Source organism: Sinohyriopsis cumingii, chromosome 1 (genome assembly GCF_028554795.1).
Source record: "Sinohyriopsis cumingii isolate HCF-2022 chromosome 1, ASM2855479v2, whole genome shotgun sequence".
Taxonomy (NCBI): domain Eukaryota; kingdom Metazoa; phylum Mollusca; class Bivalvia; order Unionida; family Unionidae; genus Sinohyriopsis; species Sinohyriopsis cumingii.
Genome location: NC_142961.1, coordinates 62,234,776 through 62,378,954, shown reverse-complemented (window position 1 = coordinate 62,378,954; position 144,179 = coordinate 62,234,776). Strand labels below are relative to the sequence as shown.

The 144,179-nt window shown below is 35.2% G+C and overlaps 3 protein-coding genes across 9 annotated transcripts in view; all 3 read right to left on the bottom strand.

Moving 5' to 3' along the window:
- Positions 1-15,740, bottom strand: part of LOC149806977 (uncharacterized) — a 75,152-nt gene extending 59,412 nt beyond the window's left edge. For all 3 annotated transcript variants that reach the window (XM_089960374.1, XM_089960380.1, XM_089960387.1), the window contains exon 1: positions 15,604-15,740. The gene's annotated coding sequence lies outside the window, so the exon portion shown is untranslated. The remainder of the gene's footprint in view (positions 1-15,603) is intronic.
- Positions 15,741-34,532: 18,792 nt separating this feature from the next.
- On the bottom strand, positions 34,533-111,408 carry LOC149806976 (uncharacterized). Of its 5 annotated transcripts, none has more exons than XM_089960350.1 (11): positions 111,289-111,408; positions 109,572-109,656; positions 72,407-72,680; positions 57,412-57,503; positions 56,467-56,784; positions 55,987-56,123; positions 51,290-51,410; positions 45,356-45,508; positions 44,457-44,531; positions 43,853-43,897; positions 34,533-40,985 (listed from the first exon to the last, which is right to left on the bottom strand). In XM_089960350.1, the coding sequence occupies exons 4-11, from the start codon at positions 57,497-57,499 to the stop codon at positions 38,989-38,991; spliced, it is 2,934 nt and encodes a 977-aa protein (XP_089816476.1). In that variant the 5' UTR covers positions 57,500-57,503; positions 72,407-72,680; positions 109,572-109,656; positions 111,289-111,408; the 3' UTR covers positions 34,533-38,988. The 5 variants fall into 5 exon arrangements, with proteins under 5 accessions (XP_089816476.1, XP_089816468.1, XP_089816462.1 ...); XM_089960342.1 differs by lacking the exon at positions 111,289-111,408 and adding an exon at positions 109,790-109,922; XM_089960336.1 differs by lacking the exon at positions 111,289-111,408 and having other exon boundaries at positions 109,572-109,783.
- An 18,402-nt stretch (positions 111,409-129,810) lies between these two features.
- The window catches only part of LOC149806975 (uncharacterized), a 61,045-nt gene continuing 46,676 nt past the window's right edge, over positions 129,811-144,179 (bottom strand). The window contains exons 2-6 of the mRNA XM_089946260.1: positions 138,688-138,779; positions 137,712-138,029; positions 137,224-137,360; positions 131,580-131,700; positions 129,811-129,950 (exon numbers count right to left, since the gene is read on the bottom strand). Of these exons, the coding sequence (XP_089802386.1) occupies positions 129,811-129,950; positions 131,580-131,700; positions 137,224-137,360; positions 137,712-138,029; positions 138,688-138,775 (804 nt within the window). The 5' untranslated portion in view covers positions 138,776-138,779. The remainder of the gene's footprint in view (positions 129,951-131,579; positions 131,701-137,223; positions 137,361-137,711; positions 138,030-138,687; positions 138,780-144,179) is intronic.

Here is a 144,179-nt window from a genome sequence, read left to right as displayed (position 1 = left end):
CATTAAAGATTCAGTCAAGACTGGCGGTATATTTCCACTTCTTGCAGCCATACCATCGTTAATATCCGCTGCGGCACCAGCTGTTGCAAAAGCAGTTGCACTTTGTGATGTTGGAACTGCTGCTGGAATGGCATTAAAGAAAGCAACAGGAAAAGGAATAAAGACTTCTGAAAAACAGAGAAAGGGTCTAAGATTGCCAGGAACCCCGCACTCCTACGGAAAAGGTCTGAGACTCTAGGAATACTTAGCTGTTTCTTCATATGTCAAATAGTGATTTGATTCTGCTAAAAAATTGAACATAAAACATCTCAGATGGCTTTTTTGCGTGATCAATTACCAAAACAACCAAACCGTGTTGAAAACATTATTATTAATCTCGATAGAAGTTCTGGTCCAGGTACTCATTGGGTTGCACACGTGACTGATCAAGTGGAATTGTTTATCTTGATTTGTATGGGTTGTCACCACCAACAGAATTTTTAAAATGTGTCAGCAGAGTTCAGAGCACTCATCTTCAATATACTATGGTCTGGTATTGAACATTACCAACACATACAATAGCAGATCCGCCAATATCTGGCCGTGAAGTAATTGCTGTACTCGACGCTGTGTCATCATCAACAAGACCACCTCATAAGGTCATGCACGAGTATGCAAATAGACGGTTAGTTGTTTTAAACAGATCCTAAAGTATAATGATTGATATTTACGGAAGATCTTCACAAAACTAAAAATAAAATAACGGAATAATTCACGAAAATGTGAGTAAACAGATTAGTGATGAAATATCTGAATTATTAAATATTGCAAATGTAGATCCAAACTTTAGTGGTTGTATTTCAGGATAAAAAAGGGAAATTAAAAACAAGCAATCTTTCATTAAAAGATATTATCGTTAAAAGTAATAGAGTAACTGAAAATAGCATAGATGTGTTTGATAGTAATGGAAAAATTGAACCTGGTGTAATTATGTCAACGATATCAGATAATATTCGTGGTCGAGTACAAAAATCCGGTGATACAATGACTGGTTCTCTCAATATGTCTAATAATAAAATTACCTATCTTGGAGAACTAGAATCAGACAATGACGATGTAACGAAGAAATTCATCCTTCCAATGATGAACCCGTTAGTTTCAGTTAATAATGAAATGACCACATTTAGATCAGAGTATTCTAATCATCTACATTTGTTTTTAAATTTTCGTTGAAACATAAATCGATCCATTAATGACGTTTTCTACATTACCGACAGTTCGCTGTATACAGTAGCATCTGGACAAGCATTATGTCACCACTCAATAAATCCATTAAACATCGCGCTGAGGTTACCGGTATATACAGGTTCTCCGTACTATTTCAAGTTACAACATTTGCGATATCTACCGCAGTTTCACGGCGTTGTCTACACCTGACTCAGTCAGGTGGATCTCTTGCATATATATCAGTGATGTTGGAGCAAAACGACGAGGAAACATTTTTAGTGGAACCCGAAGAAAAAATATAGGCTCGATTTACTATTGGTGCCTTGAATTAGTCACTAATTCCCACCTAATTAAAATATAATGAGCATTATAATCAACGTTCAGCGTTTTAGATACAATTTAGAACGTGAATGGCAAAAATTCTAAAAATATATCGTTGACGAATATACAGTTAAAGTAAAAAATATATCGCAGACGTGTAGTTGTTGTTGATATGCTTGTGTATTCGGCGTCCGCTATTATCGCTAGAACAGGCGTAATGCGTGTAACAATAACAATGACATCACCAGCAATTATAAGTATGTGTGTTTCAGATGCAACAACAATTGCCGGTGTTCTTAATGTCATCGGAAAAATATATACACGCACAAATACAAAACTGATGACATGCATCAACGCTAGCATACCCCAAATTATCTTCGTTGATATCATCAGGTCTTAGTGATGAAATAATATCAGATGCTGAGTTCACAGAAACTATTAAAAAATTACAAAGAAGTAATGAATGTGATAGAATCAACGTCTGATTTAAATAATAATAATAATAATAATAATAATAATAATAAAACTAGTAATAATAATGTCAATGCCGATCGAATTACTACAACATATCGTATATTCAATCCTGATTTTTGACGGAGTTGTAAAAACCACAATGATATCAGTAAACTCAAACAATCCTGAATTTAGTGTCAACTTTCCAACTGCGATTCCAGCGAAAGAAATACCACCAGCACAATTACGAGTATATCATAGTTGGCCAATTATTAGATCAAAATCATTTGGTGGATTACCATAAAAATTTCTCTGGTATTTGCAAATAAAAATAAACCTGATGAAACTCCCAATGGGCAGGTTGTAAGTATACCTACAAGAATTTATCATATTGAACAAATGAACGATGAATTCCAGCGCAGAATTAAATATATGACGGGAAAAGAATCCATAATTGCTATCACTGTTCACGAAACAACATTATCAGCGTCGTTAGAAGTAAATTCGCAAGTTTATGCTGTAGCTACATATCAATCGGCAATCTGAACAGTCTTAGGATGGTCTGAAATACTGCCAGAGTATCAAGGACCACCATAACCAAAACGAAATTATTTCACTAACGAACTTTTTTTTAATAACAAACATCCATGGAATCCTGATCTTCGTTATCTTCATCCTATTCTGTACAAACGTGATCCAAAACACACTGCTATAAGTATTGTTAGTGAAAAACAATTTAGATCAGTGGCTAATGAAGTTAAAGATGAACATATAACTATGTCCATGACATTAATACAAGTGCTTAAAATTGTATTCTGGATTATCCTAATAACGATCTATAAAAACAAATCATTGAAACATTACAATATTTAAATCAAATTGTATCAGACATTGAGTATGCTAATCGAGCTATCGTTGAGCATATAAATATTACTGGTATTCCGTTAATGAACGAGGGGAAAAGAAGAATATCATTGAAGAAACTATTTACTGAACATTATAAAAATAGCTTAACAAGATATATTACACCTTATATTACAAGGACTTAATACTGATGAACTAAAATATCAGTTAATGAATCCGAATCCAAATTATTATCAGAAATAAAAATAAATCTGAATCAGAATAAATATTAAAACCAGAAAAAAGTAAATCTTAATCAAAAAAAATATTATAATCTGAATCAGAATAAAAATTATTATCAGAATAAATATTATTATCAGAATAACTTAATTAGAATAAAAAGGAAATCAATCTGAATAAATATTATTTTCAAAACAAAAAATAAATTTGAATCCCTTGACAAAGTCAAGGATAATTATTATAACACATTCACGAGATCTCTTGTCTTTCTGAATTATTTCCTTCGCATACTGATATCCAAACAATCTCTCAGCAAGTGGTCGATTAAATCCTTCAACAATTGCCTGACCGGGATAAATTGCGGTATGTCCGGTGTGTGTGTGTGTGTGTGTTTGTGTGTGTGTGTATGTGTGATTAGGAATTTAACGTAGCTTTAACAATTTGTTATGAATGTCGATATTAGAACACCTTGCACATGATTTTATCTTAATTCTATAATTTGTATCGAGGGCTGTTAAATGTACAGACCTTCTTTAATTAGTTTAGCCTACGTGACCTGAATCTGTTAAAAAGCATAGTATTGCATACTATCTATAAATATGTGATTTTGTATGTGTTGACAATTATTAATAATAGTCTTAATAATAAGGGTTAAATAGTGCTTTTAACTTAATTTCTCGTTAGTTGATGTGGTTTCGACACGCCTGGAAGAATTCATTAACTTCCCATACGTTGGGCTAAGTCACATGTATAGGCAATATTGATGCAAAATCAGCAGAGTTATCTTTTGAGTGGGGTATTTTGCGAAATATAGTCGCAAACGACGATTTAAATACAGTGAGGATTCAGCAATCAGTTTCGTTCCGAAACTGGAGTCCTCACATTTCTTGTATTCCTGTTTTAAATCTTCTGGGATGATTTATGTCATACTTAAATATTACTCGACAGGAAAACGACTTGTTTGGACTGTTCAGTTGAAATAGAAAGCATTCATTATTTGGACTATAATGTTATTCTGGAACTGTTATAAATTTCTCGAAAGAATTCAGGACAACGCCATCTTGATAACATCACGGTTCTTGGAGGACCAGTACATTTCCGGTTTTGAAATTTATAAGTAACTTTTCATTCATTTAGGACTTTCAATGACCTTTATAAAGATTAGTTTGGACTCACTTCATAATTAAATTGTTTGTTAAGTTTAGAAAACATGTTGGTTTTGAATTTTCTGTTACTTAGTTTGTGACCATAAAGTCGTAACACAATTTTGCAGTCATATCGCAACGATGTCTGCAAGGTGGCAGTTTATAGCGATGTCTAGCACGGGGGCGTCATGCCACACGGAGCATGATGTCCCACCCAGTTACATTATCCTGACACCAGGCCATCCAGTCCTAACACTAACCTCTTAATGCTGAACGCCTAGCGATGCAGCTGCTAGTACCATTTTTATAGGTCGTTGGCATGACTCGGCCGGTGTTTGAACCCGCCACCGCAAGCATCCGAGAGGACGCTTAAACTATTTAGGCCACTGGAGCAGTCGATATGCATTATTTGCATAATAAAACACTGCACATAGTTCTGCTTGTCAACTATTACATTAGCGAATTTTAAATTATATCGTACGCTCCTGTATATCAAAATAGAAATTGCGCATTGAAGGTAGAAACATATTATTATATATTATAATATTATAAGATATTGTTACCAGTATTCTCATATCATGCCATGAATGAGCAAAAGGTCAAGGTGACCACCAATATGTGCATGTATTATTATAGAAGAGGAAATTTAAATTACAGAAATTACCTGAAATTAATTCAGAACACATTAAGTTAGAACTAATGCGTGGTAGGCATAAGACAATTAAAATACAAACTAAAAGCTTTAAAAGATTATACTAGTGGGGAAAAATATAATTTAGCATGCTGATAAGTAATATGAACGAACCGTGTTACAAGTGACTGACCTCAAAAAGGTGACTTAGTAAAAGTGTTGAAGTTCACCTCATCTTTATACCCTCAACAATGGCCTTTGGAACAATTCTGACCAGGATACCCAGTGCAGCATATATATATATATATATATATATATATATATATATATATATATATATATATATATATATATATATATATATATATATATATATATATATGTGTGTGTGTGTGTGTGTGTGTGTGTGTGTGTGTGTGTGTGTGTAGATAGATAGATAGATAGGCAGATAGAAAGGTAGATAGATACATAGATAAAATAGATAGAAACAACAAATTACATAGCCTGTTGTTTGTCCAAGATTGTCGATTTTAATTTAAGATAATGGCAATTTGTAAGTTATAAATAGCTATACAGTGTGTGTGTGTGTGTAGATAGATAGATAGATAGACAGAAATAACATATTACATAGCCTATTGTTTGTCCATGATTGTGGATTTTATTTTAAGATAATGGCAATGTGTAAGCTGTATATAGCTATACAGTCATAAATAAGTCACTTACTTGTATTTGAGTTGTAGATAATGAGCCTGTTCACAGTTTGGTGTCATTGAGCAATTTTATATAGATCAGGTGACGAGGTTTGCAAAATAGATTAAATAAATCAGTACAGGACACATTGCGACACGGAGTCGTGACGATTTATGCAAGGAAGACGTGATCAATTGTTCAATCAAATTCCTATTTAAATACTTTTCTTTCTTTTCATCCTGCATAGGTATTTACTAATGTGTTTAGATTGTTGTTTGAGTGGAATAAATTTTTTAAACGTTTTATGCTCATATTCCTGCTTGGACTAATACCCTCTTTCGGGATAAGTGAATTCATTCAAAGACATTTTGAAGAATGACATTGCGACACATCAAAACTGTTGACACTTCAACAAATTCAAGGCTATTATAATGGTACCTCAACAAATTCAAAACTTAGAATTCGTTCGTACCACTCCATTCATTCGGACCTCCAGGTCCGATAGAACTTTTAAGATTATTATACATTAAGTTAACAATGATGTAAGTGTCCCTTAAATTTTCATTTTACAACAGAGTAAAAAAAATTGTTCGGTTTTTTAAACTTGTTACTTTTCTTTCTTTTTGTTACTTCGGTTAAGACCTTAGAGTCAGGGCATAAATTTTTTAGGGTCGTCAAGGATAGCATTCTTTTAAATATTTCAGTAAAATTACAATTGTTTTCAGATTTAAATTCATTTTCTTTTGAAATTGTCGTAGTCCCTCGTAATTTAGTTATACATATTTGACAAATCCGTAGAGCAACGAGCAGGCTAAAGTGGAAAACTTTGCCTCAAATTCTGCCAAGGAAGAGTTACAGTCCTTCAGAACGAATGGACGCGTTGCTTGAAATTATCAAGCATTACTCTTTTTCGTAAGTAAAAGCATCTTTAGTGAAACAACAAATAAATTTAAAAGACATTTTCGTCAGGTATTTGAGGAAAAAATATTTTTTGATAAACGTGCTTTGGTTTTGACTAGTAATTATCTGTCTGTCATAAGAAAATGAAAGACTTGCAGACGAAAGAAAGAGTTAAGAAAGCGTCAGCTCCAGAAAGAAATGATGGAAATTCAAAATCGAAAGAAAGAAAAGAAAGGCCGATACAGACAAAGAGAGAAAAATAAGAAAGAAAACAATCATAGAAAGAAAAACGGAATAAAGAAATAAGAAATAGAAGAGGTGCATATTCCAATTCCAAAAGAGAAAGGAGAGAAAGGAAAGATAGGCAAATACAAAGGCAGAGAGAATAACAAAAAAGAATGCAGTTGATTGAAATTAAAAGAATTAGAACTGGCAGGGGGAAAGACCCCCACCCCCACCCCATCCCCCTTTAAACAAATGTTTCGGTTTCGATGATACAAGGATACCAAAAGCATTATGTTAGTACCCAGTTTAAAACTGAAGAAGTTGACCAATATTTATTTAAATTGGAAAAAGTACTAAACATTGGAAATGGGCAAGAGAGCAATTGAACATTATTATTACAAAGTTTAAATATTGGTAAATTTCGTGAAGTGTACACTTCACTCTCGTGCTGACGATACTATGGTTAAGGAATGCATCTTGAAGGGTGATGAGTTGTCGATAAGTCTTCCTCTCAACAATTGTTTGTTGTAAAAAAAATCTCAGTCTCAAACGATAATTTCAAAATCTCAGTTTGGAATAACTTTTATAAATCAAACTTCTGATAGCACAAATTATGAATCCTTATCTCTTCCTACGTGTAGTTATTGTAAGAAGAAATGGCACGTTATTTATGATTGCCATAGGTTGAAAAATAAGCAACAGAATCAAGACGGGGCTATTCCAATTGTTATTTTTTGAAAGTGGTCAAGGTCAGTCTTTTCTTGAAAGCATTGCATTCCTTCGGTCAAACAAACCGCGGTCTGATTTTATTATGGATAATTATAAGCCCTTCATCTCTAAAGGTTCTTTATCACCTATTGGTGATTCTGCGAAGCTGATTCCTCTTAAAATATTAAGAGACACATGAGACTTTCAGAGTATTTTATTATCGGTTGTCTTGCCTTTGCGAAGTCGTGTTCTAGTGCAATTGTTCTTATTTAGGAAGTAAAGTGCGGCTTTATTAATGTTCTACGCCATGGTATAAATTTATGATCAGATTTAGTGTCAGGACGGGGCTGCGGAAAGATGATTTATTTACCTATTGAGGGTATTCATTTATTACTAGGCAATGTTATAGATGGTGATAAGATTGTTGTGAACCCTCTTGTAACTGACAATGAACATGTTAAAAGCTGGTATAGATAACAATGATGCGTTCATCGATGTCATCATCATCTACAACGATGCCTAGAAAGATCACTTGCAAACCGTTCAGAAGTTCTCTCGTCGACTCAGTGATGCAAATTTGATAATACATTTAGGTAATTTGTGAAATTGACCGTACGTTTGTTACATTTTAGGACATACTGTGAGACACGGTCAAGATAAACCCGAAGAAGTTCAGTTAAAGTCTATCTCTGAATTCCCACAGGCAATTACATCATTAACAAGTAATTACATCGATTTGGGCATGAATGGGCTTATTGGAAATGTTCTTCTAATTTTACCAACAAGTAATGAGTAAAAAAAACCCAACTATTATTGGTGTGACAAATGTCAGGAGGCGTTTGAAAAATTAAATAGTGCTTCAGTTCTTTCAGCTCTAGATTTTAGCCAATCATTTTAAATGTATGGTGATGCATGCGATGTACGAGTTGTTGTATTGTTGATTCACGAAGTCAAAATGGTGCGGATTATACATTGTGCTATTTCGAAATATAAGAAATAAACAAACAACAAAAAAATTAATCCACAATTGAAAAATAATGTTTCCATTTAATATTGGCTTTGCAAGACTTTGAAGCGTATATTACTTCAGCTTCTTTTCCAATTATTATGCTGAGTAATCGAAAACCATTACTTTCATTAACATAATGAAAAACAAAAATCAGAGATTGATGTTGATGAAATTAAACACATAAAGTGTCGTTCTGTATTTCTTATGTCATTTCCCAAGGCAAGTTCAATAATATGGTTTCATATATATATGTTTGACTAATATGTGAAGGAAAACATTTTTGCAAAAGTCTTTTTCTTTATGACGGGAGATTCTAATGATTATGTGTAATCAAACTATTTCATATCTACGTTTTGTCCCTGATTGTAGGTTATATTTTAAGATAATGATCATTTGTAAGCTGCATGTAGCTTTGAGACTATAAATAGGTTACCTACCTGGATACTGAAGTTGTGAACAGTTTATTATCATGAAGTATTGCAACAATGGTGAGGTGAAGCGATTTTGCGAAATAGATTAAATAAATCGGGTGACGACATATTGCGACATAGTTTCGTGGCGATTTATGTAAGGAATAAGTAAACAATTGCTCATTCCTTTTCCTATTTAATTCCTATGCATGTTGCCACTTTAATGTAAGGCTGCATATATATTTAATGTTGCGTTGAAATTTAATTTGAGAGTAATAATTTGTTTAAATTAGTTATTGGAAATACAAAGTGCTCATATGACTGTTAGAGATAAACACTATTTAGGGATTATTGTGAATTCATTAAAATACGTTCTGGACAATGCAATTGTGATACATCAAACAGCAAATCGCACCAATTCTGGTTAAATTTGTTGCTTTTAAAACCTGTTCGAGTTCCGTTGTTGAAATGATTCTTAAAGACTACGTTTCATATTTTGAAATGAAAATATGCAATCAATCTTGAAGCTGGGCATAGTATCCCAGCTGTTCGATAAATTTAAATTCAATCTAATGGAAGAAGTGGAAACACAAATTGTAAGCAAATCAAAAGAGTTGGAGGAAAAAACCGAGTAAATGAACATTGGAAATAACAGGTTGTAACAATAACTAGAAGATTCAAGGAAGGAAATTGAAAAGTTAAGGGAAGAAATTAAAAATACAGTAGATCGCTCTAAAGGAAGCGGTGAAGACTGCAAAACATAATAAACAATACTCAACACAAAATTATATTTTCAACTTCCCTGAATCACATAACGAAAATGTCAGAACAACGTGTGCAGAGACGATGAAAAATGTAACAGGTCAAGTAGTAAATGAGAGGGTTATTCTGGCAATATATTGGATCCGTAGGAACAGTGGTTGCCCAAAACAAGTAATTGTAAAATTTTGAATGCTGAATATATAGTCAGTATCACAAGGAGGAAATGGCATTTTATGAGCAAATACAATTTAAGAATATTTGATGATGTTGTCTCTCGGCAAAATATGTGATTCTTAAATAGATTGACTAGGCAGTCAAACATTGTATCTGCCTGGTATTACAACTGCAGTGTGTACGCCAAAACAAAGGCTGGTAAAAAGTACAAATTTGATCTTTTTGGTGACATAAGAAAAACAGTCTATCCTAATCCAGAAGTGAAATAAGTTTACAAAGTGATTTTAATACAATTAGAATTATACAGTTTTGTGCCACAAGATGTGAACAATTTGTATTCTCGTCTATGTATATTCAGAGTTAGGAAAAGTGTTTTAATAGAAAGACAAAACCTATATTGGGTAAGAAATTTCACATGATCTCGCAGAATAATTTCGACTTATGCTATACTTTTGCTTGATCTTGAAAAGAATGAGTATAAGAAGTTCGTGCCTGTTATACATGGGTCATATGTATGTATGCGTATACGTATGTATAAATGTGTGTGCCTGTGTAGGTTGGTAGGTAGGTAGGTATGCATGTATGTATGTAAATGTGTGTATATAAGTAAATATGTTTTATGTTTCACTAACCTTATACCCACATATACATGCCCAACAAACTTATGTAAAATTCGTACATAACAGGTTTTAATCTCTTGGCAAAGGAAGGAAATGAATGAGCAAAAGTTGTGTTTTTGTGAGGGTTAATATATAGCTGTACTGTATTTATGTTAAAACTTTACAACCATCCCAGCACCCTAGTGTAGAACAGACTTCATGTGTCTTCATTTTGGGCAATGTCATATAAGTACCCAGTGGTTCATGACATTGTAATTTTATCAATATGGTCATAATGATGACAATGATGCATTTGTCATGAATTTGAAAGAAGATATCTTAAATTTGGACAATTCCTCTGCATTTAGTTTGTGGTGACTGTCATGTTTTTCAGGACATGGAGCTTGAGTCTTATAATATCCTACACGATAAACACTCCATGGATCGAGCAGCAGTCAAGGACATCAAGAATCAACTTGACTTACTGGATCCAAGGAGAACTGTCAATCCCGAGAATAGACTATTTACTTGGCGACTGGCAAATCATGTGAAACAATGTAGGCTGGACATATTTCATCCATGAGGATATGTTTTCTAGCTGTATTGACGCATATATTATTCCTGGTAAAATACAGACCATTCAGCAATAACAAAACAATTATTGATATATGCAGTACCCACATGTCCTGGGATTTCAATTCAAAGCAAATAAAGCTATATATATATATATATATATATATATATATATATATATATATATATATATATATATATACAATTGTTTAAAAGATGTATAAATAACATAAATAACACAAAAGAATACTAAGGCGAAGGCGAACCGAGAACTGCACTTCAGGAGAAGTTAAGTTGCAATGATCAATTGTATTTTGAAATCCTTTAAATGATTATAAGATCAGAATCAATTAGCAATTCTCAAACTAAGGAAAACTTGAGAAACGAAACTGAAGTGAACTTGAGGCTGAAATACAGACCATACATACTTTAGTAAATCAAGATAATAATCCCACTATTATTAAGGAACTGAAGAAAAGAGCAAGCAGATTTGGAAGAAATCAGAGAAAAAGAGGTGGAAATTGTAACGTTAAAATTAAAAGCTAGGTGGTATAAAACTGGTGAAAATTCTAAACATTTCCTAAACCTTTGAAAGAGAAATTACCTAAAATAAAACAACGAAAGATTTAATTACAGTATATGGAGAAAGGGTAACAACTCAAAAATAGATATTAAATTAAAAAAAACTATGTATGAAATATTATATAAGAGACACAACAACAATAATTTATAAACTCTTAATCACTTTTTAAATCATGATAAAATACTTTCAGATTTTGAAACAAGCTCGTTGGAAGCTAAATTAACCTTTGAGGAAAGTGGTTTAGCATTACAAAATATGCAAATTGAAACTAGCCCGGGTTCCGATTGATTTACTGTTCAATTCTATCAATTCTTTTGAAAGATCTTTGCGGTTTTCTCTTTAGATATATAAATGCTGGATACGAAATGCAGTATTTTTCCAAACTGCAACCTCAGGTAATCAGTATTTGCATTTGAAAGGAGGATAAATACAGCAAATTAATTCAACATTGGAGACCATTTTCACTACTAAATGTAGATTACAAGACTGCTTCAGCATCAATTGCTTATAGGGTCATGAAAGTCCTCCGTATTATTATTAGTGACAGTCAAAAAGGTTTTGTGAAAGGATGATTTATTGGTGACAATACAATAATTTTGTATGACCTGATGCAGTATCTTGAGAAAAAATGACTCTGGTCCTTTCTTACAGGTCGATTTCGAAAAAGCTTTCGACTCGGTCGAATGGGACTTTCTGGAGAATGTCCTGAAATGTTTAACTTTGAGTAATCTAATAGTAAATGGCTGAGATTATTCTGCAATAAGTCAAAACACCGTGTCATAAATAAAGGACATGTATCCCCATGTTTCAATTTGGAGAGAGGTTGTCGCCAGGGAGAATCTTTAGGACCCTACTTATTTACAAAGGGAATTGAACTTCTGCAATTGAAATAAACAATGCACAAATATTATAGGCATTTTCTATAATTAAATTGAGTTCAGCCAGTTCACCTTTGTCCTTGAAGACAACCATGCAGATTTTAAAAGACTGCTTTGGCATCAGGTCTGCACTGCAAGGTTGTTAACTCAAAAGCTATTTGGATTGGAAAGAAGAAAAACATTAAAGTGAAAACATATGTCCCGAAATTTATATTAACTGGTCAGTCGCCAAATTTATATTACTTGGAGTAGATTTCTCTTTCTATTTGGAGGATATGTTAGAACTTAATTAATTGACGAATTTACAGGAAATAAAGAAATCACTCGGCTCATGGAGCAGAATATATATCTCTCTTATTAAAATTACTTTGATAAAATCCTTGAATTTGCCAAAATTTATTCATTATTTCGCAGCTCTACCAAATCATCCACTCCGTATAGGAAATGATCTGAATACATTGTTTTACAGGTTTATTTGGGATGGCAAAACCGAGAGGGTAAAATGAGATACTCTTCTAGCTCCATTTAACAAAGGGTGATTCAATATGATTCCCTTGCACTCATTTATGTATTATATGAAAACTTTGCTTGATTATGCGCCTTTTACTGAACGAAGATGGTTTAAGCTAGGACTGGTTTCCAAACAAATATTTGGCAAATTTAAGGATACACTGTTATTAAAATTAGGAAACACTACATTGAAAGAAATCTTTAAAATAATTAAAAAATATCTCTTGATGTTTGTTATCGATGCCTTATTTAACGGAAAAATATACAATCGACTGTTCAGGAATACCTCTCTCAAAATATTCTTAATTTAGTAACTATAAACAATTTTAAATCATGCACAAAGTGGATAGCAAACGGTGCTTTTTATGCACAAGGATCTCTGCTAAGTTTTGAAGAAATGGAGAAAAAAAAACCACAAACTAATAATTGTATCCAGTACTTTATCTCAAATATATCAATGAAATGTAAACAGATAGCGAAAATTTTTTGAAAGTAGAAATACTTTCAATGTAATACTTGGCAACACTTTGCAGGGTAAGATCAAAGAATAAATGTGTTACAAACCAAGATATAAAAGTCAGATGGTAAATATGACACTTGGAACAGGCAGCTAGGGTGTGCCATTGTTGTAAATGAATGGTCCAACTCTTTTCCTCTGACTAAACTTAGTACAAAAGACACAGATTTGATTAGCTTTAATGTTAGACTTCTGCATAGAAATATTCGCACAAACCAGTTTTTTTAATGCGATTAATTTAAGTAATAATGACAAATGCTAATTATGTAAGGAGGTAACAGAGAAAATCGAGCACTTATTTTATGCCTGTTCCGTTATTTGTGGAATGGAACCAAACTTACGACAAAGATTTTAAAATTACAACAATAGATGTCTTAAAGGAAATAAAAATGTAGATTATCAACTTTCTAATCTTGCTTGCCAAATGTGTTATATACAGATCGTGTTGTGCATACAAAATCCCAACTCTCGCCAATAATAACAGTTGAGTTTTATTATATACAAGGCTAGAAAAATATGTCGCCAAATTGAATAAAAGAAGTCGTGAGTTTAAGAAAAACGTGGAACCTTTTGTCAACTTTTGGTTTGATTACTTATTATCTTTACTTTCACATCAAAGAAACAAACAAGCAATGTAAAACACCTTGGGTAAGTAAATAAGTTTTGTACAATATTTGTGAGTGTACGTGTCTGTGAGTGAATGTGTGTATGTGTGTGTGTGTTGTATCTCAGTAAAAAAAAAATAACCACAAATGAAGCTCAGGATGGAAAATAATCTTACGGTAATGCCCCGTACACCTGGTTAGGTGCTGATGATGGGGAACATGTAAAATCCTGACAACTCATGTACTTTGTAAATCGATTAATTGCATGTGCACACATTTTGACACTAATCACATAATGGTTGTAAAACAGTGTATGATTAAAGATGACTAGTATTCTGGTTTGTGTAATGAGGTCAATTTTAAAAGTAGAGCGGAACTATATCTGGAACATAACGTTACATCTTTATTAAATACCCATTTTGGTAGCTATTGAAATATGTATGCGTACTGAAGAAGAAAAAAAAAATGTTTCGAACTTTTAGATTTCCTACGCGCTATATCTTATAAAATATCTAGCTGTCTGGCTATTTGGCTGACATTCGTCTGCCTAAACAGGTATGTTAAAGTGTCCATGCCACAGTCACGTGCAAAACGGCGTATATGCCAAATCATCTGGATTATACTGAATTTTGAAAGATATTGGTCCTAAACATTGTGAGCCAAGTCATTTCTCCCTCAAAATGAGAAACCCTGCCATCTTGTACTTGTGTACGAATTAATTCGATGTTGAAAGATGGAACACAAGATTTGATGACGACACGGTTGTAAACATATTAACTCAACACTACCGCATGTCGGATTGCCTTAGGCCCAAGTTAGCGCTTCAATGTATACGAGCACCCCAGCTGCCTTAGGCCCAATTTTGCGCTTCAAAGTACACCAGAACCTCAGCTGATTACCAACATTCACCAGAGTCTTATTTTTCTTTAATGCACACTTTTTTCATCAGATCTACTTTTTTTAAAAACAAAAAAGAATCTTGTGTCTTTATTCCCCCCTCGAATCAATTTGAGCGCCACGTGCGAATGTTGTTGTTATCGGATTACTCACTAACGGAATTTGTCGAACGTATCACATCTCTACTTTTAGAGCACTCCCGTAAAAGAATGAGTTGTGAGAGATTTCATTGACTGAATTAAATGATGGACCTGTTAATTTTAAACTGAATATTTTTGAACGTTGTTGAAACCTAACACCTTGATTAGTTCAAAGAACGGTTTATATCAGATAGTTCTTTAAGCAAATCATTTCCTTCCTTCCAAAATTAAGTTAGATTGCAAGATTGGTGAAACGTATTACAAACTGTGACATTGGGACTGTACGCATCACATGTGATACTGTGTTCTAGTGCACACGTCGCCAGGAATGTTCGATCAAATCACAATTAACTTAAATCATTGGTACATATGACGCCTGGAGATTCAAGAAACTTGTAAGAGATTAGTACGTTTATAACAGTATTTACTCCCACACAGTTGCATCTGCGTTTTTAATACATTTCCTCTTGTGGTCAAAACAAGGATTTTCGACTTCAAATAACTGACTGGTATGTGAATTAGTGCTTTTTCTATGTGCGTGTTTGGTAGAGAGAGAGAGAGAGAGAGAGAGAGAGAGAATGTACCTTGACAAGAAGTTGTTGATTTACATAGGATTCTAATACAGCCTTATTTAACGCCAAGTTGTGTTGCTGTTACTCGAAACTAATCACACATTCATAATGACCTTCGTTGAAATGACACAGCTGCGTTCAGAGCTGGCTATAGTTATGCTTTGAAATGTACCGCTCACTAACACGACAACTTCACTAACTGAGCAACGGCACCTCGTTAGCACTAATCTACACTAGTACCAATACCGCTTAATACTTGTGATAGGCTATATTTATGGAATCCAAAGAGAATGTGATTTTCGGCATAAAATATCAGGAAAAGACATACAAACATTGGTGCTTGAATTTTCACCTACTTGAATTTAATTTCCTAAAATGATATCACCCCTTTTCGGTTAAATAACCATTTAATGTGAATATGTTTGAATGTCCATAAATAGCGTCTATTCTCGTTTACAATATGATGTTTCGTCCAATAACATCGCATTATTCATGTGATAAATATGACAGATTCTATTCGAGGCTTGCGAATGATTGGACGTGTTTCATAACTTCATTCTAAATGCACATTAACATATAATCCTAATCAGTTACAAGAGCTTTCAGATATTAAAGAGAAATTAAGACATATCACTCCACGTCTGAAACAGCTACTCTGTCTATTTCCAACCGGAAACAAATTAAATCTGAGTTATATGTTTTAGATGTTTTTACTATGTGTGTATATGCATTGGCACAGTTAGCTATTTTAGATCCAAAACTGATTATTTCAAAGTGGACTACATTTTCGACTAATGACCACATAATGTCGATTTATTTCGTTTAACATTCACGATACAATTCTGAGAATAGACTGAATCATTTTCAGCCATTTCTCTGCCTCAAGTTAATAAAGAGACAAAATATCAGGTATGCTATAATACAGAAGTGATTTTAATTCCCCTGAATAATAGAATTCGTGACCACGTCCCAGTTAATTAACCTGTGAAATTCAATTGGCTATTTGGCCAGATCGTAATGTCATAGCCAAAGTCCCATTGAGCTCGTTCCACAGATGTTAAGTTGTCCCGGCAGGTGACGATGAAAACCTCTAAAATGACTTAGTTCCTCTCCGTCAGATACACAAAGGAAATTCTTGAATGACATGTTCGCCCTCCGTCAAGTACACCAGAAAACTATGGAGCGACTTAGTACCCATCCGTCATGTACACAAAGAAGACTAGAATGACTTGTTAACCCTCTGTAACGTATACAAAGAAAACTCTTGAATGACTCAGTACCCCTCCGGCAGGTATAAAAAAGAAAACTCTGGACCGAGTTAGTTACCACCCACCCACCCTGTCACGAACACAAAGTAAAATCTAGAATGGCTTGTTAGCGCTCTGTCAGACACATAAAAACTCTGAAACAACTTAGTACCCCTCTGTCGGGTACACAAAGAAAACTAAACTCTAGAACGGCTTGATTTTCAGGTATGTTATAGTTCTTTAGTTGATGCTCATGTACACGTAACAACCTTATGTATAATATGTTGCTTGGCGAATCCTGTACGCACTGGATAGATCACAAGTATACGAGGACACGGAAGAATGTGTGAGTATGGAGCACAGTTTTTATTAATTTATGGCCCCATCTTACAGAGATACCGGAATGCATCAACATAGATTATCAGTAGGCTGCATAAATACAACTAATGATGTTCGTTTTTATACGAATTTAACCTTGTCTCGTTTTTATACGAATTTAACCTTGTCTCGTTTTTATACGGGTTTAGCATTGACTTTTTCATACGGGCTTAACCTTGTCTCGTTTTTATACGGGTTTAGCATTGACTTTTTTATACGGGCTTAACCTTGAGTCGATTTATGCGGGTTTAACCTTGACTGATTTGCTAACTTTAATTTGGTCTTTCTTTCCATTCGGAAAGAAATCATCTTTCCGAATTCAAATTGGTGATCATACGCTACTAACACTAATTTGTCTCCGTTTGGATGTTGCTGTTCAATATCTTGCAAGACAATTTGGAATATCTATCCATCTTGAAAATGTTATATTAAAATCGATAGGTATCATGGCAATGTATTCGAGTTACTGCAACAAATGGCTTCCACGAGACAATATTGGGAGAACAATGCCAGTGTCATGCAAAGAATTGTATTCCTAGACGACCTTGTATTATTGACCGCACATGGGTGCTTATTTCAAGAACGTTATAACTTGAATCAAAGCTTGGGACTCACTGCAACTCGTCTTCGTGTTTCCATTGCTCACTTATAATGATTTCACTTATAACGTGCCCCTGATAAAGAGATATCTCTAAACCAAACAAATGAACATGTTGTTGTTGTTGTGGGGTTTAGCGCCATTTTTCAGCACAAGGTAGGCTATACGTGGCGGCCAGTATTAATGGTGGAGGAAGAACCCGGGAAAACCCCGGAAAGAACCTCCGACCCTGGGTCGGCCAATGTGGTTATGTGAGAAGCTACCGACAACCTTACTCACATAACCATCTTGGCCGAACCTGAGACTTGAACCTACGCAGACACACGTGAGATGGCAGTGATACGAAAAGGTGAGCGCTTTAGACCACTCGGCCACTCAGGGCCCCCAAATGAGCATGTACCATATAGCCAAATAACACGCCAATCACAAGTTTTGAAGATTTTGTTAATGAAATATGAAATGGAGAGACAGACCTTGCTTTTGTGGGTGCATATCAATAAGCTTATATTCCTAATAAATAAATATAGAATAAATGTGCAATGTGCCATAATGGATTTTCTATATATGTTTCAGTGTGAAATAGTTGTCACTCAGAATACTGAGCACAATTTTAATAATGATAATTGTTAATACGTTTTAATATGTAAATTAGAATCGCTAAAGAAAAACTGAATGAAAGAAAGGCATGCAAAGAAGATAAAATTGTATAGGTATAAGGCAGATATTGGATAGATATAGTAAACAAAAGTAATAGAACAATGTAATATTTATTTTATTTATTTATTTGATTCTTTCAACACACTTTTTATGTTAGTTTGTTCTGTTTGTTTTCTTGGGGGATGGGGGGGTAGGGGGGTGGGAGGGCATTTTTGTTAATTGGTCAGGATTTTATTAACCGACAAAACAGTAGTATAAAGGCCCGATTCGCTAAAATGATTTTCAATGGAGAAAAATATATCATACATAAATTTAAATATCCATGGTTATCATTTGTCTTTATTCAAATATCATGTCAGAACTACTAGCCAAGCGTCACAGGATTAAACTATCCTTATATAATGTAATAAAACTGATTAAAGAGTATCAGCCTGTTCCAAAACCCTCACTGTAGCAACTAGAGGAAACAGTCGGCATCTACTGTTTCAGATACTCCAAAGAAACTGAAATTCTACAACAATGCATTTGTTTTAAAATAACGATGATTCAAGCAAGCGTCGTTTCAACAAGCTCTCTCAATTTGACGAATTGAAGGATTTTGTTTGACGATGCTTTAGTCAATTTAGGATTAAAACCGTTAAAATATCATGCCTGTAATATAGATTCTCTCTCTCTCTCTCTCTCTCTCTCATATATATAAAAGTATTCGTACACACACTTAATTCCCACATAATGATTACCACTCATTTTCCAGCTTTAGTCGCTTCGAATAAGTAACGGCCGTAGCTAACGCGGGGCCTCATTAGGATCATTTTGGCAGGGCCTCCTGGATTTACGCGTGAGACCCCGTTTGAGCACGCATTTGGAAATAAACTTTTAAAGAAGTTTTATATAATATTGAACTTAAAATTGCATTCCATTACTTTAAAGTTACGTTCTATCTAAAGATATATTTTTCAAAATAACTAAAAGTGGGACCCCTGTGAACTCCGCCCCGATTGGGCAAAATAGGCCCAATCGGCCCAAAGTGGCACTGTTTTGAATTGATATCTTCAACTATGCATACAAGTATCTGTTCGAAGTAAACGTTTCGCAAACGTGTTGCATTGTCTGCTACAGGACTCGGCGTAATAATTCAGGTGCCATAAAAAAAACCTATGCAAACACCATGATATTAAAAATTCAATGACTTTATTTTTCGAAATGCTCGTGATCAAACCCATCTTTATCAGTGTTGACACGTCCTTGATGACAGCTTCTGTATAGAGAAAGCTATATGAGCTTTTGGATTTTCTGGCATACGTGTGTTTGAGAAATGTGCTTTTAATTCCGCACCAAAGTGTCAGGTGCTAATTTCAGTAATGAATTTTCCAAACTAGAGTCTGTAAAATGACTGAAACTACTTCAGTAAAACGAGGTGTCTGTTGTGCTTTTTATAGCTACACCTATAATAATTTCTATAAAAGAATTTTGTTACTAAAATGTTCCTTTCATTTTCAATAAGCACTGCACTCGTAGTTTTTGCAATGTCTAGTATTTCAATCAATACCTAATTATGTCTCTGGTTAATAGCCTTTTTGTCCTCTATGATTTAGAACATGGTAATCATCTGTCAGAATCATTTCCTACTTTCCACTTGTCGCATGTTCGCTTATCACCAGGTTGGACAGGTAATTTCAACTATAGTGTAACATCCATGATTTCAAGTAGTATCAGATTGCATGTTTTGACCAATTTCGCCTTCTTGGGTCTTTACCAGTCGCCGCAGTCTCTATCTCCAAATGACTTGGCAAGCAAGCCACATACAATGTGCAAATAGAGGGTAATTAATCCGAAAAAGTAAGGATTGCTTACTACACTTTTAACGTCTGTAAATCAGCTACCGCGTTATTTCTTATTTGATAGAATTTTACGATGATTTTTCCATTTCCGCCAGCAACGTATCGAACTCAGCCGAGCCAATTATTTTGCCTTAGATAGCCTCGAATACATTTACTAATCGTGTTTAGACTTCTTTGTGCCACTGCAAGCAGCTCTGAATAAACAAGCACTCATTGATGCAATTGCTGCTGCGGAAAGGCTACAAGCATCTACAACCAAACACGAATGTTTGTACTTCACGATCACGTTCTCCTTGTGCTTTCATCTCGCATCTGTTTCTCAGATTTGATTATTTTTCACTTCGGTAGCAGCGAGGGTCTTTTGTAATTCTTCTATTAATAATACAATTTGACCCATAACACGATTACATTTTAGTGTATATGAGGGTTCGAAGCAGATATTCGTCAAGAAACAAAATCATCATCAATGCTATCATACATTATTAGGTCACCCAACACCCTGTCTGTAAATTCCCCACCCGCAATCATCTTGATCAGAATCCATAATAAACATATAGAAACATATATCGCATACATATATATATATATATATATATATATATATATATATATATATATATATATATATATATATAATCTTAAACACAAAAATCAAAGATGGTTTAGACCCGCTCCGGATAGATGTTGTGTCCTTGGAAATGAATTTTATCTCTGGCAAATAATGGTACTGATACCGTATATATGAAACTTTCTATAGTAGTTTCTTCTGAAAGACGTGCTATTAATGTATGATGCAGAGAATTATTTATCGTTATTGTGAATGCATCCCACAAAATTATATAACCGTTTAGAATAAGCAAATATGAACTGGACTCACGTATCTTTAAGAAATTACATTTCGGTTATCAAATCAATCCCCGACAGTGACACAAAGAAGTTCAACATTTACCATACATTTCAGAGCCTTTGGTTAATAATCCACTAAATCAAAGCCACGAATTTACTAAGCTTTGTGGTCATACACGTTATCATTCATTCACATATTGCTTTGTTCTTGCATTAGTATAATCAACACATCCGTTGATATGAGCAATCGACACGCCAGAACATCTGATTCCACCGTTTTCAGTGAATACAACCGGGCTGTGTGCGACAACATCATCAACCTGACAAAAATATCTCCATTGTCAACATCAGATGTTTGCAGTTTACCATATTGATCTATAAAACGCTAGTTCTCCTGAATCAAAACCAACAGCAGCACAAATAAGAATCTCAGTTAAATCCGCTTTGGTGACAAACCTGTTAAAAATCTATATCAGCACCACGTCGTGATGAGTTGCTTCCGTGAATGTTAATATACATTGGTATAATTTGAAACGTACTTTAATGTAAAATCAATAAGCTTTTTCGTTATTGGGGTTCCCACGAGTGCTCATACGCTTCAAGAAAAAGATGACCACATATTGGACAATCCAACCGAGTTAGTACTGGCAAAATTTAATACAACAGTGGTTATTTACCGTGCCTGGCTAAATAATCAACAAATTCAGTCGGTGGTGCAAGTCCATACAAGTCAAAATACAAACTATGTTCAGGTGTTAATACTTATTTAACCCAATGTGTTTTAGGTCCTGTTGTGAAACCCCAGTTGGCAATACTGGTTTCAAGTGTGTGTGTGTGTGTGTGTGGCTGTGTGTGTGTGGTTGTGTGTGTGTGTGTGTGTATTTGTGTGTAACCATGGACGCATGTTCATTTCGTATAAAGACACCATGAAAATGTTTGACAGATTTATACCTCGCAAGTAAGTCAAGATTGATCAATGGCATGGTCCACTGCGTGTTTTACTGGGACTGGGTAATCAAATTATATTTGGCTACTTGTTCCTGACAATCGAAGGCCTTTTCAGTTTCTTCACAACCACAAATTGACCTTTTTAACGCCATCCTGGATACAGTCTATTGCAACTGCTGGTACAGCTGCTACTAAGACCGTGGAATCACTGCAAAGAATGGACATATTCCACCGGTCTTATTCATTTGTGCCACATCAGATTTAGATAATTGTAATGTCATCGAAGTGCTAATGTGTTTGGCCACATTAAGCTGAGCGAGCTGTGTTTGGGTCAACCAGATGGGGACATTTCCAGTATATTTTGCTGGAGAAAGTTTTCAATGTCACCACACAATCAATTATAATTTCGTTACACATTCAAATAATGTATTCGAGACAATTCAATTAATTCCCACATGTTCATCGATGACCCTCATTCGCCCTCCTGCACTCACTCAGCAACACAGTCTTATCAGAGTGTATCACATCGTAGCATCTGTAATCATCACTAGCGTCACCGACACGTGCATGAAAATACATATCAACGACGGATTGATTAAACAACTCCCGGTGTTCCAATGAAAAATAATACATTGGGTACAAAGTACGAAAGTCTTGTGATATATGCCAATTCGTGTCGATGTTTTGAATATGTGTCAACCAATCATTATGACACGAAAGATACACAGATGGTGCAAGCGTAATCGATATAAATTCACCTAGTCCCACGGTTGGTGGAAACCCAAACAACATTTAACTATGAACTATCACGCCTGTCGTCTCACACCTCATTTCGTTAGTACCTCTGATCGCGTCATAGGTTAAACTGATCTGCGTTGTTGAGCTAATTCTCTCAGTGTCAGGAGCAGAGTTATATCCCGTACGAATAAGTCATTTATCATCTGGAATGTCGTCAGGCCAACTTAACACCAGTCTTATTTATGACAGTGTAATGTCAACCGCATGCGGTATAGGGATAACATAGCTAAGTGTGAGTTTATTCGAGCCTTATGAAGATTGTAGAGTCTTTATCTCTGTCGAATTTCATTTTCGATCTTATCTATATCGTATAAGCCGGCAGGAAATTCAATCTTTGGCCAGGATGTGCCATCATCCATTGATAACACAAACAAGTTATCTGCGGGCAGACAACCAAACGGTAGTGATCGGATATTAGGGCAGCTCCGATAAACACACAGCTATGTTAGAGCAATTTCAAGTCTGCGTGATTCACCAGCAGTAACAGGTTTAGTCAAGTTCACACTGAAATCTGGTTTTGTTGATGAGATTGTAACCATTGAGATATCGTTTTGTGCTGTATTTACAACATATTGCTTCGCAGAACATATTTCAAGTACGACGTGAAGCTTCTCTGCACGAAGTGTCTCATCAGAACTCATCATCACTCTACGAAGTTCGTTCGTTGTATAAATAGATCATTGATATCTTCAACAAGTTCATGCATCAGCGCTCGTGTACTACAGTCCACAATATCGTAAGTGATAAATCGCTGATAAATCGATGTGGCTTCATTGATGAGTTCGGCTGCGTTAATGCCGGCACGAAATGATCTCACAAGTGTTTCCAATCGATACGCACTGTTGTTTGGGTCATATAGTCCACTAATGCCTCCTCCTTGATTTGGTACCTGTTTATTTGTACTTTCAGCTATTTATCTTGTTCATGTATGCAAGTATCAGTTGCAGGTTGTTTCGTTTGCTGCTGTAGTTGTTCTTCCTCTAGCTGTGTGAGTGAAGGTATGTGTATTTCTGCTGTTTGTGCTTGTTTGTCTGTGTAATTGTTACTGGTGAAGACATATGATTTAGTAACTGTTGGTCTGCCAACAATTATACGTCTTTGTCTATTCCTTCTCATTGTTCTTCCATTGGGCGAAATTGATGTGTGGCCGATTGATCCGAATATTCTTCTGTCTCAGTTTCACAGGTTGAATGTTTTCTGTGCGTGTCTTATAAAACTATTTATCATATACTTTTTTCACAAATTTTTAAAGCTTTAGCCATAGCATGTATGTCATTATATAACTGGATCGGTTCATCAGAGGCTAATTTTAGATCCCGTACGTTCCCTGTACACCCACTTGTTCCGTACCTGCTTTTTATGGTGTGGTGATTCTTTAATCACTAAACCTTTCCAGTTTATTGGTACAAACAAACCTGCAAGGACCGGGTCCTTATGAATCCGCTGGTGACCTTCTTCATTAAAATGTTACCTTTGTGTCATCGTAGGGTAGTCGTGGTGATTTTGTATGGCTCGCTGTTCGGGTTCTCTATCATTTGTTTCTTTAATTTCAGCCATCATCTATAGCAAGCGTATAATAATGCATGCTGCTGATTCATTTGATTTTTTGATATCTTTTGTGCGTTTAGATATTTTTCGGATTGAACCCGGTGCATCTTTTGTTTCCACAGCGCTGGCCGCTATAATATCCGCGGAACGTAACGCAATTTCCTTTGTGCTTTTATTCAGTTTGTGTGATAGTTCGTGCTGGACAAGTCAAAATTCATCGTGACCAAGCTATTGTAAAACGATTTCATCGTAATCTCGCGGAACGGTTATTCAGACATCAATTCCCAAAAGCGATATCACGAACGGCTTGTACGTATACCATCATTCACACCAGCACCAAAACAATGAAATCACGCGCACTATGAACGGCAACATGTCCACCAACAACGTCCACCAACATAGGTCATCTGAAATTCAAATGCTTAGTTATCACTATCGCTTAACCGGCATGAAGCAGCTGTTCCGATTTTTGTGCTGTTTTCATGATATTTTTGCTTGTTGTCTGTCTTCGTCTACGTTATTGTGTTCGTTATGTATTTGGCTGTTCAGTTCGTATGTGTTTCTTCATCTCCTTGTTTTGGAAACGAGAACAATTAGACTTTTTCTCAGCTGTCTTGCTCCACTCCTCGTACTTCACCTGTTTTTAAGCAAACCGCCATCGCGTGATACTCGCCAGTCAACCCGTTTATGCTATGATGGACACTCATTAATTGCTTTAAATGACCACTCCTTGGCTCTCCACACTACATTGTGCTCTAGACTAAACGAATTGGGACTACATTCATCATTACGTAAATGTAAACAGAAGCGACAACAAGAAACGTTGTTTCAAAGCTGGCCTGCGAAGAACAGGAAGAAGAATTCCAGTTATCTCCCTTATGACCTTATGACCTTTCCGGCTCAACAATTTAAAAATTCGACCGTTAATTTAGATAACCTAATTCAAATCCTTATTAATTCGTCAACCTTTGTGCCAACTATCCAAGAGATACCTCTGCCTATGGCATTATCCAATGCCCAATCAGTAGGACTACCGGAAAAACGCACAGAAATAGTTTATTTTATATTGACGTCTTTCTCCTGACAGAAACATGGCTAAAAACATCAGGTGATGAGCCCAAGTGTGCGGATCTAACACCCACTGGTTACTCCATCAAGTCGTTCCCCCGTAACTCTCGTGGAAGTGGAATTGCTGTCATCACAAAGAACTCCATGATCAAACGTCTTAACCACACCACAACATTCAATTTCGACCACCCGTCGTTCGAAATAGTCCAAAACACACTCACACAGGAGCAAAGGTCAGTCCATTTTTTCTGCCTATACCGCCCTCCTCCTAGTAGAAATAACAAGCTGACTAAATCTCTCTTTCCGAATCTCCTGGAGTATGGAGATTCGATAGGTGGACACCTGATTATTCTTGGAGATTTCAACTTTCACTTTGACTGTCCCGGAAACCCAAACACATCAAAACTCATAGATTCCATCAATGTTTTCAACCTCAAAACAGTCAGTTAACCAACCCACCCATAAACATGGTCACATTTTAGACTGGATTCTTCATAGACTTGATGAAAACATTCTACGGTCCTCCCTGGTATCCCATGAACTTGCATTAGATCACCTCTACATTATATGCCATCTTGACGTATCAGTCCCTAACCCTCCACCTTTATCTGGTACTAAGAGACACCTGCGTATGATAAATAGAACCACACTAATGCATGACATCCAAGCAAACCTAACAACTTGCTTACCTCCTACAGCAAAACAACTCGATAACTGCCTGCGTTCATTGCTCGACAAACATGCCCCAGCTACCAAGTGCAGAGTAGTAATTCAAAAGTGTTCTCCATGGTATAACAGTGTTAGTGACCAGCCTCGCACTGCCAAAATAGACCGCCGTAAAAGCTGAGAGGCTTTGGCTTTCCACCGGACTCACTATTCATAAGCAAGTCTATGAAGCCGCTAAGAGGAATGTCACAAATATAGTCCATCCAGCGAAATCAGCCCACTACACTACTAAGATCATGGAAAGTTTCAGCTGCAAAGAGCTCTTCAAGATTACTAACAAGCTAATGTCAAGGAACAAATGTACACCACTTCCAACTACTCTCTCTCCAGTTGACCTTCCGGACATGTTTGCAAATTTCTTTCATGACAGAGTACAAACCATTAGAGATAAGCTTGGCACCACAATTTTAATTGGGATACAGAATTTGAGCGGCAACCATTCGCAGCCTTTGAACCTGTCTCTGTGGATTTTGTATGTACAAACCTGATGAAGAGTGCACCAAAGTCATGTGAACTTGATGCAATTCCAACATCACTGCTGCTTGAGTGCTTAGATCCAGTATTGCCTTCACTAACTGATGTTATTAATACCTCTCTCCCTCATCAGGGGAATTCCCGTCATTTTTCAAAACTGCCATTGTAAAGCCTCTGCTGAAGAAACCAACACAAGACTATAACGATTTAAAGAACTACCGCCCAGTTTCTAATCTCCCATTAAAATAAAAAATCATAGAAAAGGTTGTTATATCCCAGCTTGAATCTCATCTGAATTCAAACAGTCCTTTTATCAATGTACAATCTGAATATCGCCCTTACCACTGTACTGAAACTACTCTTCTAAACGTAGATAATGACATTCTCTCTGCTTTGGATAGCGGAAAGATTACAGTCCTCACCCTCCTTGATTTTTCTGCAGCATTGGACACAATAGACCATGTTATATTATTTCACTGTCTCCAGCATGTATTTGGCATTCATGATACAGCCTTGCTGTGGTTCAAGTCCTACTAATGGAATACACTCCAGCTCAGTTAATCTATGTTGTGGTGCTCCACAGGGGTCTGTTCTTGGATCTGTTCTCTTCATTCTGTACACTCAGCCGCTCTCAAGTGTCATAGATCATCATCCAGTGTCTCACCAAATGTACGCTGATGACACCCAAATATACAAATCTAGCCACCCAACTGAAGCTGATGCTACCATCCAAGGTGTTGAGAGGTGCATTTCTGATGCGAAATCATGGATGACATGTAACAAGCTGCAGATGAATGATGATAAAACTGAGGCCATTCTGATCACAATACAAAGACTTTCTCATTCACATTCTTTACCTCAAACAATAAATATCAGCAACACCAACATTAAATTCACACAATCAGTACGAAACCTAGGTGTTAATATGGACAGTACTCTCACATTGCACCAACATGTCATGAACATATGCAAGACTGCATATATTGAGCTGAGACGCATCAGCTCCATTCGCAAATATCTTTCATTTGATGCCACTAAAACACTTGTGTGTTCATTAGTACTTTCAAGACTGGACTATTGTAACTCAATTATGTCTGGTTCATCTCAGTATCTACTCCAGAAACTTCAAAAAGTTCAAAACACAGCTGCTCGGATCATACTTGGAGTACCACGATCAGAGCACACCTTCCCGCTGCTCTGTACCCTACAATGGCTATCCATTCGATCCAGAATCAAACACAAAATTTGTTCTCTGTGCTACGTTTCACTGACGGACTCTAGTCCAACATCCTCTCCGACCTCACCCATGTGTACACACCAGCAAGATACGTACGTTCCTCTTCTGACAATCGTATACTCATTATTCCCACTATGAAAACAAAGTCATATGGACAGCGTTCTTTTGCATACCAGGGCCCAGCAACGTGGAATGAATTGCCCACCGAACTTAGACACAAAGGCACCGTGATCACATTCAATAGTGCTCTCAAAACTCATTTATTTCGACTGCTACAACAAACTTAAAGACCTAATAATGTTTGCTACCTTAAATATTCCCAGCGTGTTTTTTATGTTTTCTAATTTCATGGTGTTTGTTTTTGTAATCATATCATTATATACGGTTTTTATCTTATAGGTGTTGTCTAATTTTGTAAAGGGCTTATAGCTTCTAAAGACTAGGCGCTATACAAAGTCCTCATTATAATTATTATTATTATTATTATTATTATTATTATTATTATTATTATTATTGTTATTATTATTATTATCTTGTTCACTATCATGAACAATGTGGGCAGATTCACCATGGATTTTCCGAACACCGCATTTTTCATGAGCTTGAAAAAGTTCATCTCAGCTTCATTGGTGGCCTTTGGTCTCAAACCCGTTGATAAATTCAAGCACTTGATTGACATTGGTTACACGCATACTCAATCGCAGATACAGCTAGAGGTTTCTCACGTGCAGTACATAATTGTGTTTCCTCCTAAGACTTGGTACTTATTTGGTGCATTCTGTATATTAACGTACGGATTCATCAACAGTTGCGCAATGATATGAGGACGATCACAGACCATGCACCGACAACGTTTCTGGTGCCAGCGGACTGATCGTTGTGTACAACATATAAATATTAAGAGTATTTGAGATCAACTTCAAAAAAGTATTAGTAATCACCGTTGATATTTATTTATGTATTGTGCACATCAATGTGTGTTGAATCAATCAAGAGAGATCAACCGTCTGGCAACGTTAGCATCATTCCCCACTCATAGATATGTGACATAACTATTAGGGACAGCGGGGTCCTACTCGTCCCGTTTTGGTTGTTGGCACGCGCATATCTGTGACACGCCATCGAAATCACGCCACGAAGTGAGCGCTCAATAAACATACGCTAGTCAATAATGGTGAACATCTGTACCTCTGTTTTGGTTTTGAACAATAACGCATCCCAATCCATTTCCGTTGATGAGACGTAATGTGCAGGATCGAACTTGTACACGTGCATGGCAGTGTCAGGAAGATTCTCAAACACATCAGCGAGTAACAACACATTGGTGCGCAGATAGAGATCGTGAAACCAGAACAAATCTTGTTGGCATTCTCACAATCTTTACCTGAGAGACCTTTGCAGTATTACATGGCCATCATACCCATGAAAGATATAAAACACTACAGGGAGTTTTGTTCTATTGGGTTAAATTATCAATTGTAGATTACAAGCGTTGTGTGCAGTAATGCTTTACGTGTTAGTAACATGACAGTGATCACAGACTAGAGGACTTTTCCCTGTACCAAAAGGACCATCAAATTTCTGAAATAAATGGTTGATAACAATTACTAATGTTATTACGAATCATAGTCATGACTGCTGGGGAATGAACAGAGTTGTGGTCAAAACAATTTCGCTATAACCTGGAGCCTATACGAAACACCTCAACTGAATCGCTATCACGATACAATATTGGTACTTCAGTTTGCCAGTCACACTTAACTATTATATAACAAACTCCGCATGCTGGTTGGTCAGCGACTTGTATTGTGTGGTTGTTGCTTGGCTCCAATCTTTCTACTGGAAAGTTCAGACATCCAAAGTCCGCGTAGATGATGCAATGGAATTTCGTTACTCGTTGAAGAGCAGTAAATTTGAGAATGCTTTTACCTCCTAGCGATTTTGTCCGGTATGGTTTTCCACTAATCCTATTACAGTAAAATCATCGTTAGTGAGCAGCTGATGGGTTGATGGGTGTTAAATACTTGCATGGAACGTCTGTACCGTGATGTTTACTGTGTCGGCTAAGCAACAGAGCAATATTCTTTATCCATATGTAGTGCTTTACATATTCTGATTTTTTTCATATTACTAAACAGCAACTAATCAATATGTGATCTTCCCTGTTGCCCTTGTGAGGATAGTGCATGCGGATAACATCCTGTATCCCAAGTGAACACATTAACAGCGAGACATGGGTTACGCTTTTAAATTAGTTTAATGTGGCCTTGGTAACCTGCATTGAAATTCAATATCAACAAAATTATATTCAACCATGTGCTACTGACAAAATTGTCCATTCAAAGCAAGGATGTTCAAAATTCTTCAATTTATGACTGACTCTGGCTGAACTCATACTAGTGCTGGTATGTAATTGGATCCACGAAACGGTTGATATATGGAGATATGTACCTCAATTTTCGCACATCTTTCAAGAGTTCATCCCTGCACTGGTGTATTTCTCCAACGTGTCTAGGATTATTTCACTGCTTTTATCAATTTCATCATTGATGGCAGTGATATCGCTACGGTTCAGGATTGTACGAGCACCGCTGTGAATCCACAGTGCAGTAGTTTAAATCCATCATTATCGCGACTTAACAACATAACCAGATGCACATAAAGGACAATATCTCCTTTAACCCTAGAGTTGCTAAAATTGTTTAAGACTTATGTGATTCCAGGAATAGTATTTGTTATCAGCTGTCGAGTGCCTTTGTTTAGTTTGTATTTGGGTAAGATAATTGCCAAGCAATTTTCCGACCAACCGCTACGCGACACAATTTTAAATTCAGGTACTTCTTGTAGGTAGGCAGTTACACGAAGATACTCAGTAGCTTAAAAAAAATAGCAGATGCAATACGTGTTCGTTCATCCCTATAATACGGTTTTGTTCTAATCCGTCTTCATGTGTATGTATTTCGGCCTTTCTTCCACCTTGTTGTATTTGTATATTATGTTCACGTACAAATTGTTTAGTTGTTGTGCCGTTGCTGTTTATGTTGCAAGGACTGGTGGTGGATTAGTGACCGGTGATGGAGTATGCTCATTCAGTGCGTGAATGGGTCTCAATAATTCAAGCATGTCGGCATTTCGCATTATTAGCCCATGCTGTTTAAGCACGGTAGGCATAGGTATATAAGGGAAAAGGCTTCACTAATTAAGACGTCCGTCCAAAAGTTGTTTTAGTTCTTGCAACTGCAATCTCCTTGATCCTAGCTATTATTTCACTTATTTCTGTAATGTCTATGCAATCAAATCTGTCTGCACGATAACAGGTGTTTGCGCAGTCTCAGATATCTGTGCAATCACAAGTGCCTGTGTTTTGCACGCCTGATAATATTCAGGAACAGATCCACATGGCCGGCATAGTTGTAACTGAATGATAAAATCACACAGCTAGCTTATATAGGCTGGAAGTTTTGATCCAAGACTGGCTGCCTATTAGCCGTATACAGCCTAAAGAACGTATCAGTGTTTGGACCACATTTGGGGGTTTATTATCTACGGGTTGCATATTGGTGTGGCCACTGGTCAGGACCCAAAAGAGCCAATTAATCTACAACACCAAATCTGGCACTACTTGTCATCACTAAGATTTAGAAATGGTCCCTTATCACACACATCTTCAGCTGGATCTGATACCTTTCCATGTTTTGTGGCATGAAATCATTTAAAATAGATGGTGATAAATGTGTTTTGATCTGAATGATTTGTCTTTGAGACAAAATTCCAAGCCAGATTTCTGTGACTTTTTAGTTACTTCTGTCAATTTTTATTCCCTTTCCTTTGCAATATAGACATATTTTGCATGAAGAATTTACAATATAAACAATTATGATTGTCAGCTGGCATGCTATGATCTCTGTGATGGCATGTGATCTATATCATTGCACCACTGAATTTATTATAGCAGGCCATGCCGTTCTATTAAGAAATTTGAATAACATAATCCTTTTGCAATCCCAAAGCGCTGGTACGCTTATTGTGCTGCATAACTCTTTAAACCCGCATGGTCCAAAGTTTGCTTGTATTTCCTTTCACTATAAACTCCTATAACTAAATTTCGTATCGGGACGGTATCTGCTTTAGGTCGAGTAAAGTCTGTTTCTTGCCTTTTCTGTCCCAAGCCATGTGAAAATTCCTTACCGCATTTAACTTGCTTGTCTGTAAAAGGCTCCCGTGCATAACCATGCCTACAATCAAGCGAACCAGCATACAAGATGGCTGCAATATGATTGCATATTTTCTCTAGACCTGCAGGACAAGTGTCTAATACTGTTTTCACAACGCCACCACTTTCCACAGCCACCCAGGCAAGATTTTCAGCTCGTCCTACACCTTGTTGATATGGTGATACTTGACTTTGAGGAATACTATATTGTTTCTATTGATATATACACATAGCAGATAGTGATTCGATTTATTGGCATAAGGTCTTGAATAAGAGTACTAGAATTTTTATTCGATGATGAAAATGACACGCCACAGCACCTTGAAACCTGGTGTTTTCAGTTTGGTGTCGTCATTACGTACTGTGAAATATGTCCATCCATCCGCTGGTATTTGTTTGTCCGAACCATAATTTCGTAACACTTAGTGAGTTAGTTCTGAAACATCAGGCCAAATCATCTAAGACCACATACAACACTGTAACTTGGAAAAATGCTTTTTAGTTTCCTGGGCGCCATTAATGTTTGATTCCCAAAGAATTGTCATTTCCTTGTAAAACTACTCGTTACTGTAAGTTGTATTCTACATTATCTATATCCTAATTAGCATTTTGGGTTAATCACTGCTATACATCTTTTGAGGTTTAAAATATAGTACTCACTGACATTTGATTCTGATGGAAACTATAACATGTAAATGAATAAAATAAAGTATTTTATGTTCCGTGAAAGTGCCTGTTCCTTCACATTAATGCAAACGCTCAGAAAAATCCTGACAAAACAAAATAATGTGTAGCCACTCTGTTGTCACCAATTATGAATTTAAAACACGAGATGCTTTATCCATTAAAGAGAACCAAATGAGTAAATGACTAAACATGATTCGTATTCCTTTTAGTTAAGGTTGGTGTGTATATGCAGAATTCACCGAGTTTCTAAAATGGCATTAGGCTGTATACTATCTTGTTATCGCTCCCAAATAAACGGTGAACTACGGATCTCACAATAAAGCTTCATATGATATCTAGTTGGTTTTAAATGAAAATGGTTCTGATCGCACTTCCAACGTGGCTAACACGGCAGCCATCGATATGGACTTTCAGAAAAGGATTTTTTTATCATGTCTAGTCGTCCAGAATCATAATGGTTCCAACTGGACATCCAGTAAGACCGCAAAATGCGGCATCTTGAAAATATTGTTTTGGTTCCTTCTTCAAAATGTAAACTCGTATCGTCATAAGGTTTCCTCCATAAGACAAAGTTTGGTACCTAGGTGGCCCTGCATGAAAATAGAGCAGATCTGTTCTCAAACATGCTGCTACAATGAATATCTTGAAAATAGTTTCACACATTCTTCTGAATAGATGGTCAAATCAGTATAGTGTTTTCAATAAAAAAAGTCTCCAAATAGTATCTAGTTTGTCATCAATTAAAATGGGACCGATATTACTTCCAGTACAAGTACCACAGTGGTGAATTTGACATTCTTACTGCTCAGGAATAGCATAGATAGCTAAGGGAAAGAAATGGTCTTACCACAAATTCTTGGAAGTTCTTTCTGACAGTAGAATTTAAGTCCCTTGGACAGAGTCTTGTTTTGGTTTGATTAGGTGTTAGTTTACACGCTGATAATATACTACTCTTTTAATGTAGCACACATAATGATGTAAGTGCCATTTTCCTTAGGAATCTAAAATTATTTGGGTGCTTTCAATTTCAAATTACACATGTATAATTACAAATTTTGTGATGATGTGCTTGTATCAATACATAATCTTTTTTCATCTGATAAGGATATGTTGGCAGCTGAAAATACTGTAATATGAAGGAAAAAAAGTTTGACAAAAATGTTTATGCAAGATAAAGCTTTTTGGGAGTAATATATGATTATATACTTTAACGGTTTGCTAAGGGAAAAAAAATATATGCATATTAACCAATAAGTGGATTTATGATTTTGTTATTATAAAGCTGAGATGTAATCTAATGCAAACATTGAGAGCAAAATATACAATGGACTTACGATTCTATGGTACTTAACTAGCCAACAAAATAGCAAAGCCAACAAGTTTGTTAAAATTAATAAATAATAGTATTATCTAAGTAACAAAGTGAAAATTAAGGATAAACTTACATCATTGTGAATATATAGTGTCTTTAAAAAACCAGATTAGCTTCACAAGTTAACTTCATGGTGTGAAAAATAAATTCGACAAGAATCATGATGTACACTTATTCCTAGTTACTATTTTCAAGGGATTGAAACAGCCAATATAACGCAACTGGAAAGAAAACTAGCCCAGTTATATTTCTTTCCATATTCAAAGCTTAAACAAAGTAAAAGAAAGAAGCAAAACCAGGAAGTTTATTAAATTATTAAGTAATTTATTTCTCTAAGTTACAAAGTGAACATTTCAGAAGAACTCATAGGATTGTGAATATAAAGTGTCTTTAGAAACCAAAGTAACTTCACAAATTAAGTACATGTTGTAAAATACCAAAATCACGAAGAATCGCTGTGTAGGCTTTACCTTAGCAGCTGCACTCAAGGTATGGAAACAGCCGATATAAGAAAATTGAAAGAAAACTACCCCTGTTATAGTTCTTCCCACACTTCACAGATAACGATACACACTTCCGAGTGTCATACGTAGGTAACCAGGAATTTACTAACATATGCAATTTGCTCGAACTCGAATGCTGCTTATCTAACATAAATTATAGGAGGAATCAATAATAATTTTTTCTGCATATGAAGTACTGTAACATTTCAAGTAACATAATTCTGATATTTTCGAAAATTATAAAAATATAAGTTATAACAATACAAATTGCATGTTATGAAAATTCCTAGAAACTTATAGAAAGAAAAACATAAAGAATACATATGTTAAAAAATCAACTTTAAACAAGAGGAACCATTCAGTATATCTTCATCATTCATGTACAACACATCTTTACATAAAGAAAACATCAGTGGAAACAATGGTTTTAAACAAGAGAAACCTTCCAATAAAAGTAATACTTTTTATACACAATAATGTTATTTTATTTATATACAAATTGTTGCATCAAATAGTAATAAGTAACATACATGATGTCTTTTCAACATTGATATTTGTAAACTACATACATTGTCTTGTGTGTACATAAATAGTCAATTAATAAACGTTACAGTTTACAATTGGTGTGCAAACATACGTGACACGTTTGAATTCATAGCTGTCTCCCTCAGACATCTGAATAGAGGTTGTTATGTTGAGGCAAATGCCTCGTCAACAAAGATTTAGTAACGAACTTTTTTGTGCCTGGAAATGTTAATTTATAAAATTGAGATTTTAAGAATAGTGCGATCTCATGTAGATAAGCAGCTAGGTCAGGGATGCACAACCCCCGGCCCGCGGGCATGATTCGGCCCGCGGGCCGGATCCGGCCCGTGAACGTGTTCTGTCAAGCCCTCAGCGCAAATTAAAACAACACAGAAATCTGGTCCATTAACAGTAATTATATTAAAGAAATTTATTTTTGTGGCCCTCGAGTGATCTTAGAAAATGTAATCTGGCCCATGGCGAAAAAGGTTGTGCAGCCCTGAAATAGGTGAATTAGCATTCATGCAACTTCTCCTCTGGTCTAACAGAATTAACAATATTTGCTGTTGTACTGGTATTGAAAAAAAATAAAGTACAAAGTTTGGAGATGCTTCAGATATTTCATTTGCACATACAACTACATGTAAACGAGGACACAATTATATAATACTATCTCTAAAATAGCTACAATTTATATATGACATAAATTAAACTGAGGTTTTATAGGTTTGTTAGAGTTTTCAACAAACATTATACTTCCAGAGTGAGGAATTTTATACCTCTGCTCCTAAATCATTTGTAATCTGCCCTATAGTGACGGAATCGATGAAACTCGATCTATGATTGATAAACATGACTACTGTAAGGCCCGAATGATGCCTAAAAATGTTTATGGTTTCCTGACCTGAACACTTTCCTACAATCAATCCTCAACTTTTGTTCCTATCTTTCAAACGCCCGAATTTTTCTCTTGGTGTGACCAATCTGGATTCTGTTTATTCATCCGATTAAGAGGGCTTATGTTTACCGCTCTCTAATCGTGCATTTTTATGTCTTTTAAGCGTTTCGTATAGAACGACTACACTGCATGATGCATATTAAATGGCTACTGTTATACATATTTAATTTGCATTGTTTGTTGCCTTTTCTTAATTATTGTATGCAATGCATATCTGCATTTTGAAATTCACCTTTGTCCAAAATAAATTTAATGGTCTACCTGACTAGTGGAATTCATTATATAAACAACATAATACATAGCTAATATTTATTTATGGTTATGGATTAGATATTTAGATCATTCTTAATTGTAAACATGTTTACTTCAGTTCTAGTTAAAGATACAATCTTGATTCTAACCTTAGAAAGTTCCTGAAAAGAAATTTTCTATTAAGTTGACGGAGTATTTCCAGAAAATGGTACTTGCGACCTAGATTAAGTGGAGGGATATAAAGTTGTTTACTTAAGGAATATTCATTCGTGCCTTAATATCTAAAGCGGAATCTGTCTTAATCCTGTGTTCAGCTTCTAATATGCGTGGATTTATTTATTCAAATTAGTATTCACTAGAATTAAAAATTGGTCTATAATATTCTTGGACTGAAACATTAATTTGGAATTATAGTGAATTCAGTCAGTGACATTTCAGATTATATTATTGTAACAAATCAAAAGTATGTTAACACATAGCCATATTCAAAGCTATTGGTACATTAGCACGTTCGGGACAATAGGCATATCAACACTTTCAATATTGAAATTTATTTCGAACACCACTCGAATTCAATTAAAACTGCACACATTTGGACTTATGATGGAACGTTTAGGACAATTTGGGATTTAAGTCACAATAGGTTTTTTTTTTTTTAAATTTTCACACTCTGTTCTAGGGAAATAAATTATTTTCTGAATGTTACAAAACTTGTTGTATTTCGCTCTTTTATGTTGCTTAGTTTAAGACCATAGAGTCGTAATACTACTTGGTGCGCTACTCGTAGCCAACATTATGTCCCCCGTTACTGTGGTCATAGAAGAGAATACTGTTTTATTAGGTCTGTTAATACTTCTTTAACATCGAATACAATGTGAACAGGATTAAGTAAGGGTTATAAACGTCATAAAAACGAACTCTGACACAGGGAAGAGTCCCCCATAACGAACGGTTGGTGGTAGATATATGGTTGTAGATATATTGAACTTCTCTCCTGTAACAAATAACTTTTGAAATAAAGACAGCACGCAGAACGCACATCAATACTAACAATCCATTATATTTTAATAGTTTGCATTATTCCACCCAAATTATTAAACGCCCACCTGCAGTGATTTGTAAATTAATGTGTCCTTGGACTGGGCGTGCCATACATAGCACTATAGATGAAGATGACACGGTAGAGATCTCAACTGTAATTACTGCGCATTTGGACAACTGAAAACTCTTGATGACTAATGCGAATTTGTTACAGGAGAAAGATTAACGATATTTACTTCAAGATGAGTCAGTATGGCAGACCTTTTTGTGCCATTACGTAAAATTGGTGGTGTCATATATTCCCCACCATCTCGTACATTGAATGTAAGTCAAGCAAACTTTGGGTGTGCTTTGGTGCTCTTACTAAAAATGCTTTTGTATGATCGAAAAGGAATGAACGCAAACAAGCTTTTGTTGACGCGCATATATGGGTAGAGTTGGGTATCCTTACCGTCGTCTTGCTTTAGTGCTTACATTTCTGCTAATATTCAGGCTCATTTGGTCTGCCATCTTGCTTCTTTTGAACCAAAAATAAACGTAGGTTATACAAGATTACGGCATGATACCCCGATGTCAGACATCACTATAAACTGCCACACTGCAGATATCGTAGCGGTATGACTGAAACACTGTTAAAGTCATGTTAAAAATTCCAAATCACACACACACACACACATACACACACACACACACACATTGATCCTATATCACGCTTAAAGAGAAATGACTCCCGATTCTAAATACTTGCACCAGAGTCTTATTCAAATAGAATAATACAGAATGCTTAGTAATAAACAATTACGTGTACTAAAGATGGCACGAAACAGTTATAACATATATCAAAATAAAAGCAGTTTTTAGGGAAAAATAAAATGTTATCTATTCAAGAAGAATGGCATCAGTTATTTATCAAGTAACTTAGATTTATTTTTGTATTAATTCTCACCGATGCACAAACTGATAATTGTGATGGAGCGCTGTTCGCAATACCATTAAGAGGGAAAAGGTGATTAGATTTTAACGTTTTCTAAATGCATTAAGAAAGTCTTTCAAAGATCCCGATCCTCCCTCTATCGTTACTCTATCTACAGTAAGCACGAAAAGCTTTGTCAACATTTTTAAGAATACGATGTACTGGGTTTATCGTCCTTATCTATGTTGCAAGGGAAAATGGTCTCCAATTTTTCGCCCTCACATATTCCTTTGAAGAGAACGCTCGAGGAAGATCCCGTTAGTTTCATCACATTCACCTGAAGTTTCAGCAGTTCTCTTATATTTGCAAGAAAAGTAAAATCATCAGTAATTATCTCTTTGTTTCGCAGAGGGAAGGGTCTTTTAGTTTTGTTCATTGCAGCATTATCCTTACTTCTGATTGCATTATGTGAATGCGATACATATGATTTCACATGAACAATTAGAGCGTCTAGATTGTGATAATGGTTCACGCGACCAAATAAACTGTTATTTTCACCGACCAAAATCAAAGTCTGTACTTGAGGGTTTTGATTTTTTTATTCGGCATACTTTCTAATAGTTTATTCAAATAGTCAGTTGTGAGGCCTGACGTCTCCGGCAAGTTGTCGTTATCTGTAGTCCAAATTAATGATGGAAATAGTTCCAACTTCTCAAGGTCTGCACATTGAATTAAAGCCTTAGTGAGCAGACACACAGTGGTTGCGTGGATTTTTACAGATTTGATCACAACATTTTTCAGTTTGCGAGTTACTTGATTATTCCAACCCCTGCACAACAGTAACGTACACTGATTCATATTTAAAGTTAAAGTTTCTAACGTTGAAATCGCGGGTAGCCTAAAAACAAGATTTTCGTTGTTCTCCTGATTTTCCAGCACAAGAGAGGTCAAATGTTTAATGCAATGCAAGGCAGGTGTCAGAAAGAGGAGCTTATTTCCGTCAAGAACATCATTATGCATAAGGAATTGAAGCCAAGCTACCTGATATGTTCCTATTAGTTTCTTTCTTATTATGGAGTACCTGAATTTCTCAATTATGCTGTTTTTATCCAAATGTTTGCTTGCTTTGATAATGATGTCTTTTGCTACTGTGTCTGACAATTGGAAAAGCATGTGAATTATCATACTGTTTTGCAAGCAAGAGCTGCAACTGGACACAATAAAATCACACTCTTTTCCCTCTTGCAATGCAATGAATATTGAAACAAGAAACTGATTTAAAATTCTATCGGGAAATGACAAAGCTGATACATTCGTCTTTGATGACAACGAGAAGGACTCTGTCAAAATACCAGTTTCGAAAATAATTTGAAGCTCATGCCCATATTCGTGTGTTGTCGAGAATCTTTCGGGTACGTTCAGTTTTGGGTTGTTTCGTTTTATTTCGGAAGAATAGATGTCAACAGCAACATCACTTAGCACAAGCAGGAGATACTCCATTTGTATCAGTAATGGCCAATGATTTAATTTGCTGATGGAATTTTTTACAGCCTCGTGTTTTCTACCGAATGCTTTCTCGACACGTTCTTTGCACATGTGATCCGTCATTGCACGACGAAGATAATAATTTATAATATGAAACAAAATATCCGTTATTTCAATACAAGGGTCTTTGTTTTCCATCCACACATGCAAGAGCAGGAGACATATATAGGGTACTTTGAGCAAAGATTGTACCTGGAGATGTTCTGTAAACCTCCAGAAATTCTCAGATTGCAAGTTTCTGCCATGCAGATGATTCATATTCTCCAAAAGCCTGCTTGCATATGCTTTGGAACTATCAGGAGTCATTTCGTTGACTCTAAATAACCTGAACTGTTCTATCTTGTCCTGACATGTATCTTGTAGCAGTTTTAAACTGACTGGTCGGGATGTAACAATAACATTACACGAAGACATAGGTGTATGATGTAGAAGTTCTAATAACGGCTTGACATCTTCCCCTATTATATCCAAGCCATCCATGACTATAAGTACATCATGAGCATTAGTTTCTAAATACTTCATTGCAAACTGCACATAAGTTAAATTTTCTTTAAATAGGTGTTTTTGCAATAACTGATGAAAGAAAAGACCTCGGTCAGAAAACTGTAGTGGTAAATATAAAAGGATTTTAATATTTCTTAAGTCTGGTAACTGTAGACATTCTATATCAGCAAATTTAGTATCAGAATTGTGTAACCAACACTGAACCAAATGCTTGCACCATGTTGACTTACCAATGCCACAGACTCCGAACATTAAGATCGGACAAAACTGATTATTTAGCTTTGTGGCGGCATGATCCTGACTAATCAGTGGATCACTGTCACATGGTGTATCCAAAGAAGAGTTGCTTTTCACATTGTCTAAATTGGTAAATTCTACATTTTCAATGTTAATGTCGACGTAAATCTCGGATACACTGACATGATCGCCTTCTTCTCCGGTTGGAGACAAAGGTACTCTCATCATACTTTGGTACAGCTCCTTCAAATGACTCTGCATTTCAAACAGTACATTTCCTGGTAAGAAAATGAAAAATGGCTTTGTGAATGGCTAGGACTAGGTGCGAGTGTTTGTGGCAAACTTTAAATCTTTATTCAGGTAAGACATATACCTATTCAATTAGAAAGAAAAGCAAAACATATTTCCTGGCACAAGAACAGAGGTTTTATGAAACTAATAATAACACTACAAAACACTATGTTTGGAAATGTTGCTGAAACTTGAATAAGAAACAAATCGATGAGCATATAACGTTTATGATCAAATCATACAATTTGACACAGAATATGGCAACCACGTAATGTTTTAGTATGAATACAAAGCAAGGAAATATGTGGTATTTTATCATGTTAGTAGGGTCTCAGAAACACTGAAATCATTATAGTTTTCCTTAATAGAACTTAATGATTTCTACCGACTGGACTTTTCTTTTATCTGAGGCCAACAGGCAACCGTCGTATTAAAGGTTGTATAATGGACGAATATTATACCTCAAAATACACAGCGGTCAAATAACACTCTTAAGCATATGAAAATCAATGGGACACATAAAAACTGTTACTCTCCTTCCTGCTGATTAAAAGGTCATCCTTTTGTACGTTCGTCCAAACATTCCAAAACATACACAGTAGACCATAATCTCTTGCAGGAACCACCCACATAACAAATATTCTAGTTAACCAACTTCTTTCCGTGAATGTATGAACAACATATCCTTTGTTATATACAGAACTCCAGAGATTATTTAAACAAATCCGCTAAAACCACTAATAGAACTCTCTTCACCGTGGATGTTTGCTCTACAAACATACCACAGAATACTAGCTTGCACAGCAGCATGGGACAGCCGTATCAGTCCTTCGTTCCCAACATATTATCTTTCGAAACTGCTGAACCATATTTAAAGATGAACAACTGTATGGTTCATCACTAACATTATGCTTGTGTGTATGGCACTGTTATGAGGACCACTACAGTATGTCAACATCTATGGTATGCCTATCAGGACTAATATAGTATGCCAATATAACCATGTGGAGACTATAACCACGCGTTATGAATCTAACATCATATATATATATATATATATATATATATATATATATATATATATATATATATATATATATATATATATATATATATATATATATATATATATATATCGAGTACATAGACCATTTTTAAAAGCAGTCATCAAATAATACATAGTAATTGCGAGACGTTAATTTAGCATTGAGTGCTTTTGTGAAATAGACCCTCATTAATTTCTTAAAGAATTATGGGTGTATTCTAACTTGTACCGGTTGAGTAATTTGAGATAGGAATAAATCTTTGTATTAGTTTTCGGTTTTGTTTGTGGTGCACTGCATACAGTCCAAGGCTTACTGATAAATCATACACACGAGATGCAGGGAAAACATGCAAGTTTAAATTTGAGTTTCATGAGTGTGTCGTTATTAGGTGAGTAGAGGAAACAATTGTGCAATATTTGCGCATTTAAGAACTCTTCAGTTAACAAGGACTGTTATATTGATGTCCTTGGAGATAGGAGAAACATCGACCGCAAACCAGACTCACGCAGGTCTTGTTTGATTCGCTCAGTTATGAGACCAATGTGTGTTTGAATATAATCAAAAACGAAACGTAAATTCCATATGTTCGCATAAAGCGTATCTGCGTAAAAGAGTAGATGCTCAATGGAAGACTAACATAACACAAAGGGTCCTTAAAATAAGGGATACAAAGGTCATGTATCAAGCTATGGTCCTCTGATTCAAAACTAAGACTGTCACCATCCGTATCATTTTCGCAATAACAAAGTACCAAGATGCTCCAGAGAGATAATTGCGTTGGCAAGAAAACCGTCCTAAGATTGAATCTTGCACGCTCCCAGAACCAACCATAGTCGCTTACCGACGATACCGCTATTTAAATAACCAGCTTGTACCAAATTTAATGAACCGATTTACGTAAACGGAAAATATGAAGATATAACGTCGTACGTTATCAAATCTGTAAGCAACTGCCCAATACTATTACTTTCAAGAGTTCATGAACAGGAGCTGCTTAAAATGTCAACGATTAGATGTGTCAGTGAACACATTATTTATGTCCTGATGTGCAAGATTTGTGCCACTCAATATTTTGACCAAACAAATTACTTTGGGGAAAAAAAATAAACCACCATAAAGGTCTTGCTGGAAGCAAGGTCAACACATAAGTTGCGAACCATTGTCGGTAAAAACCATGCGAACGTTAAATAAATTTATCTTATCTTATCTTATTTGAACTCAAAAGAAATCTATTTAAAACACATAGCCAATTTTTGGTAATCGTTTTCTTTAGTTTCATGTTTTCATTTACCTCCCCTTCACCTCCCCATGACCTAAATTGCCTACTTGTGTTGCTGTGATGTAAGACCCCAAAATAAAACCTTTCAATTCACCGTTTGTGCTCATCTATGCCATGATGGAAACAGTTATTGTTTTCGGGTGTGTGTGTGTGTGTGTGTGTGTGTGTGTGTGTGTAACTTGGTATAGGTTCTAAGTTGTCCCGTAAGGAAGACTTTGTCATCTTGGAGGTGAAGAAATTCTCTAAAAATGTGAACCATAGCAGACAGTTGATTCACCCAATAATTGTTTGAAAATACTCATTTTCTAATTCTGCAAGAAATGATCCGATAAGTTACTATGGACTTTTATGATTCCCAGAGAACAAAATAGATCTCCAAAATAAGCCGAATTTTGAGGGTCCCTTTTAGACGGCAAGAAAACATTCTAGATGACCAATACAATCTGACCCGCCCTCAATTTCATTTAACGATCGTCAATAGGTGTTAACTTGTCAACTTCTTTCATTGATGGTTTAAATTATGACATACCCTTTGTTGCAGTCTCCGTAAGTGCATCTTCAATTGTAGACACTTCTAAATAGAAAAAAATAGATGAAATAATTACGGTAAACAGTTTAAACTCATTCAAGTTTAAACTTTTAATACACTGATAATCTCATATTATCGTTCATATTACCATTCAAATGATCAATTATTTAGGAGTTTAGATTGTTCATACGAAAGTGAAGTTTCGATTAAGGGAGAATAGCATAACCTTGAGGAGATTTGCAGCTCAGTTGCACGATAATCTGCATATTTTGACTATTTTTATATTTAACTCTAAAAAAGAATAAGAAGTTTGTTAGCGTCCAGTGGTGATAATTTAATGATATTAGATGAAATCTAAAATGACCTGCATAGGCAACATTAATACATTTATTGTTTTTCTTGTATCGTTCGTTTGAGAGTAAGAAGGTATGCAGATCGATTTATTAATTGATTTGGCAAATTAGTTATAAATTTTAATAATTTCTGCCACAACTCATATGATGCATACCAATCGACATGTTACGAGCAAATATAAAGAATGTGTTTCAAGAAACTCGAAATCATTCCTTACAACTGAAAAAAATCATCAACCAAAATATCCTACCCAAACCATCGGTTTTGCTTTCTTCATTCGAATAAATGTCTTCATTTCTTGCGACGTTTCGTACATTTCCGCCTGCTGGAAGGATATAAAACTTACTGTTGCTCTTTCCGTACGAAGTCTCAGTTTCCGGAGATAAATGTGACATAAAAAAACATTTGTTTTCAAATATGCTGTAGCTAACACATTGCTTTTTATGTTGAAAGAATAATCAAATAATCTACCAGTTCATGCTTTCGAAAATCTGTTCAAAGAGTGGGTATGATTGCATATGAGGTAGAAAGTGTTCTTGGATAGGGATATATATTTTGCACAGATAGTATATTAGATTTATTGAGGTCATTGTTTCCTGTTACCAGTACATAGATTATTTCGATGCTCATGATAAAAAGTCAGTGGAACAGATTATTTTAAGGTAGATGCATGTGTATGTTACGTGTGTAACAAATAATGAACTGTAAAGACAGTAAAGCAGTTAAGACAAACATATAATAACAATATATAGATTTCATGGGACAAAATTTGTACATAACTCTTCCTGTAGAATGTTTTGGTTACATTTTGCACAAAAGGGTGTTTTCTTATCTTAGTACAAAGATAAAGACCAATTTCATGCAACTTCAAACAATATTCCACTATCTAGCCATGTCTATCTCTCACTTTTGTTTTAATAAATATTTTTGGTGGTATAAAAGTACAGTCTACTATTTCAATGATTGAGAAAAAATCACTTACTTTTGATCTTGCAATCAGTTAACCAATATTCTAATAATATTAATAATTTCCGAGAAATATATCAAGTATGGTTTCGATGAAAGATATTTCGAAATGATATTTACATTGTGACTTAGTCTAATTTAAGGTCTTGATAAGTCAATGAATAATATGCATGATTTCCTTACGTAGCTTTCTGCACTTGACATGTCTGTAGCACACCAGTACAACAACAATCACAGTGGATACAACCACAAGTACCAATACTCTCACAAGGATATAAGTCACAATACTTGGTGCCGATCCATGGTCGCCGAGTGACTGCTGAACACTATCTGTTACTGAAATTCACACAGCAGAGATTCCAGCTATAAATTACGTAAAGTTCAGATGGGGCTTTTTTATATCCATTAGGGCAGTTAATTGAGAAAAAGGGAAAGCTTAGTTATAGAGCTGCTATGTTACTGTTTATGTATGAAGACAAAGGGACACAATAGAATACAAGCAATCGATGTTATATTTCAAGGAATTAAGTGCGAGCAACAGCAAAAATCTAATTAGGTTAATTTTCAATGATATCCTTGCAGTAATGCAAAATGAGTGTGTTTAGTATATAAATATGAACAGGAACGTACAACGTCAGTGCGTATGTACATGGATCATGCTGATGATGATGGAAGTATAGTGTTCTGATTGCTTGTTTTTTTTTCTTCTTCTGAGCTTCGAAAACGAATTTGCGTGAATATTGTTAACATCCTTTTTGTTTATCAGAAGTTTATTAACAGAAATGAGATATACTTTAAAATATAAGCAGCTAAATTATATAAGTCGATGTAAATGATGATAATCGATACATAATTGGCGTCATTTTCTTTATTTACAAAACGCTTGATACATTGTAACATTTTTACGTTTGGATATCTATGAAAATGAATTAATAAACAAATGGGAAAACCTTTATTGTGTATAACCAATGTCCAAACTGATGGGCTCGTAAGTTAAAGTACATTTTGCTTCATTCATCTAGGTCAGCCATCACACGATACAGGGCAGTATATAGAAAATCATATGAAATCGGACATTGTTCACAAAACGGTTGCCAGATAAGATCATAGACGTCCGCAAAAAACCTTCAATTTAGATCACAGATGGCCTTTACCTGTTCACTCATTCCATGGGGAAATAATTTGCTAAATATTTCCAAGGTTGCTTCAATAGAAAGTTTTAAGTTCTATGATGATAAGCGGAAATGCGTAGAGGACTAATGAAAAGTATGGTATTTGAATTAATCAATTACTTATTTTATTTTGTTCTGCGTAAAACAGTTTCTATTTTTACTATTGTAAATGTTATCAGTGTTCTAGAACTCTAATGAACTGCTACTGGTAGAAGCCTGTATAATTGTTACGAGTCTATGCTCTTAAAATAAGTAACAGAAAAGACTGAAGACAACAAGCTTTGTAAAATTTAACAAATAATTTATTTCCCTACAATACAAAGTGAACAATGAGAGAAAAAAAACTTACGGTATTGCGAATTAAATCTAAAAATAATCCAAGAATTAAAGACACAAGTTCTAGTAATAAGAAGTCCTGAATAAAACTCAGTTCAAGTCCAGAAGAGAACTAAAATTGAGGCGAGGACGTGTCTGTTCTGGCTTGCAAAGTGCTGATGTGTCAACAGCCTCTTGCTGAATCACAGAAATATTATTCCAAGTTTGAATACCGTATAAATTCCAATGAATGTCTTTATTAAAGACTTTTGTCAGAGCACTTCTGTATTTCCAAAGAAAAAATCACCTGAATTAAATAATTTGAAGAAAATAAAGTTCAGCCCAAACTTGTCACAACATTATACAACATTAAAGTGCTTGATGTTAAATCACAACTGGTAAAATCATCGCATTCACAAGACAATATAGTTCTCTGCTTGACCTCAGGTCACATTAGCATTTTCTAAAAAAAAAACATTATCTAGTGGAAAATAACCTCATAGAATGATCTAATAAGTCTTGTTTATTGAAACACAATAGCCTATAAAATTTACATGGGAATCTCCAAAATCCCTGATCCTGATTAACATAGTTACCACTTCCTGTTTACCTGAATAATAATTAGGTTAATAAGCTCATGCACATAGAGAATAATGAAGCTATTATTAGTTGTGTGCATAAATGAAATAATAAAAGAGTCAGTTAGGTCAAGCAGAAATGAAATTAGTTTTGGACAAGGTCAAGTCCAGCAAACAATGGTAAATTACAATAACATGAAATAAAATATCAAAACTAACAGACAATCAATTAAATTAAATATACATAACAATTATATATAAACAATATCCCACAATATTCAGATTCTACTTTCTATGATTGTTTCTCTGGCTAGGGAGTTGGATTGTCTAGAAAATGTAGGATACGAATTCCCGGGAGCCTTTACTTGAAGAGATTAATCATCAGACTGATTATAATATAAACAGCACGTTATTATATATCACAGTTACACTTAAGTATTAATGGATCCTGCGCGTACTGCTAACTTTTCCTATGTCGTTTTCTCATCCTTGCTGGGATTTCATTCCGTGGTAACGGAACAAAAAGTAGAGTCCAGTCAAGGAAAACAAAAAAAAAAAACAAACATTGAGATGGCCTATGTATCTAAACAACGTTAATGTAGTCAGCTTAACCTGAGAAGGTATATGAGTCGTGATATACAAGGATATTTACGCGAGGGACAACACATTTACTAGAAACACATCCATTATAGCGTGATAATGAACTGAGCTGGTTCATTTCTGATTCCAACGCTGTTATTGGCCACAACCAGCTTTGTCCCCAATACAGACAATATTAATATAGCTTTATAAATGTCCATGAAAAGTAGAAACCAAGAACTCTGGTTACATTTAAAATAGAAAGACCTTTTCCGTGTAGAACAAAATAAAGTAGAAAAGGATAACTGATCAATTGTTATGAATATCAAAATTGTGTATTAATTTTTACCCGTGACTGTAGATTGTAAACCATTTATAAACAAGATATTATATAGCTAAGTTTTGTGCAGATTTTTTGTTTTAAAAAAAGAATATTATAAATAGGTTATTTATTTGGGTTTGGGTTCCATATAATGCACATGTTTAGAGTTTGGGGTAATTTTCCATTGGATACCTAAGTCAATTGTGTTTCTTGAGAGATAAGTCAGGTGGGAGGTATTGCGAAGAAGAGTTGTAATAGAGTCGCGTTTTATTTTTAGAAAAGGGGGAAGAAGTGAACAACTATTCATTCCTATTTGCATTGCTGTTCGTATTTTATTTTCAGTATGTAGATTTATATCATGTTGTGTTGAAACTTAATTTGAGAGGAATCATGTACTTAAATTAGTTATTGGAATTACAAAGTGCTCATATGACCGTTTTCACTAAGTACTATTCTGGGATTATTGTGGAATGATTTAAAGGAGTTCTGGACAATGCCATTGTGATATATCAAGACTGCTGGCACTTCAACAAATTAAAAACTATTGGTACATCAGCCTATTCAAACCCTTGTATTCACCCGGAACACTCTTTTCGTTTGGAATTGTGATATAATTTGTATGACTATATTGGATTTAATTCACAATACTGTAAGTTCCTCTTAAAAACGCAGAGAGTATTCATTCAGTAAACAACTCGACTAGGAGAGATCAAATTAATATTTCAATACCCTGGAAGAATTTGATTATGATCACACATTTATGTATTGGGAACATAGAAACAGATACTTCAGTAGCAGGTGTCAAGACAAATAAACAAGCACAATTTTAACAGGTAAATAATATATACATTCTAAATCGGATAGAAACAACAATAGCCAAAAATAAAAATAAAAACAATGATGTGATATACTAACTAAAACAAAAAGTCTGCCTTGTTTTGAGAGCAAATGTATCATAGTCTATAACTGGATTGATTTAAACGAATGATGAGCCGGTTAAGTCACTTCCAGCTCTCCCCATATACTTAAATTCTATGTACTCTCTCTCTCTCTCTCTCTCTCTCTCTCTCTCTCTCTCTGTACGATACAACAATTTGACTCAGTTACATGTGAGGTCCGCAAAATCAATAAGATAAACATTTTACAAAAATCAAGGTTTCCTCACTTGTAGATTAAAGAAGCAACTTTAGTAATCTTAACATAACACACATTCATAGCTGATAAAATTCATTCTTGTACCGTTACAAAAACCAATGCACAAACTGTATATTTTATCAAGCACGTAACTGAAACATCAGCAATGATTTGTATATACAGTCCAAGGGCAAGCAGAATAAACAAATCTTCATGTACAATATAAATTACATTGCTTATTTAGCTAAAGAATGATAGAGCTAGTATAGGGTCCTACAAATATTGTGTAAATTAAATTGAGTATCATCTTAATACCTAATGCCGACCATATAAAACAAAACACTTGTCAATCATTACGTCAGGTTCCGAAAGAAAACAGAATGCTCGTAAATTTGCCCAAACGAAGCACAAATAAAAATATATTGTAGGCTAAAGATCTGCACGCTTATCTTTTGGTGATAATGGCTATCGTTTCAGTGTACTACCAACCAGAGGAGGGAATTTTATGTACTGCAATGGACCTTTGCTTAAATATAGTATAATCAGGAACGGTCTTGGCAAACGCGGGGCCCGATTTGGATCCTTTTGGCCTGGCCCACTGGATTTACGCGCGGGGCCCCCTGTGAGCACAACATTGGAAATCAACTTTTAAACAAGTATTATATAACACTATACATAAAAGTTTCTTCCATCGCTTCAAAATCACTTTCCGTATATATATATATATATATATATATATATATATATATATATATATATATATATATATATATATATATATATATATATATATTACTAGAGCCGGCCCTGATAATAGGGTTCAAATATACATTTTATATATATATACACACACACACACAACAATTTCATTTGCATATAGCTTGGAGAACACGTCTACATAGTTGGACACTTTCCTAGATTGTTGCACAAGAAGAATAGACATCATCTTCAAAAATGTCGATAAAATAACAATTGTATCAGCGGGAATCCTAACAACACCCTGCGTAATCAAGACAATGTAGGAAGCTATTTCATAGTTCAGCAGAATGCAACACAGGTTACATTACATCACAGACTTTTTTCAATGACAAATAAAGATATCAGCAACAAAGGCTGCAAATGCAAAAGGGCTTTACCCCAAAACACTAGGCTAACAGTGCTTATGCAAATCAAGCAAGCATACCCTACAATAGTTCTGGTTGAGCTAACTATTAGAATTGATTTATGAAGTGTGTGACGTTTTAATTATATGTCTTCTGCCGTCATGTATTTAGTTAATGCACTTTGTACAAGATCAAATGACATTTCCAAGTCTTAGATGGTGCAGACGTTGCTAATCAGCAACAAGTTTGAGATAGAAAACATACAAATACTCTTTCCTCTGTTTCATCTGCTGTGAGGTTTTTGCTCGCGTCATCCCTTGTTTGTTCGAGATTTTCATTAATCAGTTCCTTGTTTTTAATTGGTTTCAACTGGAATAAACTCGTTATAAACTATGTCATGAAAAAGTGTCAAATAGTTTTCTCTACAGTGAAAATTCGATTTTGATATTAACTGGAATGCTTCCGCAGTTGTTTTATTTTTCTGTCTGATTGTGCAAGGGTTTCTTCTATAATAGTATGGTTATCAGCCCGAAAAGTAGGCTAAAACAGTGACATCTGCAAACATATAAATTTATAGTCTAACTTTAAGACAAGGTCTTGACCATTGTTGACACAGGAACAATTGGAAAAAGCCTTACAATGATGCAGAATCAATCAGCAAGGCGGAAATTGACAAATAACATAAATACAATGTTCTCCTAAATATATATTTATAAAAATAAAGTAATATCCGCCTTCCAGGAACAGAAAAGTGAACACAAAATGTTTCAATGTTCACTCCATGAAAATGAATTAATTTCCGACGTTGGCAGGGAAAGCCTGTTGCGGATTTTGTATGTTTTTTTAAATGAATCATTAAGGAAGAAACTAGAAACAGGTCACGTTGGCTATTGCTACCTAATATTGGTACTCACTGATGTAGTTCGTGCACAAGTCAGAAATGTTTCCCTGATAGCATATGTCTGATTCTCCCTCAGCGCACACCGTATATTGCCCTGGCTCAGGATTTGATCCTAGGTCTAGGTTTGGACTGTTCTGTAGATGTAAATAGGAAATATTTATGATCACATGTATGAAATAAGGGCATGTTGGCATAACCGTCGACAAAGTTTGAAGTGTGATTCCCCAAGACGGACATATATCACAACTCTATCTAAAATGCAAGTCGAACGTTTCTCAAGTAATTCACCTAACTGCTTTGTATTTGATGCACATATTTAGGTATTTGTGAACAATGGAAATAGTTCGTTAACTATTAACAAAGCACTTGATATCAACAATTTTTCACACCAAAGGAGTTACTATTTTCACCAAATAAATGACATAGATTTTAATTTGAAAGACAAACTATGATTGGGCGGAATGAAATAGTGCTGGAATTGTCTACGAACGTGGATATTTGCTTATTTTACTCCAAGATAATTTATTTTGTTAAAAAGTATAATGGCTGCAACAGTTTGTATCCTTCTTTAAATCTTTGCAAGAATGTTTTTTCTCAAACAAGTATTCCAGGCCCTCCCTTCCAAAATGTTAAATTGTTGGTTCCTTTTGTATGGAACTTGTACATCACAAGGTTACAAATACGCCCATATTTTTATTTTTTTACAAAGGTAACATCACATGAAAGTTAAGTGGAATAATTGGCTTAAGGCACAACATGTACTAAATCGAAAACCTCATTTAATTTATTGAAACAACGAAAGAAGAGCACTGCTACAGCACAAATTAAGGAGAAGTCGGAAAGAATTTCCTCTGTTTATAGGTAGTAAAATATAGTTTCATAAATCGGGTATTGTTAAATTTCATAACTTAAAGTTTTGGTTCGACATTTTCAGATAGTATTGTTCAAGAATTAAAGCTATGATTATATTTTGTGAAGTAGGTCTTTCGGGCTTGCTCTGTTCTTGAAAATGTATGTGAGGCATGTGTATCAGTCTTAGGTACTGAGCAGTATGTAGTGAAATATCAATAGGAAGTTAAGATATACATCTATTGCACACACGTGGGTTCAAGGCAAGTAGACTTACCGCAGAAGCTGCCTGAATGAAAACTATTAAGAATTGCATCAAGCTGTTTAGTACACAATGCTTGTCAGAATTATCAAACAGAGAAAGGGCTTGTGGTTATCTCTGTTAGCATCACATTCTGGCAAAATTGACGTTCGGACTTGAAAAATCAAGGTGTAAATTTAGAGTTGGAGTGAGAAAACTTTTTTTTGCTATGAACTGCCTTTGGCTTGTCAGGTTCAGTGAATAATATTCTTATGTTTTGTTTTAATATGGCTATCAAAACTATAAATCTTTTGCAACCTTACTTGTGCATTTAATATTTTATGATTCTTTTGTATTGTTGCAAAGTATTTGTGTATAAAAACTGTCCCATGAACACTTACGATCCAGGAGGTTCGCAATTTCCTTTAGAGGGCACTGCCTTTATGTCGTGCAATCGACACCTCAGTTTTTACACTTTTATGTCTTAAACTGGATCTTATACGTATGTATGTCTTTATCTACGCGTGCCTGTTTATGTGATGTGTGCAGATGCATATGTGTGTGCGTGTGTGTGTAAGTGAGAGAGAGAGGAGGTGGTAACAGATATTCATATTGTAAACGCAAGCAAACAAGCCTGTTCAAATTGGTATATCAAAAACTACTAAAACAGAAGAAATGTATCCACAACGTTATATAATTTGCAATACGGAATATCATTGAAACTATAGATTATCTGCTGTGAACAACGTACATGTATATTTAGATAAAATAACCATTTCCTCATTGATAAAGCTGCTAGCTGGGTTAACTCAATGCCATTTAGGGTCGCAGCCGATACGTCTAATTACGAGAAGGATTACAATAAATGAAATGTGCATAGGACGCTCTACTAGTATGCAATATTAATTCATATGTATTAATACATTTATTTATTTTATATCATATTTTTTCTTGTCCCCAGTATTTACAGCATTTTAGTTGAGAAAAGGAATGGTTTTCCTATATTCTTTACACATTTTGAGTATAAACAAATGATTTACCGTTATTAAAATATATATTTTTTTAAAGAAAAAAGATCAAATTGTTACAAGCTATAGGCTGATACGTTTAATGTGAAAAAGAACAAGGTCAAGTTGGATGATATCTCGTTCCTGATAGAAGACTTTGCTTCAGAAGTCTCATCCTGATAAAAGTCTTTGTACGAATAGTGGAATAATAAACGTTTATACGAGAGGTCGCATTAATAAGGCGTGCATCATATACTAGTAGCAAGATTTACATGAGTTTGTAATTACTGGTTAGTAGCTAATAAGCGAACGTTTGATTATTACAGATTGAAGATTGCGAAGAAAAATAAATTTGGAGGTTTGATACTGATGTCTTTGATACAACTATTTCATCAGTTACAGCAACCAATCCGATTTCACTTCCGCTCATTCACTTATTTTAAAGTTGCCTTTGCTCAGGTCATGTTGCTCGACTTAACCGTCAATGGATTTTGTCAGTTGAAGGTGCATCACATTGGTTGCTGTGTCTGACGGAGCAGCATTATGTAGCCGCGAACTTAGAAATATCCACATAAGGGTGGATATTGTTATTCCACATAGATTTACAAGTTGTCAGAAAAAGGATTTGATTTGCAAATATTATGTACATTTCTCCAAAGTAACGTCCTGCCGACCATAATTTAAGAGCAGCGAGAAATACCAGCAAGTGTCCCAAATGTACCCCAATATAAAGCAAAGACATTTGTCTGCATCAACTGCACGATTTCGTGGATAGGTGATATCAGACTCCAATACCTCCCATTTGTATCAACACAAGTTTGATGGACTGATTTATCGGACTGTGGCAGCTTCCACCCTTATCGATAAAACAAGGTAGAATATAGTTATAATTTATGGTTAAGCGGGAAGGTTTATGTAGCAAAATTGCGGAGGATCTCTCATTTGCTCGGTGGTGAATCTTGCTCAAATGTCGAAAAACAAAATTTAAAAACTGAGCAACATGACTAAATTCATAAAATGAGTTTTAAATAGAGTTGAAATACCACTTTTTAAAGTGTAGTTCGTAAACAATTGTATAATGAATGCAAAATATCTCAAACGATTTCGTCTTTTCGACGTATAATGTCTCAAGTCACGAACCGACCTTTTTGAGGACAAGTGTTCATTATGTTCAGCCTGGTCATTTAATAGCTAGAAAGCATTTAAAGTAAAATTCGGAGTATTTACTCGTATGACAACATTTATTAGAGAGATATGTACCGTTGTGACATCAGATGAAAAGGGAGATTACTCGGCTCTTCCGAAAGGACATGTGTAGGGACAATATACCGTGGTAATGTGATGAAGAAAGTTTGGCCTGCATTTGTGTTATTTGTTTTGCAACAACTTCTTACGCCGGTAGAATAGAATGAAGTAATTGTAGATATAAACATTTATAACAAGTCTGAAGGTCAGCTTTTTCTTATAACAGAACTATAATACATTGCCAGACAAATGTGTGTACTCAGAGTTGCTATATACCGTCACACAAATAATGGCGTTTTATAAATCTTCTACCAAGCAGGATATACTTATTTGAAACAATAAGCACATACTTAATATACGAAACCACCTCAGTTGGTTAAGTGGACTCGTGTACGAGGATTGTGAAACATTTGAACTTAATCCGGGTTTTGCATAATCATTCAGGATCATGTCTGTGTGCTTCTGTTACAAACCAATAACTACCGATTTGAAACATTTATTATCAGTTTCATCAAAAAAAAGTCTTCATTTAAATGAATATAAAGGGGTCAAATATATATAACAAAGAACAACGAAATGTAATCACATTTGTAGACGCAATGTTGATTCTATCATTTCTATTCAAAATGCTCTTTAAGTCTAAAGTATACTGATGACCAAGTACTTTTTGCGATATGTTCTTTTGAATTTATGATGGGAATGCAGATATGATGGACTCATATCCTCACCCAGTTCAATAAGTAGCAGAAATTAGGTAATGCAAGTTTTATACTTGTGGACTTGAGGACCTTAAGGACGTTAACAACGGTTTTAATCCCACACATTTATTTTTACAAGCGACGTGACTAATATAGCTTCCTGACATCACAATAAGTTCAAACTTATTGTGGATGTTACTTCGGGAAATGATAACGGTCAACGAAATGGAGGACACTCTACTTATGAGTATACGTTAGAATGAATTAAATATAGTCTATACAAAACGAAGGGGTTGACTCACACAAGAATAATATATGGATAATCTAACTCGAACGTTCAGCTTACAGCACAATACTTAATTTATTATTGTAACATGGTTTGATAAGATAATGATAGAAGATCCGTATTTCATTTTATAGCGGGAATTTTGTGATTACAGTCTTGTATTTGAGAACACGATGATGTTAAAGGTAGTTTCGACCAATTAAATAGCTCTCTGCATTCGGGAATATGTCAGAATCAACCATATACCCAGAGAAATGGGTAGACGTACGCAAATTTGATAGGATATTTCAAAATTAAAACGGTACACGATACGTTCAATATGATTCGAAAATGCAAAAGGGGTACGCACTCGTGATATGCAAAACAATAACAGGAGAAACTCACATCTTGGATAACAGTCTTATTAGTATGTTTCCACTGCAACGTAAGAAGCGGTGTGCCACACCCCTCAGAAGGCATTTCAGCCTTCAAAATGGATCCTTCTTGTGTGATTTCAGGTTTGCATCTACTCGATGGCGCAGCTGTTGGAAATGATACCAGTATATACTGTCTATCGTATCATGTGCAATTCAAAAATATTGTCTATCTTGAAAATAGTAATAAAGTAGCCATTTGGGGGTCTTTAATATTGCCAGGAAAGTATCAATGTCAATTAATATTAAAAGGCTAGAGCAAACATTGGAATGACAAGATTGAGTTATCTTCAAAGACTTTAAATATAATCTATATTAAATTCATGATATGAACATTGCTCACACATAGCAAGTACTTGTTTTTCGCTCTGCTTATTCAGAATCGAATTGCATTATATGATATTTTCTCATAAAGCAAAAATTTTGTAAATGTGTCCCAAAATAGAAGTACCTTTCACTTCAAGATGCGTTGCTACTTCTAACTTATGATCTACGGACACAAGCGTCATAGATAACCAGTAGGTTCCGCTGTCTGATCTCTTTGCTGTCCTTATCTTGATACCAGTCTCCCCTATCTGCATCAATCGATCTATATACGGAGGGTATTGCACGAAGCCCTTCCCCTCCAACCAGGTCGCTATAAGACTTCCTTTTCCTTTGTACCATGCCATTGCCTTGACATCATGGACTGAATATGCCGGTATGTTGCGCCATATTAAGTTAGCATCCTCGAATTCACAAGTAGTTTCGGCGATTGTATCAAATGAGCCTTAATAGAGGAAAATGTAATAATAATAATAATATTAAAAAAGACGAATATCAAACATCAAAAATGAACTGAAAATGTTCAATATTTCCCCTGTGTAAATTTGAAAGATCGATGTATAGCATTACTTTTTTATCGTGTTCCAGATGATCATTGAAAGTTTTCTCCTAAGTTTTTGAGATTCTCAAGTTACGTTAAAGATGTCAGAGGCAACGAATAGGTGACAAATTGTAAATACTTTTACACATCTCAGTTCAGTCTGAGCTAACTTTAAGTTGCAAGTATGTTTGTAGGATATTTGTATTCCATCTTCTCAACGGCTTCATTCATCCTATCGCACAATCAGTATTTAGTCTTAAATGTCATTCCTTAGTCATTCCATTTATCTGGTCATTTTGGAATAGCTTAAATTTGGGTATAATAATAAATTGTATTCATGTTTTCTATGAAAATTTTAAAATGGTTGAAAGGGCTTACATGTTTTCAAAAGGTTTTCTTTTATGATAAAATTTACTTCACCCATATCATAATGAATTTAAAAATAATATTTGGATAATTACAAATTCTTCTGACAAAAGTGGAACTTCATAATGTTATAACTAGTAATATTACTGCAATGATACTGCTCACCTAATATCGCTGTTATCAGTAAAACGAGATAAAGATGTGCTAACATAAAATGTACAGCATGGTATTTCAGCGGGAACAGGCTTCTCATTTTCCTGCAAAGTAGAAATGTATTTATATGCTGCATAAATATTACAAACTATTAATTGTTGAAATTTTGTGAAGTTGATAATTTAGTTTTAGAGTAGCATTATTTAATTAACGAATGATTTTTATTTACTTTGAAAGTTAGTGACAAAGCAAATATATTTATTAAAATATCAAGTCAAAGTACAACTATATGATACTAATAAATAAATGCTGCAGACATAATTATAAATGACATTGCATGGATTCTGAAATATAAATTTAGACGGTAAATTGTCAACTTTTAAACGATGTCTAGTAAAGACTACAAGCTACTTTTAAAAGGATTAATATATCATAGAGTTTTGATATGATTGCTTGCGATTTTTACATATCTTATATAAACAAATTAGAAAATGATATCTGCTATAATCAAGAAATACCTTACAGCTGGTCAAAACTGCGTAAATTATTGATAAAGGTATCAGAATATTTGTTTTGTTCACAATACATTGAAATATTGTATAATTTACCATTGTGTTACATTGAATATTACATCTGTACCTGTATATACGTTTTGGATTTTTGGTGTAAGGCCTTTTGGTCCTGATAATACATGGCGATCGTTTTTACATTACAGATATCATATCCTCTACTGTCTTTGCATACTCGACACATTTATTATGATGGATTCATTTCAAGGTTGTTTTCACACACAATGAATGGTTCAGCTGTTCCGGTTTTACAATTGTTTCAGTATTTCTAGAGATCTATGGCTCATATTTGTGGAGTAAGAAATTACTCTCATACCTCATTTCATATGACCACTACTACCCTGATCAAGATATTTTATTTGCATGTATCACACAAAATTTTAAGATATCTTAACTATGTGACACACAAAACTATAAAGTATTTTGTCTATGTATCACACAAAATTTTATAATAACCGAAGCTCATGCAACAGATCTTTATCAGCTGACGGGCAATAAGCCTCTGCAGCGTTGAGCTGTCGGCAAATGTGTATATACCGTTATAACAAACACATTTATCATCACATGAATATACACCAAATGTAACACCATCATTTTTCACAAGCTGGTGTTGATCCGATATGATTACTCTCATCTCAGCTTGGTGTTTTTCTCTTTCAAGTGCGTTTTTATAATCTTCATCGCCTATAACCTTGTCTTTATTCATTCGGTACACTTGTTTTCTTTATTATCTTCTGTATTAATATAATACATTTTGCTCTGCTCTTTAACCCGATAAACTATTGTATTGGAACAAAATTTGTTTTATATTACACTTACGTATTACCTTTAAGTGGCCTAGAATCTTTTTGGGTAATCTGGCCGATTAAATATTCAAGGATCAGCATAAATATCACCGTAAATATTATATGTGCTTATGTTATAACATAGAGACTCAGTGTCAATAAATAGCAGTTCAGTTTGGTCAAAACATTGTTTGATGTAATTGTGATGATAATCACACATCAGATGCTTTGATAAATCAAAAACAGTACCAGCATAGATAGGCTTATTTACCTTTAACTTTATCTTTCTTTTGTGCATCGCAGCTAGATTCTCATTCTATATTTTATTGACACAAACTTACCATCAGCGACAAGCATGACTCTTTGTTCTAAAGCATTCACAATCTCAACGTTGACTCTCTTTCTGATATTTTCATGGTTGTTATCCAAATATAGCAATGTTCATTAGCTTAAAGACGTTTTATTTATTTTTTTAATCGTTTTTGCTACTTCTATTTCAATTGTGTTGAAAGCAATATAGATTTTAAACCACGGCTTCTACTTACATTTGTGTACCATGTAGACGATTCTCAGAATTAATTCCTGCATTAAGACATTGTATCAAGCTTTCTACGTGAAGAACATTACGTCTTTCACTATGAATGTTTGGCACCAGCTTCTCCACAGTGCTTTTTTCCAATAATATGTATTATTTCCTCCTGTTGGTCGGCGATAGTATATCATCATTGTCTTTGATGCAAACTTGTAGTCATTATGCAAATCAGCAGGATAGTCAAGAGGACCTACCTCAAAAATTACTAACAACATTTGTAGGTATTCTTTTAGAAACCTATTGGAGTCAAACCACATGACACTTCCATAGGACAACGATTGTAACCTAGCATGGCTATAAAAATTATTTGCTTAAAGAGAGATGATGTATGATAATGGCTGAAATTGATTAACCTCAGATTAATATTTGTTATTTGCCTTAATATGCTCTTTCATTCTCATTGAGATCCCAAATACGTATACTTTTCTGACAGAATAAAAAGTTCATGTTTTGTTTTAGTAGCTGTAGATCTATTCCGCTGATTCTTAACGTGGCGTTCCATGATAAACCTGTAGCAGAGTAGTGCCATGCTGGATCAAGAAATAGCGAGCAACGGAACATCAATACGTAAATAAAGATAATCACCTAGGCTTTTAAAACCGAAACTTTAGCAAATAAAATCTGGATGTGAATACCCACTATTATTTCTTGTAGACTAATACAGGAATAAAAATATTCTTTTGCTGGTGATGTTGTTTCAGCAAATCTACCCCAGCTATCCATATAATGATAAGGGTAAATACTATTTTGTCAAAAAAGCATCTTCCAGACGGAAATGGTTATTCAGGGCTGGAAGGCTGTTCAGGACTTTGGTTAGCTGTTCAAGCGACGCTGCCATAAACTAAATACTCTCCATGAAACTCAAAATTCTTTTTGAAAATGCCAATAGCGAACGAAATATATATTTTCATGTGGTTTGGAATACACTTTATCATGTCCATTGTTTCACATGTATCTTGATTGCCAACTGCATCACATGTGAGTCATATCGGCTTCGATTATGGGTAAAACACAGGAAAACAACTTAGATACTTGTAATACAAGTTTTAATTATAAATCGGGGCACCACAATATTTTGCCGTAACAAGAAAATAATTCCTGACTGTATCATCAAGCAGCTTGTTGCCACAGATAAAACAATCTACCACTCTTTAAAAATTGTTTACTTCTTCTGCTTTGAGTGGCTGCATAAGCGTGATGTTTAAAATTATGATCTCTGTTTTGCTAGCATCTTATTTCAGATTTGCTAGAAACCAGTTTGCAGGATTTTCTCCGCGATATAATTTTACTAGGATATAATATTGTTCATCAGCTGAGTAGACAACTTTATAAACCACGCTACATTGCGCATGGTTCTGCATTTTCGTTTCTTTTTCTTCTTTTTTCTTCTTTTTTAAAGAAGATTATTCTTGATCTTGTGCTGGTCCTTCAACGTGCTCAAGTAGACTATCAAAATTACCATGCATCACATATGACTGACAGGAGAAGTAGCCATATGAAGGCACTTAATACGAATTCTTCCAAAATGCACACTATAAAATGTGTTTCACTGCTAATACAAATATATTGCAACAACATAATTACAGAAGTGAGAGAAATTATAGCAAGAAAATTAAACGAACTGGATAATTTTAAAGCAAAACAATTATTACACATAGACAACATTGCTAATAAAGAAATGTTATTTATTAGCATTAAGAGTTATAGTACAAACAATGCTATGCTGTGGATGGAAGACCACAGTCGTCCAAAGGAGAAGAATATAGACGTTATAACACTACACAAATTAAAAATACATTTACTCCAAAAACAGCTGGAAATTTGATGGAAAAATTCCATCCTTACAGTCGACCAAAGGAGAAGAATATTAACGTTATAACACTACACAAATGAAAAATACATTTACTCAAAAAACAGCTGGAAATTTGATGGAAAAATTCCAAATGCAAGCATGAGAGATCAATACCTAATAGAAAAGGGAACATTTTAGAACCACTGTAGGGAACGGTGGCGTCGCAAATGCGCGCTGGATTCCACTCCCACTACATGCTCGATAATGATACTCCAACACAAAAACAAAATTCTAAGATATTTTCCTTACTAGCATCTCTACTAGATACATAAGCGCACATCAGATTGGATTGCACAAAATTACGAAACACAAAAATAAAGAGAAATTTCCATTTATTGGGGATTTATAATAGAGATGATGTGGGGCATACCTGGCAATTATAAGAGGAAATAAGGAAAATACAGCAAGTGTTTTATAAAAAGAACTAGCACAACATCAAACAAAACAAGGGAAACGATACAATGCAACTTTTTGGTTATACTGCTTACCAGCAAATCGATGAAAGTTTTTGATCCAGACCTAATGATTTAATAAGGAAATATATTGTTTCCTTGCTTGCTTGCTGATGTATTACGGGTAAATATTCTCATTTTCTGTTACGCCAAAGATATTTATCGATACTGTTTTTTTTCTTCTTCAAACTAAGGAATATCTTTCTCAGCAACTGGGAATATTATTTCTATGAAATTAAGTTCATTTACAAATATTTTGATATACAAGTTTTGCTGGTCTATGCAAGGCAGATCTCACAGCTACATTAAGCATTGTTTTTTTGTCTTTGTATATTAGCGCAACATTAAGGTGCGTTTGCTCGTGGTGGCAAATCAGCAAAGCTAGACAAATATATTTCGATAACGAGATAATAATCTAACTGATTCCTAGATATACCAACCACGATCAAGGGTGTATGTAATCTATCTCTTTTTTCTATCTTATGCTTGAATTTTGTTTATTATTTATTCATATCACTGTCTTCCAGTATAATCTTTGATTTAGCTATGATGTACAGTTCGATCATTACCTCATCAAAAATGCACCGTCATCATAGGTATTAATTTTGGTAAATATTACATTGTGCTGCACAATTGTCTTCAGTCCTCTGTGGTGGTGGTTTATTGCGTGGTTTATTATTAGGAGTAGCATCACCTGTGCTTGATTGCTTGAAACAATAGTATTAAACTGTTGATAATCACTTATAACAATGGTTTTGTCAAACCCATCAAATGGTGATTCTATTCCCATGGCAATCTTAATATACACTTTATCTATTTCTCTAATTGCTTGTCTAAATTATCTTTTAATTTGTCACTGATATACTGGTACATCGAATGATTCAACGAATATGAAGCTAACAAAGCTGGTATTATTCGTAATGTATGCACACAAAGGTTGTTGGGTCATTTAACAATATGGCTTATCTTCTTGTGTGTATCTTTGTACACATTACACCACAAAAAATGTTTACTCACATCATTTTATTTAACGTTCAACGGCGCTACTGAACCCGGTAAGGTTATTGTCACAACAAGAGCACCGGGACAGATAATAAGCTTGAAAAGTTTGACGTTGTTGCACAAACTGCAAAGAAGTAACGACGTTCTTGCACAAGCTGATAACAGCCACTGTGACTCTGGCGGTGGCAGAAATATTTGCCCGGCGCCACCGGTTTGAGCACAAAATCTTGAAACAGACAACGGGGAGGCATGCTCCTCAATGTCAGCGGCTAGTAAAAATATTGGAATAAAACCAAGATCGGTAAAATGCTGTAGCGATAGAGCATAAAAAACAGCCACATTGAACAACTACAATATGAAAAAAGAATTTCAGTTTACCGTAGACGACCAATATAATCATTACGAATCAAATCCAACATTTTAATGTGTAATTATTATTTTAGCTCATCCATAAAACAATGCACGTCCTTCATCATGATTTGGATAACTCTATTATTTTACTTTCTGCAAATTATCCAGTCTTCTTTTAGTGACAATAAAACATAATCACCATAATCTTCTTTAATTTTAAAGAAAATATTTATCTCTTCTGATGGCCGCGTAAAAGCAAGTTTTATTTCGTAGTCTAACATTGTTTTGTCAATGATCTTGTTTCCAAAAATAATCTTTTGATTTTACGGCTCATTTTCAACAAATGACATTATTTAAATTATTTGGAGAAAACCATATGCAATGATGGAGAACTTGCCAAATATTTTATAAAATTTGTATTGCGAATAAACGGTAACAGTAACCAACAAGTATGAAGCAGTAATAAAACAAAATGATGATACTGTTACTTTAGTGGTTTGTCAGTATGATGAAGATGAAGAAAATATTGGCTCAAATGATAACAATCACTATGGAAGGCCAACAACTGGACGATATAATGTTAAGTGTCATCTAGCAAACAAACAAAAAACAAACTTTGATCTATCGCCAGATGAGTTCGAAATACTTTAACGAGTGTCAATGACTTACTGCCAGTCAAAATACCTGGACGATTACAATCTACCAAATTTGATTTTATATCGGCAAAGATATTTATCACGATGAATCTACTTAAAATGCTGCGTTAAGCAAACCAATCACGTGCTATAAGGTACATGCACAATATGAAAAATAATTATGATATTATTTAGAATATTGGGAAATATGCTATGCTAGTAAGCACGTCGGTGTAGTCACGCCATATTACCAAAGGTTGTTTATCTTTTGGTTTTATAATCTCTTCTATCCAGAAAATATCCCGTACAGTTGTTTGTAGTTCCTGCGTCTAAAAGTATCACTGTATTTTTTCTCCACGCAGATCATTTAGCGTGTAGATAACAGGTATGGTAAACTGAACCTTATCAGGAATAAATACTTCTTCTGTCCAGTCTGGCTTGTATCGTTTCTTAAATATTTGTTGTTACCGATATCCTAATTCTGCCACCAGCTTTAAACTTGTGTCGCTGAGAAAGATTTTCGTTGTACATTTCTGGATTTTCTATAGTTTCTTCAGGTGGCATTTTGTTAGCGTAGAATGTATTGTGCTGTTGTAATCAGCTACTAATACTGGACATAATGAGGTATGCTGTTTTAAGTAAAATGCATGTACATGTTTTTTTTATTATTCTAGTTCCCTCAGCAATAACTGTTTGCCTTCATTTCCTGTTGCATGTCTTTCAATATTATTTCTCTGATAAAGAGTTCCAAATTTCTCCTTAACAAACTCAACACCATAATATGCTCATAATTTATTTTGTTTCACGCTCGCTGCTGGAAATAAGTTTATGAAATACATCTACTATCGTGCTGCCCATTTTGTTTTTATTTGTATTGACCAAGCAAATCTGCTCTTTATATCAATAATATTTAATAAAATTTTGTATCCATTATTATTGTCTGGCACAGCGCACATGTCAACGATAACATCTGCCAAAATATCACCGACTGCATTTGCTGCTACTTTTCTTCGCTGAAACTGGTTTTGGCTTGTGTAATTCATCAAAGAGCGCATGCGCTCCAATATCAAGTTTATATTTTGTTCTTGGTCAAACTTTCTGTGAAGGAATCCTAGGCAGCTCAGCTACAATTTTTATCACAACCTGCTTTATCATGCTCATTATTGCGGTAACAAAGACCATGCCGCATTGCAATGGTGTCCTTTTGGTTGTATGGCTCTTGTCCTGGAATATCATTTTTCCAGGTGCTGATCAAATGGGTTCCAATGGTCTGTGTATTTTTTTTACCAAGAAGTGTCCAGCCGCCTTTTCCTAGGCGTTATTTACCTTAAGTAAGTTAATATTCATTATACCTAGGGTCATATACAACGTATTGCTGCTAAATTGTTGTTGTGTGTTGGTATTTGATTAAATTGAGCACTAAAATCAAGAAAGCTTTCGCCAGCTGATCTTTGTTTAATCAACATCATCCAGCAGTAACTATACACTGATGACCCAAGAGGTTTAATTTGGTAACTAGAAGAATGTTTTGTTTGTGAATATACTTTATGATAATGCCGCATGATGGCAGACCAAAGCTATCAAAGTAATAGTTGCTGTACAATACTACGCAGTGTGACTATGAGAGTTCTGTTTTGACAGTTCGTACATGGGAAAAAACAAATAATTGACGGGACATATGGTAGCATATCATATATTTCTAAATTACTACGTGGTGTGCTATTCTCTATTGTTTTGTTCCTAGCAATGGCAGGCCCTCTGCTTCTTTTGCCAATACCACGATTAGTTCCTGGCAGTTGTAGAATTCTTCCAAAACCCCATTAAATTTTACGGATCAATAAACCATCTTGCCTTGCTGAGTCGTGGATACATTAAGTATAATGCCCTTGACTTCAGCTATTTTCTTCAGCATTACCTTGTGTAGCCATGACAATGATTGACTAAGCTGTATACTATAGCATCTTCTGCTGTTATTTATTTACTTGCCCTTCTGTTAATCTCAGTCAGTATTGTGTGCAAGACATTATTTTATTTGCTAGAGAAAATGTTATAATTTTTATACCAGGGCTAGTACGGCAAGCTACGGCCTTCAGCAACTTTTACTGTTGCTCCGGATAGTGCCCAAGATGCAATTGCGATATCTAGCATCACAAATACATGTATTGTCTTTCGTAAAACAATTATTGCCATCTATGCGAAAGTAAGCACAAGAAATCCGCCTTGCTTAGCTAGCTCAGGTTCCTGAGCAGATGACATGAACAACAACATTTTTGTGCTTATGTAGCTTTGAAGCTTGTTTTTTGACAAAATTGATTCAAGCTAAGTACCTGTTTGTTGTCACAAATGCATATGTATAATATTCCACAGCAGGGAAAACATCCAAATGAAAGCTTGATTATGGTGTTCTTAACTCTTCTATGGAAATCTCGGAGCAGCTATCGGCGTCCTTGCATTTCTGCATAGCTTCCATGAGCATTTTATTTGTTCGAGATGTGCTTAGTGTTGTTGGATTAAAGTCACATTCAGGTCATGATCTAGATATTGTCCAGAGTTTATTTTCACGTGATTTATCTTGACTTTCATGTTGTCAACTACTATGCTATTAAAGTCTGCATTATTACAGTGTAGACAGCAACGGACAACTGTCTTGGAAACTACTCATTTGGCGCTGATGTTAATGACAATGAATGCTTGGTTAATCCAGCTCGAAGCATTTGCCTATAAAAAACATTTTCTTCAAAATAAATTGTTCTTGTCTAGGCTGCAAGTGATGGTTCAAATTCAAATTGTTTGGTGTTTGAAGGCATGTTCATTGGCATGTACAGGGAGAAATTAAACATAGCAAACTCTTACAATCTGGACTTCTAACGCGCGATCACAACAATGCATGTATTTATTTATTTCAGTTCGATTGAGAATAACTGGGTACTTGATATCTCTGAAACCTTTGTTTACGTCTCAGGAAAAAACAGAACTTGAGATGATATGTAAAAATATGGTACTCGCCATTGGCAGATGCAATTCAGTATTATTAGTTTTATCTTAACCAGTTGGTAACGTGCATCGTGAAACAATCTCCAGACATTATTTATAAGAGCTGCGTTTGCATCAGCAACAATTGTCACAGGTGGAACATCATTTATTATCAATCTTCACTGTACCGCGATAAAAGCTTTATACAGCAGCTAATAAACATCCTCATTACGCGTGTTTATTGTTCGCTAAACATGTGTATTCTAGTCATAAGTAATACCACCAAAAACGTCAACATATTCAAATTATGTTGTTGTGTCATTGATTGGCTTAGTAAATCAAAACAATCTAGTGTCAACATACGTATTGTTTTAGTTTACCCAAAACGTTTGTTAAAAAGCAGGAATGTCAAGTCGTGATATTGTTGCCTTTTTTGCACACGTTTCTAATAATTTCCTCGCCACGGAGCGACATTAATAGCCTGCTTAATTTCGTCTGCTAATGGTTCAGGTGTATATTTTATATTATCTTTGAGTATCTGGCCAGCTGTTGTAGCAGCAGCTGATGCAACGCGCATTTTAAACGTGTAATATCATCAGTTGCGAGGAGGCAACTTTTTATGCTATAGCTGGTATATTTTCAGCAATTTTAAAATTACGTTTCCAAAAAATCCACCAACAATCTTTGACTCTTTTCAATATATATGTGCACATATTTTTATGTGTTTAATATGCAGATAATACGTGCCTACTCGTTATTTAAATATATATGTTGCCCAGACGTATCCGTCGGTGTCAATATGATACTAGAAATCAGACTTTCAGTAATAGCTGGATAATATATTATTTGCCTTTGTGTTATTTACACTAGCAAGACATGGGAACATTAGGTCAAAAACGATCATTTGTATTTCCACTACTACTACGTGTATCTCTGTGCAATTGAGCAGTTGATCAGAATCGTGCTGACCTCTGTAATGTCAACAGGATTATCTCGTTCATATTTTAGCTCACGATCCGGACCACTGTGCTTTCCAGCATTAGATCTTACTAGTTTTCCAACGGTTGTGTTTCCAGTAAACAGTACCTGAAATGTGTTTTTAAGTTTGATCTTAGCACATAGCGTATTATAGCTTGACTCAAGCACGTAAAACTTTATGAGATAAATCCCACCCAGAATGGGTTAGAGTATATCAAAAAGGATGAGTTGCAGGAGCATGCCAGACATTATGATCTTTCTGCAACTCTAAAATCTTTAACAAAGCAAGAAATAAAGAATATTTTCATTCTCTACTTGGTCTGAAAGGAAAATGTGGGTATTAGTGGTTTGGGCTTGGTCGGTACGTCAGTCTATATCTTTGATACGAAATTGAAGGAATTAGAGCTAAAAGGCAGATGGAATTGGAATTAAGAAAGCTTCCAATTCAGCAAGAAATAATGGTAATGCACATTAATGGAGAGGAAAATGAGAGGCAAATTTAGAAAGAGAGAGAAACAAATACATTCAGACAGAAGAGAAAGAAATGCAAATTCAGAGATAGAGGAGAGGCAAATACAGTTATAGAGAGAGAACCCAAATACAGATGCATATAGAAGTGAGAAGAGAGAGAGAGCAAAATGCAGAGAGGGGGAGGGGAGAGAAAGAGAGAAGCAAGGGAAATGCAACCTAGATTTAAAAAATACACACATATTTACATACAAGTTCAGGCTTTAGTGTTACTAAAATATTAGAATAGTACCCCCATTTCAGAAAAAAGCAGATATATAATTTCTTTACTTTGAGAAAATTGCTGAAACATTGAAATGGCCAAGAAATTATTGAACTGTATTATTACAAAATGTAATTATTGGCAAAACTCGCGAAGTCTGTACTTCTCTGTCACTACATCAGAGTACTGATTATGATGTAGATAAGGAATATATCTTGATGGGCTATAAGTTGGTACCGGAGGCATTTCGTCAAAGGTTTAGGAATGGTATACAATAAACAGGACAAACCCATGTCGAATTAACAAGGGAAAAGAATAAGCACTTGATAGGTCACGTTCAAATATGAATGTTAATAATAATTACGATAACACCAGACGGTTCATATTAATTGAAATGTTTACGAATTGCAACAGTAGTGATGTTAGACTTATATTAATACACAAAACGTGGAAACGTTAGAAGATGCTGCGCATACGGCTGATGATTATTCCCTAATGAACACAGTTTCTTTTGTCAGTAAGTCCTTATCTCAGTAGATTTGTGTGGTGAAAGGTCATGTTATTCTCATACAAGTACTTCCAAATCCCAGTCCGGCAAAAAACTTTATTAATGAAAGGTCTGGTATGACTCTTTAGGAGTCCTTATCTCTTTCTATGTACATTTATTATAAAATGAATTGGCAGGCCATTTCGAATTGCTAATGGTTGCAACAAAAAAAAAACACATTATAAAGACAGATTTATTCCAAATGTTCTTTTATTCAAATAGGTCAATGTCACGATATCGCGTTAAAGCGATATATTTGTTCTGACAAACAACCGTCAGTCTTATTCTATTATGGCGACTTATGAAACATTCATGTCTGAAGGTTCTATGTCACGTATATTTTGATTCTGTGAAGCATTTCCCTATTCAAATATTAGCGGGCACATGAACTTCTTAGAATATTTTTATTATCATGCCTTTCTCCGAAAACTCTTCTTCCGATGAAAGTGTTCTTATTCAGGGAGTATAGCGTGGAGCTGTTAATGTTCTCACCAGTGTGTCACTTTCGCAACAGACATTACCTCAGGACATGTAAATATTGAAGCAGCAACTTCTTTAGCTATTGATGCTATTCATCTAGTACTAGGCAAGCACCCAGCCCGAAATAAGACCGTAGTTAATCCACATGTAACTGATAAATCTTCAATGGATCAAACGGTTGCTGCTATTATGAGTGAAATCCCTGACTGCTATCCTCCTTGTGCAAAGCTATGTCAAAAAGGCTCTTAAAAATCATATTGATCAGGAATTATTCTTTTAGCTGACACATCTATTGGTCAGTCTTTTCATAGGGTTATCATTGATCCTTGTATTTATTAGTCAGTAGGCATTGATCACAGTGATCCTCATTTTACTATTCTTGCTATCTATTCTAATCAAGGTTGAAAAATTACATTTACTCGTTATCGAGCAGGTACAAGGTCCTGAGATCTCCTGTTTGTTTCAGAGAGCTATTAGTAAAAGTGAATACACACAAGTCAAAGTCTCTTAGTTTACGAAATATCGGGTCATTATGATAAATTAAAGACACCAGAGGTACCCACTTGTGTCTAGTGTCAGCAAGCCATCACATTGTTGTTCTGAAGCCATATCAACAGGAATTTCCTAGACTAGTCCATGACTCTTACGTTGCTGGTCCTTTAAAATTCAATAAGACTCGCCAAAAGATCTGGAATGATTTATATTGGCCAACATTCAAAATTGATGTGTCTAGATACTGTAGATCTTGTCGTACTTGTGAAAGGTAGAAAATTCCAATCAGACAACACCAAATGTCTACTTGTAACTTTTCACTGAATCGGGATCATCCTTTTAACCGAATAGTTGTAGTCCCTTACCTAAGACCAAGTCAAGCAACCAGTACTTTCTGGCCATAATGTGTGCATCAACAGGACTTCCAGAAGTAATTCATTTGAGACATATTAAAATGAAAACTATTGTAACAGCTTTGATAAAGTTATTTCTCTCTTTTCGGCCTTCCCAAAATGTGTACAGTTTGATGAAAGGTACAACTTCATGTCTGGAAGTTTCCAGCAAGATATACGTGAATTAGGCATCACACAATTTAAATATTCTGCCTAACACCCTGACAGTCATGGAAACATTCCATCAAACATTGAAGAATATGATTCGGTCATATTGTTTGATACAGGAAAGGTTTGGGATGAGGGTGTTCATTTACTGTTGTTTGCTGTTTGGCAATCGGTTTATTTGATTTTAGTCCTTTTCAGCTGATATTTGGATAGATTCTCCATGGATCACTGAAGGTTTTAAAACAGAAACTCCTTCAAATGAGGATTTTAGGTTAACATTTTCGAATACGTATCTGCTTTAAATCAGATTGAAATATATTTTGTCAAAGGTTTGTCAAGTAGCAAAACTTAATCTTCAAGGTACTTAGTCAAAATTGAAATTAAGGTATGAAAGAAATACACAGGAAAGGAGTTTTCAAACGAGTTAAATCTCATTTGCCCTCAAAGTCCTTTTTGAACTAACTTCTCTCGTCCTTATACGATTGAAAAGAAAGTTCATGACTTTAGTTACATCACTGACACTCATGGAGGACGGAACAACAATTTTCCATATATATATATATATATATATATATATATATATATATATATATATATATATATATATATATATATATATATGGCAAAATATATATGTTTTGAGACCAGATTCACATTGTTATTTGTGAGCTTTTCTATACAGAATCTATGACGAAACATTAAAGCAGGGTTAAATAATGGAGACATTATTACTACACCAACTTTTAAAAACATTTGACGGATGTAAACATTAATTATCATAACATTTCGATATGGGACAATATGATATTGATTGGTATTGCTCGAAAAAATAGATTAACTACGCAGAACAATCTTTTGCAACAGAGAAAAGTCCGAGCATAGTGTTTCAGTCACTCTCCCGGATGTAACTAGAAATGTGTTGCACATTATAAACTGTGTATAATTCATATTTATCCATCGTTATATATTATCAGGTATATACGTTTATATATCATACTTGTACAATAATCAATTCAGACACATGGAAATTGTACTCAACCTTTACATGAAGCTCCAGTATGTGAGGGCGACTAACGTTGCAGCGGGAGACAATCAAAACTGGCCTGAGCCGCTACACCCCACCAGTGCAGTATGAACAAGCTAAACGTATAAGTATAGATCAACAATTTGTTCTCAGCCTTTTTCCTGACATGACTGGTAATGGAGAACAACTTGGTGAAAACATGATTCCTGCTGGATGGTTGTCTTTGTAATTCAGTCGAATTAAAGTGCCGCTTGCCACTAATTAATAAATTAGACTAACCTTTTTGTATCCAGACGGAAAGTACAATCCCTCCTCTACTGATCCATTGGATTAAATCCTTTAAAACTCTCACCCTTTTACTACTAAACCGTGTCGTGCATAACGTTTGCTTTGCCTAACATGGTCTGCCGATTGGGTAAAGTTCATGTCACCTGATCTCAAAGTTCATGACATTCCCAGCAGTAATGCTTGTTGTTGAGGTATGGACGTGAAGCGTAGAAGAGGATTTTTAGCTTAAGCGATTTAATGTGCAATATTACTTAACCCACCAGCATTGAATATAAAAGGATCACTGAGTATTTATGTAATGTAGAATGTATTGTAGCGTTCATCTACTACACATTCTGCTTTGGAAAAGGTTATAAAAACTTGAGTTGTTACAATAATATTAAAATGAATGAAAAATCGTAGAAAATTCAATTGTAAAAAATTCCACTTTTGAGGTTTTCTATTTAGTATTATGCAAAGCAATCATATTTGGAATGCAAGCCGCTAAAATACAATTATAGTATGAAGAGATAATGTCGCACTATTGTTCAGATAAGATTTTTTCGTGCTAACCATGTGGTCCTGTCTAAGTATAATACTATATTATTATTATTATTATGATTATGATTATGATTATTATTAGTAGTAGTAGTAGTATTTGTGCTTATCTAGCAAGCTATATTTCACTAATATAGAGAGAACATGTGATGAGTCTTACCGCCTAAGCTTGTGTTTCGCAACAAATGCAAAGCTGACTGTTTACATGTAGCAATTCGCACAGGTGTCCTTCATCAAAGAACAGTGGATATAACTGTATCAGTCTGGTTGTCACCGGTATCAAAGTCCAGCTGGTAGAACCAGTTGTTTCTCAGACAGTCCGTTTGTTGTTAATCACACCTCCTCATCAACTATTCCTTGAAATTCACCAAACATGGTACATAGGTTGCTCATGTTGTGACCATCTCCAGAAAGGACGACTTTTGGCCTCTATCCTGGAATCACAATGGTGTTTTCAAAAGTCAAATGCAGAAATATTTCAATTGGAGCGACACTATATTTAGGACCAAACATTGTAAATATAGGATGAGGATTTTGGGCTCGGACATAAAACTAAATTATATAGTCTAATTTCAGTGAAAGAAGACTCAGTCAAAGTGTGCATACTGACTGTACTACTTTATGGGAAAATAAAACAATATCGTGACAAAAAATTAAAGATATATTTTTCAATACAAATCTAAACAGAATATTGTTTTCGAACAAAGCAAAATTTCGATTGATGTCTGTATAAATGAGCCAATTAGTTTTAGTTATCAAATGCACGTGATTCCACATTCTTTACAGTTAGAACTGATACAATTTTTCACGTTGAATCGGAGCTATATTTAGTTGTGAGACCATCATTGTCACCATCAGATTATTCGACGTATTCAACTTTAAATATGACAAGTATGATACGTGAAACACTTAAACTAACTTGGAAATTATTTCTTCGGTCTTTCTATATGGTAAGCACTAAAATTACGAGGTATTCTTGGGACGTATATTTCCACGTAGCTAAAGTGTTGGGCAGTATTCTATCTTGTAAATGAAACATATTATATCGAATTGTCGAGATTGTAATTACCTATGCTACTTTTCTACTTCCAATTCCCTATACCTATATTGCATATGGGCTGTAAGACACGTCTACGGTAGAAATTCCTAACACATATGATGAAGAAGCCTGGACTTCATAGCACATGGACACAGGCAAATGAATGTTGAGGGGTAGGGCCACAGATTTTCGAGCTTTTCATCAATAACATATTGTAATAAATTTTATTTGTAAATTCATGAATGTGGAAAAATGCTCCTTCCTTTCCGTTGCAAAGCGTTAGAAGAAGAAATGCATTTCAACCTGAGAAATCGATGTCATACCATTGGGAAAAAAAATTAATTAAAGCAAAGTTCGAGACATATGGAAATATTGAGGTCCTTTACATCGTAGACACAATATACTCGTACAAACATACTACACACGCAAGCCAGGGAAGAGTACGTGTGTTTATATACACAATATACACACATACGTATACTATCACATACATGCAGTGTTTGTTTTAAGTTTTAGTTGGGTTGTGATGATAGACATATATATACATAAGCAAATATGCAAACAAATACAGTAGCAATATTTTGAATAGTGGCTCTCTTTTCGAGAGACTCGCGTGGCCTTGACAAGGGCCGTGTTGAATAGTTTAGACACCTAGTGTCCTCACCTCCCGGGCCCAGCTTCGCAGGCAGCATATATTCTGCTCCATATATCTCCAACAAAGGAAGTAATGGAGACAGGTAGAGAGGAGTGGGGAAAATTGTCCTCACTTTCGCAATCTTCTACTCCATGGACTATGGGTGAAGTGGTTATCATTCTTGCTGTTGTTGCTGCTGTTTTTGTTGATTTTTCATATTCCGTCTTCAGTCTTGGAGCCCTACTTCTACGCTGATGGGATGGTCATGGAACCTTCGCCACAGATGCAACGATATATTGGAGATGCGTCTTTGACAAACTTAAATAAGTGTCATTGTTTTGCACCCGTGTTGGTTTCGTCTTTTCTTGCTACCATTTTTTCTTGTCCTTTACAACATCGTTCTCCAACGTAGGACAAGTTGTTTGAAAAAAATGAAATAGGTAAAGACCGAACAGAATAAACTTCTCTCTGGATGGAGCTCCTTATTCTATATGTACTAAGGTCTGACTTGGTTTATCTTGCGTTTTTCTGCTTATTCTTGTCTTCCTTGCCGTGTCGACTGGCGAACACATCGCTTTATCTGTGAGAAGGACGCAGGTGAAGTAGAAAGCAAAACGTACTTCTAATTTGATACTCAGACGTTAACAAGATTGACAGAGAGAATAAAGGAACATTTCAGTATAATTCGTTTGTTCAAAAAATAAATCAAAACCATTTATCTTTCTAAATGTGCATTTTTAAGAAAAGGAAGAGGCTTATAGAATTCAAACATGAATATTAACTGACAAATTAAAAATGAACGTATTTACGAAATTGAAAACGTTGTGAAGTGAGACTAGATATCAAATGGTCTAATACAGCATCATTGTGCTAGTGATGCTCGTTGCGTGCCTCATCCAAGGAAAATAGATAGTCATTAGAATCAAGAATACCTTTCCATTTTCATCTGCGTTTTTAGAGTACACACAATTAAAAGAAGTCACTGGCTGTTCTGAAGGAAATAAAAGACTGTGCTGATGGACAAAATACGCAAAATATGGTCCATATACAACGGAATCTTATCCTTGAAATAGCACATTGTTGAACTGAATTGATAAAGCATTTATTCTCATAAAGTCGACAATGTTATCTTTCAGACGTGCAACCTATAGGAATTCTCAATATTTGACACTGTGGTTATTGGGAAAGTGCCCAATGGCCTTTTGAGCGATCACTGTCGACCATACTGATGACATCTGCTTGAACGTGTCTAGATTTTGAGGTCGAAGTTTCATCTTCACTAAACAACACTGGACTAAAGGAAGCTGTGTACAAACTGTAAGTCAGAAGGTAATAAAATTCCCAGATATGACTAATTTTGACGAGTAAAGATAATTCGCTAGTTCACACTTGACTTCTTCATTTAAATTATATATCAAGTACGTGGCTGAATGGGTAGACTCCTACTCTGTTGCAAAAAAGTTTCGAAGCGTTTTGTCTCCAGTTAAGTCCACAGAAGTAGAAATAGTCAAGCCTGTCTTTATACCACTTTCAAACTTTTACCCTTTGAGATGACAGTTCATGCATTTTCCAGATACTCTTCAGAATTCATCATCGAATATTTATCGTATTTCTTACTAGCATGTTCGATTTGACAGTAATGACAAGGTTAGCTTGATAGACCAGCGATTGTCTCAGCGACATCGCAAGTCAACCATGAGACTCAATGTTGTTCTTGTTCCAGTTATATCGACATCATGAGTGCTTTAATGTTCTCTTCACTTGTGATTTGTGACTGGTGTTTAAAACAGAAAACATCCTCTTCTCCATAGGACCCAGCTCCATCATTCTTTCTCTAACAGTCTACGATCGCTCTGTCAAAATGTTGGTCTCCATAGCTTTGTCGAATTATATATACAAGATGACGCTCACTGTGTTCGCCAGAGCTAGCGCAAACTGATGTTTCACACGATGTAGGATGGAAATATCCCTCGTTCCTGCTTTGGTTTGGAGGAAAATGAAATTCCCACAAAGCCTGTCCTCCTGCATAATTTTCGTACGACCTTCAGTGGCTGCTGTTGGTACCTAACAGTCCTGTGGCTTAAAACAGCTAGCAAGATTTCAAGTAATATTTTTGGGCAAGGTTAGCTTCAAACGGTATGGTACATAATTGCTAGTTATCTCGACTGACGTAGATACGTTGAAGTGTCTGAAATCGAAATGACTTTGATCGATAGTTCCATTAAGGCTTTATTACTGTCGATACCTAAAAGCAAACGTTTTGGTGTATTTGGAAAAATGATCTTCTCTCTTGGTTCCGTGTCCAGAGGCAATATTATCGGTTTTTGTTTCCACTCTTCGTAGACGGTACTTGAAGGTCCTTCTGCTAAGTTTAAATAATGTCGTTTCCCACTTTAGGTGAGTACTCCACACGTCTCACGCAGAGTCTGGTTTCTTCCATTCTCGTTTTGTACTCGTTAGCATTAGCCATAATACGGAACTTGGTTCTACTTCAATTCGGCGCCAGGCTTGCACCCACTCAATTCAACAGATGCTTCGCTTGCAACGACATGTCCAAATGCAAATGATCCATCAGTTCTAAACAACGTCCTTGTATGATTTTCCTTTTGGAGGTTGTTAAAATTAATAGTGTGCACTACATCTTCATCCATAATACGATGCGTTGTTGAACTTGTCCAACGTGTCATTCATCAAGACGACGTAAGAAGTCAGATATGATTTCTTGTCTTCGTTTCCGTATATCAAGATAGTTTCAAGGCACTATCGGTAAGGGTAAGTGATCATGCTGCTTCTCACCAGTCCTTTATTAATGTACAAATCCACTTCACTGAACACTGAATATAAGAAATACTTGACGCTAGCCACTCTGGAATAGGCTCCTAGATTTGTGTTGAGAATTTCGACTTTCTGGTAGAAGTAACTGTTATTCAGATCAATGTAATGTTTACTTTGTCATTTCGATTTTCAATTCGATAGCTGCTGAGGTTGTCAAAAATAGCACAGGATGAAACTATACCCATTGTGACCATTGCATCGTTATCATCGACGGGTGCTATGACAAATCACTCAAATTATGACATGGAACATTCGCAAGAATCTCGATTCATCAGTTTTCATTTTTTAATAATAAATGTAAAATATTCAGTTAGCTGCTCTTCTTTTATATTTGTATTATTTTCTCTGAACGTTACTTTGAGGATGGAATAATTTTAGATGTCTCTATCTGTTTTGTCTTTACTTTGGTGTAGAGGAAGAAGTTGTTGTTGTTGTTGTTGTTGTTGTGGGGTTTAACGCCATTTTTCAGCACACGATAGGCTATACATGGCGGCCAGTATTAATGGTGGAGGAAGAACCCGGAAAACCCCGGAAAGAACCACCAACCCACGAGAAGCTACTGGCAAGCTTTCTCACATGCCCACATTGGCTGAATCTTAGACTCGAACCGCCGCAGACAGAGGTGAGATGGCAGTGATCCGTAACGAAGAGCGCTTTAGACCACTCGGCCACTCGGGGCCCCAGAGGAAGAAGTGAGCCCTGGTTAGAAGAGTGAGGTGTCTTCCAGTTTGATGAAATACATTTCGTTTTTCCTGCTTTCATGAAGGCTTCTTTAGTACCATGTTTGTCGCTGAGTACGATTGGGAGTCTTTTGTGCATCAAAGCTGATTCTCTTAAATTATACAGTTCTCGAGTGATCATCGGTTTTAAGATTGGTGCTACCGTACGAAAATTGATTCCAACATATCTCCTTAATTATGTCCTCGTTCTAGAGTGACACCTTGGTAAAGCTAGATCGTGTCACCTGTTCTGAATACAACTTGACAATATGAGGATGAATTAGAACCATTGAGCTTTATTTCGAGAATGCTGGTAAAATCTGACTTCCTGGTACATGTCAAGTCGTCGTAGGTCATTGGAGCAAGATCAGTCAGGAGAGTCAAGGGTGTCTTAATCTACCGACCGGTGGTATGAAGGAAAAAACTGAGATAGATAATATATATATATATATATATATATATATATATATATATATATATATATATATATATATATATATATATATATATATATATATATATATATATATATATAAAGAATGCAAATCATATGGTGAATAACAGTCCTTTTAAGTGCATTTGACCCAGCATTGGATCACGTTTGTCAGGGATTAATTAAGATAAATGCAATTAACTGACTACGAACAGTGCAAAACTAGTATCTAACTAGCCTCGGCGCTTTCAACGTTGGATATTTTATACAAAACAAATTGGGTGTTGGATAGCACTCCAACAGTGTGTATTTGATAGTACTCAAACGTTGAATTTGTAGTATTCAAAACGAATACGCCACATAATTGATGTTGGAGAGTAGAAAACTTAGACTGAATAGAAAAAAAACTATTCCAATGTTTAATTCCCGTTCGGGTCTAGAAACCTTATCAGCAGAAGGAGGTGGACCGACCAACAAAAAAAAAGGGCGGACGACAAATGTTTGTTACCCATTCAATAAAACCTCCATTGTATAATCAGACGTTTCTATCAACAAGAATCAAAAATAATTCCCGCGAATGATCTAAATTTATACGAGACTCTCAGAGCCACCATACTAAAATCTGATACTTAAGAAAATAGCAAAAGGAAATGTCCGCGACACGGGTGATTGATATTAGATATCTCTTAAATATTAAGTAATTGTTATATTTTTCTTTCTTCATTGCAATTGTTGGATTTTTTAAGGGTATTTTTCTTTTTCCATTTTTCTTTTTCCACTGTGCGTGAACACACCTTCTGGTAAATTGCTAAGTACGAAGCGAAATTTTAGAGATTCAGAGGGCTGTCCTGGCTGAATTTTAGTTTCATTTATTTGTAGTCAAGCACGCCCTTCTCCCAAATTGAATCCCAGGCGCTTTAAAATAAACGCCCTTTGTGGATCAGTCTAGGGCCAGATAAGTTGCACCTCTTACTTTTTTAGAATTACGAATTTAAGTATATCTCGTCTTTTTTCGATTCATCGCGGGTTCCCCCACTTTATAACATTATTTATCGCCACGCTCATAATATGTCTATATCGCGTTTTTCGTTTTCTGGATTCGAACTCATGAAATCGTTTTCACTTGTCGATCGAAAGTTTGTCTGAACGCATTTACTACTTCGGCCGTTGTCACACTTACGAATATACGATGAAATAATTTAAAGGAGCATACTCTTACTGAATAGACAGACAGCCGTTAAACATACACCATGTATTTCAATCGTGTAATTTATTTCTCAAGTGTTTTTATTTAATGTAACAGGTATATTTCTCCAGCAAATATACAATAATCGATTTTACCAGTAAATTCTAGCCAGTTTGCGAGTTGAGCCATGTGACCGTGTTGTGAAAATCACTGCGTGTTAATAATATCATGGTAGTTTTAGCACAGTCACTTGGCCCCGGTAATGTCTAAGCTGTGGTTCAAATTGAGATCTTGGTAATTTTTTACTGTAGCTGAAAAAATTACGTTAGGTTACTGGATATGCATTAAACCCTTGTATATCCGCTGACTTAGTGATCTGTAATTAAATCGTTGTTGTAATAATAATAATGAGTGATTCTGCGCCTATCATGGAATTTCATACAGCTAAAGTAGCTCGACAACGACTGGATGCTTTAGGAAGTATCTTCCAGTACGTGATTCTGTGAAACAACAGCTGCAATAACGCCAGGATGCTCGCTTAGAATTTACAGAGGGTACAGAACAGTTATTTAAAGCAATAGTCGAACCAACCGAAACAATTTTTACAGCGACTGAGGCAACACAAAAATCTCTTAAGAGATTATTTGTTAATATTGCTGACCGTTTTCAGCTACCGCCACCACCATTTCAGCCACCACAAGAAGTTCAATCGCCAGTGATTCAGGATAAACATTGTCCCAATAACATCCTCGCTAATGTTGATCGACTAGAAATTCTGATTGTTGGAAGACAAACCGGCAGCAATTCCCACGAAATCATCAATGAAGCAGCTGATATTTGTCAGCGTTTATTTACTGGTGGCATCATGGACATTTGCGTCTATCAGTCACTGATCTACGAAATTATCGATGATTACTCGCAGTGAGTGATCGATTACATCGGCGATAACAAAATAACATTATCATACACAATGCCCAACATAGACCGGAAAGCGTCATAGTGATAAATTCACGATTACCGGCTGATAAAATGATCTACGGAGATGGACTCGGCGATGTTTTTCAAGGTTTATTCAGAAGGATAGCCCCAATAGCTATTCTATTGTAAAACAATTAGGTATGAAAGCCATCGAAGTCGTTCGTGATAAGGCCATTTGCAATGTTGGTAATCTCGCTGGTAATGCATTTGCTGCGGTCAAGGACAGACTCTCACGATTAGTACGACGAAAGCCATAGCAGAATGTGAAGCATTCCAGCGCAATCACTCCAGTAAAACTGCCCAGCACCGAAGTGATGCTACCAACTGTCAGCAAAATAATAAATAAAGTTGCAAATGAGCGGTTGAAGAATTATTTGGAATCCCATCACTGACAAAGCAAGCCACGGCTCAGCTAGAAATAATATATATCCGCAAACTTGATAGCGGGCAGTGGTCGGGAGGGTCATCGTTTGGCGTTATTGATTGGTGTTAGAACATCGTCTTAGACAACAACGAATTATAATAAAATGTTTAAACTGATCCAGCATTTGACAGGGACGCAGCAGTACTCCAAGGATGAGTATGTGCGTCATTATCAGTATTATTCTTATGAAGCAGGAAAACCAACCAACGTGGGCGAATCGACCAAGTCCAAGATACATCCAGGTATTCCCTGCCCGCCGGTGCATTTATTAAAGTTCAGGGTTGATGTTTGAGAGATAACAATAATCCATACGCTGCAAATGACCAATGTAGATTTGTTAATAATGGTGTTAAAGCGTTATTTAAAAGTGCCATGTATACGATTGATAGTAAATAAATGGAAGTATGCCACAATGACGTCGATGCTGATTTGATGATACACGGTCTTGCTAGATATTCCGATGATTATTCAAGGTCTGCTGGTCCATCAGTGATGTTATCAAAGGATATTACTGACCATCCTAACCATACACAGTATGACATAAGACGACCAAAAACCTTCGCCGGCGCCGCTGACGCCAATGTAAACCCTGTAGTCCATAGCGCTAATCTAGAATTTAACCTGGGATGTGCGGCACGACGATCTCAGATTGAATATCATTGTAGATTCAGCTGTGTGATACTGTTGTCGCATCTCTATGGATTCTACGGACATGTTAGAAAGGTTATTTTCGGAGCCAAACATATAGTTGAGTTACTCCGACAGTCCACTGACAACTATGCAATTTCGCGAGATAATGTTCTAGCTGCAGGTAAAGTAGTACTAATAAAACTTGCAATGTGTATGTCAGCAATGACCCCATCGCTCACAGTAAAAGCTCATTTGTTATCGTTCATGGATAACGGCGGCAAGTCAACGTTGTCTTGGCTGCCAATGACCACATACTCAGTTACAAGCACAGCAAATTCATTTGCATGGCAGATAGAGTCTCAACAGGGAATTTCAGCACCACGACATATATTATTAGCATTTCAAGGTAAAACAAGATTAGAAAGTCAAGAAAAAATCCATGGTTTTTGATAGATTAGCTATGTCTACCAATTTGCTGAGGATACATGGACATCAGGAACCATCCGAAAACATAATACTGAATTTCGAGCAAAACAACGAAGCACGGGCGTATCATAGTTTTATGAGATTTATGGGGCGTAATCAGAATGTTGATTCTGGATTTTTTTTATATAACAGCGTGATATCTAAAAGCTGAATACAATCTATTATTTTTCATGGAACATCTGGATTTCTTCAGATAATCTGTCGTTCATATTCACGTGCGTGCAACTATTAATAATGTACCTGCTGGTCCTAATGGTTACACAGCAATTGCTGTTATATTATAAGATAAAACAATGTTGCTTGAAATTGGTGGACAAAAGAGAGTTGTTGATGCGCCCGTAGAATACTTTTAAATGTTTTCCGAATATGTAATTAGATAATTCATGATTTTATAATGTCATATCATCACGTCAATGTTACTCTGACACTTGGTCAGATTAAAAAACTTCAATTCACATTGAAGAAGAACTCAAGCGAAAAAATAACTGACATCAGCGGCGATGGAGGGTTAAAAAAATTATCGTTGACTGAACGTCAACTCAAACACTACAATGACGAAAAGAAATCAAAAACTGGTGTAAGACTCGATCTTTTTGCGAATGAATTCAGCGACACAATAAACACCGGCGGTATATTTCTTTTCTATCATCGTTACCAGCGTTAATTTTAGCTGCCGGTATGGCACTGAAAAAATAAATCATGCCGTCACGGTATAAACACCTCCAAAAATGGTCTGTGGTCTAAGATAACTAGGAACACGGTATGTTCAAAGTCTAAGGCTTCCTGGGACGTTTCTCTAAATCTCCCCAAGTCCAATTTTGATTTACTTGGTGTTGCACGGTATCATTAATCTCGATGGAAGTTTTCGCAGCGGTACACATTGTGTTGCATTGTTTTATCAAAATATGAGACACGAGAGGAACTCGTGGATCTTTTGCATCTCGCCGATGTTGACATAAATGAGGTTATTGTTTTTCAGGATCAGCAAGAACGGTTAAAGACGAGCAATATCCCGTTGACGTATATTATTTTGCCTGTTCAAGGCACAACCAAAGATAACTTAGTAGTGGTTACTATAACAGGTAAAATTAAAGAATCGAAGGAATCACTTCTAACATTAGCGGGAGAGATTTCTGGACGTGCTAGAGGAAATGGGACATAATGCATGGCTGTCAGAACATGAGCATAAATGCAATTATCAATGCGAGAGGAGCAAAATCAAATAATGTCCTGGCAAATAAAAATACGTGGCCAACAACACCACGAACATAACAGAGATTATCGAATGCATTGCTAAAGCCGGTGATGCAATGACTAGCGATTTCAAAATAAGGGAAAATAGCATTGCTAATTTAAGAGACCCAGATTCAAAAGATGACGCTGCAATGAAGAAATACGTGGACAACAACATCTCGATGATTACCTCGTTAATGACAATGAAAGATGGACTGACCAAGATCAGATCTGGACATAGTAATCATATAACCTTATTTACGAATTTCGAAGAGCCATAAATATAATCTTCAACGGATTCTTTAGGGTTTCAAATTTCGTCGACATTAGTCGCACATAAATTTGCACAAAACTCGATGAAATCGCTGAAAAAATCAAAGCGATTCAAGATAGCATTGTTTATACAACTCCGCTAATCAACTCGGTATACACAGTATCGTCTGGATCGGCGACGTGGTCACAACAAAACAAATCCATCAAACATACCGCTCACGTTCACCCTGGTGTACAGGCTCTCCGCTTTTAGCGCTGAGAAATTTAGGATATTCACAATATTTAATTTGTGTTTTTCAACCGAAATATTTTCCGGAACCGTGTCGGTCGTATTAAATCAAAATACTGAGCAAATATTCATGCTGGAACCAGCAGATAAGGTCTTAACCGCAACGACATATTGGTGCTGTCTGTGATTCGTCGCGAAAACACCTCATTTGGTAACTTAGTATAACACATAATGAAACCCACACAATCCTTTCGGTATAATCATGCATGTGCGTGGAGGGAATCGCTGGAAAAATCATAGACAAGCATATGATAAAACAAAAAGAAATATCGCAGACGAATCATCTGCACATTATCAGCTACGCAGGTGATACCGCCCGTGGTTGGAATCGGCGTCGTCATTGTTGCCGACATTGCTTCTATGCTCAATATTATCGCCAAAACATATCTACACGTGCCAGTTAAAATATTAATTAACACACGGAAATACCTTACGATGAGACACAAGCGTGTATAAATAGATCATCGTTTTTGTCATCGGGGTTGAACGATGGTGCTATATCAGACAATGAATTTGAAGCAATTAGGGATATTTATTATCGGCATCACAAGAACTCCAACACATCGTTGCGGACAACAATATTGCCAACGTTGCCAGCTCCACATTTAGAATCCGACGTATACATAATAATAATAGCAGAAATAAGGACTCGACTGGAACAGATCATCGATAACACAACACCAACGATTACCACAACGGTATCAGCAACATCAACAGGGACAGAATTCGATATTGGTTTTCCAACTTCGATAAGAGATCCCAATGGTCGAACACTTGAAATCGCACTGGCACAATTACGACATTATTATAGTTGGCCAAATATCAGAGAAATTCATTTGGTAGATTAGACGCTAATAATTTGCTGATATTCTCGAATAAAACGCAACCGTTGGAGCTGGTGGGCAAACCCCAATCTGGGATGTCGTTACCATTCCAACAAGATCATATCAAATCGAATAAATCAACGATAAACTTCCAGTTAAGGGCCCTACAGAGATTTTCAGACATAATAACGATCCAACGGGTGGTGGTCGTCATGTATCGCCAGGTATTGTCAATAGCACGTCGACGATTTCTGTATAACTAGTCTGTGACGCAGTCGACGGGTCATTTGGTTTGAGTCGGTGCCCGTTAATCCGGTTTATTTACGATATCATAATCCATCGCTGCCAAGAATCCGCTGTCGTCTAACCGACCAACACGGTAATTTATTGGACACACATGGTCATGAATTGACTTTTAATTTGTATTTGCGTGACAGGTCGTGAAACAGCCCATGACGAACGGCTTCTCTTGGCCAAAGAAAAAGACCAACAAAAAAATCCACATGTTTTTTGTCGTTCATTTCTTTCTTTTTTTTTTTGTCGTTCTTTTGTTGTTGTTTGGGCTATTCTGCCTTGGCAAATTCTGTGGAAATCTTAATAAACTCCAACACAAGTCGCTTTAGTTGTCTTGCACGTGCACTTACAGCCGCTCACGTTTTATATTGTCGAGACAAGTCTTACCAAATTTTCTCAATCGCGCTTGCCAATGGAACAAATTTACTATATCCTGTTGTTCGTGTAAATCCACCAATGACAATTTCATTTCGCGTTGGAGTGTTTTGATAAATCTATACACGCCGCTAGTGTATATCTGCCCTCTTCACGTTGCTGCTATATCATCTCAGAATCATCTCTGATTTTTTCAACATGTAGATTATCTCCACGATCGAACAATTACAGCTAGATGGTCTTACTCTAGCCGCAATTGTTCGATCGTTGAGATAATATTGCTACTGTTATTCCTGGTTAATTATACAATAAATGTATTTCTTCAATAAAAGATTTTATCTAGACCAATTCCATAACATGTTGTTTGATCGTGTAAACTTGTGATAAATCAATGCAGGGTTTTCTGAGCAAATGCGAAGAAATCTTTAAACTTACCTATGTCCATGTCACCGGGACACCATGCTGCATGAATATTTCGAAACGTACGTGTATCAACCCCATTAAGAATAACCACAAATCACTTTGGGAATCTGAGTATACAGCTGGGTGACGTAAATATCATCTGTCCTTTTACGTTTGCCTCCTAAAAATATTCTGGCTGGATTTGCTTGTATGTCAAGCATTACATCATCGTAAACTACTAGCATGTTGATATCCCCGTTAAGGTCCTCGACAGATGGCGCTTCATCGATGTCTGTGATAAATTCAATAACATCGTCCTCAGTCGCTGCAGATTCATTAAATTACTTAAGCACATAATAGTATAGTTGGTCATCAACGGATGGTTCTACTAATTAAAATTTGTCCCATCTGAGCCACCTCATTATCAGGTTCAGCAACAACTTGGGTTTACCAGACCAGATGAACCAACTATAATAACTCGAATGGAGTTTGGTAACACTGGATGATGCATGACTGGTGCTAGCTCACGTGTTGATGAAAGGTCAATCTCATTCATATTGTACACATTATTATTTATAATCATGAGCTTATATTTTGTTTGATGCAAGACAGTCACTGGTACAAAAATCCTGAGAGCAACCACGTTGATAAATAACACGCCGGCACTTACAGGTAAATGTGTAAAATGCGGCACACAAAAATATAAATGTGTGATATTCTTGTTGCAAAAACAGGGTGGGGTGGGGTCGATATCGCTAAGGTGCTCGTGAAAGCACCTGGAACGCCAAGGGCTAAGAATCTTAAGGGAAAACATCTTCCATGATATAATTATTGTAGTCCTGGAACTCGCCTTCATATTAGACTTGACGAAAAAATCAACCAAAACCAGGCAAATTTCCGGTAAATGTTATCGATCAAGCGTGAAATATTTATGATATCTAGTATAAAAATCCAGATGTACAACAACGACATATCGTGGATGTCAAGTTAATTCACACGCTGAATTTGATAAAGAATAAACACATACGTGAATCACTCGCGAATTCGTTGATAAATCGACAATGAAAAGCAAAATAGTGTTAGGAGCTGCCAATTAACAATTAAATAATGGAGTCGGTTTATATAGTCTAATCGGATACTGGAGAGGTAGAGCAGCAATTAAAATCTCGTCGATGCAGCAGTTGTCACACGCGCTGAATCAACATGGACGGTTTCATGTCAGCACACCCAAAGAAGTTGATCAGACAGATATCTTGTTTTTACCACATGACGTACATAAATGGCGCACATGCAAATACGAGTTGACAGTCGTAGATGTTGCAAGTAGATACAAAGAGGCCGAAATGCTGTCGTCTAAAACAGAAACTGAGGTCTTAGCAGTGTTTGAACGAATTAATGCGCAAGGACCCTTACGCTGGCTCACAATTGCTACAGGTTGACCCTGGCAAAGACTTCCTCGGTGCAGTAACGACGCACAGCACCAACACGATAAAATCAGACGTGGATACACAGCGACACATCGCGATCAGGAGGTCATTGAATGATTTAATCAAACGCTTGCACAGCAATTATTTGGAAATCAACATGCCCAAGAATTACTGCACGTTCAGGACAGAGTTCGAGAATGGGTCGCGAGACTATCTCATATGATGGCCGCGTGGAACAACGAGGTCACGAGCGGAATTAACATGAAACCTGCCTATGCAATTTAAAAAAAAAAAACACGTAACATGACGAAAATCACCAGATCACCTACAACAACCAGTGTTGGGTAGTAAAGACACGGTGAGGTATTTATATGAATCTGGTGAACATGAGGGTGGTTCAGCAAGAACAATCGATCCCATGTGGAGTGTAACAACAACAAAAATCGTTCCGCGCGGTAAGATCTACTAAGCAGCAACTAATATATGGATTCGATTCAACAGCCCATCAACGTGGATTTTTGCGTGAACAATTACATGTAATTCCTTAAAACACCCAGTTACCACCAAATTGGATACGGTGTAGCAGACGCTAGCAGTTGACTCCACACACGCTCCAACAAATAACGCTAATAAGAATCACACGAGTTGAGGAACGAAACTCCTCTACGTCTGTTACATTCAAGACGTTTGAGAGAGACATTTTCGAGTGTGTGACCGAGACTGCTATCGATTCTGTCCACGGTAAATTGTATTTCGTCATTAAGAAAAAATTGCCAAAACATTATTGTGTTACAGCAGGCGCAGTGATTATTCTGTCGCTGTTTCAGCGTAAAGTCAAATTCAACATCAAGATCAAACTGGCTTAACTTTTTTGTGCAATCTCGCGCATAAACAGCTAATTTTTTTTCTTTACTGCATTGAGTATTCCTGTTGACGCCATTGTTGTTTGCGATGCTGTTGGCAGCTCCAACACGTAGACGTAGACAACCCTGTGTAACTGAGATATTTTTGTTACTCTAGACACAGCCAGATAAACTAAATTTGACCATTCTATGCAATCATCGACAAGCAAGATAACGTTCTCAAATATTGTTAATCCCTGAGACGAATGATTTGTTATTGCATATCTCGGAGTCCAGCACGATGTGTTTGGCTGCTGTCGTGGAACGACTGCCTCTTTCGTCTCCGACGCCGACAACGCTAATTGTACAGCCACAACTGGAACCTCGACCTGATCATTAAGAATGAGTTTTATTTTGTATCCATTCGAGGAATGTCAACGAGTACTTTTTGTCGTTGTGTATCTGCTGCTCGATAACATAGTGGGACTTGCTGAGTTGGAAATTTTTCCTTGTGAAGCTCAAATAATTTACGCTGAAATGAATTACGGCCGTTTTCCTCGATAAATCTGTTAGATCATTGGGGCGCCATAAGTTCCAGAAATCTGACATTGGAGTCTCTGAAATTATGGTACGCTGTATTTGACATTGACTTTTGTCATGTTGTAATCTGATTAATTATTTCAGTTGTCGTAGCTTTTCATCCTGTGATCGATAGTCGTACAAAGCTTCTTCATAGTGGCCAACATGGTTCATCAACCATTTGTATGCAGATTCACCAGTAAACGGCGTAGGCTGTCCATAATTGCCACACATGATAACTGCAATAGATTTTACTGAAACATTTCTAAAACATCTTTGGATACTGTATAAATCGCATCCCAGATAATTATTATTGTGGTATATTTCACACCCATTCGTTCGGAGGTTCAGGCATCACTTTGCCATCTAAAGAAACTATGATATGTGCATGCACTGACACCACGTTGTCTCACCTCTCTGACATGTCGATGAGTTGGCATCAACACAATCATGTCAGAGTTTTCAAATAATTATATCGCACGTATTGTTTTACAAGAACCACCGGGACCATTCAGATAGACTGTGTTATATCTCGAAGTTGGATTCTTTACTGACGGCGATGATGCAATCTGCGATAAATTATTGTTCTGATAATAAATATCTGGTGTTTCAACGTCGGCTGATTCAGAATAGTTACTTATTTGTTCGTGTTTTATTTGCGACGAACCCCAGTTGGCGGCGCAGCCTCTTATCTCTCTGATACTTACTCAGTTTGTGCCTTCTTCGATAAATAGTCCACGAAGGTCTTTGCTACAACGGCTAATATAAAAAGAATCTGTGGCGACTCTAACAGCGTCATTGGGAAATCTGTTGATCATCGATAATATATTTATTGACGAGTATGCCATCATAGATAATTTCAAATGAGTAAACTGATTAGAATTGCCCTCGTAGTAGATAACTATTGTACCCTAATTTTTTTTTTCCATCTTACATGATTGCATTTATCTGTGACACCACCACAATTCCTGCCCATTTGTCCTAGACATTAAAATCTAATTCGGCTGAATCCATCATTAATTTTGTGCAACGACGTGCCTTATCAGATAATGAACCCTGAGTCAACTTACCGATAATTTTTCTGCAGATATCTTTGTCGTCTTGTTATAACCAGACAGACTTTTGTGATTTGTATGAAATTGTCGTATAGGTTTCAGTCAATGATGTGACAATCTTCCCATCGAGCATGTATCGCAATAGCACTATTGGAGCCCACCACGCAGAGCTTTTGCGCAACAATCGCTGAGATTGACACTGGTATCCGGTTTATTAAATTATCTAACAAAACATATTGGTATCACGGGATGAATAATAGCTGAAAACTCGAATGATAAATCTCGGTAAATCCAGTAAGATCGATACTTGGTAGTGGTCCGTTTATTGCAACTCATATTATTTCGTGTGTTGGGTGCTCGAATCGTTTAAAATAACGATGACACTCGTCAAATACAAGAAAATTTGCCGGATAAGCAGCGATATTGTCAACAGAAATCATGTTGAATGTGTTATTTTTTATTTTCCAAAGACCACTATAGCCAAATTCAACACATGATTGTGATATATCATCGAGAATTTCGTTTGAATTTGGACGCCATTTTTCTTTCTTTTGGGGCTCTATGAGTCACAACGAACGACGCAGTAAAACAGTTAACGAGTAAATCATTGTTGTCTATGTTTTATTTTACCGAAATTTGTTTTATATTTTGTTGCAGTGATTCCTTCTGATAAAGAACCCCAGACGGCAGAAGCAACTGAGCAAATGTTGATTAATCCGACTCAGAGTCATCTCCGTGAAATAGTCAGACCGAAATAGGGTCACGTTTGCTGATGTTGTAGATTTCTTTGTAGATATCGCCGTCATAAAATCGTATTATTCTCTCCCTTGAAATTTTGTCTTCGAGTAATTCCTTACATGTGAATTATGATCACATAATATTATTGGACTACATTTATTACATTATTTACCAGCATTGTACAAAATTTCATTCGTTCATGTTTTTACAATTATTGGAATCTTTAATGTTTTTTTTTATAAAATAACCACGTCATTCATTTTCGCTCCGTTAATAAGAGAGTTCTCCCAGTTTCTTCAATTCTTGATTCTGTAAGTCCGTTTCCTCGTCTCTGGTTTGCAAAATTCTCTGACACGATGAGCCACGCAATTTATCAAGCTTCTTTTCATCGGAGCAAGAGCAGCTATGTCTGGTTCATTAAAACGATAAAGCACAGAAACAACTGCGGAAACTGGATATGCGTTTTTGCAGTATGGTTTGTCAATTCCGGTGAAAATACGTTTTAGAATTTGTAACTACTATGACGACATTGTTATGTCACTGTGATTCCTTAACAGGGTCGAGTTTATCACTAATAATCCAAGTCGAAATATCTTCGCTGATATTTTCTGCAATAAATTTTATTCTGAATATGTACTTGCTGTTATCAACAAGATTATTAACAATTGCAGATGCTCGTTTGTCATTCATGGTGGAATCAATAAATGTACCATAGCCATCAATCTTAAACGTCAACCAAACATGAACAGCACCATCATTGATAAATTCGTACTTCGCCATTTTCATAAAATCATACAGTTGTAACCAAAATGGTATTTATTTCTAGTATTTGGTTAATCTGTCAAAATCTAATTTTGTGATGTGCTCTGCTCTAATGCTTATTCAATCAAGGAAACGTTTCATGCAATCTATTGTTGTGACAGAGTTATATGAGAAGTATAGAACTGACACGAGTATCACAATTTAACCTTTAGATTCAGTTTTTGAGCATGACCTTGGGCACACGGGTATGGGTCTGGTATACAACACATCGTCTATCAGAGATATACCTTTGTGCAGTGTCATTGAAATACCACAATCGAGACTGAGCAGACACTACAATCTCTGCGTTGATCTTTGAATCTTTACTTGGGGGGATAGACTTGGCCGTAGTTATATCTCTGTCGCAAACATTCGTTTATTGACATTTGAACCTCGTATGTTACTTTAATTGAGGGTGTGCGTTTTGAACGCGACACGCAGTGCCTAGTGGAGATAAAATAGATGTACAACGATTCATCGACGTCTCTCCAAGCCATTGAAATGTTACCGATCGGACACGAAATGCTGGACTGAGAGTAGTACAGTACGGCAATTGGGAGACAAAGGTATTAACGCTGCAGTTGCCATTTTTTGGAAATATGGCAATTGGCGGACAATGTAAACTCAATGAGAAAATGTTCACAGGCTTAACATTAATGTGGCTCTCTTGGGACAATGAAAATTTAACATTATTCTTTTTAATATGAAGTGGGGAATGTACAGTTGTGCAAGATATTCAACGCTGTTCATGTTGTGGGAAAGGTTACAAAATGAAAGGGCATTGGTACAAAATGGAGTTAGATCTGTTTTGTTTAATAAACCCTTTTGGCATCAAACCACGCACAATTAGATAGTCTTTGGTAAACACTGACATAGATACATACTGTAACAGATTAATCAAATCATTAAAAGAAAACGTAGACAGTTGTAACACTGTTTTAATCGACTGGTGTTTGCTCTATTAATATGTTAGAGACATGCCCAAAGCCAAAACTGGAAAGCAAAACGTCGGAAACTATACAAAGTGAATTTTTGACAAATGGACACAAAGTTACAGGCGAAACATCAAAACCTGGACAAAGTACAACGACTAACATATTTGCAAATCAAACAAACTGTACGACCTAGCAACAACTATAATATTACTCAAGAATTTTAGAGTGTGTCTATTCTAAAAATGTGAGACAAAAACATAGGATGTAGCGGATAACAGTCATCTTTAGACACTGTTTTAATGTTGAACAGCTCAAAGCACAGTCAATTACATGGCAAAGTCTGCTGCTATATTTTCACTTGAATAAGATTTCAAATTAGTAATAATTGTCTTGATAGTCAGATTTGTGTAGGATTATTTCTAGCAGGAAATTCTTTGGGGAAATACTGAAATAGGAATGTTTTGACGTATTCAGCTATTAGCTATTTTTTTGGTATCGGACCAAGCGAAAATATACGTACAGTCGTATTAAATTTTACTATTGCGCCCGAATTATGAAACATATATAAACTGGCATCCATATTGTGAGTAGATTGTTCTTTCCATACTATTGTGTCGGCTAACAACTTGACCTATACCACAGACAGGACTTTATTCTGCCATCACCGTTGAATGATGTGTCAGCTGCACGCCGGCTGGTTATCTGGTTATCGTTTTTTATACCATGATACATATATATATATATATATATATATATATATATATATATATATATATATATATATATATATATATATATATATAGATAGATAGATAGATAGATAGATAGATATATGACCTGCAAATTTTACCTTTTTGGTTCATGTGGCTGAAGATGTTTGACCTCCATAAAAACATATTGATAGATCCTTCACATTCTACACTCTTAATATCTTAAAATATAATTTTTTATTCCCGTGCACAAAAATTATCTAATATCTTGATATTAGATAATCGTTATTATTGACAGTCATAAACAAAGATTACTCATAATATAGATTCAGTCATGTACAAAGAGTTACCTCAAAAAATAGATATACGTAACACAGACAGACAGATTGAAAGAGGTTTTGCTCTCTTGTGCACCAAAATTTGGTTGACACAAGCAAAGGAATTGTTACCGACATTGCTGATGAAAAAATAACGGAGAAGATTAACAAACATCGATCTGTAACTTAGACAAATTACCAAGCAAAATAACGAGATAATATACATAGGCATCGTGTTGATAAATTATTTGCAATTATTTATCCAGTTCATATTGGATAGAGGTTTCAGTTCAGAATGGCTCCTCTCGCAACCTCCGCCAAGTGTTTGATATTAAGACATGATTCCTGTTGCAATTTCTACATTATTCTTCCACCCAGATTCATAATGAGAAACTTGTGTGAACCATTGAAAGCTAAATTTTATAATGCTGCTGAAGATATTTAGTCTTTTAATATCTCGCAATCTCTTATATGGCACAATCACAATTCATGACTATTAACAAACCTAACAAGACAGACCTTATCTCGGATGATTATTTTAAAACTTATTGTGTCATCCCACAAAGTTTTTCACGGATTGTGATGGAATTTTCTCTGTTGTTTGTGTTCAGGAGTCCTCGTTATTATGTTCTTGTCGCACTATTTAACAATATTAAATTATCGCACAAAGATGTATCGTTCTAAAATCAGAAGTGCTATAAAGATTTCATACGATTAACCTTAAAACTACAATATCGATACCAAGAGACTGTGTGCATTTGCTTACAAGTTTGGATGTGATAAAACGTATTGACATAGCGACTTACGCTAATAAAATAACATGTACAGGAATACAAATGTTGATTTATAAATTTCAAACATAAAAATAGATCCCTCAACTTATCAGTAAAGATGCAGATTTATAGATTGCATTTAATGTACATACGTGTCGAGATAAGCAGTATCAACTCTGATTGCAAAATGGTCTGATACAGTGAAGTCAGTCGAAAAAAATTAGGTATTTGATTTTTATAAATAAACAAATTTGTGTTATTGTAAACTTACAGTACAACAATCGTACTAAACCTTACGAGATGGACCTATAACTATATAAATATACATATATATATATATATATATATATATATATATATATATATATATATATATATATATATATATATATATATATATATATATATATTGATGAAAACAGAGCTGTGTGGAAAAAACGTCAATCCAACGACAAATCAGCGAATTTTTGTATTTTTTCTGGTTTTCTTTAAGTATCGTAAAAACTTTGACCATACAAGCATCTCATTCAATCTTTTACAAGAATAAAAACCTCTATCACATGGAATATCAGTATTTAAGGCCGATTCAATCAGCAACGTTACTTCACGTCAAAAAAAAACAAACTGGGACTGTCCCTTCAATTGAAAGATCCATTGTCGGGTCGTAAGTTTTTTATCAGCAAATATTTAAACTGAGCAAGCCCTGCATCCCTTTATTATGAAGTCTTTCTTTTTTCTGTTGCCATATAATAAATCAAAGCTCATTTAGGAGCTAAATATTGGGTGTAGATTGGAGTAATTTAACTGAACGATACCTATTAAAGCTGCAATCCTATCTGTGCTTTAATTTCTCACGCTTTATTTAAAAAATGTTGAATAAAGAGATCTTTATTAAGCAGCAGAGAGGGCGAACAGACCTTGTGCTGAAATTTCATTTTGAAAACTAAAACATCATACGAAAAAAATGAAACAAATAAGGTATCTAACGCTTAACCAAAGCATCTAACTTTACCGAGAGTTTTTCTCCCAGAGTCTCTATGGGGGTTATTTTTTGTTACTTTATCCTTGTCGACATTTGTGTGTGTTGTTGTTTACCCACCTAACGTCTAATTGAGGTTGTGCCCTCTCTGCTGCTATAATTAGATCATTATTATATCAATAATGGCACATGTTGCTGAATCTTACACAGCTAGATTAGCGAGAAAAAGATTAGAAGCGATTAAAAAAGTTTTTACCTGTTCGTGATGCTTTTAGACTAAAACTTCAAAAACGTCAAGAATCACAAGTAGAATATGCAGAAGGAACAGAAAAATTATTTAAACCTATTACAGAGGCTACTGAAGGAGTTGAAGAAACTAATTTAGGTCCTCGCCCAACGTTAGAATTGACTGCTACAGATACTAGAAAAATAGCAGAGAAAAATAAGAAAACAAACAAAAAACGTTTTAAAACAACGTGCAACTGATATAGCTGCTGCTCAGCCACCCCGCGCAGATGAAGAAATATTGGTGAAATGAAAAGAATTCTTACACCAAAGCCAAAACTAGAAGAAGAAGCGGAACCAGAAGAACAACAGGTTAAGATGCTTGAAAAATGTAATGATATGGCTATTAAGGTAAAAGAAAGAATTACGTAAGTTAGCTGCGTTTGCGGTTTCAAGTTCTAATTATAGAGAAAGATATTTAAAACCTGAGAATAATAAATCTGTAAATAAAGATACCTGGTATAAATGGATATATCGCATCAAATCTAAAAAAGATCGAATCTCAAATGATGATATTATACATCTAGCATATATGAAATAAATAAATATATTTTAAGTATTCAATATTTTCGACGACAACCTTCCCAACCTCAACCTAAACAACAACTTCCTCAGCAAGAACCTTCTTTTCGACTTCCTCTACCGCAGCAACAAATAGAACAACAAAAACAACCACAGTCTCCTGGGTCACAAATTCCTCGGCCACAACAAAAACAACAACAATCTCCTAAATAAAATGAGTCAGAAATAATTTATATTAAAAATAAATTTACAACTTAAGGTTTAAACTATATCAGTAATTCAAGATACGATGAATTAGTAAAAGTTGCCGCACGGGGGTACCATCAAATGGCAAAATATGTAAAATCTAGATATATTAATTCCTGGAAAAGTGAAGATGATTGGGTTAAAGATGTATATTCCATATCTGCTAATAAACCTGTCAAAGATAATGACACGTATTTTCTTGATTTTAAGCGTGAAGTAAAAGCACAAAAAAAGAAGATACACTCGAATCACTACTACCAGCTGAAAAAACTGATGAAGAAGAAGAATTGTATGATCCAGAACCTCTCGGTGCTACAGAAAGTGGCTTTCCTACTCAAGGAAACGATCTTATAGCTTGTCCTAACAATAGTCTTTCAGACGTATATATATTAGAAGTTCTGATTGGAGGAAAACGTGCAAGAAATAATTCGCCGGAAATGATTAATGAAATATCTGATATTTGTCAAAGATTATTTACTGGCGGTAATATGGATCGCAATATTTATTGTTCTCTCATTGATTAAATTAATGATGATTATCACAGCGACTAAAAAACAACTAATTAATCAGCGTGTAATCTAAAAATAATTATACACAATGCACAAAGTGGACCTGTAATGGTCAGGGAAGTAAACTCACAATTACCAACTTACGAAGCGATTTACGGAGATGGCCTCGGTGATGTTGTTATGGGTTTATTCAAAAGGATAATTTCAAAAGCAGTACCGATCGCAAAACATCTAGAAATGAAGGCTACTGAGGCTGTTCGTGATAATGGCATCGGCGCTGTTGGTAATCTTGCTGGTAAAGCGTTCTCGACAATCAAGAAGAGACTAGCTTGATTAGTACCCAAAAAAACAACAACCAGTAAAATTACCTAGCACTGACGGTATGCCTGCAAGTGTCAGTAAAATAATAAATCAAGCCGCAAATAGAAAACTATCAGAGTTGGCTGGTGAAGCAGAAAGAAATATAACTGCAAATTTAATAGCAGGAAGTAGTCTTCGTTTTAGACGATAATAAACATAATAAAATGTTTAAACGTACCAGCATTCGACATGGACGCACCGATTCTCAAAGATGAATCGATACGCGATTATCAACTTTATTCTTATGCAGCAAGACAAACAAATCAGCATAGAAGAATTGAAATACAAGTTCAGGAAACAAGTATATATTTCTTACCCGCTTACAAATGTTGCAGCTTATACGCCATATGGTGAAAGTCTACGTGTTGGTTTTGTTAACAATGTAATTATGGTGTTGTTTGATAACGTTACATATATAATTGATGGAAGAGAAATATTGAATCAATTCAGAAAGACGTCGACGTTGCTACAACGATAATAGGTTTAGCAAGATATTCTGATGATTATACAAGATCAGCTGGTGTTGTTTGTTAAAGATGTACCGACAATGCTAATCAAAATACTAAAATACTTACACCACAAAATAATGCAGTTGGTCCACAACCAGATGATTTTGAACACGCAGCTAGTCCAGCTGACCATTTTGATATTATAGGAAGTGTTAATGCAAATTTCAACATAGGATTTGAAACACGTGTATGAATGTTGTTAGGAGTATGTAGAAGATTTTCATGCGCGATTCATCACATATTTTTAGATTCTGTAGAAATGTTAGAAAGGTTATTTTCGGAACTAAGCATACAGTTGTACTTGTAAGAAACGGCAATGACAACGACACAGGCTGGCGGGGCGCTGGTGTTGCTTATGATGGTAAAGTAAATATAGTAAAAAATCTCACTCTGGATACCAATAATGACACCAATAATTGCTGAAGAACATAAATTAATTTATTTTATGGGTCAAGGCAGTAAATCATTGTTATCGTGGTTAACAGTGACCACGGATAGCGTTCAAAACACCGTTCGAGGTGTATTTACATGGCATGTTGCATCACAACAGGGTATTTCTGCACCGCGTTACATTTGTATTGCTTTGCAAAATTATAATCGATTAAATTCGCAATAACGTATTCATCTGATACTTGAGCAGCTGAAGGTTACCGAGGTTTCTTTAATAATAAATGGCCAACAAGAGCCAGCTGAGGATACATTGTTAGATTATACCACAAATCATGTAGCACGTGCATATCATCGTTCAATGACATTTATGGGACGTTATCAAACTACAGAAACTGGTTTACAAATATCACAATTATATTTTACAAAATTATATCCAATCTTTTACTTTTCGTTTGAGCATCTTGACTTAGCACGACAAACTGTCGTTGATATACACTTACGAGCTCGCGTAAACGACGTACCCGCTGATGGTTACAGAGCAATTGCAGTTATTCTTTCAGATAAATCAATGCTACTTAAAGGTGCTGGTGGAAGATTGAGAGTCGTTGACGCTCCAGTAGAAAACATGTAATAGAATCACTTTTCATATTATGTCGTACAGTCACGTTGATGTCACTCTGACTTCCGTTCAGGTGAAAAAATTACAAACAAAACTTGCAAGTAAATGCGGGAAAAAATATCACTAAAAAAAGATCAAATTTCTTGTGGCGGTCGAAACAAATTATCATTAACCAAGACTCAACTTAAACATTTTAATAAGGCTTTAGAATCACAAACCGGAGTTCAACTTCATCTTTCTGCTGATGCGGTTAAAGACTCAATTAAAACAGGCGGTATACTTCCACTTCTTGCAGCTATGCCAGCATTAACAGCCGCTGATGTCCCAGCTGTTGCAAAAGCAGCTGCACTTGGTGCTGTTGGAACCGCCGCTGGAATGGCATTAAAGAAAGCAACAGGAAAAGGATTTAAAATGGGTAAAGGCCTAAGATTACAGGGAACCTCTTATCAGTAAGAAAAAGGTCCGAGACTTCCAGGACCACTTCGGTAATCCGTCCAATGACTAACGTTGATTTACTTGATGATGATACAAAATTAAATATCAACAATTTCAGAGGTGATTTTCTTCTTGATCAGTTACCAAAACAACCAAACAATTTTGAGACAGGAATCTTAAATCTTGATGATAATTCAGGGCCTGGTACTCATTAGGTTGCATAAACAATTGATCCACGTGGAATTGATATTTTGAATCGCATGGGTTCGCACCACCAATTGAATTTTTAATATATATAAACACAATAAAAGGTCTAGCAATGAGATTAGATAAACTATTACCGAGTTTGATACCGTTGATATAATCGATCACAAGACCGTCTTCGATTAATCCATTTAAACATTCAAATACGAACCTTTGACAAACATATTTTGTTTTTCCCGATACTGAGCATGAAAAACATGATTATTAACATAACCGATCAAAGGTTCTTTTAGTCGACAGTGCCTGATTACACCATCACGAGATGCTTCGTAATTCTTGATAATTGGGTGTTTGGCAAATTCTTGATTCATTTATATATAATTTCATTTGCTTAAATAATAATTTGTCTACATTATTACTTTTAAAATCATGCTTGATAGTCTTCTACACTTTTTATAACTTTGTCACTGTCATTATGTTTTATCATAATATCTTTTCAGTTCTCTGTACTTTTACCCACCACATTGCACACACAAACGAGTTTCTCCTCTCACTCCAACACCACACTTCAGACATGGTTTTGGTCCTAGACTTCCATTACCAACGTTTTGTAAATGTTGTTCGCAGAATTCGGTTATGCAGGCTTTGTTACAAGGAGTCGTAGAACCTATCATTAACCATTTGCATTTGTTCTTTGTTTGAATCATATATATATATATATATATATATATATATATATATATATACACTATTTCAATTTAAATATTTGTCTTAATTATAATATGATTGAATTTCAAAGATTATCCACGATTAAACCTTCTAAAGATAAATTTTATCTTGATAGAATAATCCCTGACTTACCGATAAAAACTCTGGTTGATCCGACGAATAAAACGTTGATTAATAAACTTCATGACGCCAAGAAAGAATTAAGCAAAGATGGCGCATCTCATATCTGGTCAACATTCAAAATCATACGCAACACCGATGGTGTCGATGCTACGATGAAAGACAAACGAGCGGCAACGATCATTAACTATCTCGACAATCGAAAATATCTTTTACAATTAAAGTCTGTTGTAGTAGCATAAACAGACGATAATATTTGGATTATCCGTAACAAATATGGCCCTCTCCTTCATAATGAAATATTGCCATACTATGTAAAAATTCCAAACCAGGAATGCTGACTGGCATTGACAATCCGTATTATCATAGAGTGTATCCTGTAGCAACAGTTATCTACGCGTTATATCCAAAAATTATAAACCCAGCGTTAATCATTTAAAACCAATGCAATGTTCAAGGCTAAGTTGTATAGCCTAACGAGTAACGGAACATTTTACCATTTCGACTCATGGAAACGGTCTAACGGATAAAAACGTAAATTAATAAACGAGTGGGAAGAAATAGTAAAAGATACCGGAACGTTTGTCAAAGATGTGGCTGAGCTAGGAAAGAAATTAAAATCCCCAATAACAATAAAAACGATAAGCGAAGAGATTTTGTACGAATCAAAATATAATCAAAAGGAGCTTAGGTTGAAATTATTGATCATAATGTGCATGCGTGGACTAATGCGGTAACAATATTTCCACGAAATCGAACTGTTAAATTTTATAACGATGGATGCATGTTATCCTGGACGTTTTCTTGGTATGGGAGAGTGTTCTAAGTATTTTGAGCGATTTGGACATCTCGCGCACTAAATGACCAGTGTATCGATAAACGGACCATTGCCAGATTTTGACCTGACTGGATTTGCTTGATTTTATTGACGAAATAAATAGAAACTATCCTGTATCCGTGTGGCTGTTTCAAAGTTCTGATGATGGAAACTATGATCAGTTTGTATGACCTAATGGCGTCATTTATTGCACAGAATCTCTGCACGAAGAAAGGAAAATTCTTGCGATACAATATACCCTTAATGTTGAACAATTACTCAGTAATTTTGTTACGGTTCCGTAAGTGTGGCTCATTTTGCTAGAGAGAAAATTCGTGGAAACCAACTCGGCCTGATTTTCTCAATGATATAATATCGAGTTGTGCCGAATACCGACACGGTGGATTATGCAATAATAAATACAATCATAAAGATGTTATCCCAGTCCAAATGGATGCGTGTTATCCTGGACGTTGTTTTGGTATGAGAGAATGTTCTAAGTATTTTGAGCGATTTGGACATCTCACACATAAAATGACCAGAGTATGGATAAACGGACCATTGCCAGATTTTGACTTGACTGGATTCGCTTGCATTAAGTCATTTAATTTTGCCAAAAATCTTTATCCAATTCGTTATCTCTGGCTTGGAAAACTTTTTTCAGAAAAAATAATAGGGTACCGAAATTATTATTATGGTTTATGCTCGATGCAAAAATACTTATATTTCTGACAGTAAGTGAAGCAATTATATCATATCGTCCGCAGAAAGAAATTTGGTTACCACAACAAAGAAATATTCTGATGATGAAAATCCTGATATAACCGATTACGAAAATAAAATCGCAAAAGATCTCGGCAGAACAATAAGCGGTAAATTTACACAAGGATGATCAAATGATCATAAACGACATCGTACAAGATTGATAATAAACGATGTTGAGTTACATTTTATAATTGCTGATACAACCAAAAATAAATACATTTATAATTCGAAGCAATGTTAACTTGTTTAACGAAACTAGATTAGGTACAATTGTGTGTTATATTGATGGTGAGTCACCGGAGTTTACTCATTTAAGATCTTCGATGCTCGCGTACATTTCGATAAATCTATTATCAATGATAAACAGAGTTTCTAAATTGCTGTCGGAGTCGCTACAGATTCGTTTTATATCAATAATAAATAGTCAGGGTTGTTGGAAAAATTGAATAACGGCACTTATGCATCATGGGGCGAATGGAGAAAACAACAAGAAAATATACTTGAATTATTCTGAATCCGCCAACGTTGCAATCAAAGAGATTTATTAAAGAAAATAATCAAATATCACAATTTTTATCTGCACGGTCCGTGTATGATCCTGTAGCTAGACATAAAACAGTTTATCTCAATGAACCTGGAAGATTCTGGTAAAACAACTCGTGTGATTGAACTATTTTGGAATTTTGCACCCCCACACACAGTCTCGCAAGATAAATGAGAGAAAGAAATATTAAATCATGAACTTATCAAAAATTCTTTTTAAGCAAAGGAGATAAATTGATTCCTGAACGAATGGGAGAAAAATATATTCCAAATATTATCGTTTGGGATGAAATAGGTAGTGTCGTTAGAAACATTAAAAATATTTCTTCATTGGTTATTGACAAAAAATACTGCTGTAATAATGTGTGGCGAACATGGTCAACCTCCACCTTTTGTTAGATTGTCTCCACATAAATAGCTTAGGAATTTTATAGATTATTATGAACAAATAGCTGATAATCTTAGAGCATTTGATCCAGAATTAAGAGAGTTTAAGAAATTATACGGACTACAACCGAATAAAGGTCAGTGTGAAATAATGCGTGATATAATTTCAGAAACTTCTGTAAACAAATTTTGGAATTTGTGGAGACCAAGTGATTTGATTGTTGCAAGTAGAAAGATAGTTCGTGATACACTTCAACAACAATTATTTATATTACATAAAGAAAAAATGTCAAATCTACCCGTACCATTATGTTTTCGACCGGTTGATACGCGACTGCAGAATATCGACATATACCAGGATCGTCAGAAAAATAAAATCTTGTATTAAATGTCACTGTTTTAGTTCCTGTCAATGTTGCTAAGAGCGCGTTATCTCTTGACAAAACTCCGTGGACGCTAGGATACGCAATGACAATTCATTCATCTCAGGGGTTACCTATTTCTCATACTCGAGTTTGGATCGTGGATGATCGTATCGAATGGTCAAATTTAGTTTATCTCGCAGTGTCTCGAGTCAGAAGAATATCTCAGCTACGGAGAATTTTCATAGACTTTACAGAAACCACAGAAAAAGCGATGTTATTGACAATGATATAATAAGAAATAAAAAGTGATAAACAAGGTGACAAAAAATAAACGCGACTTTGATCTCGATGCTGAATTTGTCATGACGCTGAAACAACAGCAAATAATCACTGTACGAGCTGTAACACAGTAATGTTGTGGAACAATCTCCTTAATAATCCAAGACAATTTACTATGGATAGAATTAATAGTAACTTTGGTCATACACACGAAAATGTAATGCTGACCTGTCTTGAGTGTAATCGACGTCGAGGCGCTAGTTTACAAAAGTGAATGCGGTGGTAATTGTGTGTCTTCAGGAATTACTTGTAATTGCTCGGGTACGAATCCATGTTGAGGAGCAGTTGAATCTAGTCTGTAAATTGCAGATATCTTACCACGTTAGAAATTGTATGTGTCGTAATACTCCAAATAGGATCAGTCGCTCTTTTTACCGCCTTCATGTTCACCGGGTTCATATAAATACCTGACAGTAACATTATCTAATACTGGTTGTTTTGAAAAATCATGTCCTTGTATTGGCATATGTTTTTTGTAACTGCATTAACGGGTTTCATTGCAACTGTTCGAGCAATTTCATTACTTAATGCAGCTATCACACTTGGTAAACTTGCAACCCAGTCGCGAGATCTCGAGTCTTTAATTATTTCCTTTGCGTATCGATATCCAAATAACCGCTCAGCAAATGTTTGATTAAATCGTTCATTAATTGCCTTATCACGATGTATTGCAGTATGTCCTCGTCTGATTTCGACATTATGTTTTTTCTTCAGAGATGATACTGCACCAAGAAATTCGTTGCCAGGATCAACCTGTAATAGTTGTGGCCATCGTAAGGGTCCTGGTTGATAAATTCGCTCAAAAGCAGATACAACTTCAGTTGCTGTTTTAGTTGATAATGGTTCTGTTTCTTTCTACCTACTTGCAACGTCAATGACTGCCAACGCGTATTTATATTCTAATTGACCTCTTCCAATTTTGATAGTATTGTGTGGTAAAAATAAAATATCTGCTTGATGAACTTCATTAGGAATATTGATATCAAAATGTGCATGCTGAATTTGTTTAGGTGGTGGTAGATAAAACTGCTATATTGCCTGTCGTGCTAACCATTTTGCAGCAGCAGAACGTGTAACATTTGCTGCATCAGCGAGTTTACTAATTGCTACTCTACCTTTCCAATATCCTCTTGGGCTATAATAAATCGATTCCATTATTTCAATAATCGGTTGATTAATTAAAGGCTCCGAATACTAATTTACTTTCGTCGCAGATCTTACCAACCAGTTACCTAATGATTCTCTGAAAGATCTTTTTTGTTTGGAATTTAATGCATGAATCAACTTCAAATCTGCAATATGTCGTTGTTTTAAACCATTAATTTTAGAAGCTACATCATGAGCGTGACATGCTCGATTCATATCATTTATAGGATACTCTCCAGGTCTTGGTTGATCTTGTTTATCAAGTCGGATATGAAGTCGAGTTCTATGACCACAATAATTATATCCAGGAAGATGTTTTTCTCCTGGGTATTTAGCCCACGGAGTTCCTGGTAATTTTCCTAATGAAGTAGCGATATCACCACCAATTGTACTGGTAGAAATAAATTTATATTTTTTGTACCACAATTTACACATTTACCTGCAAGTGCGCGTCTTTTATTTTTTTAATTATTGCTGTCAAAATACTTGTAGGAGTATGTGCTGTACATTTAACACAATATAGATCAATCTTATTTATTATATTTCTACAACATGGATGTCATTGATTTCTCAGCGACACGAAAGCAAGAGCCGGTTAAACATATTTCAGCATTAGCAAATTCTATCAGAATGATTATAATAGGTCTATCTGGGTCTGGTAAAACACAATTATGACTTAATTTGATAATGAGATTGTTAAAGTGGGACAAGGGGCCCCGAGTGGCCGAGTGGTCTAAAGTGCTCTCCGTTACGGATCACTGCCATCTCACCTCTGTCTGCGTGGGTTCGCGTCTCGGATTCGACCAATGTGGGTATGTGAGAAAGCTTGCCAGTAGCTTCTCGTGGGTCGGTGGTTCTTTCCGGGGCTTTTCCCGGGTTCTTCCTCCACCATTAATACTGGCCGCCATGTATAGCCTATCGTGTGCTGAAAAATGGCGTTAAACTCTACAACAACAACAACAACAACAACAATAAAGTGGGACAAGTTATATTTAGTTGCACCATCAGTTGATGATCAGAGATGCTACGATGTACTTAAAGATTTTAATGAAAACGCAAGATTGTTAAATAAAGATGGTGACGATCTTATTAATTTTATCACCGATATTGATGAAGCACCGTCCGTAGATGAATTAGATGGATTTATTAATAATCTCGTAGTATACGACGACGTAATGCTGGACAAAAAAACAAATCCAGCAAAAATATTTTCTCGAGGTAGGCTTACAAATACTGATGTGATTTATGTTACTCAGAGATATACACAAATATTTTAAGTGATCAGCGATAACTGTAATATTTTAGTGTGTTTAATGGAGTTGATACACATACTCTGCGAATTATTCATCAGGCTTGTGTAGTGGGGATATGGACACGATTAGATTTAGAAACCTCTTTTCAAAAGCACAATATACTCCACACGGATTCATGACAATAAATTTGCACGATCCTAGAACAAGATATCGTGTAGGACTTGATAAAATATTTGGTTGATATAATAATGATCTAATTATAGCAGCAGAGAGGGCGCGACCTCAATGACACGCCAGGCGGGTAAACAAAAACACATACAAATTTCAACAACGATAAAGTAACAAAAATAATAAGCCCCCAAAAAGACTCTGGGAGAGAAACTCTCGGTAAATATAGAGGCTTTGCTTTAGCGTTAGTGACCTTATTTTTTCATTTTATTCGTATGAGGTTTTAATTTTCAAAATGACGCTTTAGCAAAAGGTCTGTTCGCCCTCCCTGCTGCTTAATACATTTTCTAGGCTCAGTCTGTTCCAGTCTTGCCCATAGACGTGTTACTAGAAATGGATTGCACGTATCGTTTTTCACAATAACAGATCCATAAGATAGTTAAAAGAGAATAAACTATTTATGAGATTTTACCTGAAATTCATTCAAAATTGATATTTCCTGATTTACAGAATATGAAGGATAATTTCATATTATGGTTTATTACCTTGGTTTGTTTGTAAAGAAGATGGTTGTAATTAATGTAAGACAGACATTTTGTCGGAACAGCATGTATATTTGGTAATGAAAAATACAGAATGATCGGTTAAGCAAAATTTGTTGATTGAAACCGACGAACTTTTTTCCAGTTTTAAGATCTAGTCTAAATGGTATTTAACCTTTTGGTTCAGATATCAATGCAACAAATGTAGGAAAAATGTAATATTAAAATGAAGCCTTATTTGATATATATGCATAACGTCAAATCAAGACAGCGATGAATGATGGAATGGCTGCACACCTTTTGCGTTACTGCGGGAAAAATACAACAGCTCTTTATATCAATACATTGCAGGCGCATGTACGAACTGTAGTGGTTGGGTGTACCTAGAATATTGACACTGAGTCAGAGCAAATGAGCCAGTTGAAAGAGGTTTACTTTAGTATTATCATTACAGTTCCAAGACCCCAAAGTGGTTTCGACATTGCAGAATTGAGCGACCATGCTGTCAATTAAATATTGATTTAGTCCGGTAAAACGTTTACATATGGCTGGAAACAGAAGTTATAGTTCAAATAACAGTTTTAACTCACGTGCACTCGTTAAATTACTCTTGCCCAAAATGAATGTTTTATCTTAAAATGTAACACTAACTTATTTAACGAACGGTATCAAAAACATAACAAACATTCTAGTCTAAATATCGAAACTGGTTGTGTATCAGAGTAGCTCAGCACTGATGGAACACAATGAAGGATCTGATGTATATATATAAATGAAGATATTCAGAGGAGGATAACTAAAATTACAGACTTTTAAATTTAGTATTAAAAATGAAAAGTCTATGACAAAATACACCGGTAGTAACAAATTCCAGTATCCTGTCCATTAATGTACCTATTTTTCAAGTAACAGTGTGCCAACCTTTGTTGCTCACTTTACGAAGGAACATATTTTATTATCTGCAGTGAAAGACTTCTTTACCTGTTGTGTTAACCATGGTTTTGAAAGAAATCGGGAAGTTATTTTAATTCCTTAAGGTTGTGTTCTATTCAGAAATCAATTTGCACTTATATAACTTGCGTTTTCTTCGTTGTGATGACCATTTAAAACAATTGTTTTAATCATCCAATTTACACCAAGTGATCAGTTTGGCTGGTTTAGTTTTGAAAATCCCGTTGTAGTGGCTAAATGTAGTAATAACTACAGTCAGTGAAGTCAGGGATTTCAAAAATAAGACTAACTTTAAATGGACCGTTTTTAAATGTTTGTTGATAATTTGTATTGGGTCAATCCGACGTTTTACGTAGGGTAGGTTTTAGCTCAGTGAAAATCGTCTAATAGTGATACTGTGACGGAGTAATTGCTTTACAACATGCATAGCGAGATTCAGAGTAACTTAAGAGATAATATCTTAGCTGGCCCATTCATATGCTAAACAGCTATCGCATAACAAACATTCCACTAAACAGCTGCCCAGTCTAATCATTCACGTAGGTTACCATACTTATCTTATTGCATTGTTACAGGTAAGGTGTCGTGGGCGGACAAAATTTTGTGCAGATTAGTGGGACATCTATATGGACTTAAATCCTATGTATAATTTCAAAACTGTATAACTCCGGCATTTTTATTTCGATTGTGATGACAATATTACAAAATAATTATGCGTGTTTATTAATTATCATGACTGTTTCTACAGGGAAGGAAACACCGATTTAAAATAAATAACCACGTTTATTGGTATCAAGAACCCTCTCCTTAGACCCCAAAGGTCAGATGATTGTATGTGTCATGCTGAAACTTTCGACGATTTAGTTACTTCCTAATATGCGTGCGTGACATAAAACGCATCGTACATGCCCTAACGTGTTTATATGTGATCTCAATTGCCCATGTACCTTCGGATATTCTATTTTTTAAAGAAGAATAAAAAAAAACGTAAAACATGTATTTAATATATTTTCCATATTCCCACGCATAACAAAAACATATAATAAGATATATGCCCCTATAAATAAATGGTATTTATTCTGGAAACACACTGTTTAATAAGCCTCATAAGGTCGTAACTTATCTTATCTTAGCGTTTGGTCTTCAACCTTTGAAACACGGTGAATTACATAGTTGTTTATTCCGGCCATGATCCGACACATGATAATAATAATAATAATAATAATAATAATAATGATATAAACAACATTATGTTACGTATTTCCTTTTATTTGTTACAATTAGGTATGAATTTATTTTGGATGATTATTATCAAAAAAATGGTTTTTCCCGTTTATGCTATTCCAGTTATCACTACACTAATTAAGTTCATTATATATTTTCCTCATTTTTCCACATATTCGATAAAACCCAGTACATTAGTTATAAGATCAAGTGCACCACGACAATCCTATATAAGCAAAACTTATGTTTCTTATGAAATTTAAACGAGATAATTACAATGGAATTTCCATCGGCTGACTCAGTGAATTTGCACTGCTTCAACCCAGGCAATCAAGTAGCCATGGAAAAGGGTTTGTTTGCCACTTTTCACATCAATTTTATCAATAAAGATTCATCGAAATATTAATTATGAGATGTTTTCTCTCTTTGCACACTTAGCAAATGGCTTTGATTTTACAGTTAATCAATGAACCTTTTGAATGAATGCATGTCTGACTATATCTTAATTTAGTCTTTAAGTATTTGAAAGCCCAGTTCCTTGACCAGTGAAGTCACGGACAGCATGCTTATTCACTCATTTCACAGTGTTCAAGCCTAACGAGATGGAAATAAGTTCAACTTAGCTAATACGATATAAGTATTGGTAACACGATTTCATAACCTTAAGATAAACAAATGCTTCCTGTTAAATGCTTAAAATATTTTCATCACAATTCATGAACATGAAACGTCTGCATAAATATGTTAAATTTTTACGAGGTTAATTACAGCAGTAAGAAAAGAAATTCGATTTCTGTGGTCTGTTGACCAAATATGTGTGTTTGTTATTTTGGATTTTTTAACGTAGCTTTAAAACATTTTCAGTCATATCGCTAGGATGTCTGCAGTGTGGAAGTTTATAGTGATGTCTAGCACTGGGACATCATGTCGCAGACATGTAACATGATGTAACATGATGTCCCACCCAGTCGCATTATCCTGACACCAGGTCGACCAGTCCTAACACTAACTTCTCAATGCTGAGCGCTTAGTGAAGATTTTAGTTAGTACCATTTTAATACGTCTTTGGTATGACTCGGCTGGAGTTCGAACCAGTAACCCCCCTCATCTGAGGCTCACACTCTAACCACTAGGCCACCGGAACAGTCCTCTTTTGCACAATTTTAGATGTATTGTGATATTTAACTTGTTTTTATTCATTTGTTGACTGGGAATGTTTTCTTGACGGAGAAAATACACATAAGATTACAGTGTGTAAACTAGGTAACAAAATGACATGAAAATTTACCTTTCGAAATAATAAATCTACATTTTTCTTCTTAACCGTGTAAAGTAAATGAACACTCAGAAAGATGTAAATTGGTAGTTCTCTCATGAAAATTGCCGGAATATGCTTTAAACTGCTGGCTTGATTGAATAGTAGTTAGCGGACATAAACACTTCAAAGGTTATATGATGCTGCAGCAATTAGAGTAAACTACCTTGTTTAGGGAGACAATATGGCTGCCATCCTGGATCTTTCTGATCGCGAGTCCGACAGGTTAACTACAAAACTATCGCAGTTCCTACTTACAAGAGAGAGAGAGAGAGAGAGAGAGAGAGAGAGAGAGAGAGAGAGAGAGAGAGAGAATGTTAGCTGGTAAGTAACGGTCCACACTTAGCTTTGTCAGATCTTAATTTAGCTTACCTCGGGCAGCTATTGTATCACTGGCAAATGCACTCTATCCTGAAGACTCAGTTTGACGCAAGTGAAAGTTAGGGTGGCTATTAACCTGCAAAGGAAAGGTATTCGTTATAAAGGAAGTTTGTACCAGCGGTAAAATCTCGTAATGGGAGCCTTGAAAGCACATGTATTTTGGCACAATTCTAGGCCGATGACAGCAGTGACAAAGACTTTTAGCAAACCTATTGATAATGTCGTGTCAGTCAGTGTGAAGGATTGCGTAAGTATGTAGCAATCATGAGTCACCCATTATACAGCAGTTGGGTCAAAACCAGCGGTGTCAGAAATAGGTAATCTCCTTTCCTGGAATAACTTGGACTCGGGACCTCTAAGTAATGATAGCTGAACAACTTACAAAATATCATAAAATATTTGTATGGGATTGGTGTATCTGGTATATGGTTACATACGTTTTGTGTTCACGTGCTGATTGCCATTTAAAGCGTGTTTTGATGCACTGTTAAACTTCCTGGTGACAAAATGATGCTTAATGGAACATGAAAAAAATACATTCCTATCGTTGTTGTTGTTGTTGTTGTTGGGTTTAACGCCATATTTCAGCACACGATAGGTTATGCATGGCGGCCAGTATTAATGGTGGAGGAAGAACCCGGGAAAACCCCGGGAAGAACCACCGACCCACGAGAAGCTACTGGCAAGCTTTCTCACATGCCCACATTGGCTGAATCCTAGACTCGAACCTACGCAGACAGAGGTGAGATGGCAGTGATCCGTAACGGAGAGCACTTTAGACCACTCTGCCACTCGGGGCCCCCATTCGTAGTTGTTAGCCTTTGATAATCATTTGACACAATTTCTATCAATGGCTTATTGTACACATATGTATCACTTGTGATCAAGTTCATCAGTTTATTATTGGTAAATATAAACACTGACAGGTCATTTGTCAATACAATTTCATTAACGTATAAAATTTGGTCTGACATAAACATTGATATAAATGTCAATGTTACTTCTGAATTTCATGTGATCAGTATGCTTATTATCATTAGCCGAAAGAGCTCCTATATTTCACACAGTTATTTCAATGATATAGAATACGAAACTTGAATGACAACTGTTTGTACACAAAAAGAACATTGAGCTCGATGTATTTGTCTAATCATGTATGTTATCTTTACCTAGAAATGTACACCGAGTAGGACATATGGATCGCTTTACAACGTTTTATATACAAAAAGGAACGGACTTTATTGAATAAGGGCCATTTTCTACTCCCTCTCAAAATTTCTTGGTAAGATGCATATCATAATTATGAAGTAGCTTGATTTAATCTCTGACATAGTTTTGTGTTCACGTGCTGGTTGTCATGAAAACAATGAGTTATGAATATGTCAAAAAGATATACACATTGTTCATCTTTCTGTGTATTTCTCGTTGATACTGAATATCCATGAACAATTCGCTAAATTTAAAATTACATTACTTTTTTTTTTGTTTTCTGGTAAAAGTTGCATGAAACAAGGTTTATCTTCCTAAAATAATAACCAGAATAAATCCGAGTGCTCAGCAAGTCTAACTTACAAGTCAATATTGAAATGTGGTATGTTCCGTTATAAAACAAAGACAGTCATTGATAACATCAGAAACTGTTCGCGTTTGGAACTTTGTTTAGTATTGATGGCTGATATGATTCTTTACGAGGAAATCTCATATTTACCGAATATACTGGTGTTCGTCCTCTTCTTCCTGGAAATGAAAATTGTTCTTTTGCAATGGTTTTCCATAATTTCGTGGCAATATGCAAGCGCGCGAGCACACACACACACACTCACAAAACCTAAGCCTTTGAATAATTAAAGCTCGGGTTGATTCATGCGCATTTTCTTTGTCTTTCTTATCCAAAAGTAATCTATACCTGTCTTGTTTTAAAGCGGGTATCGTAAATTACCTATTTATCGATTCATAAGTCAGGCTTTTCAATCTCGTACGGAAGACCGTTATTCACCGCAGAGCCTTTATACCCTTATAAATGTGCTCGTAAAAGAGCATAACAACAGAAAGAAACAATTACTTTACATATAAATATATATTGTTTGTATATTAATTGTGGGTTGTCACAATAATTTCAGAATATTAGAATTGCATTTCAAAAGTCTTTATTTATTGGAGAAGTCGTATTTGCCACATATTAAACCACTGAACTAGAAGAGACAATTGTACATGCAATATGGCTCAATCGTGATTTAGTTTCAGATATAACGTTGAAATGAAGTTTTTGTTTGTAGTTCTAGTTACAACTGCCAATTTGGTGCGATTGAAGGAATGCATCAAACGTAGTTAAAGGATTTTTTATCGGATTAATATAATGAAACTGATCAATAAATTGTATTTTATTTGTGTAACCTTTTGAACTGGTAATGTTAGATAGTACTTTTAAATACTGCCTTACTAAAAGATGACTGCATGTATTGCGTACCTAAATTCCTAATGCCGCTATGCTTGAAATGTTTTAAGCCAGCTAAAACTGAACATCAAAATCAGAAACCTTAGATGTAATATAACTTTGAACAAAACGAAGTTAGATTGTTAGAAATTTCCAGGGTCTTCTTAACTTCGATTCCTCTATTAACTTGCTGAATTTCGATTACAATGATTTCATTCATGTCTAATGTCTGAGTTTTTTTGTTTTGAGCGTATTTACGAGTTCTTGCTTAAGTTGTTCGGAAAACAGGGGACTAGCTCTCTTTGCTTCGCTGTTGTATATATCTTATTAAAAAAACAAACCATGACAAGATCTCTAAGTCTGGTCGATAAAATAAAATAAACAGTTACTAGTAGTTGTTTTATTAAGCCCATGTTGACATACTTGACATGAGACACAAAACAAATCTATAAATTTGTACATGAGAACCGAAATGCATAATTTATATCACTTTAGAGATAAATGTTCTATATTTAGGATCAACTAGTAATCTTTCACGTGCAAGCAGTGTTGGTTTCCAGGAAGAACGAGCGATTGAAGCCTGATCATAACTAAATAGGTCTGAGCCTCCATTCCTATGTGCAGAGTGTATAGTAATACCGATATGCAACCCCATACCCATTTTTCATGGTATTAACGCTATTAAAACATTCTTAAATGAGTCCACGAAGCTTCAGAACTTTTCCAAGAAAAATGTTAGTCTTTATTTTCTACAACATGATGACACTTTTGAACATAAAACCGTTGCAGAATGAGGAAGTAAATAGCGCATATCACCTTTGTTTTATTACTCATGAGAGAGAGAGAGAATCATTAAATTACATGAAAAATGAAATTTGCTTTTGTGATTATATATCGGCAAATGGGCATGTAGTTCACTTATGAGCATGTACTGTAAAGGATATCGTATCTTTTGTATGACTTCTGGGAAACTGAAATTCCGGTACCAGTTAAGGATACATGTTTTGTCCGGGTTACATTCGTTTTATTGATGCACCTGCAAGAAAATAATATGACAGATACTTCAGGTTCAATTTACTACATTTCGGAGATACATTTTCCTTATTAGATACTGGAGACTGAAGCTCGGTAATGAATTGGGTTTTTTATTAAAGATGAGGTTGATTGCTGTTGCTTTAAAGGGCACCTTTGCCACATTAAAGACAATATATTTCCTAATATAATTTTCCAGGAGTGTAAGATAATTAGCAATATATGAATATGCTGTTTATTTGGGTTCGGGTGCTATATATATATATATATATATATATATATATATATATATATATATATATATATATATATATATATATATATATATATATATCATGACGAGAAGGTGTGAGCTAAATATCTTTCCCTCGGGTTCCATATAGCCAATAATGTACTAAAAAAGTCTTTTAAATAAATCAGTTTTATTACTATTGTCTAATATTGATCACATCCCAAAGCTTGTACAATAAACAAGAAAATTTGCCCTTTCGAAATTCGAGCCTGGTTCTACTGTGTGACTGCCGGATGCTTTATGAAAGTTTAGGTTCAACCGATTGGCCTACACTGTCTAGCTTGAAGCTGACGTGCAGTTCTGTTCCACGAATATTTTTGTTAAACTGACCACTGTAATATTTGACCTTAAATTTTAAACTCTGTTTTGATAGTTTTAGATGAAATGAATTAGTGAATACACACTTCATATAAGGCAGACACAATTGTTAATAATAGAAAGTTTGAAAACAATTATTTTACTCCACGGAGGTACCTTACAATGCAGATCCATTCGTTTTAACGTTTACAATGTTAAAACGTGAAGTCAAATAGATTAAGCAACATTTTCTTAAATATATTTTGGTTTTGACGTTATTCTGTGGATAGCATCAAGCTGCATTAGCGGATGTGTGTGAAATGCACTGCAGCAAAGAAAATGCTGTAGAAACTGCAGTACAATTTATATGTTTGTTTAGCTATATTGTGTGTTCAAATTTTGTCTACGATTATAGATTTAATGACCACTTGTAGATAACATATTAAATAGCTAATTTTCCATGAGTGTAAGACAATGAGTAATATATGAATATGCTGTTTATTTGGGTTCGGGTACTATATAAAGAAACTGTTTATAGCTTGGGGTAATTTTTCATTGGATGATTAAGTTTGGTGGGTCGTGCTGCGTAACATAGATGGTAAGTCCTGCGACATAGTCGTAGTAGAGTACTGGTGATATATATATGATGGAAGAAGAGAACATTTAATTTAGTTCATTTCCTGTCGTATTTTTACTATTTTTATTTTATGTTTATTCTGCATACGTAATTAATGTTATGCTTAGATTTAATTTGAGCGGAAGCATATCTTTTAATTATTTATTGGATTTACAAAGTGATCATATGACTGTTTGAATTAAGTACTTTTTGGAATTGTTGTCAATTCATTCAAAGATATTCTGGACAATGCCATTATTATACATCAAGACTGTTCGCACTTCAGCACAATCAAGGATATCGGTGCGCCAGCACATTCAAGACTGAAATTCATTCCGAACGCTATATTTTTTGGACTTGTGTTCGACATTTTAAGATTGTTTTGGACATAATTCGCAATGCTGTAAGTTTCTTTTAATTTCATTTCATGACTTAGACAATTAAATTATTTGTTACATTTTATAAAACATGTTTTGTTTGCTTTTATCTGCTATTTAGTTTGAGATCATATAGTTGTAACAATGCGCGTAGCCGAGACAGGGGGCAACAATAGTGCGACAAAAGGAACATCTTAATGCTAGATGGACCGTAAAACTCGCTAATTGTATTGTTTATGTATCAGAGCCAAAAAAAACTCATTCATATTTTCCCATACAAATGCAGTAACCTATAAATATTGAATTCGGTCTGATGCAGCATTAAAGCGAAACCGGTCACTCATTCTACGCGTTGGTGCTGTTTATTTTATATATGTATATATATTTCTCACCCACACGACAGAGAAATCTCCTTGTTTTGCTAACCTTACTTTTCCTGTCTCAGTCTAGTCATCTCAGACCAATCGTCTCAGTCAAGGTGTCCACGCGCCACGGACAACTTTATTAAGGGACGTAACCATAGTTGTCTTATGCTTGGTCTGATGGAGTTATTTTCGGATGAAACAAACGCTAACACTTTGGGACATTTAACAAAATAATTTTTTGGTGTAGAGAGAAAAAATAACTAACAAAAAGAAGATCTAGAAAGAAAACGATAAATATAAGACAAAAAGAAAATGGACCACAAGCTAGGAAACATATTGACTCTTAAAGGTAGGAGAGCAAAATTCGTAAATGTTTACCACCCACTGGGTATCTATTCCATTTACCACCCACTGGGTACCTATTCCATTTACCACCCACTGGGTACCTATTCTATGTATACAGTACGCTTTTTGGACGATGGAAGTTTCGCAAATTATGCAAAACATGAACTAGTAATTTCAGAAAATTCATCACTGCATGAGTCAAATGATCTTTCCTTTCTTTTGATGACTGGGAAAAATATGAAATAAATGTGTCTCTGAAATCGAACCGACTTTCGTCGGAAAAAATAACAAAATCTGGAATGGAAATAAAAAACACTGAAACGGTCAAACAGAGTAGATTTACAGAAGTGGACGAACAACTTGTCACAAATTTTGTTTTAGAGCAAGAAAATATGAATACCAAACGCAAGACATGTGGACACATAAAACTACTAGAAGAATAACTTGAGAAAAACAACGAGACGCGCCCTATACATCAAGTGCCCGCACCTGCCCTGAACATCATTATCTCAAGATTTTTCGTTTCAATTCGTCAGAAGTGAATACGAGCCGACAACATCGAGAGGTAAAAGAAAATGGCATGCATAATGACTGATAACACAAAATTGAATTTGAATAATAATGTATGAGCAAATAAAATGATTCATAGCGCAACTGATATAAATTCGATTTGTTTGAAACATAAATGAATTTTTAAATGAAAGCAAGAATGAATAAGTACTTACCTCAAAAAATATTATGTAATGAACAATAATTGTATTCATAGTTTTAAAAGGTAAATTACCTTATGAATTAAAGAACTTGACTGCTGAATCACTTTAGGCCCTCGCAAACATGGATGACAAATGATATTAAAAAAAACAGAGAGAGAGAGAGAGAGAGAGAGATTTGTTACCCAAGTTGCATGGCTTTTTATAATTAATTATTATTTATTATTAGGCATGATGGGAAATTTTGAACGATACCTGAGACGAAACAGATACAATTGCAGCTTGGTTTATGACCTTTAATTTTACCAAGCAAGAGAGGCCCTAAAAAGTAAACAGAAGAAGAAAGGAAACGGAAACAAACCCGAAACTGCTGATTCCGTAACTGATGATGACTTAAAAAAAAACTGTATGAATACTCGCTTTTTGGGCACCAGCACACCGTCAAGTTTACTGAGCACTTTATGGTATAATAATACTTTGCACGTTGGGGTAACGGGAGGGGGAGAAGAACACAGAAACATAAAGTGGGGAGACATATCATTAAAGCAAGATTGCGAACGTAACCTGGAATATTTAGAGTTTAACGAGAGACAGACGAAGACGAGGACAGGAGAGGAGAGGACATAAAAAACACGAGAAATGAAAAGCCAAGAATGTATTTTCAGATAGATGTCCGGTAACTATCTGTAAATGTTTCATGAGCACGTCCAACTGATTTTGGTAACCCTCACCATCCATTTTACTTTGCCCCTGTAACTTACGTGCATGTACCTGGGCCAAATGAGCAGTGGTTGTTATGTGCACCAGATGGTGTCCGAAAGCTTAACTCGCTAATGAAAAAAATGGCTTTGAAAGTAAACTTGCCCGAATTGGCTTCTAAACGCGTTACAAACTCTTGCGTGAGAAAATATATATGTCAGAAACTAATAGGAAACAATGTTCCAGACACTCAGGCTATACACATCACTGCCCACAAAAATCCCAATTCTCTTAACAACTACAGAAAACTTAGTAATAGCCAGAAATGTGTTATGTCAAGCATACTTTCTTCTGATTTTGTTAAACATCCCCATTGTGCCCCAGTTGAATCAAACATGGGAAAGCAATCTTTGAGGAAAAATAATGCACTTACCAGCCAGAGGGAATCATTTTACAATCAATATTAATTACAACACAAGTAAGTGACAAACAGTTTTACCACCTCCAAGAGAAGAAGAGTTATATACGACAGTGAATATGATTTCTAATTATCTGTGAATAACCCAAAACACGGACACTCTTGCTACATGTAACTTTTAGTTATAACAATACAGTAGCCGTGTGGGCCCAGTGTCGTTTAATTCTTAACAATACAATTTTCTAAATTGGAACTGATGAAAATGATACATTATCTTGTACTAAATATTAACTACTTTTTGTTAATTTCATATAACATCCATATATTAAATGTGATAATACATCAATACTATGCAACGTTTTATGTTGCTATTTGTTTGGCTCGCGCAGAGAAACGGTGTTCTTTGGATTACACGGTCACGCCACATTCCTCGTTAAAATATTTGTATTAATGCACCGCATGTAAACATTTGCGGGTAAACTGCATTGCACAAGTGAGAAATTAATTTTTAATTTAAAGGAAATTATTGGGTGAGAAAAAGAATCTACGTTGGGGTTTGGACCGAGACAAGGAAATCCCAGTCGCGGGTTTATATTATATGCCTCCCCATTCGGGCAAGCCTCGTGGGGAGACAAATAATATAAACCCTTGACTGAGATTTCCATGTCTGGGCCCAAACCTCAACATAGAATATATATATATGTGTATATATATGTGCTTGCATATATATATATATATATATATATATATATATATATATATATATATATATATATATATATATATATATATATATATATATATATATATAACAATACAGTAAAGGAACCATACATATACGAACCATCACATCTCAACTCCAATCACACAACAAATTCCATCTCCACAAAAAACTAATCCGCCCCAAACTGTAACAAAATCTGAAACCAGATCAGCAGGAATGCAATCAGGAAACAGTCAAAGCCATAACAATACACACAAAATCAGTTATACACCCCCACCAAGGTTATCAAAACATCATCTCATGGCAGATGTGGATTGAACTGTTCAAAGAGATAATTAAATCTAACAGCACCAGACAGCCCCACATTTGAAAACATAATAGAACACCTAAACTAAAGTGTTACCAAGCATTATTATGCTAAACTCACAATTACTCCTCAGACCACCATCATAACCACAACCACCACCAATCTCAATGGATAACACAGATATATATATATATATATATATATATATATATATATATATATATATATATATATATATATATATATATATATAAACTTACTATCTGGCAATGGAATTGCAGGGGCCGGTCCAAAAACCTACTTGAACTAACACACAAAATCCATAACGCAATCAATAAACCTGACATAATCTGCCTCCAGGAAACACACTTACCAGAGAATCCGAAACATTTACCCAATATCTCTGGATACACACCAGGCATATTCAAAAGTCGTATCAATGGGAAAAAGGGAGGAGGGCTTGCAATATTTCTAATTGATTCCCTGCCCTACACTGAAACATTAACGCCATTAATGTCAATGGACATAAATAACAAAATAGATATTCAAACTGTATTAGTCAACATTGGATTGAATAATATAATAATAACTAATATATATGACCCAGGGACAATGACAACCCAATCAACTTAGAATCTTATCGACAAATTTCCACTAACCAGTCTGGAAACCAAATCATTTGTGGCGACTTCAATGCTCACAACGAACTATGGGGAGAAAGTAGAAGGGATGAAAGATGCAAATTAATTGAAGAATGGATTGCTGAAACAAACCTAACCATACTCAATGATGGGTCTAAAACTCGACTTCATCCTGAGGATGGCTCCCTCTCAGCAATCGATCTTACTATATGCGCACCCAAACTAGCCCATCTTACAAACTGGTGGGTTGATCAAGATAACATATTAGGTAGCGACCATTTCCCCATCATAATCTCCTTCCAAATATCTGTTCAGCACAACCCCCATGAAGCCCTACCCAAAAGGAGATATGATAAAGCTGAGTGGGGTAACTTTAGAAACATTCTAGCCGCTATTAATAACAAAGAGCTCGAAGACCCAGATTTAACAATATTCCATGACAATGTAATTAATACTATACTTAATGCAGCTACCCTAAATATTGCTAAAAACAAAACAAAAGGACACGCAAACTAAATAATCAGTACCATGGTGAGATGATCAATGTCAAAAAGCACATAGAGATAAAAAAGCACTTTACCAATATAAGCGAACAAGAGACTCAGTAGATTTCATCCAATATAAAGACAAAGAAAAGCACCTTAAAGGGTTCATCAAACTACCCTAAGAAAAAAACTTGGCAACACTTCTGCTCCAAACTGAACCTCAAATCTACCTCTAAACAAGTATGTGATAAAATAAAATTTATGCGCGGAAAAGCTCTCAACTTAACACCTAAGCTGAAAAATTCTACAACCAACCATGACAAAGATGACCTACTTGCCAACCATTTCTCGGCCATGAGCAGTAATACCAATCACACAAGGAACTTACAAGAATGCAGACAGAAAGCTGAAACCACACTTCCCAACCTAAAACACACCCCAAATTTACATATCTAGCCACCCAACTGATGCTGATGCTACCATTCAAGGTGTAGAAAGGTGCATTTCTGATGTGAAATCATGGATGACATGTAACAAGCTGCAGATGAATGTTGATAAAACTGAGACCATTCTGATCACAACACAAAGACTTTCTCATTCACATCCTTTACCTAAAACAATAAATATCAGCAATGCCAACATTACATTCAGTCAGTACGAAACCTAGGTGTTACTCTGGACAGTACTCTCACATTGTACCAACATGTCATGAACATATGCAAGGCTGCATATCTTGAGCTGAGACGCATCAACTCCATTTGCAAATATCTTTCAGTAGATGCCACTAAAACACTTATGTGTTCATTAGTACTTTCAAGACTGGACTATTTAACTCAGTTATGCCTGGTTAATCTCAATATCTACTCCAGAAACTTTAAAAAGTTCAAAATACAGCCGCTCGGATAATAATTAGAGTACCACGATCAGAGCACACCTCCCCGCTGCTCTGTACCCTACACTAGCTATCCATTCGATCCAGAATCAAACACAAAATTTGTTCTCTGTTTCATTGACGGACTCTAGTCCAACATACCTATCCGACGTCATCCATGTGTACACAACAGCAAGATACTTACGCTCCTCTTCTCATAATCGTGTAGTCATTATTCCCACTATGAAATCGAAGTCATATGGACAACGTTCTTTTGCATACCAGGGCCCAGCAACGTAGAATGAATTGCCCACTTAACTTAGACACAACGACACAGTGATCCCATTCAAGAGTGCTCTTAAAACTTACTTATTTCGACTGCAAGGACAAACTTAAAGATCTAATAATGTTTCCTACCTTAAATATTTCAGCATGTTTTTTGTTTTCTAATTTCATTGTGTTTGGTTTATGTAATCATATCATTATATATGTTTTTTATGTTACAGGTGTTGTCTAATGTTGTAAAGCGCTTAGAGCTTCTAAAGATTAGGCGCTATACAAACTCCTCATTATTATTATTATTATTATTATTATTATAATTATTTAAAGACCTAGGGTTCAAGAACTCAGATTTAAATTCCGAAATCACCCTATACGAATAGAAAATAGCGCTAGGGTCTAAAAAAGAAACCTCACGTGGGAAAGATCAAATTGGATATATCATATATAAAAATCTTCCAAGCATCATTACAACAACCATTATAAAACTGCTCAATCAAATTTGGCGAAGTGGAAACCTACCACTCAGCTGAAAACAACCAATTGTCATCCCAATCCATAAACCAGGTAAAGACCCTAATAATATTAACTCGTATCGTCCCATCTCCTACACTAATAACATATGTAAAACGATGGAAACAATCCTAGCCAACAGATTAAAACACCACCTAGAAAGTAACAAACTCCTATCAGAAAACCAATGTGGCTTCGGCAACAGGCGCTCCACAACAAATCAACCTTTAAGACTAGAAGCGGATATCAATCTAGCTTTCAGCTCAAAACGAAAATCAGACAGACAACTTATAGCAGTCGTCCTTGACCTTGGAAAAGCGTTTGATCTTGTCTGGACCAAAGGATTGATTGCAAAACTCAGCCACTTCGGAATTACTGGACGCATGACTAACTGGATCGAAAACTTCCTAACAGGTTGCAGAATAATCACTAGAGTACGAAACACCACCTCAAAAGTATACCTCCTTGGAAACGGTACCCCACAAGGAAGTGTACTCAGTCCTACGCTATTTAACATCATGATTAACGACCTTGACCTCAACCTAGCTACAAAACGGGTTAACATTTCCCAATTCGCTGATGACAGCGGTATCTGGAGGGCAGGAAACCCTGCTAGCAATCAAGTAGTCAAAGAAATCCAGAAACGTCTAGATAACATAGGGAGATGGGCAGATAAATGGGTTTTTAAACGGTAGCAATAATCTTCTCCCCTAAACGCAATAACCAGATAATTTACCCCAACTTCTATATTCAAAACCAGTTAATCAAATATGCTAAAGTAGTAAAATCCCTACGTATGTTCTTCGATAATCATCTATTCTGGTAACACCAGATTGAACAACTAATTCAAAATTGCATTAAAGATATTGATCTCTTATGAAATCTTAAAAGGACCACCTGGGATCCAATCAAGAAACCTTATTAACCATTTATAGATCACTTATGAGGTCGAAGCTAGATTATGGATGCCAAGTTACAACTCAGCGAAACAAACATTACTGAACAAAATGGATACCATACAAAGGAAAGCATTATCTGTTTGCACTGGCACTCTACCATCGACATCATTGGACGAACTTTAGGTCCTCACCTAAGTTTGTAGGGCATCTATAACGTACACTATGTACTAGAATTTTTACGATAGTTAGGACGTAGGAAAATGTTACAGCTTGTTTTGATTTGACACAGTTGCACAGGTGGCTAACACATTTTTGGCATTTTTTGTTGTCTATTAGTACAACTAGACTAAATTTGACTAAGTACGGGCTGGCATTCTTGTGAGTACACGACATCCATGGCTGGAGTGCCGATTTCCTTGCCCTTATGCCTCTCTAGGACATCGTATAACGGCGGAGATGTGGAACAATTTCTACCCGCCTAACGCTAGGTGTCCCGATGCGACGTCATCTTTGCGACCAATTGCTATGGGCGTTACATATTGCTTGGGTCGACACCTAGTACAGTCAGTAACGAACTAAAATCCACTCTTTGTTAACATGAGTGTGTGTTGGGCCCATTCCCTCTCATGAAAGCCCTTCATTCAGGTCGTTAGAGACATATAGTCCTACGACCTGACGGCTAAATTAGCAGTGCTCCTTGAGCACATAAACGCCTGGGGAATGTGCACTAATTCCTTCCCCCAGGAACATTTAGCATCCCGCTGTGCGGGAATAAACCCTTCGCACATGCCCATCTGGGCGCACGCGACGTAAATCCAAATAATCAACTCAATAAAATTATGAACATTGACATGAGAATTAATTAAATGACCGATATATAAGCATAGACCACAAAGAAAACTAAATTACAAGATAATTCAAAATTTCTTGACCACAATATGATACCAGAAGCAATAGCCATTTGACGTATAATGGTTTGCTGAAACAATTAGATTTTGAGAGAAATTGAAGAAAAAGATTTGTTATAAATCGAATCCAGTGTTTTCCTTCAAAACACGATAGATGTTTCTTTGTTGTCATTTAATGTCCTCCAAAGCCAAATTAGACAGTTGATATTTGCAGATAACTTTATATATATATTAAAAACATTTTGCTCAATTAAACCACACGCACGTTTCCTTCAGCTCCCAACGCGCTTCAGAATGAATTCAACCTTCTCTGGATTCGCATAACCTGATTGGAAGTATTATCAGGATACAGGCAGGCCCACATATTTCCAATTTAGATACTTCGTGGTCTTAAGGTATATATATGATAGTCGTGAAAAAGAGTGTCCCCCACCCATGGAAAATATATCCGGGGGGGGGGCGTTGATAGCTTGTTATCACTTTTTCAAATTTATGATAAACCTACATGTATCTATTGATGACATTCTCTACATTTGGCTTTGATTGCGTCGTGGTCCGCTTGCAACGTTGTACGTTACTAGTTGATAAATACGAAAGAGATATTTGTCATCTGATAGGTGAGATGTAAAGTAATTATCTCCTTGTTGAAAAGAATAAACCTAAATAAGTATTATGATTATTAAACTGAAGTATGGAGCTTTATGCCGCAGTGTGGTCCGTGGCGCTCGGCTTTACATTTCAGTCTGCGTGGATTCGAGTCTTGGCTCGGCCAATATGGGTATGTGAGAAAGCTTGTCAGTAGCTTCTGACTTTTCCAGAGATTTCACGGGTTGTTCCTTCATCAAATATACTGGCCGCCATTTACACCCTATCTTGTATTGAAAAATGGCGTTTAAACCAAACAAACAAAATAAACAATAAATGGAAAGGTTCGTAACTAAAGTAATAGTTCGATGAGCAGGTGGTATCATCTAAGCATGCACAAGAAACGAACAAAAGACGAGAAAAATACAAAAACAAGTTTTAATCTGACTGACATATGGTATAATAAATCTGACCATTACATATTTCCTAAATGAATCAATGTAATTTCTTGGATACTTAATCGAATATTTTAGCAGAAACATCCTAAGGTAAAGATCCAACGTTTCAATATATATGCACTACTTCCAAACTAGTTCTAACAATAATGAATACACGACACCTTAAGTTAATAAAGCAAAATCCTGACATTCTAATTTATATAGTTGAAATTGTCCTCAAGGAATAAGCAACTTACCTTGTCCAAATATGAAATTCTTTTGATGAGAATTTATTGCAATAAGACAGACAAATAGGCACTAAAACTAAACGATATAAAGTATCAACAGTATAAATTTGATACTAGTACAAGTCCTTTGCGTATTATATCATAAATGCCAAGTGTAAACAATGTGTGAAAATTATTAAAAACAACAGGAGTATGTGCTATATAATTGAAACAGGAAAATACGTTTTCATCTTGAATGCTGCTGGCAAGAAAATAGTGTAAATGCAAAACTAAACACAGCAAATTGACAAATATTTTTGAACTATGAAAGGAGAAACTAGACAGTCTAATTCGCACGAGAAGAAGAACAGTTATATTTTAGGTTATTTAGAAGGTTTGTCAAGAGTACGATAACCTCACACAATTAAATGAAGACTTCCAGAATTGCGTCTACATTGACGTTAAGAACTTTCTTGATGAGCAAAAGGTCGAAAAATTAGAAAATACTGCTCGTCAGAGTCTTTTATTTTCAGACGCTTTGCATTTATTACCTCGACTAACAAAGATTCTCTTCAAAGTAAGTCTTCCACTCGGTTCCAGACGAACACTTCCCAAATTGAAACTAGAAAAACTTTAATAAATCAAATTTTTCATAAGATGATAAGAAGTCTAATATTTTATTACTTGGACCTACTGCACAAAGAAAGGGCATGTTATTTATGTTTGGTAGAAACTGAACAATAAGCAATAGAATCAAGACAGACTTATTCCAAATGCTATTATTTCTAAGAGGTCAAGGTCAATTTCATATATTAAAAGCTACAAATGTGTTGGGTCAAACAAACCCCTATCTGACTTTATTATGGAGACTTATGACCCATTCATGTCGAATGGTTCTGTATCACATATTTGTGATTCTGACAGTCCTATCCCCATTAGGTCTTAATGGACAATAGAGCTTCTCAGTCTCTTATTCTCAGGTACTTTGCCTTTTTCATAGAAGTCTACATTTAGTGAAAGTGTTCTTATTCAAGTTGTAGAGTGTAGCTTTGTTAATGTTCCTCTCAAGTCTGTAAATTTGTTATCAGACTTGTCTCAGGACCCGTGACAGTCGGAATAGTGAAGTATGTACCCATAGAGGGTATTCGTTTATTATTAGGCAATGACCTAGCTGGTGATAAGATTGTAGTTAATCCACTTGTAACTCACGAGCCTTGGTTGGGTTAAATCCCATTGAGAATGAAATAATTGATTAGTTACTTGAGTTATGGCAAAAACAACTCCTGGGAATGATCTTGATTAAGAAAATACTTATTTACCTGACACATTTTTTATTGGTCAGGTTGGGAAATATATTTATGACTAACGGTACATCAAAACCTACTGTGTACATACTGTTTCATAAAGTTAGTATTACATTTATGAAATATGCACGCTAAGGATATTATAGTTGTGCAAAGACCATTCTATCATGTCAGTAATAAATAAATTAAAATATGCAAATTATGAATATAACATTAATCCAAACTGAGGAAAAGATAGAAAGGAAAATGAATATTAAAGATGCAAAAGGAAACTGAAGCCCAAAATTAAAACAGACTATAGATTATAAAAATGAAATTTCGAGAATTTGAAGAAAAATAATTTAAAGCGTTCGGGAAGATGTTTGATCATCAACATCGCCGCATCGTGGATTGATTCGGTGAAGAGGCCATAATTTCAGTTACTTTTCCGTTATCTTAGTTAATGACTTTACATTACACGTAAATCGGGTAAGGATTGTACCTATTTACATCCACGATATATATATATATATATATATATATATATATATATATATATATATATATATATATATATATATATATATATATCAGCAATAATAGTATGTACATGCAGAATATAAATGTATTTCATAAGAAATAGTCCTTTGCATGATTTCTTTGCGCTTGTTGAATCATCAGAGGCCTTTTCTTGAGACACTTATGATATTTTCCTTGCTTATTTCATTCACCATCGCACTACAAAAGTATAATTTCTAAGACATCAATCTGAACATCGGACCTTTAAAAAAAGAACTGTTTCTTATTAATCCACACAAAGGAAACATAATTATTGCAGAATACACCGTCGATACATCAAAATTAAAATATAGATATAAAGCAAAACCATTGTAAACATACAAGATCATACATATCTTATTTATAAGTATACTGACACATCTACAACGATGGACAGTGTCCCGCATTTTTAAAATAGAATTATGTTGCACATTTAAAGAGTATTTTGTTCTATCTACTTATAATACGAGAATGTAAACGAATGTTATAGTTCCACGGAGATTTCTAGATACAGTTCTTACTATTATATATTCTTATCATCATAGTGAACATAGTTTCTCACCACTTCAGAATACGAGATAATGTAATTGTAGTAGACATTGCACGTGGAGATAATTTGTATATGAAAAAATGTAGTCCATGCTGACAGTCTCATCATTTTGACGATTAATGATTCTCAAAACTCTTGACATACGCTTTGACCTTTTCCAGAGTAATTTCATGGCCCTTCGATAGCTTCAGCTGTATTGAACTGTCCGCATATGCGTCGATCATCAGGTTTTTTTACTGCTTGGTCTGGATGTAAAAATAACAGTACATGCAGACAACAGTTTTTGATCAAACAATTGTATTTTATGTTTTACATTACCACCAACTTAATCCAAACCATCTATTATAATAACAATGAACTGAACTTGCTTTCATCAAAAGACTCTAAATAAGTTGGTAATTATGTGAACAAAGTTCGTTCTAATTCTTCCCGGAAAGTTAGTCCTTATTCAGAAGCTCTGAGTTGCAGGTATGATAACAAGTTTTCCTAAATCTGGTAAATGTAGTCCATGTATCTTGGTATTTGTAATTTTAGTTTCGTGACCAGCACTGTAAAGGATGCTTGCACCATGCCAACTTACCATTTCCACTATCTCCAACAACTACAAATGTGGAACATTAGTTGGTTCGTGGTTGCACGCTATTATTATCTTTTGTATAATCCAAAGTGTCATGTGATGGTGCCATAATAGTTTATACATCTTATATATCTTTGGTCTCCAATTGTTTGAAGTCCATGTCAATGTGCACTTCAGAAAAATCGACATTTGATCTCTGGTTTCCAATTGTTTGAAGTCCAAGTCAATGTGCACTTCAGAAAAATTCGACATTTTATCTCTGGTTTCCAATTGTTTGAAGTCCAAGTCAATTTACACTTCAGACAAATCGCTATTTGTTCTTTTGCAAACTGGAGACACTGATCATTGCGTCATGTTTTTGTACATTTTTCGAAAATGGTTTTCTATCTCAGAAAAGCTGGTAATAAACTGATACTTTTGTCTCAGCTGATAAAGCTTTCAACAACCACGCACTGTTGTGAATAGATTTAACTGACGTGTATGTTTCAAAATGTAAATAACTTTAAATTAAGCTGATTGATTTGTTAATTCTAAAAGACTTAAAATAACTTAAAAATGCATTCAAACGTCATAAATACTGGTGAAGTCACAACTCGGAGAAGCACGGTATTTCCTATAGCCACTTTAATTAGCAAAATAGACAAATTAATTTACTAAAGCAATACCATGTTGTGTTGATAAAAGTAATAAAACTACTAAAATGGAGCTATTATCCTCTTAACTGATGATACTAATTTCTAAAACGTCATTATCACTTCAGACTTAAGAGATAATTGCAGTAGTTACTGTAATTTCTTTTATTGTAATCTTGAATTCGGAATATTTTCATTTTTCTTTCTCATTGCGAGTTGCGGACCTCCACCTCATTAAAATAGGGGTTTTTCTTCCTACATGCACGTTATATTTTTTTAAGCCGAATTGGTTTGTTTCCATGAAGCATAGTAAACATTTATTTCCAAACTATTGTACAGAAAACGTACAGTTCGTGCATAACAATTATGATGATCAGTTTGATCATTGTAACAACCAACTTTAAATCCAACAATAATGGCTGCAGCAGCATAACATAAGTACTAGAAACAAAATCTAGTGCGCAATTCCTCCATTTTGTAGCCTCAAAACCCCTACGAAAGTGATTCCGGTACAGTGAGTGGATAGATTAAAGAAATGCAACGAATCGTCTCTTTTTGTAGCCACGACTATAGTCAGCTATTAAATCCTTTTCAGTACGGAGTTTTATGGTATTATTCTGTGCGATGACATCTTTCACTTTCGAATGAGATAGTTTTGAAATTTGCTGCGAAGTCTTCAAATATAAATCGGAAGGTTTTCCTTACTTTTACATCTTTAAGGACTTACAGACATATATTTTGAAACATTTTCAGTGTACTTTATTTGTCTTTGATGAATTTTGAAATCTGCTATAAAGTTTGTAATTTCTCCCTGATACGTTTCAAATGTTTCATTGGTACCTTTAAGTAGATCGCTGTCTATTTTTTAATATATGTAGTTTTCCTTCATCGGTTGCCCATTCAACTGAAACAACGAATTCTTTCCAGGCGATGTAATACCCGTGTCCGTGGGTCTAGATTCTTCCATCGAAAAACTTCATTCCATTTCTCTGGAGTGTCTTGTGTTATCACCTGAATACTATTTAATACTCAGTTTATCATAGTATTACAAGACACTGAATAACTGTTTCATTTCTCAACGACTGAAGGAAAGAGTTATCTAGTGCATATGAATACACACAGAAGCTGACAGTCAAGTGTGTGTGTGCGTGCGTGCGCGTGTGTGTGTGCATCTGCGATAGTACCAGTGAAATTTAGTCCTTCATTGAATAATGAATCACTATGTCAAACAGGTGGACCTTGGAGGGTAGAGGCCAACTATTGCGTAATGTCCATGCATAGAAAGAGATCGTTAGATAGTATAGGAGATTTAAAGAGAGTAAATGGGTGTACAAAATACCTTCACCACAATTTTTTGTAAGCCATAACAGTTGTACCATCCAGTTCCTTTTTTAACTTAGCATAGTCTCCTATGTTTGTAATTGTAAATGATCCGTGTTAAAAGAAATATTGAGTCACAAAATGAATTAGAAATTGGAAAATTAGTAGATGTCGAAAGACAAAGATTGTCTTAGAAAATCTAAAATGATGACGGCCAAGTTTAACATCCTTCATTCCTCCTTTTTGTTACACTCAAAATGTTTCGTTCCAAAAGAACATTTATTTTAGTAGAGACATAACAAATGCCAAAGTGGATATACATGCTTTTTAACCTTTCTTTTCAACTTAGATAATAAAAAACCGCTTTAACGTTATTATTGCAGCCAAAACGCATTTTACATTTTCATAAATTATTTCATTCGTTTCAAAGCCAATCCAATCGTCTGATACTGTGCTCTAATGATGTTTTCCAAACATCACGGGGTAGGAATGAATTTTTTATATACTTTTATCTGGAAATAATTTTTCTAAATGTAATCATCTTCAAAAGAAGAATGCTAAAGTTAAATGGTAATCACAGACACATCAAGAGTTTGAAAGGGATATAAATGTTAAGCGCTTATTTCTCTTAAACACATGACAAACACAGGCACACAACACACATAAATACACTTGCATGCACACGTTTCAAGTGTTTATTTTGACAATGTATGTGCAAATTAGTAATCTTACCGTAAACAATTATACTAATTTATTATACTAAATTATACTAACTTCTAGCCTGCGTTGTCAGGAAAGACACAAATTGCAAGATAACTTGCCTTTAAAGTAAAACGAAGTGTGTATGTATTACTCACAGCATTGTTTTCTTGTAAATCCACACTTAAAGAAGACCACTATGGTACCTACAACAAAAATTAGAACGGGGACCAGTACACTAGGTAAAATAACAGAGATCCGTCGATCATCACTTTGTCCAGGCCGCGACACTGAAATAAAGATGGTTATGAACCCAGATATGTGAAGTTAGTTTTATTTATATTCTTTTCATCAGATGTCAATCCTTTAAAAGTATGATCCTACATGAGTATTGTTTTAATATAGTTCAAACAACCTATATATCACTTTATTTTAAACGGTTGTTATTGGCAGATATGACAATGTGAAACTGGACAATATCTATCTATCTATCTATCTATCTATCTCTCTCTCTCTCTCTCTCTCTCTCTCTATATATATATATATATATATATATATATATATATATATATATATATATATATATATATATAAACTAAGGAACGCACATATTGTTAATACAATCTCTATGTAAATTTTAATCGGAATGTTTTCTTTCAAAACTGAATTGACTTAATTATCCGTCATGACAAGAATAATATAAACGATCCTAATCATCGTAAAATGGAAAAGGAGTCAGGTCAATTCATGAATACCTGCATAGAATGTAATATTATAGCAATGCAAACTGAGTTGTCATGATATATTTCCAGTCAAACTTTCGCCACTTGCGAATATACTTTTGCACCTCTTAATTGGTATAATCCTTCAAGAAATATTTCCGCCGTAACACGATCCATAACCCAAGGCAATAATTATTTTAGTCGATTGTCTCTGTTAATAATGTTAAGAGACTGGATCCTACTTTTCATCTCTTTAGCATGTCTCAAAGTCGCATCAAGCATGCCAATAAATGAAGAAGTCAAAATATGGAATCTGACACGTGCTACAGCGATGCTTCATTGACATCGTATCGTGTATTAACATGCTGCCTTATAATATACTTAGTCTGATGTTCCCTCTAAGCAATTCAAGTATTCTGGGAATTTCGATTCTGTATTATCTACAAAATCTTTTCGGAAATTACATTCTAAGTTTAGTAGGATCATGTTGGTAAAGAGTGCCGTTTTCACCAGATAGTATTTGACTACGATATTTACAGTGTTGTGGCGGTCAAAGTGTCCTGTAAATATGATGTAACCATGTTGGGGACTTTGGAAAGTAATAATTGCACATACAAAGTCGATAAAGCAATACTAAATTTAATTAAATAATCATGTGTTAGGATTCTATGAATATTTATGTTGGGTGAAGTTGTAGTACTTTGATGTGAACTGATAATAAAACATTGTTATATTCCGGTCGCAAAAAGTGTATCCGCTTCTTCGAGCGGCATTTGGTCAATTTCTACGATTAAGTTTTCTTGTCAGCGCCAATGAAGTGACGATGTTTACTCGGTTTTAACCAATCCCGCTCATTACCCGCAGTTTTGGAAAAGAAATATCAATACTGCCTTGGAAAAATGTCTTTTGAAATTTCTGTTTTTGACACGTACGTCAACAACTCCGAAACACCATTTTTAATGTGCAAAAAGTCACTTCGAAGACATGTGTTTAACAACAGCACATACAAGAATTTTACGTCAGTTCTGATAGTCATAAAGCTAGGGGAGGGGGATGTAATAATGCAACAACAATGGCAAATGCCAAGTAACTAACTTATATATATGTGTGTGTGTGTGTTAGTTATAATGGATTTTTTAAGTTCTTTTGATAGATGCCTTAAGCAAATAATTTTAATTGTCTAATATTGGTACTCACAAATATAGTTCGTACACAAGTCAAAAATGTTTCCCTGGTAGCACTTGACCGATTCTCCCTCCCCGCATACCGTGTATTCCCCTGGCTCAGGACTGGATCCAAGATCTAGGCTTGAACTGTTCTGTTGATTTAAATTGGCCATGTTTATGATCACATGTATTAAACGAGAGCATGTCGACATAATCTGTCACAAATTGTAAAACAGAATTCAATGTTAACAGGTTCTGTGGTACAGAAATGAAACTTATGGACCGACAACATAGATACATGTAATACAATATTTATCATAAAGTTATATAATTTGATTTGTAATGACAAATTTCATTGCAGTTACAGATTATATCTTGTGAAGAAACGTATATTAAGATAATTAACGTTTTCCATCGACACGTTTTTCTCATTAATAAATTTGTGGACAGGGCTGGATCAATGCCAGTTAGATCGTAGCCGGTATATGTAATCACAGGAACTGTTTAAACAAGGAATCCATAGGGATGTTGTACTATTAAACTATAATAAAATTTAATTTGTATTATGTTTCTTTGTTTTCAAACATCTACCTTTAGTATGTCGCCGGTATTTATAGCACTTTAATGGAGAAATAAGAACAGTTTTCCAAAATTCTTTTAAAAAATTTAGTGACATCAGAGACGATTTTCCGTTTGTGGCTACATCACACTGTTTCTGTTTCGTCATTTGTTTCAAACAATCCGACTCGACTTCCACTCGTTAGCTCATTTTAAAGGTCCATTGCTTTGGACATATGTCTTGAATTCAGTATACCTGGTTTCGTCAACGGACTCTTTTAAGTGACCGAATAAGCGCAAGTCACATTGGATTGGTGGCTGCATCTTGGCCAACAGTAGCATATAACCACAAATTGAGGAGTGGCCAAATAAAGTACGTCTGTCTTATTCCACAACAGTCTGAACATTTTTGCAGGCCTGAACACAACAGAATTTCGTCATAATTTATAGTTAAAGAGAAACTTTTATATATAAATAGGAGTTACTACCATGTGTCCCATTGTAAATATGGTTAAAACATCGGGATAAAAATAAATAAAGAAAGTGATATTTGTATTACTTCATTTAAATTGAGCTTAGATCGCACCTTTTTTAAGCGCATGTCGAACACTATCGGATAACACTGGTCAACAGTGAAATCATTACTGACTTGAAAAGGCCCTAATCTGTAGTATTTTGGTGTGCCGAACACGAATATAACCGTGAAAAATTTGTATTGGCTCTCGTTTTGAAGATATTCATATACCTCATTTTCTATGTTTCACTGTGTAAATTTCTCCAGTAGGACTGCAGCAACATCCGGAATAATGATGTAACGTTGCATAATACCATCATGCTCACATCATCCACAGTTGATTGCATCATTTTCTGATGCAATGCAATACTAATGCCATGCGGCTGCTGAAGTAAGTTGACGTCAGCAGTGTACTATACATGTGTAGGCCTATTATACTAATGCCAGGCGGCTGCTGAAGCTGACGTAAGCAGTGTACTATATAAAGCCCAATCAGATAGGTTCAGCATTTAAAATATTTTAGACGTTGTGCGAGACAGTTCAAGCTACTGTTACATAAAACTTATTATTTTATCCATTTACGTACAATAAAGAACAGTAATGCCTCGAAAGTGTGTTAATACCGCGGACAATTTTTGCTATATTTGTGGGGAAGTGACATTTGCCAACCAGAAGAAAAGTATCAATTCTCAAGTGAAGAAGGCATATCATCTTTACTTCGGATGCAAGGTTGGTGACCAAGACAAGCCTTGGGCTCCGCATATATGCTGTGCTACATGTACAACACAGCTTTCACAGTGGTTGAATTGCAAAAGGTCATCAATGCCGTTTGCAGTCCCAATGGTGTGGAGAGAGCCAAGCAACCACCTAAATGACTGTTACTTCTGCTTGGTTCCTCCTCTTTCCGGCGGAATAACGAAGCGAAAGAAGTCGAGAATAGTCTACCCAAACATTCCGTCTGCATTGAGACCAGTTCCACATGGTGAGGGACTTCCTATTCCAGAACCTCCAGCAGAATATTCTCTTGATTCATCTGACGAAGACAAAGGTGAGTCGACCTGTTCTTCTCCTGGTCCATCAGCATGCAGTGATCCAGATTTTCACTGTGGTGCATCATCAACCCCACACAGAATAACACAGGAAGAACTAAATGACCTGATTCGTGATTTGGACTTATCAAAGAACAAGGCAGAATTGCTAGGATCAAGACTCCAACAATGGAATCTTCTAGAAGAAGATGTCACAATTACTGCATATCGAAAGCGCCACCAGCAATTGGAGCCTTTCTTCAGAAAGGAAAGTAATCTGATATTCTGTTCCGATATTGAGGGCCTCATGAATGCTTTAAAAATCACTCATGACCCACAAGAATGGAGACTATTTGTGGACTCTTCGAAACTGAGTCTCAAGGCTGTGCTTTTGCACAATGGAAACATTCTTCCATCTATTCCAGTAGCGTATGCTGTCCACATGAAAGAGACATACGATAACTTAAGGCAGCTACTGAATTCCATTGAGTATAACAAGTACAGCTGGCACCTCTGTGGTGATTTGAAGGTAGTTGCCCTTTTAATGGGACTGCAGCAAGGATATACAAAATACATGTGTTTCTTATGCGAGTGGGATAGCCGAGCAAGGGAAATGCACTACATGAGGAAGGAATGGACTCACAAGCAGAATGTAGCCATTGGAGAGAAGAATATCCAACACCCAGCTCTGGTTGAGGCTCAGAAAATCTTGCTACCACCCCTTCACATCAAACTAGGTTTGATGAAGAACTTCGTGAAAGCCATTGACCGGACTTTGCCAGCATTCCGATACCTGCATGAAAAATTCCCTCGACTCAGCGAAGCAAAGATTAAAGAGGGAGTTTTTGTGGGTCCTCAGATTCGAGAGCTTTTCAAAGATGACCGGTTCAACAACTTGCTGGAAGGTGACGCGAAACAAGCATGGAATGCTTTTCGCCTAGTTTCTACAAACTTCCTCGGAAATGTTAGGGCAGAAAACTATAAGGAACTAGTAGAAGACATGTTGATGAAGTATAAGAAACTTGGCTGCAATATGTCTCTAAAGATTCACTTCCTTCATTCCCATTTGGATTTCTTTCCTAGCAACTGTGGTATTGTTAGTGATGAACACGGCGAACGTTTTCATCAAGATATCGCAACAATGGAACAAAGATACCAGGGAAAATGGTCCACTACAATGCTGGCTGACTACTGCTGGACACTCCTCAGAGATGCTCCCGAACAGCTGTACAAGAGACAGGCGAAGAAATCTAAGATGTAGTCAATGACTTGATTTTTTATAGGTAGGCTATTACAGTTGACCTTTTACTATTGGAATGCATTTCGTTATGTAAACATTAATTTCTTGCAGATTACAAAAAAAACTAGAGCCAATTTTGCAATTTGACTGTCATATTCGTGTTCAGCACATAAAAATTGATAAGAATTGACTAATTTTATTTCAGTAACATGACTTTTGTAAAAATTTGTTGTCCAGTGTAACAAATGCAGCCTCTCGAGTTCTTGTTTGCTGTGTGATTTTCAACAAGTTGTTAAACATGCTGAATGAACTGAATTAAATTTGGACAAGATTAGTTACATAAAGTCGGTAGGCCAGAATTTTATTATAGTGGAACTTTAATATAGTGCCAGACAAATGTATAATATAATAGTTGTTATATAGTGACACACAGAAGGACGTTCTATCGATTCTCTACCAAACAGCACATACTGATTTAAAACAATGAAATGCAACTTCTTAATATACGACTCTATCTCATAGAGTCAAGCGGATTCGTATATTTGGGTTTGTGAAAAACATAGAACTTGATTCGCACTTTGCACAATCAAACATGGTCTTGTCTCTGCGTTTCTTTTCCACACCATACACTACCACTCTGAAACATTTCTTATAAGTTTCAATACAATGAATATAAAATGATCAAATAGGTATAACAAATTAAAATTAATTCTTATCACGTTCGTGAATGTAGTCTTGAAATTATGTCATTTGTACTTAAAATGTGTTTAGACTAAAGGATATATGTGTCAAATTGCTTTATGCAACATGGTCATTTGAATGTAGAAATGATTGACTCAAATATTTCATTATTCCAAGCGATACGGATATCGGTATCAAATATTTTACTTATATATGGTTTTATTTAAGTAGTTAGGGTTAATTACATTTATTGTTTTAAATCTTTAATTATGTGGCTCGCGAGTAATCAAAAGTGTACAAAACACGTACTTTCCACAAAAGATAATTACCAAGTTCATATCAGCACTTAGTTCGATTATGTATATCACGCATTGTTTGAATGTAGGTCATGTCAACATCGCGTGATCCTAGGATACATTTGTCCTGTGGAGAAATTACCAAGCCATGGTTGCTGATTGGATAATGATAAATAAATTCTAGTTGATGACCAAGTGATTCAGATTTAAGTGATTCGAATATTGTTTATAAGTTGACTATATAACGCGAAACAGAGAACCGCGTCATTAGTATATAGTTAAATTCAGCTTTTGTATGAGTTGTGAGAGGAAACTTGATTTATTTATATATTTTTCGTTGAAATTGCAGAAAGGAAAAAATTAATTCTAAATTTACAGTACTTTGCTAAACTATTGTGAAATTAATAAAATGCTTGGACATTTAACAATTCATTTAGGTTATATGAAACATTCAAGGACTTTATTGATATTCTACTTTCGTGGAATTTAATTTGAAGTAAATATTTTTGGATTATTAGAACCGTGGTTCTTCGGTAATGCTAGCATAACACATAAGCACATTGCAGGTTTCAATCGGGATACCACTGAATCGTTTCTGGATCAACGTGAAATTGGTAGTACAATTAGGATAATATTCAAGGAATTCACGCACTGTAAGTTACTTTTAAATCTTTTACTTTGTTTGATTTGATATTTTAGGGAAAACAATTTATATTGTGGAGCTTTGAATATTTATTAGGTTTTAGCTTGTTATATAGTTTACGCCCCATGAAGTATGCAGTTTAATTAGGTTATGCTATTCTTGTAGTTCGTGTATTTGTGGCCTTGAGAACGTTATGAATTGTTTAGCTCTGGCAAACTTAGTTTCCCCAGCGACGCATCAAATTCAGCATCCTGAAGTCCTAATAGAATCAAAATCAATCAACGTTAATTGTGGATTTTACTGCAGTACTTTTAACTTACGACCAATTAGACTGTTCTCCACATTCAGGAATGATGTTAGACTCACACATAGGTTATATCCAGACAAGTAGACTCACGCGAAAGCGAGACATTGAAGTCAAAATCAAATGTATAGCCCACAACACAGTTCTTAAGTTATTATGGACAGGATGTTTATATTTTACTCTGATATAGGATACATATTTCATCGCGACTATACACAGTATAAAGTCAATTGTTAGACTCACGCTAGAGCGAGAAACGGACACTCTAAATGGAACCTTGAGGCAACGACACACCACACAGTTGTTATTGATAATATGTTTCAGAACTAAAATGATATTAGATACGTATAATATGAACATATACAAATTGTACACACTCGTGATCTGCAAAACAAGAACGGAAAAACTCACATCTTGGTTGACAGTCCTATTGGTATGTTTCCACTTTAGTGTTACACGAGGTGTACCACACCACTCAGAAGGTAGTTCTGCCTTCAGAATCGATCCTACATGTGTGATTCTAGGCTTGCATTCACTCGATGGCGCAACTGTTAACGATAGTATCAGTAGTTTCTATCTTTCGTTCTAACTGAATTGCATATATACCGCTACTCTAGAAAATAATATTATAATAACCTATTGACTTATTAACAGTACCCGACAAATACCAATGTCAACTATGGTCATCGCAGTAATTTAAATCTTGAGCAAACTTTTACATGACAAACCAAACTTTGGTTGTCTAAGACTTTAAATATAATCTCGATTTGATTTCATACTATTTTCGTTGTTCACATATTTAATTTACCTGTTTGTTGTTCTAATTATTCACAATCGGATCCTATAATAATGATTTTTCTCTGACAACAATCCTTGCGAAAAAACCAAAATAAAGGTACCTTTTACTTCAAGATGCGTTGATGCTTCTAACTTGTGGTCCACGGATGCAAACGTCAGAGATAGCCAGTATGTCCCACTGTCTGATCTGTTTGCTGTCCTTATTTTGATGCCAGTCTCTCCTATCACCATTAGTCGGCCGTTATACGGAGGGTACTCGATGAACCCTTTCCCATCCAACCAGCTCGCTATCAGCCTACTTTTCCCCTTGTACCATGACATAGCCTTCACATCACTGAGTGAAAATGTCGGTGTGTTGCGCCATATCAAGTTAGCGTCCTCGTATTCACACTCAGCATCGGAGACTGTAGCAAGTGAGCCTTGATGAAATGTTGGAAAAGAAATTAATAATAATAATAATAATAATAACACAGAAAAATACTAAACACAAAATGAGTTAAAATATGGAATATTTCATTTCCGGAGTTAAATTCCAAAAGGTTGATGAATTTCATTTTTTCATCATATTACACATGAAAATTGACAGTTGTTTCCTAAGAGTTGTATATTCTCAGAATACAATGTACACATCATCGACAACGATAACGGCACAAAAAGAAAAGAATCTTATACATTTCAGTTCAGTATTAGCTAACTTTAAATTGCAAAGTATTCTTAGATAATATGTTTTCAATCTTCTCAAAGTATTCATAGAACCAACCGACTGTATAGTCCTTATTCACTCATTATTTGTGATCACTTATTAGAAAACCGTTTCTAACAAAACAATTTTGGGACATGTTAATTTTGGGGCATGATGTATAGGATTTCGTTTCATTGTTTCAATGAATATTTTATGGATGAAAGTCTGACATTTGTTTTGGAAAATTTGTTTTTTGTTTTAATTTGTACCTTACCCACATATCTTACTGAATGTAATAATGATATTAGAGTTATTATGAAATTGTTCTAACACAAGCAGGGCTTCATAATGGTATCATATGTAACTAGTAATATTATTGTAATGCTATTGCTTACCAAAGGTCGGTGATATCAGTTCTAGGAGATAAAGATGTGTTAACAAAAAATGTACAGCATGGTATTTCAGTGTGAACAACTTTCTCATTTTCCTGTAAAGGAGAAACAAGTTCATAATTTGCATAAAATTATTACATTGTCACTGTTTTTCATATTTTGTGAAATTTATAGTTTATAGCATGATTTTATTTAACAAAATGATTTTTACTTACTGTGAAAACTATCGACATAAAGGTACATGATAATGCATATGTTGTGCATTATGAGCTTAGATGGTAAATAGATGATTTTTAAACGATATGTCGTAAGGACTGTCTGTTACTTTAAACAGGACGTAGTTAATCTTAAATATATTTGATGAAACATCTTGTGATTTTCACCTCTCTTATACAAATCATTCAAAATGTCATTATGTACAATCATTAAATACCTATAAATGGGTGCAAACTAATTTAAATAACCGATACAAATATCAGAATTATTTATTTTTTCAAAGATTCATTGAAGTACTTTTAAAACATGGCATAATTAATTTTAAAATTAATAATTTTTAAGCCATTTTATGACGTTTGAAAATGGTCATATTGAAAGTTACATTTGTATCTTTATATATGTTATGCATTTGATGTAAGGCCATTTCGTCATAATAAAACAGGGAAACCGATTTATCATACTACATTCATGTACACTAGCCAAAACTTGTCTCTTCTTTCCAAAATGTGTTCTCTAACATAACGTGATGTTTGGGGGGGGGGGATACAAGAACTATTGATAGCGTTTCATGAGTGTTAGGATTCAATAGCCTACCTTTTAGAAACTAAACATTTAGTTTTCTGGGGAACGGGGAGGGCACTGATTTTCTATCTTGACCAAGGTATTTTTTCTTCTACCTCATGATCATGTACGTACCTCTGCTTTTTGGTTTGTTTTGGGGTTTTTCTTCTCTTTTCTCTTGTTTTTAACTAGCACAAGGACTATAATAAGTTCTTTTCTTGTGAAAATCGAAGCAAGAATACTTTTAAAGAAGGGAGGTTGAAAACAAAGTCATATCAGTATCTAGTTCAATTATCCACCAAATGGTGGGTCCCCTGGTCTATAATATTTAATTAATGAAGAAATGAGTAAAAACGTTTGTAAGGGCAACTCTCTTGATTTCTTTTCAAAATTGACGACTTTACCCAGTCACAGGACTCTTGATAGTTCCTAGAAGAATTTAATTTAAATATAATATGATTTCATACGAAAGTATGTGAAAAGCTAAGTGGTATCTCAGAGTATCCTATTAATAGGTTGGGTTTACGTAACGAATCATGTAAAGTTAACTTGCAGTCGTGAAATATGTAGGTTTTAGAAGACGTTTTCACAAATCAGACAGCATTATAAACTAGCTCTTCATGCATTTATATAATCTGAATTCATTTTCATTATTTACTATATATAGTTCAACATCGCATTTCTTGATGATGCTTTTTGTGGGGATTTTCCGCTAATTAGAAGACCAATTTGTCGGAGACCAAACATAGCGGCCCAGAATGTTTAAGATTAGTCGCGTTTTTATGTAACATTATTCAACTACATTTGAATAAATAGGTTGATATATAGTTCATCCACCTAGTATATCTTTTACGAAACGATTGTCGATGGAAAATTTCCAATGAACTTTTGTCCCATTATTATGATCCATTTATTGAGTAAGGTTCTTTTCGTCATGCCCAATGTATGGATGGAATAAACTCTCATATAGAACAAAAGAGAGAAAGAGATTATTCTATCCTCCTTGTTGAGGGCGGTGTCACTTTTGCGATGTAGGTGTTACATTGCTAGTATATGAGAAGAGGTACAAGGTTCGAACTGTCAGAAGGAAGTAAGAACCTGAAGTCTGCAACGTAGTAATTCTTTATTCAAATCAAACATCACTCGATATAGACAAATTACACATAAAACAAATTATACATTTAAGATAAAAAATAATATTTTTATATTTATTTCAATATGACCCACTTTACATAATTATGTAATTTCTGTATTTTGGAATTAAATGCCGAATAAATTTCCAATAATCCAAAAATGTGCAAAAGTTATTAAAATGTTTCAAACTAATACCTAAAAATTATTGCATGTCTGTGCCAAACATTTAAAATATTATCTGATGTGTATTAATAAGTCTCTCTCTGTCTCTCTGTCTCTCTCTCTCTGTTTCTCTTTCTGTCTCTCTGTCTCTCTCTCTCTCTCTCTCTCTCTCTATATATATATATATATGTATGTATAAAGCAAACGTTTTTGGACATAGCTGGCAAATAACATAGTTATAAGTAAATTTTAAAAAATTATCTAAAGTTATAAGTGCTGTAAAAATAATAAAAAAAATAATAAAATCAAAGTCAATCTTATCATTACCAATATTCAATTCTTAAATTAAATTTCCTGTCCAAATATAAGAAATGGCCTCTTTTGGGAAAATGATATACTCAAAAGGTGATTTCTTTTCAATATATTTACAGGTTGCCATTCATTAATATCCTCCACTGTTTTCATATCGTTTCAGCCCAAAGTATGTACTTTCCTCTTTAAAAGTCATTTCGGTCAGATTATTCTATAACGCGTTTCATTCTTTTTATCCCTACATGTACATGACAGATATAAATATTATAATTTTAATTTTGTACCCCCGTATGGTCTTACAATTAGTAACAGAAAAGAGCAAAAACCTGCAAGTTTTGTAAAATTTAAAAAATAATTTATCTAAAATACAGTGTTACAATATAAAAAATATTTGCAGTATTGTGAATTAAATCTTAAATAGCCTTAAAAGATTTATCAAAAGTCCGAATGTACAGAGTTCAGAATGAATTCCAAATATGAATGTGTTGGTGTGCCAATAGTCTCAAATATGCCAATATACCAACAGTCTTGATGTGTCACAATGATATAATCAATCACGTCTTTAATTAAGTTAATAGTAACCCCATAAATAATGATTTAGTCCAATTTAAGGACGAACAATTGTAAATCCAGTGAGTAATTTCAATAAATAAATCTTCTCAAATATTAAGTTTTAACTAAACATTTTTATTATGAAAGTCTAAAACACAATCACAACTTGTTTCTATAACATCTAAGTTGTCAACAAGATCAGAAATTTCCTACTCAAATAAAAGTAAAAATATTTATCTCCAGTAATAATGTATTGAAAATACAATCTAAAAACATACAGAAATATTGGTTATGCAATATGTTGAATACACAAAAGTAAGATTTGTGTTATGAAGGCCCCAACTCAATTACTCACCAAATTTATTCACACTGAATAGTTATATATATTTAATAATAGAGAAAGACCAACACATAATGCTAATTAAAATATACACCACACCTTACCTCATAAAGAACAATACTGTTTATACAAGGAAGCTTTCTTGTATATCTTTGCTACGCACACACACACACACACACACACACACACACATATATATATATATATATATATATATATATATATATATATATATATATATATATATATATATAATTGCATCAGATGATGTATGAGGAATGACACAAATATACATGAAGCAATGTAATATTTCTACATACGTTATAGTGCATCTGCAATTAGATTATCTGTTCCCGTGATGTGTGTATTGTATTTGTTAGATCAAAATCCACCTTAACAATATGGTTTTTGTTTTCCATTTTGTTAATAAAAGTAAGGTAGTATTGATAACTGAATACAATACTTGGAGAAGAAATATAGCTAATATACACTTTAAAGTGTTGAAAAGCCAATATCAAAGCCAAACATTGTTTCTCACTCGCAGAATTGTTTCTCCGGTGTCTGTTTATGTTTGGGTTTTTTGTGTGTTTTTTGGGTGGTTTATGTTTTTTGTTGGTTTAGGTGTGCAAAATAGCACACTGGACGATCACACTATTGTGTCTTTTTGAACCAAAACTCCACCAACACTTACATCACTTGCATCAATTGACATTTTAAATGACGGAATGAAATTTGAAGCTACAAGAACAAATGCAGTCTTATGTATGGCAATTCATTTATCAATAGCCTGCTGGAATTTGTTTGACAAGTTAAAATTGTTTTTTTACTTAATAAATATTTCAGAGGTTCAGTAATTATATAAAACTTGTTTAAAAAATTCTGATAATATCCAGGCACAACCGAAAATATACTTTTAACGGTTGAGCACAGGAAATTCAGAGATAGCATTGACCATACCTTATATAGGTTCAATTTGACGGTGTCCCCAATATGTCCAAAAATTTCAACGTTATGGTAGATTTTATTTCTTTGTGTTGGAATATATGGAAACAAGAGCTCATATTGAAATAAAAACTGTTTAGTTCACTTTTTTCTTGTAGCTGTTGACGTGAAATTTTCTTGTCCAGATTTTTCAATATTTCTGAATTATAAAGATTGGTGAAACCAAGGTTCACGCAGATTAGATTTCATCGATTAAATCCTCACTTTTGGGACAGGTACAACTAAACTGTCTGAATGACTAACAAGGCTACCTACATCAGCACATTCCTTTAACATATGTATACGTCAAAAAATGTTATGTTTTCCCCTACAAGGATATAGTTTTCAGTTAGTTTCTTTTCAACTGTATAATGACAATAGTATTGAGATTGAAAAGGATTTTAAGTAATGGCAAGAGAACCAGAACTACATCACCAGGAGACCCCTCCGGTGGCATAGTGGCTAGAGCGTCCACCTCGGAAGAGGGAGGTCGTGGGTTTGAACTCCGTCCGAGTCATACCAAAGACTTACACAAATGGTACTAACAGCTACCTTGCTTGACGCTCAGCGTTAGAAGGTTGTTGTTAGGATTGGTCGGCCTGGTGCCAGGATCATGTGACTGGGTGGGACATCATGCTACATGTCTGCAGCATGATGCCCCAGTGCTTAACATCACTATAAACTGCCACACTGCAGACATCGTAGCGATATGACTTAAAAATGGTTAAACGCTACGTTAAAAATCCTAATCACACATATATCTCCAGGATGAAAACTTCCTTTCCTTTGTGTTTTTGGTCATACCTTAATTTTACTTTTGACTGATTAGAGTGACGATACGTTGATGCTAATTCACAAGCCTTTGACAACATATATTTCAAATAAAAAACTTAGTCAGGAAGACTAATTTCTAATTCTCATGTTGAATGAAATTTCTCTAATAATAATTCAATGGTCCAAAGACAGTATTCTAAACACTAGTTCAATGGAACCAAAACCTAATCTTTGTTGAACTAATTCCCAAACAACAAACAACAGCAAATTATCACCCTCGTCTCAATCTTATCTTGTCAAAGCATATGACCGAATCATATTTTTGACAGTTTGATGAAATCTTCCCAAAGCAGCCTTGGCTGAAGGGAGATAGGAAAAAGACTCCATTTTCTGAAAGCCTAAGTCAAACTATATGAAAACTACAGGCAGAAAATTGATACTTTACCAGATGAAAGAGATTTAG

What these genes read in the sequence shown, in the direction of transcription:
- LOC149806976 (XM_089960350.1), bottom strand. Translation starts at nt 57,499, where the DNA reads ATGAGAAGCCTGTTCCCGCTGAAATACCATGCTGTACATTTTATGTTA. An exon ending in ATAAGACTGTTATCCAAGAT is followed by an intron (nt 51,411 to 55,986) that starts GTGAGTTTCTCC and finishes TTACATCTACAG; the next exon opens with AACAGTCCAAACCTAGACCT. An exon ending in AAGCAAAACCGATGGTTTGG is followed by an intron (nt 43,898 to 44,456) that starts GTAGGATATTTT and finishes TTTTCTATTTAG; the next exon opens with AAGTGTCTACAATTGAAGAT.